Source organism: Mytilus trossulus, chromosome 3 (assembly GCF_036588685.1).
Source record: "Mytilus trossulus isolate FHL-02 chromosome 3, PNRI_Mtr1.1.1.hap1, whole genome shotgun sequence".
Taxonomy (NCBI): domain Eukaryota; kingdom Metazoa; phylum Mollusca; class Bivalvia; order Mytilida; family Mytilidae; genus Mytilus; species Mytilus trossulus.
This window is the reverse complement of record NC_086375.1, coordinates 19,466,016-19,581,876: the sequence shown is the minus strand read 5'-3', so window position 1 is coordinate 19,581,876 and position 115,861 is coordinate 19,466,016. Positions and strand designations below refer to the sequence as shown.

The 115,861-nt window shown below is 33.3% G+C and overlaps 2 protein-coding genes and 1 long non-coding RNA gene across 5 annotated transcripts; 2 read left to right on the top strand and 1 right to left on the bottom strand.

Annotated features, from left to right (window-relative positions):
- The first annotated feature begins 18,202 nt into the window (after nt 1-18,202).
- LOC134710330 (acetyl-coenzyme A synthetase 2-like, mitochondrial) lies at nt 18,203-97,773 on the top strand. 2 transcript variants are annotated; one of them, XM_063570655.1, is made up of 14 exons: nt 18,203-18,588; nt 46,192-46,288; nt 47,685-47,884; nt 51,004-51,179; nt 52,698-52,850; nt 57,972-58,119; nt 60,140-60,277; nt 61,576-61,668; nt 62,581-62,693; nt 68,625-68,751; nt 71,664-71,791; nt 91,591-91,654; nt 95,281-95,402; nt 96,682-97,773. In XM_063570655.1, exons 1-14 carry the CDS (start codon nt 18,252-18,254, stop codon nt 96,865-96,867), a joined length of 2,082 nt encoding a protein of 693 aa, XP_063426725.1. In that variant the 5' UTR covers nt 18,203-18,251; the 3' UTR covers nt 96,868-97,773. The 2 variants fall into 2 exon arrangements, with proteins under 2 accessions (XP_063426725.1, XP_063426726.1); XM_063570656.1 differs by lacking the exon at nt 18,203-18,588 and adding an exon at nt 22,346-22,365.
- On the bottom strand, nt 31,893-35,658 carry LOC134710331 (uncharacterized). Of its 2 annotated transcripts, none has more exons than XR_010106114.1 (3): nt 35,498-35,658; nt 33,046-33,187; nt 31,893-32,079 (listed from the first exon to the last, which is right to left on the bottom strand). It is a non-coding gene; the product is annotated as an uncharacterized LOC134710331 (long non-coding RNA). The 2 variants fall into 2 exon arrangements; XR_010106115.1 differs by having other exon boundaries at nt 33,054-33,187.
- Nucleotides 97,774-102,653: 4,880 nt separating the features above from the next.
- Nucleotides 102,654-108,916, top strand: LOC134710329 (acetyl-coenzyme A synthetase-like). The gene is made up of 3 exons (XM_063570654.1): nt 102,654-102,795; nt 106,423-106,544; nt 107,824-108,916. Exons 2-3 carry the CDS (start codon nt 106,446-106,448, stop codon nt 108,007-108,009), a joined length of 285 nt encoding a protein of 94 aa, XP_063426724.1. The 5' UTR covers nt 102,654-102,795; nt 106,423-106,445; the 3' UTR covers nt 108,010-108,916.
- Nucleotides 108,917-115,861: the final 6,945 nt, after the last annotated feature.

Here is a 115,861-nt window from a genome sequence, read left to right as displayed (position 1 = left end):
GCACAAAATATCGTGCAACTGTCGTGCGATTGTCGTACGACGATCACAGATGATTCGCGATTTGGCCAAATTTCATGTCGTGGAGCTGCAAAGATATGTCGTGGGTTCGTTGTGACCATGGCTTTACAGATCATGTGCAGATGTGTGTTATCTGTCAAATTTTTGATTTCACGAAAATTACATTTGCATACATGTAAAAATGAACTAAGCTCAAAGAAACGTACTTTACTAATACACTTACAAAAAAAGCTCAATACAGTAATATAGCAAGAGACTTAATTGGTGCACGCACCAAATGTTTGGGCCGGAAATATGGAGTTTTTTGTGTATAAAAATGCAAATATTATATAAAAAATCTGTATATTGAGTTGACTTTAATCCTCAATTACCAGAACTGGTCCAATCACACCCCTTATGATAATGCTGTAGAATATAACTTCATTGTGCAATTGATGAAATCGAATATCTTTGAAGTGCAGCTAATGAAATGGACTATCATCTAATTCATTTTCAAGACTTGATTTTGAAACACTTGACTATCAAAATTGCATCTACTAACAGAATTCCTGTATTCCTCATCTCAGATATACGTAGTTGTTCAACTCATTTACTCTCATCAATGCATTTATGTCAAGATGATACATTTTTAGGATCCTTGATTCTGACTATTACAGACTATTACTGCCAATATATTTTTTTCTGCACGAGTTGTCTCTCAGATATGGACTCTAACGCAAACTTTAAGCAATCAATCATATGTGAAATATAGGTCAAGATACCCTTATTTTTATCAGGAACCCTTGGTTATTCAAGACGCATCTATGAACAAAATCTCATGAACTAAATACTTCAACAGATTAATGGAGAGCCGTGGTGAAGTGGTTAGTGCATTGGACTACTTACTCAAAGGTTCCTGGTCCGATCACCGTTCCGGGGAGAACATTTCAGGGACTGAATGTTTGGCTCTCCCTTGACACCATTGTATCTTCCTCAGAGAAAACGAATCACTGTAAAATAATTTGAGGAATTGGGGTTATTGGGGATATTCATATGATGAAGACATACTCTTTATATCAGTTTAATTGAGGTCTGCAGCTGGCATGTCAGTATCTGCTAGTAGTATGTTGTCATGTATTTATATAAAAAAAAGAAGATGTGGTATGATTGTCAATGAGACAACTGTCCACAAGAGACCAAAATGACACAGACATTAACAGCTTTAGGTCACCATACGGCCATCAACAATGAGCAAAGCCCATACCACATAGTAATCTTTAAAAGGCCCGATATGACAATGTAAAACAATTCAAACGAGAAAACTAACGGCCTAATTTATATAAAAAATGAACGAAAAACAAATATATAACACATAAACAAACGACAATCACTGAATTACAGGCTCCTGACTTGGGACAGGCACATAAATAATTAATGTGGCGGGGTTAAACATGTTAAACAACGGGATCCCAACCCTCCCCCTAACCTGGGACAGTATAACATAAGAACGAACTATAAAAATCAGTTGAAAAAGGCTGAACTCATCAGATGGACAAAAATACAAGTGGACGTGGCAGGGTACTTGTACATACCGACAACAAAAAGACACTAGGAACAGATCTGAGAGTACTCTCAGTTATCTGACAGCTAGTTCAAAACCACTAACAACTAATTAAAAAAATCATGCATCTAACACTAAACTATCAATCCGTACACATCCAACATCTAATGGATTTAGTGTAAAGATGTCATAAACAGTCAGAGAAAAACATGACCTTGTGCAATGCCAAGTTACAGGTATCGACAGATTGTAGACCCATGTATGTGTATATGTATATAACGTACTAGTAATATTTAGTTTGCTTTTAATTTACTGATAACAAAATAAATATTTATACCAATAAAAACAATATTCAATGATCTTATTATGTATTATTGTCATTTTGTTTATTTTCGTTTGTTACCTTTTCTGACATCGGACTCGGACTTCTCTTAAACCGAGTTTTACTGTGCGAACTGTTATGCGTTTTATTCTACATTGGCTAGAGGTGTAGGGGGAGGTGATATCAGAAAAACATGTTTTACCCCGCTGCATATTTTGCGCCTGTCCCAAGTCAGGAGCATCTGGCTATCGTTTCACACAGAATCGTACGTTCATGTCTATAAAAAGAATCGTTCTTTCAAAACCAGGAAGAGAATTCATACCATCGTATTTTGAAATATCAGGGTTTATTTGGGGTTTAGTATGGGAATTAGGTTTAGTGAGGTAAGCATGGTACATGTCATGTGGTAAGTGTTCAAAATAGTTTTAAGATTTGTTTTTGCTTTAATTTTTTTAGAAGACTGAATTGACTGGCGGTTGGTTTCTTTTTTCATGCGTGGTCTGTTTTTACTATTGTTGAAGAATAATGAAGTCAAATTCATTGGGACTTTTTTTACTAGAAATTATTAGTAATTTTGAATGTTATGTATGAACATGTATAAAATATGTTCAGCATTAAAAATGAATAAAAGCATATATGTCTGCGGTTTTTTTATTTGTTTTTGTATCCGGGGTTTTTAATTTTCCCAAATTTCTTATTCATTTGAATCATGGCTTATTTTGTGTTTGTGTACAGTGGAGTCCTCGGTGTCCGCGCGGCCCGTGATATCGCATTAGCTGATTTTGTCATATCAACACAGTAACATAAACAAAATCGTTCTTGTAATAATTGATTTATTTAAGTCATACTTTATATCAGATTGAAATAATGTTTGCTCTGCATCCTTGGCAGTGTATTTGGTTCAAACTCAGCTGTATTTCGTAGTAAAAAAACCTTTCCAGTTCCTTTATTTAAAATAAGCTATTTTTGGAAGGCATGCGTGAATTCACCGGACATAAGAGGAACTCTCAGGTTTCCCTTATTTTAAAGACCTTTAAACACATCACAAAAAATATAGCGGATGAAACCATACAAACAGAAGATTTTATAAAATAAAAGTATGTTATGAATGTGTTCACACAATATTATTCAATTATTGTTATCAGTTGAATGAAGTAAAGTTACAGGTCTTAGGTGCGCGGATACACCGGACTGTGACGTATATATAACTGCGAAACTTTAATCCCGCTGATGCACACCCCTTTGTCCCAATTTCTTTACGATTGCGCTATGATCGTGAATTCAGTGTTACTAGTACTCTAAAAAGAAATATCAAGCACATAAGAGGGTTGTGGTGTGGTTTTTCTTGTAATCTGTATTTTTTTAATTTGTTATATAATTTTTCTATAATCTTTATCAATTTTGTTCATTATTCTCTATTCTACACATTATTCTCTATTCTTATTTTCTGTTCGAATTTTTTTTTATCTATTTTCTGTAATGTTAGCCCCTTATAATATCTATTCTATAAACGATCATAAACTTCATGCAGACCTTCATATAGCTTTTTTTTCAATTACGGGATCAGTCAGCAATTTGTTTCTAATCATTAATGTTGAAATAATAAATCGATGCATTTACAAGAATCGGTTAATGCATAGTACACCAAAAACGGGAGTGAAATCAGGTGCTTCGGAAGGGTAAGCATTTCCTGCACCGTATACGGTTCCCGTCGTGTTATTTCTTTGTTCAGTTAGGTAATGATGGAAGAATGTCAGATATGAATTCTGACACACTTTTGACATAATGGACAATCAGCTCATGATGGCGACCGTAAAAATTCTAGAGTGATGACCTTAAATTGATTGATTCATAGCCCTGTCTAAGAAACGTTTGAGAAAACAGTATTCCTCGATCAACAAAATCAACATACTTTGAGCTAGCTCTAGAGTAACGTACCAATTAAGACACATACACTCCATTATGCTGGTGCCGCTTTGATGTTGCTACACACTTGAAAATGGAAAGTTGACTATAAGACTGAGGAAAATAATTTATTTTGCCTTTGGTACAATGCAGAGTGCACGAAGCGAAGTCTCTAATAATAAAAAAACACGGGCGCACATATCGACCAGTTAGGATTAAAAATACTCTTAATTCTGAATACCATAGAGTCTAACGGTTTATTCTATTAAACATAACATGTCCTATCTTTCCCCTCCCCCCCTTGTTTAGTTCATCTGACATAGCCATGTGGCGTCCGTTGTCGTCCGTCGTCTGTCGTCGTAAACTATTTCAAGAATCTTCTCCTCTGAAACTACTAGGCCAAATACTTCCAAACTTTAACTGAATGTTCCTTAGGGTAAGTATCTAGTTCATAAATTATATCCGAAGTTTTGATCTATCAACAAACATGGTCGCCATTGCTAAAAATAGAGCCAAAATGTTTTTGGCTTATATCTAAAAAACGAAAGCATTTAGAGCAAATCTGACGGGGTAAGAATGTTCATTAGGTCAAGATTTATCAGCCCTGAAATTTTCAGATGAATCAAACAACCCATTGTTTGGTTGCTACCACTTAATTAGTAATTTTAAGGAAATTTTGCATTTTTTGGTCATTATCTTGAATATTATTATAGATATTATAAACTGTAAACAGCAAAAATGATCAGCAAAGTAAGATCTACAAATAAGGTAAATGACCAAAATTATCAATTGACCCCTTAAGGGGTTATTGTCCTTTAATGACAATTTTTCACAATTTGTTCATCATATTTGCTAACTTTAAAAAATCTTCTCCTCTAAAACTACTCAACCAAATTAAACCAAACTTCAACTGAATGATCAGTAGGGTGTATACAATAAAGTTTGTGTTTTATTTTCTATTTCGTAAAAAAAAAACATGGCCGTCATGGCTAAAAATAGAACACAGATTAAAATGCAGTTTTTGGCTTATATCTCAAAAACACCAGCATTTAGAGCAAATAAGACAAGAAGTTAAAGTATTTATTAGGTCAAGGTCTACCTGTCCTGAAATTTTCAGCCGAATCGGGTAACTGGTTTTGCAGGTATAATGCCCCTGAATTGATGATTTTAAAGAAATTTTGCAGTTTTGATTATTATCTTGAATATTATTATAGATACAGATAAACTGTAAACAGCAAAAATGATCAGCAAAGTAAGATCTACAAATAAGTTAATATGACCAAAATTGTCAATTGACCCCTTAAGGGGTTATTGTCCTTTAATGACAATTTTTCACAATTTGTTCATCATATTTGCTAACTTTAAAAAATCTTCTCCTCTAAAACTACTCAACCAAATTCAACCAAACTTCAACTGAATGATGCCCCTGAATTGATGATTTTAAAGAAATTTTGCAGTTTTTGATTGTTATCTTGGATATTATTATAGATACAGATAAACTGTTTATAGCAAAAATGTTAAGCAAAGTAAGATCTACAAATAAGTCAATTTGACCAAAATTGTCAATTGACCCCTTAAGGAGTTATTGCCCTTTAAAGACTTTTTTCACAATTTGTTCATCATGTTGACTTACTTTAAAAAATCTTCTCCTTTGAAACTGCTGTATCAATTTCAGCCAAACTTAGGCTGAATGAGTTTCAGAGTATCTAGTATAAATTACATATTTTATTTCCTTGTATGTCAAGAAACATAGCTCCTATGGCTAAAATAAAACATAGGAGAAAATGATTTATTTTTTTTTGCTTTTGAAGAAAATAGGACGATTCAAAGAACATTTAAATAAATTGAAAAGCCAAAATAATCATTGATGAGAGATTTAACAAAAAAAAATTAAGGTGAGCGATTCAGGCTCTTGAGAGCCTCTTGTTTGTATTGACTGGTGTAGCTAAAAATTGTACTGCCTGATACTCTCCCGTCACGAAGAAAAGCCATCGCTGAAGTGGTCGTCAGTTTCGAATGTATAATTACGCATCATATTAGGATTTTTGCACATCATATATTAAGTACATTTACATATCATATAAGTGCATTTGCGCATTATATAAGTACATTAGCACATCATATAAGGATATTTGCACATCAAATAAGGATCTTTTGCACATCATATAAGGATCTTAGCACATCATATAAGTATATTTGCACATCATATAAGTACATTTACACATCATATAAGGATACTTTCACATCATATGAGAATGATTGCACATCATATAAGTTTGTTTGCACATCGTACAAGTATATTTGCACATCATATAAGTATGTTTGCACATCATATAAGAATATTTGCACATCATATAAGGATGTTTGGACACCATATAAAGATACTTGCACATCGTATAAGGATATTTGCACGTCATATAAAGGTGTTTGCACATCATATAATGACAAGTGCACATCATAATAAAAATAGTTATAACAAAACAGTTCTGGTGTTCCATAGTTTTCAGTGTATAAATTTTACTGTTATATTTGTCAGCATTTCGGTCTTATTCTTGCAAAAGTAAGTGCTTTTTGCAATTGCTCGAATCCGAAAGGCTTACTTTGATTAATAAATCTATAAATTGTCAAACCACCTTGTATACTAAGTGTAAAATGATTACGTTATATATGAATGTATATATTTCTATTATAAAACCAAATATATAGAACTCAAGGTCGTTTCGTCTATAAACACGCATACAATATACTTGTAACAAAACGTATCTGATAATAAATAAGCTCATCATAAATACCAGGATTAAAATTTTATATATACGCCAGACGCGCGTTTCATCTACAAAATACTCATCAGTGACGCTCATACAAAAAATGTTAAAAAGGCCAAATAAAATACGAAGTTGAAGAGCATTGAGGACCGAAAATTCCTAAAAGTTATGCCAAATACAGCTAAGGTAATCTATTCCTGAGGTAGAAAAGCCTTAGTATTTAAAAAATTCAAAGTTTTATTAACAGTAAATTTATAATTATGAACATATCAATGATAACTCAATTCAACACAGTCAGAAGTTCTGACTACTGGGCTGGTGATACCCTCGGGGAAACAAATCTCCACCTGAGCGTTCTACATGTAGAGAACAGTGTAGAGTATATGGGCGTTTTTCAATAAAAGCGTAACTTTCAGACCTAAAAAAATGGTAAATCAACTTGTCTAAAATTTAATTTCAAGAGTTATTTTGAATACCTCTATTATAGACCTGTTTGTAAACAAAAAGTGCAATCTTAAATATTCTTTAAAATGATATTATTTGTGTACTGTTTCGTAGGGGACTTTTCAGTCGGAAACCAGGTTGAAATAGAACAAAAGAATCGAAGCTCTTTGTTAGAGAAGGCGATAAATGTTTACTGCATTGTTAACTATAGTGACAAAATTTTTAAAAGTCAATAGAAACAAACAAAATTGCAATTTTCTTCTCAATAACGAGTTTTCAATTTATCTAGTACATAGTTAAGCAGAATATTAGATATCAAGTCGACGACATGGGTATCTTTTAAGTTGGATGAAGAAAATGCATATCCTTCGATTTCTTTGAAAAAATTACCACGGACGGAAAACATATCAATCTGTTAGTTCAGTAATTTTCGAGTCTGTCCTTCCATTATGTGACTGAAGAAAAAATTCCAAAAAAAATAGTAACAATTGTATCGAAAAGAGAAAATCGAGGGCACCTCAGGGCGTGTTTGAGTTCAGTATTTTGTCTTGATATCGTACAAAGTAAGAATATTTCATACATCGTCTTGCTTCAGATGCTATCATTTTTATATATTAAAGCCACAGGTTGACTTTATAACACGAAAAATCACAGTACTAAAAGATGAAATATATGGGTCAAGTGAAACACCTATCTAATGAACACAAAAACAGTGAAGGTGTGTTCGAAAAGCTATTTTTTTACTGAAAGTACTTGACGACAGTCTTTCAAGTTGGATGATTAAAATGCATATCTTCGAAAAATTCTTATTTTGTGTGTGTGATAACTAGGGTTTATAGTCTTCATACACTAAAAAAAATATAGTCTGCCCTTTCACGAAGTTTTAAATTGATTTTTTTTTAAATGTTTATGAACTTTCGAAAATTCCAGCTGACAACCAATCGGACAAATTCCAGCTGACAACCAATTGGACAATAGTTTTAAGTTGAATCAATGCAGACAAGATTATTAACTGATGCTCATTAGCTAGTTGATACATTTGTCTTTTAAAATACAACTGACATATAAGGATCGTAATGGTGCAATGTGGATAAATTTATCAGTTTCCAAGAGCAAAATTGGTAGCGTGTCATCCCTACAATGGCTTCCATTTCTACGATTGTGAAAATGAACTGGCGTAATAGGGAGATAATTTTGACGAAGTAGATTCCTGACTGTTTTGTTCCCTAAGAAACTTCTTCTAAACACACATATTTCTGGCAAATTTAAATGTTTCCTATAGACATTCCAGTTTGTTTACTTTAAATACTAGAAAAATCTCATTTTTTTCTGAATTGGAAAACCATTTTTATCGATAAAGATTAGACAATACTTCACAGATGAAGGTACAACTCATGTTACGTAGTCACAATGGACATTTTGATGCGTTTCGTAGCGGACAAAAATTTCGTAGTTGACATCAACCCTATTATATGTTAATAAAAACATAATAAAAATTACATGAAACTAACCCTTGTTATTTGTTTTGAACGAATATTAATGAAAAATGAGTAAAAAAAGACTGCATGGAGGGGTAGTGTCCACTACGAAACGTTTTTCTCCCATACTTGTTTCGTAGGGGACTGTTTCGTAGGGGACGTATTCGCATGTTTTATTTTTTTCCCCACAATTTCTATATTGCAATAGTAACTGGTGATACCCTCGGGGAAACAAATCTCCATCTGAGCGTTCTACATGTAGAGAACAGTGTGGAGTGTATATCATCGAGAATATCAAATGAATTAAGAGATTGTACTTTGACTTTCTGAAAACAGTACATACATTTATCTTAAATATATTCTTTAATTTCAATAAAATCAAGACAATCTCTTTCTTCTTTTCAAATGTTTACGTTTCTTCATCTATCAATATACATGTCATAACAAGAATGTGTCCACAGTACACGGATGCCCCACTCGCACTATCATTTTCTATGTTTACTGGACCGTGAAATTGGAATAAATTCTCTTATTTGGCATTAAAATTAGAATGATATTATCAAAGGGAACATGTATACTAAGTTTCAAGTTGATTGGACTTCAACTTCATCAAAAACTACCTTGACCAAAAACTTTAACCTGAAGTGTAACAGACGGACGAACGAACAGACGGACGGACGGACGGACGGACGGACGGACGGACGGACGGACGGACGGACGAACGGACGGACGAACGGACGCATTGACAAGAAAACATAATGCCCCTCTACTATCGTATGTGGGGCATAAATAAACGAAAATCACTTTTAACAAGGTATTACTGTAAATTCAGAAATTATTGCGAGGTTTTTATTATTGCGAAAAATGCGACAGAGTCGTAAACGCAATAATTTAAACTCGCATTTTTGAATATTCTACATGAACACAGCAGGTCTTTACTCAAAATCGTAAAAATTAAAATCGCATTTCAGTCTAAAATGAAAAAATCGCAATAATAAATGAACGCAATAATTTCTGAATTTACAGTAAATAAAACTGGAAATCAGCATCAAGTTTACTTCTTACCGCTTAGTTTCATGATGAATTAGTCTAGACTAATTGCATGAACCCCCTGAGAGTTTTGGATGTGTCTATGGGCCACTCGATATCTCTCGGCCGGAAGTCAGAATTAAATTTTCGGAACGTTTCGAAAGTTTTCGGTCATTTATACAGGTCTTAACAGGTTGTTATCTACGTCTTTGATATGGCCCCTTGATGGCCCTTGACGACGTAATTATATTTGTTTTAAAACGAACACTGTGCACTGTGTGTATCTGGAGCAATTATAACGTGGTATTGTCTGTTGTCTCGATAACATGTAAACTAATAATGTTTGAATATTTAACCACGGGATACTGTTAGCCTGGGATCCGGCCCAATCTAGCTGCGCGTCGTAATACTGACAAGATTAGCCAGGACCCCAGGCTAGGGATACTGTGTATTTCATCATAGTAACAATATACGGGACAAATATTAATATTAGATCGGAAAACTGAAAGATAATATCCTGATCAAAAATATTTAATTCAATCGGAATCAAAGAAATATATACAAAATATAACTGTATTTGTGTTTCTGAAGAAACTAACAATGATTGAAATCAGAATATTTTCAGAGTTAAGAAATAAGTTTTTTTTTTTATGACATGATACTCTGTTTTGGTATTTTTAAATATTCATTTGAAAAGGAAGCATAACAATTAAATCTAAATAAATTCTTGTATCGATAATCCTACATAAAAAAATATTTATAAACAATAATCATTATATTTTAACGTTAATTATTTCATACCATTTTAGTGTTTCGGTTTTATGAGTAATTATTATTTTATTTTTTTTGTATTTGAATATATATCCAAAACGGAGAGTAAGATACATTTATTAGATATTTAAATTTTGAACGGTCGTGAATAAAAATACTTGTGTGTTTTCGATTCTTAAAGCATGATTTTAAATCCTTGCAGCTCATAACAACCGTAAAAATATTTTACAATAATCACAACAAAATTTAATTACAACCATAATGTTGATTATTCTATACTTTTTAGTATGGATTTAGAGGTCTTTGCTTATATTTTGTATAGTAATATATTCACATAGTGGAATGTTTGAATTTAAAATAGATTCATTCGACAAATAAACTGTCCATCCGTAAATACTAACAGGAACGTTACTTTATTATTAAATTTTAATTCAATTTTTGTTTGTTTGTTTTAATAGTTTGACCTCATAGCATCTACATAGTTTTACTACGGTACGGTTTTGAAAATTGTATTCATTGTGTTGACCAACTACTAGTATCCTTCACGTCTTCATTCATTCACATTATAGATCACATTTCAAAAGCACACTATCGGTTTGCGTTCTCAAAAATTCCGGATAAAATGTCAATGAATCCGGAGTCAAAACATTTAATGTAGGCCGTTTGACATTCGAATTCAAATATTCGATTAAGATATGTGATGACGCAAATGCGTATTCTTTTCCTGAGTATCAGTGAGATGCTTTCTATTTACTATTTTGTGCGCTAAAATACTACTTGCATGCAATACCATTAAATTAACTCGTGACAGCTTATTTTCGTTTTTGTTATCTGAATTCAGGACACGGCAGAAAGAGCTTTACATGTGACTTTCGAGCACGGTCATCATTACTAACGGTATTCTGACACCGAGTTGTTTCTCTTTTGTTACTTTTTTTAGTCACTGTCCTATTATAAACTTTGACCTTTTCGAAAAGCTAAGGATTGTCTACACAAGAAATAGATTCCTTAACTTTGTAATCATGTATTTCGATTCCCGTTCGGGATGAAAATTTCAGGAACTCAATTTTCGGCTCTCCCTTGACACCATTTGCGAGTATGGTCTTGAGGAAACGATGATAGTCCGTCGGAAGGGGACGATAAATGACTGACCCGTGTTAAGAGAGAGCCATATCTCTTGCACGTTAAAGACACCATTGTAGATTTCGAAAAAGAGTAGGCTAATGCCGCTACAAGGCAGCACTCGCACCCGCAAAGTGGAAAGGGATTAATATAAGTTGTAAAACTTGTTTGAGAATTTAAAGGCATTCATGTAGGAAACAAAATATAAAGATAATTTATGACAGATAAAAAAAATACATCCAGAATTCCAGATTATAAAGCAAACTGAGTGCATAAATTTTTATTGCGATAGGTTTGTGAAATTTGCATAAGTCATCCCGTTAGTAGAACTTATGATTTGCCAAAGGGTTATAATCGGAAAAATATGTACATTTCCAAGTAATAAATAAAATAGTCGAGCTTTAAAATAACTTTTCAAACAAAAGCTGTAAATATCTATTTGAAGACTTTCAACTAGCTTCTTCTATTCACAGTCAATTATTTCAATTCCGAAGCAAACACAAATTCAGCAACAATGTTTTGGTGACCCGGCAGTCAGCGGTCTTATGTTCATGTATTGCTTTTCTTTTTTAAAAGAAAGCAACTTGTTTTTAATTGGATGCAACTATCATGTATTTCTTCTTTGTTATTTTTTTCATATTCAACCAAGTTATTAATTATGATTTACAGACTTACTGTGTACTATAACTGTAATAAGAAATGAATTGCAAACTCTTGATAGTATGCCTGACTAAACATTTTCATATTTTTGTAAACATGAAAATTTGAGAACTTGGCTAAGCTTATTATTGCATGCATGCATGGACGAATCAACTCACGTTAACTTATGCCATGCTTGCATGGACTAACACTACAAACTTGGTGTATGAATGCATGAGCTAAACTAACTTTACATAGACATTTGAGATTATTAAATTTTTCAAGCGTCCATGCATGCATGGAATAAGCTAGTGACCAAATTTCATGTCGGTTACATAATATGAAAAACCTTTAAGATTTAGTCATACAATCAAGTGTTTGCAATGTATTGCTTAATGTAAGTTGCAGTGCACAAATCTTTCAATCATAATAAATAGATTGAAAATTAAAAAATTAACTAAGAAGAAAACAAACTATAGAGGCTCACCTTGGTCTATGTGCATAGTAAACAAAGGATACCGATGGACTCGTGACAAAATTGTGTTTTGATGATGGTAATGTGTTTGTAGATCTTACTTTATTGAACAATCTTGCTGCTAACAATTATCCCTATATATAATGAAATTGGCCCAGAAGTGACAGTGGGAAATATTAAGTAAAAATTTACAAAAATTTACAAAATTTATGAAAATTGTTAAAAATTGACTATGAGAGACAATAACTCCTTAAGGGGTGAATTGACCACTTTGGTCAAGTTGACTTATTTGTAGTTCTTACTTTGCTGTACATTATTGTTATTTACAGTTTATCTCTATCTATAATAATATTCAAGATAATAACCAAAAGCTGCAAAATTTTCTTAAAATTACCAATTCAGGAGCAGCAGCCCAACATCAAGTTGCCCGATTGGTCTGAAAATTTTAGGGCAGATAGATCTCGACCTGATGAACAATTTTATCCCCATTTTCTCTAAATGCTTTGGTTTCAGAGATATGAGCCAAAAACTGCATTTTACCCTATGTACTATTTTAAGCCATGTCGGCCATCTTGGTTCACGAGCGGAGTCATCGGACACATTTTTAAAACTAAATACCCACATGATGATGATGGACAAGTTTGGTTAAATTTGTCTTAGTAGCTTTAGAGGAGAAGATTTTTGTAAAAGATTACAAAAATTTACCAAAAATTGTTAAAAATTTACTATAAAGGGCGATTACTCCTAGAGGGGTCAACTGACCATTTTGGCATGTTGACTATTTTGTAGATCTTACTTTGCTGAACATTATTGCTGTTTATAGTTTATCTCTATCTATAATAATATTCAAGATGATAACCAAAAACGTAAAAATTTCCCAAAAATTACCAAATTAGGGGCAGCAACCAAACAACGGGTTCTCCGATTCATCTGAAAATTTTAGGGCAGTTAGATCTTGACCTAATAAACAATTTTACAAAATATCAGATTTGCTCTAAATACTTTGGTTTCAGAGATAAACCAAAATCTACATGTTACCCCTATGCATTTACAATAAATGGTAATGACCTCATTTGGATAAACAATTTACATGGTTGTAAAATACAAACAATTATATATATGTGAATAAAAAAAATTAAAAGTATAATGAGAATATATTGCAATAGATCAATTCTTGCATTTAAACAATTTGTTACGAAAGAGGAAGATAGTTTTAGTGCCGTATAAGATGTATTATTAAGTATAAGATTTATTCTATTGTGGTTATTTTTTTTCCTGTGATTTTGATCATTTTTAATACAAAAGTCTCTCTAATACTGCGGCAACCTCTACAGTTTAGCAGCATGTGTTGTTCATTTTCAATTTCGCCACTTTTACAGATTTCACAAATTCTTTAATCTCTTGCCTTGGCACTTTTAAATGTCTTCCTCTTTCAATGCGACAAGGTTATGAGCCCTTACTCTTAATTTACACAATGATGATCGATCTGATTTATTTCTTAAAGCATCAACATTACCTGCCTGTTCACTCATTTTGTAAACGCTCTGGGAAAATGTTAATTTTGGAGATGCTGAAATATTTGCATGTTGTTCCTGAAAAACCTGGTCAATTAGTCTTTGTTTTATAAAACCAAAAAGGGGTTTAATAGTTATGTTAACATTAATTTGGACAAATATGATAAACCTAAATTTTGAAAAATAACATTTAACCAGAGACATATATGTCTCTGATTTAACGTTTTAACCCATGAGTTGCTTTTTTTTTGTAGCATTATATATTTGGAGAACTAAACTTCCTTCTGAAGTGATTAAATGGTCCTCAAATTTAATACTAGATAACATTATCCTATTTTCAATGGCAGTCTTGCAAGTTCAGAACGACATGCATCATTCGAGGCCTAACAGTGTCTTTAAATGTCGAAATAATTCCCCAGATTTCACTACAATAAAGGAGAATAGGGGCTAGCCTACTAAGGAATCAAAAAGTTTTTCCAGACGTTTACAAGGGTTATCTAACCCTATTGTTTTCTTTCTTATTTTAAAATATGCTTTCCTAGCTTTTTCCATAAGCGAAGTCATGGCGACATCAAAACTGCCATTATATCTAATATTAAGGTGGTACCTAACACTACAGGGAGATCACTCTGTAATATCAGCTAAACGTTTTAATTACGTTGCGTTGTGAAGGCAATATAAAGCTTCTCAATGACCAAAATTAGTATTTGTCAAACTGCTATATAACCAGTGTAATTTTTCTGATAAAACGCTTGGTTCAAATTTTTTGATTTTTTGATATTTTTGTTAAAGGGTCAAAGAGGAGTTCCGAGTGCCGGAGAAGACGTTTTTGAAAATTCACTCATCAAATTTTCGATTTTCCTACCAAACTTACACCTTATTTACTATTTTGATAACATAGTACTAAGCTCATTTGGTAACAAAGTGTAAACACAAGATATTCCTGGCTTTAATCACCACAGTAGTTACATAGAAACTTGCCAAAGAAATTTGTTGTTCAAGAAATCAACAACAAAAATGGCGGCCTAATTTATAGTCACATTTGAATGTCTGAAAATGCTTAGATTATTGACATTACTGTTCTTAACCACCTACATAAGGATACTGAGACCACCAAAGATCATCCTTAATGAACCACAGTGTATAACAAACTTTGAATTTACTTACAACCCCTATCCTGAACCAGTTGCTGAACATCTCCTATTTAAGCTTGTAAATTCAACAAACTGCATTCAAGCTAAATATGAACAACAGAGTAAAGGTCTTCTGCAATATCTTGCGCTGTTAATAAATGCAAATGACATCGAAATAAATCCAGGTCCCCCTATGAATACCACCACAAATAAAGATAGACAATAATTATGTGGAACCTGTGATTAATCAGTTAATTGGTCTCAAAAGGGCATCATTTGTGAAACATGCGACCAATGGTATCACGCAAACTGCCAAGGCGTACATACTGCCTCTTATCATGACCTTAATGGAACGAACCTAAGTTGGCACTGCCTAATTTGTAATGCACCTAACTATAGTGACACAGTCCATGATCTCCACAGTAACATTGTAACAAACAGTGATTCAATACATAGTCTAAGTGACTTATCTAACTGCTCAGAAGCAGATACAACTTCTAGGAGAAAACCACTCCACACTTCTACACCAATTAGAAAACAAGCACAAAGGAAAACAAACAGTCCTTTACGTATTCTAAATATAAACTGTCAGTCTATTAAACTCAAACTATGCAGATTAGAAAATGTAATTGAGAGCATAAAACCAGACATCATAATCTGCACAGAAACATTGCTAGACATTAATATTAAAAGCTCAGAGATTTGCCCAGAAAACTACACCATTTATCGGAAAGACCGCACAAAAGGTGTTGGAGGAGGTGTCATGATAATTGTAAAATCATCTTTAAAATGCGACCATGCATCCGTACTTGACACAGACTGTGAATTAATCTGGGTTAAATTAGAAACTGCAAATAAGAAAAACTTTTATATATGCGCATATTACAGAAGGCATGTATCTGACGAAGAAAGCCTGAAATACTTTTCAAGAGTCATCAATCTCAAAAGTAAGTAACATTCCAAATTCAAACATCATTATTGGCGGGGATATGAATTTCCCAGGATGGGATTGGAAAAATAACACTCTAAAAGAGGGAACCCAATATGCACCCCTCCACCAATCCTTTAAAGATCTAATTGACAACCATCATCTTATACAACTAGTTGAAGAAAATACAAGGAAAGAAAACACACTAGATCTCATTCTCACTAATTCACCAAGTCTAGTTCAGAGGGCAGATGTCCTCCCGGGTATATCAGACCACGACATGGTCTTCACAGAGTTTGACATGAATACCATCAAATTTAAGGAACAAGAAAGACTCATACCACAATATAAGAAAGCAAATTGGGAAGGATTCAAAGAAGACCTTACAGCACTACATAGACAACTGAGTCAAATGTATAGATCTAAAATCATAAATGCGAATGATCAAAAAGTTTTTCCAGACGTTTACAAGGGTTATCTAACCCTATTGTTTTCTTTCTTATTTTAAAATATGCTTTCCTAGCTTTTTCCATAAGCGAAGTCATGGCGACATAAAAACTGCCATTATATCTAATATTAAGGTGGTACCTAACACTACAGGGAGATCACTCTGTAATATCAGCTAACTACATACTAATGGAATAAAAGGCAACACAAACAGGTGGATAAAAAACTGGTTGAGTGGAAGAACACAAACTGTTGTACTAGAAGGGTGCAATTCAACATCAGTCCCTGTTGACTCAGGAGTACCACAGGGCTCAGTCCTTGGGCCAAGCCTGTTTCTATACTACATCAACGATCTGCAAGAAGATTTAAATGCTACAGTTCGCCTGTTTGCAGATGATACCATCGCCTACCTGACAATAACATCAAAAGACAGTGGAAAATTTTTACAAGAAGACCTTGATAAATTAGCTGAATGGGAACAACTATGGTGCATGAAATTCCACCCCGACAAATGTAACATTTTGAGGGTAACAAACAAGAAAACACTAATTCAAACATCATACAACCTCCATGGTCACAAGTTGGAAGAAGTGCAGGCAGCCAAATATTTAGGTCTCACCATTCAAAACAACCTAAAATGGGATCAACACATACAACAGATAACTGACAAAGCAAATAAAACACTTGGATTCCTGAGGAGAAACATCAGAATATCATCAACAAAAGTAAAGAGCCAGGCTTATATTGGACTAGTAAGACCACAATTAGAATATGCCGCATCTGTTTGGGACCCAGCAACAAAAGAATCAATCTACAAAATAGAACAGATACAAAGAAGAGCTGCGAGATATGTGACAAATAAGTACAAACCAACTGCAAGTGTCACAGAAATGATAGACCACCTAAAATGGAAACCGCTGCAACAACGAAGAAAGAAAACCAGACTAGCAATGTTCTATAAAATAGAGAATAATATGGTAGCAATAGAGAAAGAAGGACGACTCACACCATCAGTAAGAAAAGGGAGAAATATACATTCTAAGGCATACCAAGTACCACACTCGCGTATTGATGCACATAAGACTTCATACCTACCACAGGCTATACGGGACTGGAACGCCTTACCACCAGACATCCCACAGGCAGAGACACAAGGTGCCCTACTGTTTTTAGCCAGTTTTTAAAAGTTTAATTTAAATTCACTGTATATAGTTAGTTCCACAGTCTTATTTCAACAATTTATTTACTTGGATGTCCCCTCCTGCAAACGGAACTCGTCAGAAACATATATAGCAGAATCTTCAGTTTGTCAGTGAAGGAGGCTATTATCCGACAGAAACAGAAAAAGTAAATACTTTGTCAAAATTTTATGGAAATTAAACGAGCCAAATTAATTTTAGTGAAAGTGTTGGGTACCACCTTAATACCCGATTATTAAGTAACAACAGAGACATATAATACATGTATTATATGTCTCTGGTAACAATAAGTACCAACTGTCTCTAAGACTTTCCATTTGAATTGAAAACCATTACTTTTGATATATAATACATGGATATATGTTTCTGAAATAAGTTAGGGTGGTTTGGTTTATTAAAGTTTTAGAGACCCATAATCTGATGTGTTCCTATAGAAGGAAATATATTATTATTACAAGAAATCTGAAATGACCAGATCAGTTGCTTTCCCCTAGACGGTAGATATCCTGTCATGACCTAAATATGTTTTCCACACAACAGAGGACTTTTTCGTTGACGAATGCAAGATTATTTGTAGCAAAACTCCATAAGTTGTCAGAAAGATATGTTTCACTTAGTAGTTCCAATCTATTCTCTTCGAAAGGAGTGACAACTACTTTGTTCCCTGAATTCGAGAAAGACAATACTTTAGATATACACCAGAACCTGTACGACTACAGTATTAACAGTTCAGAAACATTCTGGGCAACACTTGCAAGGTCCAGACTGAAATGGTCGAAGCAATTTTCCCAGGTCAGTGATTGCAACATCAATGAAGGAAAGATAAGATGGTTTATGGATGGACAACTAAATGCTTCAGGTATGTTTAACCTTTTCTCTGCCATAGGGCCTATCCGGCCTATTCAAAAACACTACCGTTGAGTGCCACGCTGAGGCCCAAAGGCCAACGGAATTTTGACGTTACGTAATAATAAGCATAACGTCATAGTGCCAGGGTGCCTGAATTTTGGAAAATGGCCGGCGTCAACGCCGTGGATTCGGGTTTTGCCTGTCAGAAGAAGATGAAGAACCAGAGTTTAACGTTAACCAACGGGGAACAATTAGAAAGCCAGATAAAACTGGATTTTTACAAATGTTAATTATGTTCATCTTCAAAACTACTTTATCCCTACTAAAAGAAATAATCTAACGAAAAAAGAAGATTTTCCTTCTTTGAAGTCATAAAAAAAAATTCTAAAAAGAATTTCTCAGTGTATTCAACGTGAGCAAGCGAGAGCACCTGATAGCTTGGTATATACATGTTTGAAATTCTTTATATTCGGAAAATAAAATGATGTCGCATCAGTCAGAAACTTTTAATTGCCCTGTATCAACTATTCAAATTATCTTCTGTTGTGGTTGTCGGTGTTTCTGTTCCTATGTACTATATGTTTACTGAATGAATTTGAATTTATATAAAAAGTGTCATCAGCTAAACAAAACAAACATATAAAAAGGACAAACTAGCACACAAAATTTCGAAGCACACACTTGCACATGTTCTGATAACGTTTACAGGGTACATGTTTCTGGAGAAAAGTAAAAACATTAGATGACTCAATTATCTGCAAATATTCTTCAAACAATTCTATTTCTTTCTAATCAAAAGTAAAATCCAACATAATGTGCCTTCAAAATATATATTTTAAATGTGCTAAATATTTGAAACCAATAGCAAAAAATTAATACTGTACATCCATAAGACAGAAAAAACGATACAAAAATGGAAAAAAAAAGAGTTAAGGGGTCAACAAACACTGCCGCCCATAAATTGTATGGCTTGATCCCTTCTACACAAATATACGGTGGCAGAATGCGGCCATGAAAGAAAAAAGAAATATGTTGTTCCCTCAAGATACTATGTCGTTCCCTCAAGATTCTATGTCGTTCCCACGAGATAGTTATCTAGTTCCCTCAAGATGCTATGTCGTTCCCACAAGATAGTTATCTCGTTCCCAAAAGATGCTATGTCGTTCCCTCAAGATACTATGTCGTTCCCTCAAGATGTTATGTTGTTTCCTCAAGATAGTTATCTCGTTCCCTCAAGATGCTATGTCGTTCCTACAAGATAGTTATTGCGTTCCCTCAAGGTGATATGTCGTTCCCTCAAGATATCATGTCGTTCCCTCAAGATAGCAATAAAATTATATTAATACGAGGAACAACATGTATCTTGAAGTAACATGATATACTTTTTTCTTTCATGGCCGCATTCTGCCATCGTACAAATCAGCAACTGCTTGTGGATGACATGAGAACAAAAAGTGCGGAAGATATAAAGGGTAACACAAAACCGGTCCTCCAAAAAAGCGCCCGAGACCGCCCGGGAAGAGAAAAAGAGCCCGGAGAAAATAAATAGCGTCCGGGGAAGAAAATATAGGGCCCGGGAGAAGAAAATAAGATATTTTATAACAATAATTCTTTTCCTGAATAAAAAAATAAATAATTGCTTGTGTTGTCTTAAGTGTGAAGAAAGTGTTGTTGCACTTTTACATTTTAGATTTTAAAATTGTATATAAGTAAGTAAGATCATTGGCTGAAAACACATTCTGTATATATAATTCGTCTGAATATCAACCAAACAATGTAAGATCTGTTAATTTGCAGAATTCTATTTTCTGTTCAATAGGGGAATGGCATAGTAACGTCGTGATTGCATTGTGCATCACATTCTTAATTTAAAAGTTTCTCTATATATAACATGTACATTTGAAAGGATTCAAACAGTAAACACAAATTCGTGTACTCCTGTAAATATTATTTTAAACGGAAAATGTATTGACATAAAAGATAGTTTCAAAGAGCTGCATCTGATAAAAATCGACCGAATGCAAGTGCGTGTATATATATATGTGCATGTATATAAAACTCAATTTAAGACTTTGTTTGATTTTGGAACATTCAAATACGAAAAAGAAGATGAATTTTGGACTGTTAGTAGGGTTCTTATAACAAATCAGTTTTCAAACACTTACAGACTTTCTGAAGATTCACCACAGGCACTTGTCTCAAAAAAAAATATTCCTATATACCTTAATATAACACGGTATAGAGGAATTTTTTTATTTGAGACAAGTGCCTGTGAGATTAACAGATGTATTGATATACATTTGCATAAGATAGGTTTCTATCCGACGTAGCTCAATTTTGATACATTTGTATACTTCTTTCTGAAGAATATTAAATATGCTCTTTCCCACGAACTATAATATTTCTTGCATCCTTTTTATATATATATATTCTGCTCTAATAGGTATATCAACTTTGCATATTTCTTAAACATCCATTAGATTGACCATTGTCGTTTATTATCAAACAAAAATCTAACTGACAAACGTCGACCGTCGAAACAAAATTGCGTCCATACGGAAACAATTGCATGACGTTATGCATTGTTTCGCTTCCTTTGTGACGTTTTCCGTTGAAATTTGAAATCAAGGGCCTTTCTCTTGGCACTCAACGGTAGTTTACCCCCAAAAACCCGTGGCACTCTAAGGGTTAAGGATTATGCACCCTTGTGTTGATTCAATGCTAAACATATGGAAGTTTTATAGAAAATCCACAGCCTTTATCCTTGTACTCTCATATTTGGCAATTTGATAAATGATAGATATAGGATTATTGCAGAGGGTGGTAAAGGGTTATTTTCGTGCACCGTTTTCTGCCTTTTTATTTCACGTGTTTTCGTGTTTTGTTGTTTTATTTCTCATTTTCTCGTGTTTGGTTCGATTTACGTGCTTCGTGTTTCCCGATATTTATTTTCCGTGTTTCGTGTCGGTGCTCTTTATTTCTCGTGTTTGTCCCGCGTTTGATTAAAAAGTATATGGAATTAATACAAAGTCAGTCAGTCTGAAACTCGGTTGAAATAGAACAAAAGAATCGAAGCTCTTTATTAGAGAAGGCGATAAATGTGTACTGTAATGTATAGTGACAAAAAATTAAAAAGTTAATAGAAACAAACAAAATTACAATTTCCTTCCCAATAACAAAGTGTTTTATTTTAAAAACACCATTTTCATAAGTTTTCAATTTATCTAGTACATAGTTGAGCAGAACAATTAGATATCAGGTCGACGACATGGGTATTTTTCATGTTGGATTTAGAAAATGCGTATCTTCCGATTTCTTTTAAAAAATTACCACGGACGGAAAACATATCAATCTATTAGTTCAGTAATTTTCGTGTCTGCCCTTCTATTATGTGACACAAGAAAAAATTCCAAAAAATGGGTAACAAAAGTATCGAAAAGAGGACATCGAGTGCACCTGAATCCTGAATATTTACGATTTTATTTCTCGTGCTTCGTTTTTCACGATTTTTATTTTTCGTGCTACGTTTTTGCGATTTTTATTTCACGTGTTTCCGTATTCAGTACCCCCCTTTACCACCCTCATTGCATGCAGTGCTGGCATTGATTTCCTAAAAACAAGTTTATTAATGTAGTTATTGGTTAAAACAAATAAAAATATGGACCAAATCAAGTACACCTTTTTGGGTGTGCTCGACCTTAGTGACCTAGCACGAAGTATTTTGGAATTTACAGGTTGATTAGAACATTTTGTAGAAAATGAACACTAGCACATCATAGCAAAGCAAGTGAGTAATCTATGTTTCAAATTTTATAACGAAAATCTCTGTATTAAAGGCTGTGGATTTTCTATAAAAATGTTGGTTTATTTGCTACAGAGTACTCTTTTTCTAGTAAATGCAATGAAACAGTAAATAATTATGCTTTCCATCAATGTTCTTCTCCTTGGTATATGTAGTAAACATGGTAAATGGACTATCTCTATTATTCATTATGTCTGTCGTATTGATACAATTGAAGTTTGAAAAATTCGTACAAAAATGGACGTCCAACGGCTGTTTTGCCAGACACAGCCCCAGCTTGTCTGGCAAAACAGCTGTTGGATGTCAGAGTAATCTTGGACTAGTTTAATAGAAACCGCCGACGATAGGAAATTTAACTTTCTTGCTGCAGCCAGGAATTTGTATTGTCCAATGTCTTCACTGTCGTGTCCTTATATGTTTTTGTACATTGTGACATGTTTGTCAGTTTCTGTATATCTATTTGGAACAATAATAACACTACAATGTGACAAAATTATGTATAACAAATTCAAAGTCTATTTGAAAGTTCAAATTTGTAATCTTGAACTAATTAGGCAGCAACCATTTGATTTTCTGGGGGGGGGGGGGCTATGGTTTTTTTTTTCGCGACAAGTCGAAAACAATTTTTTTCTTTCAATTTTAGCAGAACATATAGTGGCAGCTGAGGGTGAAACAACCAATTTTTTTTTCTCAGAATCAAAAACAAATTATTTTTTTCTCCAAAAACTGGAAACAAACTTTTTTTTACCAAAAAAAACCATAGCCCCCCCAAGAAAATCAAATGGTTGATGCCTTAAATTAAATGTAACTGTTTAACCATTTTTATTTAATGTCAAAAATACTCATTACTAAAGTTGTTGAGAAAAATTCTGAAGGGTTTTATGAAGTATAGCTACAATGTATATCATCTGACTGTCAGACACCGGATCTGTCATGTTTTTTTTGTCATATTTATTACCAACAAGCAAGTTAAAATAAATAAATTATTATGGCTCTTATTTAAAATGGTTGTTCAAAATCTATTTATTCAATATTCTATTGACAATTCTTTGTATACATCCTTGATACTTAAAGATGAAAACAGTCTTAACTTTATACATTTAATTCCAAATTTTGAAAACTGCATTTTACAATGTACATGTTTTATTTTCAAAAAAATAATGTCATTTGTAGAAAATCCAGTGACAATCTGAAAAAAATCACAATGTTACAATATCAGCACATAAAATACCAACCTCAAACTATTTACTAGTTATTTTTAGTACAGAAATTTATCAAATAACTTTTTTTTATGATTCAAGCAATCTGACACCAGAGCCAGGACTTTAGAAAATACTATATATATATACAACTCGTTTAAACATCAACCCAACAATGTTAGATCTGTAAATTTGCTTTGCAAATTTTTTGTTCTTCCCTCGCCGGGATTCGAACCCATGCTACTGCGATATCGTCACACCAAATCGCCTGCACTGTAGCCATCCCCCTAGACCACACGACCACCTGAGCTTCATAAAAATGAAGCTTTCGCTGGCCATGTGTTACCTTTCCACGTCAGTTTTAATCTAGCGGCGTGCTACAGTACATGATATATAAGGCATGGAGATGTTATTTTTACAGATCAGCTACATTATCTATAGTAAAGGATCCTACAAATTAATGTAAGATACAATCACAGAAAATAATTATATTTATAAGTACATCTGAGCCAGTGACAACTCTACAACAGATTTATCTTTGGATCACCAGCAGTGATGGTGATACATGGCTGTGTACATTATGTATATATACAACTCGTCTAAACATCAACCCAACAATGTTAGACCTGTAAATTTGCTTTCGCAAATTTTTTGTTCTTCCCTCGCCGGGATTCGAACCCATGCTACTGCGATATTGTGACACCAAATCGCCTGCACTGTAGCCGTCCTGCTAGACCACATGACCACCTGGGCTTCATAAAAATGAAGCTTTCGCTGGCCATGTGTTACCTTTCCACGTCAGTTTTAATCTAGAGGTGTACTACAGTACATGATATATAAGGCATGGAGATGTTATTTTTACAGATCAGCTAAATTATCTATAGTAAAGGATCCTACAAATTAATGTATTAAAGATACAATCACAGAAAATAATTATATTTATAAGTGCATATGAGCCAGTGACAACTCTACAACAGATTTATCCATCGGATCACCAGCAGTGATGGTGATACATGGCTGTGTACATTATGTATATACAACTCGTCTAAACATCAACCCAACAATGTTAGACCTGTAAATATATATATACAATCATTAATTTACAGTAAATAGTCCAGTGTCGCCTGTCCTCTGTTCTAATGACCTCTTGATATAGGACCCCAATTTATTTACTTGTGATGGTGTTGATGGATTGAGTATAAAATAAACTTTTCTTCATCAGATCATGGAAGTATTATATTGACATCAATATACTTCCATGATCAGAAAAATCTTTAACAGAAAAAATAAACTCCAAATTGTCAAAAAAGTTGTTTCTTAGTTCCTTATTTAATTGACAATCTAGTTTTTATACGACCACAAAAAAAAAAATTGCGTCATATAATGCTATCATGTCGTCGTTCTCGTCTACGTTGTCATTCGAAGACCCATTTTGTGTCCGGACAATAACTTTAGTTTTAGGGAATGAATCTTTTAAATTTTACCCAGAAGGCTCAATACCACTAAAAGAAGGTTGGGGTTACGGTTCTAATAGTTTAGGAATTAGTGAGAAAAAGGGGGTCCATTTTTGTAGTTTTCAAACAATAACTTGTGTTTAAGTGTATGAATCTCTCTGAAATTATACCACAAGTTTCCATACCATGAAGGGATGGTTAGGAGGGTTATGGCTCAAAAAGTTTTGGAATTAGGGGCAAAAAAAGGGAAAAAACTAGGTTTTTCTGGTCAATGGACAACTAAAACAATTTAAAAGCAGTGTAAAGAGGGATGTAATTCAAAAACATTTAACATACAATGTTGGGTATGGTTGGATTAACCTTCCTTACACTACACGTACTTGTAAATTATGTATAAAGAAATGTTAGGTTTTGGACTAATTGCAAAAAGAAGGGAGGTCCAGGTAGTAGTTTTTTTAATTTTTTTGACAAATTTTTGAAAAGTTTGAAGAAGAAATCTTTAATTGCACAATATTCACAATAATTTTGCAAGATCTTGACATTTGTTTTGTGTTAGAAACTCCTATTATGTCAAAAATTTGATCACAATCCAAATTCAGAACCATATCGCAAGCTTGAATGTTGTGTCAATACTTGCCCCAACTATTCAGAGATCGACCTCTGCAGTTGTATAAGGCTTCACCCTGCGGAGCACCTGGTTAGAGCTTGTTTTTATATAAACTTTAAATGATTTATCCTTTTTTATGTCTGAACTAGTATTTTTAGAATTTTTGCTATATATCTAAACTAAGGTCACTTAAAATATTTTTTACATAGGTAAACCAGGAGTATACTCCTTCTGAGTCCAAGAATTTTGTGTTATTTAGTTAAAAGTAAGTGAACTCCTCTATTGGGAAAGTATATCCAAATATAATGAATTACCCCCCTCCCCCCCTTTTAAGTTAAAAAAATCAGATAAGTAAATGTTTAGTGTTTATTTGTTTATTCATTTATACAATGTAGACTAAAAGATAAAAATCGTTATTAGTAGGAAAACACACCACACGAGGATATTATAAGACCATCCTTGCTGCAGCTAAATAATGTGGTTACATTTTGTGTGCCAGGGAATATATAGTGTGACAGAATTGCTTCCCTTTATTAGTAGATACTTATACATGTAAGTCAGGTTTAAGAGGTTGATTTAAGGAAGGGGTGTATTCAGAGAGGTAGGTCTTTTCACTACCAAACACCCCAAAATTATTGCTTTTTTAGCTCACCTGGCCCAAAGGGCCAAGTGAGCTTTTCCCATCACTTGTCGTCCGGCGTCCGGTGTCCGGCTTTAACTTTTACAAAAATCTCCTCCTCTGGGCCAAATTTAACCAAACTTGGCCACAATCATCATTGGGGTATCTAGTTTAAAAAATGTGTCCAGTGACCAAGTCATCTAACCAAGATGTCCGCCACGGCTAAAAATAGAACAAAAAGGGTAAAATGCAGTTTTTAGCTTATTACTCTTAAACCAAAGCATTTAGAGCAAATCTGACGGGTAAAATTGTTAATCAGGTCAAGATCTATCTGTCCTGAAATTTTCAGATCAATGGGACAACATGTTGTTGGGTTGCTGCCCCTGAATTGGTAATTTTAAGGAAATTTTGCTGTTTTTGGTTATTATCTTGGATATTTTTATAAATAGAGATAAACTGTAAACATGGTCAGCAATAATTTTCAGCAAAGTAAGATTTACAAATAGGTCAAAATGACCGAAATGGTCTGTTGACCCCTTTAGGAGTTATTGCCCTTTATAGTCAATTTTTAACCATTTTTCGTAAATCTGAGTAATCTTTTACAAAAATCTTCCCCTCTGAAACTACTGGGCAAATTTAACCAAATTTAGCCACAAACATCATTGGGGTATCTAGTTTAAAAATTTAGTCTGGTGACCCGGTCAACCAACCAAGATGGCTGCCACAACTAAAAATAGAACAAAAAGGGTAAAATGCTGTTGTTGGCTTATAACTCAAAAACCAAAGCATTTAGAGCAATTCTGATCAGGAGTAATATTGTTCATCAGGTCAAGATCTATCTGCCCTGAAATTTTCAAATGAATCGGACAACCTGTTGTTGGGTTGCTGCCCCTGAATTGGTTATTTTAAGAACATTTTGCTGTTTTTGGTTATTATCTTGAATATTATTATAGATAAAGATAAACTGTGAACAACAATAATGTTCAGCAAAGTAAGATTTACAAATAAGTCAAAATGACCGAAATGGTCAGTTGACCTCTTTAGGAGTTATTGCCCTTTATAGTCAATTTTTAACCATTTTTCGTAAATCTTAGTAATCCTTTGCAAAAATCTTCTTCTCTGATACTACGGGGCAAAATTAAACCAAACTTGGCCACAATCATCATTTGGGTATCTAGTTTAACAAATGTGTGGCGTGACCCGGTCAACCAACCAAGATAGCTTCCACGGTTTAAAAATAGAACATAGGGGTAAAATTCAGTTTTTGGCTTTTAACTCAAAAACCAAAGCATTTGAAGCAAATCTGACTGGAAATAAAATTATTTATCAGGTCAAAATCTATCTGCCCCGAAATTTTCAGATGAATTGGACAACCCGTTGTTGGGAGCTGCCCCTGAACTGTTAGATTTAAGGAAATTTTGCTGTTTTTGGTTATTATCTTGAATATTATTATAGATAGAGATAAACTGTAAAAAACAATACATGTTGGCAAAGGAAGATCTACTAATAGGTCAACATGATCAAAATTGTCAGTTGACCCCTTTAGGAGTTATTGCCCTTTATAGTCATGTTTTAACCATTTTTTCGTAAATCTTAGTAATCTTTTTCAAAAATCTTCTCCTCTGAAACTACTGGGCCAAGTAAATTATAGATAGAGATAATTGTAAGCAGCTAGAATGTTCAGTAAATTAAGATGTACAAACACATCACCATCACCAAAACCCAATTTTGTCATGAATCCATCTGCGTCCTTTGTTTAATATTCACATAGACCAAGGTGAGCGACACAGGCTCTTTAGAGCCTCTAGTTTTCTTTTATTGTTATAAATGTGACGTAAATACAAAAATTAATTCTTAAGTTATTAATTCTTCAAATAAAAAAAATTACATGTAAGAGACCAAATTTCAAACAGAAAAGTCTATAACACCACAACTGCGCAAACCACCACGGGACACCTCAAATATTTTTTTTCTTCATTTTTAGCTCACCTTTCCTACAAGGAAATGTGAGCTTTTCTCATCACTTGGGGTCCGTCGTCGTCGTCTGTCGTCGTTAACAATTTTTCAAACATCTTCTTTTCTGAAACTACTGAATTGATTTGGATGAAACTTAGCATGATTGTTCCTTAGATTATCCTGCACAAAGTTTGTGCTTCGATTTTTGATCCGTCAAAAAACATGGCCGCCGTTACTTAAGATAGAACATAGGGGTCAAATGCAGGGTAAAAATGTTCATTAGGTCAAGATCTATCAGCCCTGAAATTTTCATATGAATCAAAGAACCCATTGTTGGGTTGCTGCCACTTAATTGGTAATTTTAAGGAAATTTTGCAGTTTTTGGTCATTATCTTGAATATTATTACAGATAAAGATAAACTGTAAACAGCAAAAATTATCAGCAAAGTAAGATCTACAAATAAGTAAATATGACCAAAATTGTCAATTGACCCCTTAAGGGGTTATTGTCCTTTAATGACAATTTTTCACAATTTGTTCATCATATTTGCTAACTTTAAAAAATCTTCTCCTCTAAAACTACTCAACCAAATTCAACCAAACTTCAACTGAATGATCAGTAGGGTGTATAAAATAAAATATGTGTTTTATTTTCTATTTCATCAAAAAACATGGCCGTCATGGCTAAAAATAGAACACAGGGTAAAATGCAGTTTTTGACTTATATCTCAAAAACTCTAGCATTTAGAGCAAATAAGACAAGAAGTTAAAGCATTTATTAGGTCAAGGTCTACCTGTCCTGAAATTTTCAGCCGAATTGGGTAACTGATTTTTCAGGTATAATGCCCCTGGATTGATGATTTTAAAGAAATTTTGCAGTTTTTGGTTATTATCTTGAATATTATTATACTGTATATAGCAAAAATATTAAGCAAAGTAAGATCTACAAATAAGTCAATTTGACCAAAATTGTCAATTGACCCCGTAAGGAGTTATTGCCCTTTAAAGACTTTTTCACAATTTGTTCATCATGTTGACTTACTTTAAAAAATCTTCTCCTTTGAAACTGTTGTATCAATTTCAGCCAAACTTAGGCTAAATGAGTTTCAGAGTATCTAGTATAAATTTTATATTTTATTTCCTTGTATGTCAAGAAACATAGCTCCTATGGCTAAAATAGAACATAGGAGATTATGATTTTTTTTTTTTTTGAAGAAAATAGGACTATTCAAAGATCATTTAAATAAATTGAAAAGCCAAAATAATCATTGATGAGAGATTTAACCCAAAAAATAAGGTGAGCGATTCAGGCTCTTGAGAGCCTCTTGTTTCTTCTTAAATATTTGTACCAATAATAAGAAAAGTGACAAATATCAAAATTTCACCAATGAACAGAGATCAATCAAGGATACTTGGACTGAGTACTAATTATATATACAAGTTCAACACACCCACGATACCGCGGGTCTGTGACTGAATTAAAGTATATAACTATGCGTAAGCCTTATTTTAGTATTCGTATTGTCATCAGATAAAGTCATGCCGATTATAAGATGCACAGTTTTATCTGCTTTCAAATCTTTCTGTTTGAACCTGTCGACCTGGAACTTATCAATCATTGGTAATATTAATTATTTGGAAAACAAAAGGTCCTGGAATGGAGTCTTTTTTAATCAACAGCATTGCCCTATATTTGTTATGAATAAAGTAGAATTCTTTGATTGGCTGTTTTACTTCATGCCCAATAACAAATTGAAAACTGTACCTATACGCCTTATTATACACCACGCAACGAGTTGCGGAGGGTATAATGTTTTTGACCCGTCCGTCCGTCTGTCAGTCAGTCCGTCCGTCCGTCCGTCCGTCAGTCAGTCCGTCCGTCCGTCCGTCAGTCCGTCCGTCCGTCCGTCCGTCAGTCCTGTTTCTTGTCATCGCAACTCCTCTTAAACCACAGAATTTCACGAAACCTTTTCAGATAATAAGGACATACTATGTAGTTGTGCATATCGACATGAAATTGCGTTTCAATTTTTTTTCTAGGAGTTACCCCCCTTTGAACTTATTTACTTTAATGTACTACCGCAATAGTTTGTCATCGCAACTCCTCTCAAACCACACAACATAATTTCACGAAACCTTTCCAGATAAATAGGACATACTATGTAGTTGTGCATATCGACGGGAAATTGCGATTCAATTTTTTTTCTAGGAGTTACGCCCCTTTGAACTTATTTACTTTAATGTACTACCGCAACAGTTTGTCATCGAAACTCCTCTCAAACCACACAACAGAATTTCACGAAACCTTTTCAGATAATAAGGACATACTATGTAGTTGTGCATATCGACGGGAAATTGCCATTCAATTTTTTTTCTAGGAGTTACGCCCCTTTGAACTTATTTACTTTAACGTACTACTGCAACAGTTTGTCATCGCAACTCCTCTCAAACCGCACTACAGAATTTCACGAAACCTTTTCAGATAATAAGGACATACTATGTAGTTGTGCATATCAATGGGAAATTTCGATTTAATTTTTTTTCTAGGAGTTACGCCCCTTTGAACTGATTTACTTTAATGTACTACCGCAACAGTTTGTCATTGCAACTTCTCTCAAACCACACATCAGAATTTCACGAAACCGTTTCAGATAATAAGGACATACTATGTAGTTGTGCATATCGACGGGAAATTGCGATTCAATTTTTTTTCTAGGAGTTAAGCCCCTTTGAACTTATTTGCTTCAATGTACTTCTGCAACAGTTTGTCATCTCAACTCCTCTGAAACCACACAACAGAATTTCATGAAATTTTGTAGATAATAAGGACATACTATTTAGATGTGCATATTGGTATCTGTATCGGATTCGACCCGGAACTTGTTTATTATTGGCAATATTAATTATGTGGAAAACAAAAGGGTCTGGAGTGATGTAATTTTTAATCAAGACCATTGTCCTATATAAGCTATATATAAAGTTGAATTCTTTGATTTGTCGTTTTACCCCATGACAGCTGACAAATTTGATCTCGTTATGTTAGTATTATAGATATTTGAATTATATTTGAAATATATATATATACACATGTAACTCAATTTATATTTCATGTTTTTTTGTCAAATGTATTTCTATTTTTATTTTTGTGCATTGTCTATTGCAATCGTGTGATAAAAAGTCAATGTACTGATTATGCCTGTAATGGGTCCACTATTGGAAATAAAATATATCTAACTTATAATACGCACATATATTTTATATATTTACACAAATTAGGCTGTTAGTTTTCTTGTTTGAATTGTTTTACATTGTCATTTCTGGGCATTTTATAGCTGACTGTGTGGTATGGACTTTGCTCATTGTGGAAGGCAGTACAGTGACCTTAAGTTGCTAATTTCTGTGTTATTTTTGTCTCTTGTGAAGAGTTGTCTCAGTGGCAATCATATATATGGGGTCAATAAATTACATATGGGTGGAGAGTGAAGCTTGAATCCCTGTATTTAACTGACCCATATATATTGTGTTAGGTCACTAGCACACCTTGAAACGAATTTATCAAACCGTCTATCTTCACGTGGTATTATGACTAGTAGCCTATCAAAACGATTACAATATTTAGAACTAAGATCCCTATTAACTTCAATTTGTCTATACAGAAAGCAAATGCCCACATGGTGTTAATAATAAGGAATTATGTTTAATAATATAAATTGTAAAATTACATTTATACCAAAAGAACAGTTTGAAAGATATCAGGAAGTATGTAGTCCTTTAAACCATGTTTGTCATTCTTTTTCTCTTGTTTATCTTCAAATCTGTGTCTTAAGACTCGCGCCAATTTGTCCTTCAAGATTTCTATGTATCCTACAAAGAAAAGTGACTTATTAGTAGATCTTATGGTATTGATCATTTTTACTATTTAAAGTTTCCCTCTCTGTACAAAATGCTGTACAATAGTTTTCATTAGGAATAACAACAAAAAAGATGTGTTTTGATTGCTGTTTTAACCCCAATTTATTGGCTCCGACACACAAAATATAAATCGATGTTCAACAAAAAAAATAAATGGGGATCACAGATGATGCCCCCACTTGCATATATATCATATAAAGTTATAAAAGGACATGACTGAAGAACAGCAAAAGTTACTCTACCAAAAACACTTGATTTGATTTAGTGGTAATAGGTATTTTGTATAAGTTCCATAAAACTTGGTTTATGCAAACTTAATTTAGAGAACGGAAGAAAAAAAATCAGCAATTTTTCCATTTTCAAAGGGGCATAACATGTATCAATTTCTTTGTCTTTGAAACCTTCCAGATTTCTTGTTTTGAAAGTGAAGTAACTCCTTAGTGCCAACGATAACAACTTGTTAGCTTTTAGAACTATGTTTATTTTAATTTATTTCATCCTTTCATCATCCATGTCATCAATTTCTTCATCTGTTAAATCCTCTCAGTGTTTTATAAAGGGTTGTACCATCTTTTTTGTTTTGAAAGGGAAGTAGCTCCTTACTAACCCCATATGGTAAGTAACCATGTATGGTATAACTATTGAACCCTATATTTTTTCAAATATAAACAGTCACCACGTGTAGCAAGAAAATGTAATGGTAAATAAGTGTAATGCATTACAATTATTTATGTAATTTAATGTAATGGGTAATTATTATCATGAACATTTTTTTAATTACATGTAATGGTAATTTAATTAATTACAATGAAAAAAGCATGTAATGCTTAATTACTTTTGAATTGCATTCCAATTACATGTACTTTTATGGTGTTAATAATAAGGAATTATGTTTAATAATATAAATTGTAAAATTACATTTATACCAAAAGAACAGTTTGAAAGATATCAGGAAGTATGTAGTCCTTTAAACCATGTTTGTCATTCTTTTTCTCTTGTTTATCTTCAAATCTGTGTCTTAAGACTCGCGCCAATTTGTCCTTCAAGATTTCTATGTATCCTACAAAGAAAAGTGACTTATTAGTAGATCTTATGGTGTTGATCATTTTTACTATTCAAAGTTTCCCTCTCTGTACAAAATGCTGTACAATAGTTTTCAATAGGGCTAACAAAAAAAAATGTGTTTTGATTGCTGTTTTAACCCCAATTTATTGGCTCCGACACACAAAATATAAATCAATGTTCAACAAAAAATTAAATGGGGATCACAGATGATGCCCCCACTTGCATATATATCATATAAAGTTATAAAAGGACATAACTGAAGAACAGCAAAAGTTACTCTACCAAAAACACTTGATTTAGTAGTAATAGGTATTTTTTATAAGTTCCATAAAACTTGGTTTATGCAAACTTAATTTAATAGAGAACGGAAGAAAAAAAATCAGCAATTTTTCCATTTTCAAAGGGGCATAACATGTATCAATTTCTTTGTCTTTGAAACCTTCCAGATTTCTTGTTTTGAAAGTGAAGTAACTCCTTAGTGCCAACGATAACAACTTATTAGCTTTTAGAACTATGTTTATTTCAACTTATTTCATCCTTTGATCATCCTTGTCATCAATTTCTTCGTCTGTTAAATCCTCTCAGATTTTTCCTCAACACAGTGTTTTATAAAGGGTTGTACCATCTTTTTTGTTTTGAAAGGGAAGTAGCTCCTTACTAACCCCATATGGTAAGTAACCATGTATGGTATAACTATTGAACCCTATATTTTTTCAAATATAAACAGTCACCACTTGTAGCATGAAAATGTAATGGTAAGTAAGACAGTGTAATGCATTACAATTATTTACAAAATGTATGTAATTTAATGTAATGTGTAATTGAGCATTTTTTTAATTACATGTAATGGTAATTTAATTAATTACAATGAAAAAAGCATGTAATGCTTAATTACTTTTGAATTACATTTCAATTACATGTACTTTTATGGTGTTAATGATAAGGAATTATGTTAAATAATATAAATTGTAAAATTATATTGATTTTTCAAATATTGATATCACATACTTTTTTAATACATGCAGTCTGTAATTTATTCTGAAGTTTTTTGAAAGTTTGCTATAGCTTGCTATAGCAATAAAATTTCTTAAGGCATCGGCCTAACCGGAAAAGAGACAGCCTAACTTACTTTAGGAAGTGTATCCTACTTCTAGATAATGTAGTACTGGTGTTTGAAAACTAATAATAGAAAGATGCTTTTGAAATTTTGAGCTCTTCTATTTTAATAGCATACAGCTTGAATAAAAAATATACTGAATTTTCATCGATAAATCAAATAACTCAACCTCATTTGAAAGACGAACAAACACTACTTCGCGGATCTGCGCTACGCGGAAAGTAAAATCAATACACACACGAGACAGCAGTTTCTACGTTATGATTTTATCGGTATTCTTTAGACATGCGTCAGATCCATATATGTGTGCCTCCAAACGGGAGTACTACAATCCCGGTTTCAAAGGTTTCCTATCTTCCTCCGGTTGAAGAGAAGATTAATAGCGTGTTTAAAATATTTCATGAATGATCATTTTTCGTCGCTTTAGACTACGATTTTTACAAATTTCTATTCAATATGTAAAAACCCGAGAGTATCGGAAGTATCATGGTTCATCTGATCTCGGCCCACAACAAACTCGGACTATAATAAACTCGGCTTTTACATATTCGGCATTAGAAATCGGACTATAACAAAAATCGTAATTAAACTAATAGCTATTAAGACTCCTAAACAATTTTTTTGCTCAGTTCTTAATATTTTTCTCCTTGGGGTCTATTTAGTTGTATTTTGAGGGGCCAACAGAAGGGAGGAATTTACTATAGAACCCTAATTGATTTTTAAGCAGTTAAGCTGCTTTATGCGAGCACCCTAGATTTATGTTCTACCCAATAAATGCTGAAATATGTGCCACTTTTATTATCTGGCTGGCTATCATGTTATTTATAACTAATTGGACACTTTTTTCATACTTTTTATTCTGGAATATAAAAAATATTACCATAAAAACGTTAACTGGTCGTCGATTTTCCCAAAAGTTTTGAAGTTGCACATAGGAAGTAGTGCTCGATAGAAATCCTTCTATAGTTTATTATCACCTGTGCTGTTGGCTAAGATGACAAAGATCAATTGTATGAAATATTTGATCGCCGAAAATCTATAAAGATTAGTCGTTTACATTTCATATAAGGCAAAAGTCGTAGGAATATTGTTGGTCATCGATACGTATTACATACGTCAGTAGTCTATTAATCAGCTGATATAAGTCGGCGGCAATTTCAAATAACATAGAAGACGGAATTTACGTACCTTTTAAATTGGGAGAATTCTGATGATACATGCATGTGAACATCCCAACGGGAGTACAAAACTCTTGTTTTCAGGGGTCCCCTCCCGTCCTGCCGTCGAAGAGGAAAAACTCCCGTGCAGAAAAAAATTTCATGAATGAAAATTTTCAGTCTGACAGTCGCCATTTTAATTGAGATCGTAAAAACCCGAGATTTTTAGTCGTAAAACCCCCGAGGTCTATCGAACGAATCCGGTATAACCCGATTACGCAACATGTGGAGATTTTAATCCTTGCATAAGGCTTATTTACAAGTGATAATAGTTTGATTGAACAATCAAAAGGTGTTTGATTATCAATTACTCTATGTGGCTTCTGTTTATGGCACACGCCAAGGATGATTAAATACCGATAAATACCGGCATTGATAGAAAATGGAATGTTGTTGTCTAAACATTTATCGGAAGTGTTTTGATGCCGAGAAAAACATTTATTGTAAATGAAAATACTGGAAAAAGGAATGGTTTCAGCTCAATGTGAGCTGTTTGCTACACAAGTTGACTGAAAATTTATATAAACAAAATGATTATTTTGTACACCAGTATGTGTTCAAAATGCCAAAACGACAGTAATCTCCGTCTTCAAAGACACTGGAGGTTCAAAACATCAGAAATATTTGACAAAGTTCAACAAAGCCCTGAAAGCTGACTTTAAATGGTGCCAACCCAGTTCCAAGGACCAAGACCAGGCATACTGCACCACTTGCAAAAAAGACTGCATACCCATTGTTATTGTTTGTTAATTTATTATTTATTTATTATGTAATAAATGTAAAGCACACATTGTATCTCTCTTATATCTCAAGCCAATGCCAATGAAAAATAAATAAAAAAAGATCATCAACAATGTAAAACAAAAGACAAAAAAGATTCTCATCAGCAATCAACAATGTGAAACAAAAGAATAAAAGATTATCATCAGGAACACTGTGGGGATTATGAAATTAGTTTAGTGTTATAGGAAAATACTCACTGAATCCATTCATATAAGGTAGGGATTTTTGAAAGTGGAAGGATTGCATAACATAAACATGACTGTACAAACATTATTTGGTACTTTAGAAATAGCTGTGAACAATGCTCGAGATAAATATTTTGACTAATTCTTTACACTATTCATCTGAACGTGACCAAGTTTGCCTTTGGGTTTTTGATTAACTGCCTATAGCACCCTTTGGTGCTTTGATTTTTTTAAATTTTCAATAACAATAATAAATTATAAACTTGAAGAAAACAGTAAGTGATATACACACATGGTTTTCAGTAATGATAACAGGACCATAAAACAAATCAAATGAATTAAATTTAGGTTGAGTCCATGGTGTCACCCCACCTAACCCCTCATGTTTGAATACTTAAAACAGTCAGATCCCCACTCCTAAACATTATATGTTCTTTATACGTTACAATAAAACAAATCAAATGAAATAAAAGGCGAGTCCCCTGGGGTCACTCTCACCCCCTGGTTTTTTGAGAACTTATTAACAGTTGAGATCTCCACCCATATACCATATATATTATTGTATGGGACAATGAAATAAATCAAATGAAATAAAGAGGAACTCCAGAGGGGTCAGTCACCCCACCCCTTTCTTTTCGAAAACTTGTAAACGGTTGAGATCCCCACCCATAAACCATATACATTTTTGTATGTGGCAAAAAAACAAATCAAATGAAATAAAGTGGGTGTCCCTTTGGGTCAGCCCCAACCCCTCATGTCTGGGAACTTAGAAACTGTCGAGATCCCCACCCATAAACCATATATATTTTTGTATAGGGCAACAAAACAAATTCAATGAAATAAAGTGGGAGTCCCTTTGGGTCAGCCCCACCCCCTCATGTCTGAGAACTTGTAAACGGTCAAGATCTCCCACCCTAAACCATAAACCATATATATTTTTGTATAGGGCAACAAAACAAATCAAATGAAATAAAGTGGGTGTCCCTTTGGGTCAGCCCCACCCCCTCATGTCTGAGAACTTGTAAACGGTCGAGATCCCCACCCCTAAACCATATCTATTTTTGTATAGGGCAACAAAACAAATCAAATGAAATAAAGTGGGTGTCCCTTTGGGTCAGCCCCAACCCCTCATGTCTGGGAACTTAGAAACTGTCGAGATCCCCACCCCTAAACCATATCTATTTTTGTATAGGGCAACAAAACAAATTCAATGAAATAAAGTGGGAGTCGCTTTGGGTCAGCCCCACCCCCTGTTGTTTGACAACTTTGAAATGGTCAAGATCTCCACCCTTAACCATATATATTCTTGTACTGGACAATAAAACAAATCAAATTCAAAAGAAGGCGAGTCCCTAGGGGTCACTCCCATCCCCTTGTTGTTTGAGAACTTGTAAACGGCTGAGATCCCCACCCACAAACCATATATATTTTTGTATGAGAAGATAAAATAAATCAAAATGAAATATAGAAGAAGTCCACAGGGGTGACCCAACCAACTTCTTTTTGAAAACTTATAGGGTCGAGATGATCACCCCTAAACCATATATATTCTATTTTATGGGGAAACAAAACCAATGAAATATAGTGGGAGTACCTCTGAGTCATCCCCAACCCCTCATGTTTGAGAACTTGTAAACGGTTGAGATCCCCAACCCTTGATCATAAATATTCTTGTATTGGACAATAAAACGAATAAAGTGAAATAAAATTAAGTCCCTCGGTTTAACCCCGCCCCATCCTGTTTTGAGAACTTGTAAACAGTCAAGATTCACCCCCTTTTCGAAAACGTGAAAACTGTTGAAATCCCCACACTGAAACAACATATATTCTTGTACGGAATAATAAAACAAATCAGATGAAATAAAAGGCTAGTCCCCTAGGGCCACTCTTACCCTACCTCCTGCCTGTTTGAGAACTTGTAAACTGTCTAGATTCCCACCCCAAATCATGAATATCACTTTACTAGACCAGACCAATTTGTATTGGACTTTGCTTAATGTCAGGCGACCTGTGGGAATGACTAATTTCGAGAGCTTTGTTTGGGAGACTTCGTAGCAGCATCCTGTTACAATTATTTCTTGATAAAGTTTTTTCTTTTTTAATTAGGAAAAAAAAGTTAACCATGCAATCTACACACTATCTATTTGAAATATTACAATCTACCGTTGCAAACTTTCCACAGGTGCTATCCAGCACTTTGATTATATTATTTATTTGACCTACAGAATTTTTGTCTTAATAGTCTTATAATTGAGAAAAAATGTGAGAATCACATATTAAGTGTTGTTCAGTTTTTAAGACAGATTTTTAACTAAATAGATTGATAAGTAATTAATCACTTTGTTAAACAAAAACAAAAATGTGTGAAAAATCTTTCTTAGACAGTATATGACAAGACAAGACAAGACAATATTTTATTTGAGTCTCACCTCTTATAAAACATTTACATTATATCAATTTCCAATATAAAACAAGAGCCACTCTAAAAAGAGTTATTTTACCTAAATACATCCTGTTGGAAAGATGCCTGGTTCCGTCTTCAGGTGAATCCTCCTTCCTCGGCTGTTTCGGCGCTGTCCACTACAACCTCCAGAGGTGCGCCGACTGGGGTGATCAAGTCCAAGCCCGAAACCACTTGGCTATCCATCCCTGCCTCTACATTTTACTGCTTCCACTGTTCTGACCTTTTCCTCCATAACCACATCGATGCTGTCTCTGCCTCTTTACACAAGTTCCCTATCAGTTTACTTCTTTCCCCTCCAACAATACCAAGTGCTCTCAATGCTCGCCACATAGACTGTCCAACAAACCCTCTGCTTCCCACTTCCAATGGAAATAACCAAACCCGCCATCCATTGTATCTACATTCTGCAAGTAGATCTTGGTACTTCAGTCTCTTTCTTTCGTAGGCATCTTCTATTCTTTCTTCCCATGGTACAGTTAGTTCCAGCAGGATTGCCTGTTTTGTTGAGACGGACCAAATGACGATGTCAGGTCTCTGGTTTGTAACGGCAATCTGTGGCGGGAATTGTAACTTCTGTTTAAGATCTACCAACATTTGCCAATCAGTTGCTGTTACCAATAAACCACTTCCTTCCACCTTCTTCTTCTGACCTTTCTTTCCTTCCTTAACAAAATTGACAAAAGTAAGTCCTTCCTTGTTTTTCCTTGGCTTCCTAATGTTTCGCTCTAGGGTGTCTGCTAGTGTCCCTAATACCTTGTCGTGTCGCCATGTATACCTCCCGTCTTTCAAAGCACTTGAGCATGATGATAATATGTGCTCCAAGTTTGCTGGCTTACCACAAAGAACACACTTTGTGTCGTCTATCAATCCCCCTGTTGCTAATTTGTTGTGCTTGGCAATACATCATATACTGACTTCAGCTTAAATTGTAACCTATGTGGCTCCATCTTCCAGATCTCATTACATCCTAACTTCTGCTGTCTTGCTCCCTCCCAGTTTAACCAGCTTCCCTGCTTCTTCATACTCACTGCCTTTACCATTCTACTTTCTTCTTCCATTGATCGTACCTCTTTCTGTACCAGATGTCTTTTTTCTTCCACTGTTGCTGTTCTCCATTTTGCTGTAGGTGTAACATCCAGCCCCTGTCTTCCAACTGCAACTCTGCCCACTATCTCACTGTGACTCAGCATCTTCTATCGTCTTCTTTGTTGACCACTTCCTTCCAGTTTTTATTTCTACTTTTGCTGATCGTACTTTCTCATCCCTGCTGTTTTTTAACGTCAGATGTTGTCTAACCTTGGTCACCTTGAATTCCTCAGTGATTGACTTGAGTGGTAGCTGTAACTTTGTTCCTAAACTGTATAGGCTCACACTGCTGAAACTGCGTGGTACTCCAAGCCATCTACGTAAGTAACTGTTTGATATTCTTTCCATTCCCTCTACCGTTGTCATTGGTACATCATACACAAGAAGTGGCCACAGTAGCCGAGGCAATATCCCATGCTGGTAAATCCATGCCTTGTACTTTCCTGGTAGTCCACTCTTATCTACTGCCTTTAACCAGTCGTCCAACTGCTTATATGTATCTTCCACATTCAACTTATCTGACAAGGTGTTGTTGAACCATTTTCCGAGACACTTAACTGGCTTCTCTGAGACTGTTGGTATATTATTTCGTCTCCTATTTTAAACCTTTCCTCCTTGACTTTACCATTCTTCACTACCAAACTTCTGGATTTGCTATGCTTCACTTTCATTCTTGCCCAGGTGATCATCTTATCAAGCTCTTGTAGTGTCCACCTGGCTTCGATAACTGTCTTTGTGCTTATTGTCATATCATCCATGAATGCTCTTCCTGGTGGTTGCCGTACTCCTGACTTCATCCATGGACCTCTTCTTCTCTACTGACTTCACAATCATATTCATTGCTGCGGAGAAAAGGATGACAGATATCGTGCATCCTGTCACTATTCCCACTTCTAAACGTTGCCATGATGTTGTAAAATCCCCAACGGTAAATCTCAGCTGCAGATGGTTGAAGTACTCTCTTATCAGCTCTCTTACACCGTCAGGTACATGGTATCTCTCCAGCATCAACTCAACTAACTTGTGTGGTACTGTCCCATATGCATTCGCTAAATCCAGCCAGACAACTGCGAGGTCTCCCTTTGAATCTTTCGCTTCTCGGATTATCTGTGATAATACGCTTGTGTGTTCAATGCAGCCTGATACACCTGGTACCCCTCCTTTCTGTACTGCAATGTCAATGTACTCGTTGCTCAGCATGTAGTTTGTCGTCCTTTTAGCCAGAATAGCAAGAAATATCTTTCCTTCTACATTTAACAGTGAGATGGTTCTAAACTGTTTTAATATCTCTGACTTCTCTTCCTTTGGTATAAAGCACCCTTCTGCCTTGTGCCAACTCTGCTAGTCGACCTCTTCTCCAGATGACTCTTATTAACTTCCATAGACGTCTTGTAATTCTCTGACAGTTCTTGTATACCTTATATGGTACTCCATTTGGACCTGGTGCTGATGTTGCCCTTCCTTTCTTGATAACATCTACTACCTCTTTCAACTTTGGTGGTGATTCATCAAAAACCTGTTCTGGATCCTCCGTGCGTATAAGTTGTTCTATATCTGGGAGTTCGTCTTCCCTTTTTGGATCACTGTGCATTTCTCTTAAATATTCTTCTACTTCCTCTTTACTAGCTTTTAGTTGTCCTGATCCTTTCTTCCCCAACAATCTTGATGTAAATTGGAAAGGATCTGATGTTAATTGAGCTCTTGCTTTCTCTCTCTTTTTCCTCCTTTTCCTAGTTCTCTCTGCTCTCCTTGTGATCTTGAGTTTCTTCCTGATGGTGTCCCTCAGCTCAGATAATGCTGGTTTTTTCATCCTCTGATGCCTGATTATATCTTTTCTTAAGTTGCCTTAGGTCTTTCCTCATCTTTGCTATTTTGGATTCTCTTCTGTTCTTTTGACCCTCTCGCCTCACCACCTCTTTCTCATCTGCACCAAATCTGTCCATACCTATGTTGTAAATAAATGATGTCATTGATTCTATCTTCCTGTCTATGTTACCTGCCAAAGTTGTGTTCAAAATTGCATCCACATCCTCATCAAACTGTTTCTATTCACTTTTACTTTTATTGTTGGGCCATTTTACTTTCTTTCTTCTTATGTTCTCACTTGTGTCTGGTGTTCTTTTTGGCTCTTGTGGCTGTCTGTTGTTGTCTAAGCCCTCCTTTTCCTGTTGATTCCCCCTCTACCATGCTGGCCTCCTCATTGTACAACACATGGAGGCTGTGGTCGCTGTGGTTTGTATCCTGAACCACCTCCTCCTCCGTCTCACCAGGTTGCACTGTGCGTTGTGTTATGCTCTGATTTGGCTTGCATTTCATCTTTCCCATATGTATCTTCAGACCTCGTTGGTTCTTGCAAACTTTCCCACAGATGCATACATTTCCGTTGTTCAAATTCGTAGTCGTTGTTAGTTCCTGTGTCGTTTCCGGTGTTACCAATCCTGTAGGTTGCTCACCCTCCCCCGCTCTCGCACAACCTTGGGGGTGTCTTATTATATATCGTTCCATAGCTAGATGTAAGTGGGTTCTTCCTCACAGAAGATGTGCCTCGGCCTGCCAAGCCTCTGCACCCCTTGATCCCAGTCTCTCCTGAAAGTCTCCTGTCTCTCCAGGTTGTCACTGTTCTGTTCTCAGTTGTCATCCAGATTTTCCTGGCTGTCACTGGTTTCCCAGGTTAAATTACCTTAATACATCCTGTTGGAAAGATGCGTGGTTCCGTCTTCAGGTGAATCCTCCTTCCTCGGCTGTTTCGGCGCTGTCCACTACAACCTCCAGAGGTACGCCGACTGGGGTGATCAAGTCCCAGCCCGAAACCAATTGGCTATCCATCCCTGCCTCTACATTTTACTGCTTCCACTGTTCTGACCTTTTCCTCCATAACCACATCGATGCTGTCTCTGCCTCTTTACACAAGTTATGAGAGACTATAAAAAAAAAGGTATATACATTTACTCATTTACATAAATATATATATACACATAAAATATAAAACATAAAACAAATTAAAAGTATACAAATTTTAAGAATATAATAAACATTTTCTTTTCAGTAAAATATATCATAGCAGATTTTGGCAATATAAAAGTAAACATTTTCATCTCTAAATAAAAATATGAATTTATTGTCATCTGACATACTATGTTCATTTAGAGCAATAGTTACTCACCCCTTCTCGTCCAATGAAAAGTCAGTCATGGCAATTAATCAGACTAAATGTATAATAAAACAGTCTAGGGACAATGCCACTCTTACATATGTTATCTAATTAGCAAAATATTGCATATATTTAGACATTATACATTGTTTTTACTATTAAAATCATTTTCAAGCTACTGACAAGCATACTTTAAAAAATGGACAAATTTTTAATTTATTAATGATTTATTTATTTATATTATGTTTAATCAAATGGCTTCATATCTTAGTTGTCTAAATACCCCTTAATATTTTGGCAAGTTTATAGGAACATATTCCCTCTTCTATCAACACAGATCTTATGATCAAGCAATACCTACCACATCAGCTCCTGTGGAAACAAAGTGTTCAAACCAGAGAGATGCAGACTAAATAACAAAACATTAAAAGTACTAACGATGATCAAATGCAATGTTAAAACTATGCTGTAAGCTTACATGAATGAATATTTTACACATGCTATATATACATGATGGACATGTTATATATATTGTTTAAAAAAAAGTTATGATGAAATGACTAATGTGTAATTTAATTATTTACTTTAGTAAAGTAATTGTAATTTAATTAATTACATTTAAAAAACTGTGTAATGTGTAATTAGTGTAATTGATCATTTTTGCAATGTTATATGTAATTAAATTAATTACATTCCAATGTAATTGACCCTAAGTCTGACGTGTAGTTCTTTAACCAATCATATCTCTATAAACCTATAGGAGGGAAGATAACTTATAATATCTTCTAACCTTCAAAGTGACAAAGAATGGAGCAAGGATGTTCTGTGGATTCATTTATTTTCATGGGTACCAATTTTCATGGATTGAGAAAAACTTGCATATTCTTGGATATTTAAATTCATGGTTTTGGGAAAGTTTGCATACATTCCTTTAGAAAATTTGTATTTTGTTGAAAATTTCAATTCGTGGTTCTCCCATTTCTATGAAATCAACGAAAATTGATATCCAACAAATATCAATGAATCCACAATATTATCTCTGACTTATTTCTCAATTCCACCCAACAGAAGGTAATATTATAATGATATTTTTCTGACGGAAATCTGAGGAAGATGCTCCTGGTGAACCCTATGGCTTAGTCGACATATTTGTACAAAAGTCATCACTAGAAACTCTCAATAAATGTTGTTGTGGATTTTTCATGAAGTGAATAAAGTGAAACATCAATTGCATTAATTAGTATGAATGATCAGATCACGACTGACTTGGGGTTTACTTTTTTGCCTTTTTACCCTTATTTCAGTACCCACTGTACATAGAAAATGATAGCCTGTGTGGGGCATTCATGTACTATGGACACATTTTTGTCGTCATTTATTTTGAAAACTGTAATAGATAAATATAAACTTTAAAAATCAAACATGATCAGCAAGATAACATCTGTGAATATTTACGCATAGCAATGCATTGTCAATTGTCTACATATAGCTTTTATTGCTCTTTAACAACTTTTTGCTGCAAATATGAGCAGAAACTAGAGAAGAAAAAGATATACTGGAAACATACAAAATGATCAGCAATACAAGTTCAACAAAAACGTGATTTAAGGTAGATCATAAGTATATACTTTTTGAGATAGATTTTTCTTATAATTTGCTTAAATGAAAATTTCATTATGCTCTTTTCAAAAATTTAATAAAAAGTATGGGTCACCGTGCTATTTTTCAATCTATGAGTCGTGGAAAATTGCCAAAATTTGGTTAGTTTGTTCATGAAAAAACACATAAGTGTGCATAAAAAAAATTCTATGAGATAGAATTTTGAAATAAATTGTGAGAAGATAGGTTTCATAATATGTTTTAAGAAAATAAAAAGAAAACATGGTGTCACCGAACTTGTTTTCTTGCTAAAAATAAAAATAAAAAATTTCCCTAATAGTCCAGTATAAATTTTGTACTTAAAGAGTTATCTCCCCCTTAAATGACTCATTTGAAGAAAAAAATATTCTTAAACCACAAAAAATGATATTTGTTAAAATACTTTGTATAATACAATTAATTAACAAGTTTTCTTTGTATAGAAAAAACAGTCTAACTATTGAATTGCAAATTTGTCTCCAAATTTGCAGATTTAGTCAAATAACTAGACTGATTTTGTACTGCGATTGTACAATACAAGATGGCGATATACCATAGTCATTACAGCTGAACGGATGTGCTGGGCCGCTATCTTCGATGAGGGTTTACAGTTAGATGTTCAACGACTTACAACTTAAGATGACAGAAACCAATCCATGCCGTACAGAGAGACGTAGTAGTTGGCGTACCCGCGTTAACATGCCTCCAAAACCATTGTCTATTATGGGGAGTGTCATGCCGATTAACGTCCGAGGGCTGTATCCTAGGCTGTTGGGTGATACGACCTACATTTCACTGCCTCACGGCTTTGGTCCTGATAACGCTTCCTGTCATCTTTAGAACTACGTCCACGATTCATCTACCAGTACTCCATCATCGAGGCTAGCGGGCTGCCAAGCTGACCAAACTGGCCCTGAAAGCAGCCGTTGTGAAGTAAAGAAAACAACAAAAATAGTCAAAAAGTAAAATCAACTCACCAAAACCAAGATGGCGGCCTCCATTCGGCGTCCTTTGCTACCCGTTCCTGACCCACGGCACAAAATATTGAAATGCTCACCAATCGTCTTCGGGCACCGAGCCGACCGTGCGAGGGCTGAAAAGCCAGTCAAGGTCGTTAAACACTTCCATATATATCTACCTGAAGTTATGAACTATATTCTACTTATACTTACTTATATCTATACTCAATGATGTTAGAGAGTGATTATTGTTGAGAATGAACATAGATCTAGGTAGAGACATGGGCTCTATAGATCCTTTATTTTCAATTATGTCATGTGAATGATTTTGTTGAAAAACCAAAATGATCACACATTATTTATTATTTCAATATACTAACATTCTTCTATATATTGTAGTTAATTGTGTTGACAGACATTTAGAAAAGAATGGTGATAATGTAGCTTTGATATGGGAAAAAGATGAACCTGGCACAGAAGAATTTATTACATACAGGTACCATAAGTTTTGATTATATTTGATGGAAGACCTGCTGTTAATGCAATTTTCAGCAATAGTGCTTGATTTATGTTCTTTTTCCCCACCATACCTTCATATGAAATTATTCAAGCTACTCTTCCAATCTTTCCATGAGTGATTTCCATCACTTTGATTGGCTTATATCTCAAAAACTAAATTTTTAGAGCAAACCTGACATGGGTTAGAATTGTTCATTTGGACAAAATCTATCAGCCCTGAAATATTCAGACGAATAGAACAACCAATTGTTGGGTTGCTGCCACTAAATTGGTAGTTTTAATGAAATTTTGCAGTTTTTTGTTATTATCTTGAATATTATTATAGATAGATATAAACAGTAAACAGCAATAATGTTCAGCAATTAGCAAAGTTAGATCTACAAAAATGTTAATAAGACCATAATTTTCAATTGACTTCTTAAGGAGTATTTGCCCTTTAAAGACAATTTTACACAATTTCTTCATCGAGTTTGCTTACATTTAAAAATCTTCTCCTCTGAAATACAAGTGAGCGATTCAGGCTTTCAACTTGTTGAAATTGTCCCTTCTGTGAAACAAAAACCCAGGGGAAATTGGCCTTACCTCTTATGATTCCATTTTTTGTTGTTATACAATTTATTTTGTTAGTTATTTTATTTCTCCAGTGACAATGATGAGTATGGGGTATGTGAGCAGGCTCTGACACTAAGATTCTTTTATTTTTAAATGTAGTAAAGTAAAAACAACTGGGAGAAAGTTTTAATTTGGAATTCCAATTTTTTTCACAAAATTATTATATGAACATAGTTTTCCCATTTGAATGGGTTTACACTAGTCACTTTTGGGCCCTTTTTTGCTGTTTCGCTTGAGCCAAGGCTCCTTGTTGAAGACCATACTTTCATTACTTTGACCTATAATGGTTTATTTTTACAAATTATAACTTGGAAGGAGAGTTGTCTCATTGGCACTCAAACCAGATCTTCATATATCTAAAGTTAGCATTTAATGTAGCATATATTGTTTAAAGACCTAACAAAAAGTAGATTGAAAAAAGGGTCTTATTCAAATTATTGCACATTAAGCGTTAATTTGGAAAAAATCTGAATTATCCACATTTTTCCTTGTTTTGAAAAAAAAGATCTAAACCTAAGTGAAAAACAAAAGTAATCACTGGATGTCTTTATTTTAAGCCTCAACCTGGAAGGTAAGCCTATATTTGACTTGATTTTGTAGATAAGAATGAAATGTATCAGACTGCACAGTACTGTGTTACAACAGTATGTACATTTTAATCAGAGAGTACACATAAAGAAATGCATGCATTAATATATACATTGCACAACAAAGGCTAACAAAATCAGGGTAATATTCATATTTTAACTTTTTTTATTCAGACAATTATCAGAAATGGTAAATAAAATGAGCAATGTACTGAAAAGGCATGGAGTAGGAAAAGGTGATCCTGTTGCAATTTATTTGCCCACTACTCCCATGGCAGTAGCAGCCATGTTAGCATGTGCTAGGATTGGTGCTATTCACAATGTGGTGTTTGCTGGTTTTAGTGCTGGATCATTATCTGACAGAATAAAAAATGGTACGGTTTTCTAAAATATAACAAAGGATTATATATAGGTAATCAATACTCATATATATATATATATAGTAGTGAAATGTGTATTTTTTATTCACAGGGAATTTTCATTTGCCACTTTTCTTAGGATATCCTTCTTTTTATACACCTTTTTACGGGATGTATTATGGTATACAGTTGTTTATCTGTCCGTTTTCAACATGTCAGACTGTAGCTAAAAAACGCTTTAATCAATTTGCATGAAACTCTGGAAAATTGACAGGAGCTCATTTCCGTTTTATATATATATTTTACGTGTTCGAGGTATTGGGTTTTATTCATTAAGAAGGATGGATTTTACAGTTTTTATACGACCGCAAAATGTGTTTTGGGATCATATAATGGTATGATGTTGTCTGCATCGTACTCTGAAGACACATTTGGTTTCCTGACAAAAACTTGATTTAAAGTGAATAGTAAAATTGAGAATGGAAATGGGGAATGTGTCAAAGAGACAACAACCCGACCAAATAAAAAAACAACAGCAGAAGGTCACCAACAGGTCTTCAATGTAGCGAGAAATTCCCGCACCCGGAGGCGTCCTTCAGCTGGCCCCTAAACAAATATATACTAGTTCAGTGATAATGAACTCCATACTTATTTCCAAATTGTACACAAGAAACTAAAATAAAAATAATACAAGACTAACAAAGGCCAGAGGCTCCTGACTTGGGACAGGCGCAAAAATGCGGCGGGGTTAAACATGTTTGTGAGATCTCAACCCTCCCCTATACCTCTAACCGATGTAGAAAAGTAAACGCATAACAATACGCACATTAAAATTCAGTTCAAGAGAAGTCCGAGTCTGATGTCAGAAGATGTAACCAAAGAAAATAAACAAAATGCCAATAATACATAAATAACAACAGACTACTAGCAGTTAACTGACATGCCAGCTCCAGACTTCAATTAAACTGACTGAAAGATTATGATTTCATCATATGAACATCAGGCACAATCCTTCCCGTTAGGGGTTTAGTATCATACCATCATAACAAATATGAGAAGAACATAACCCGTGTCATGCCAACAACTGTTTTTAGAATAAATGTGTTTAGTTCTGACGCAAAGACCTTATCAGTGACTCAATATTAACGCCAAAATATGCAATCTTTAATGACTTGACAACAGTATCGTAATTATACCCCTTCTTAATAAGTCTATTCAAAGGTTTTGTAAGTTTCTGAGGTGAATACTGACAGATCTCTATGTGATTTTTAAGAAGGTTCAATACCACACAAGTAAGATAAGGATAGATTTTGGGGATGATGGTCCCAATTGTTTAGGAATTAGGGGGCAAAAAGGGGCCCAAAATAAGCATTTTTAGGCAGTAAAGCTGCCTTATGTGAGCACCCTAGATTTTTGGTTCTATTCAATAAATGCTGAAATACGTGCCATTGTTATTATCTAGCTGGTTATTATGTTATTTATAACTAATTATACACTTCTTAATAAGTCTATTCAAAGGTTTTGTAAGTTTCTGAGGTGAATACTGACAGATCTCTATGTGATTTTTAAGAAGGTTCAATACCACACAAGTAAGATAAGGATAGATTTTGGGGATGATGGTCCCAATTGTTTAGGAATTAGGGGGCAAAAAGGGGCCCAAAATAAGCATTTTTAGGCAGTAAAGCTGCCTTATGTGAGCACCCTAGATTTTTGGTTCTATTCAATAAATGCTGAAATACTTGCCATTGTTATTATCTAGCTGGTTATTATGTTATTTATAACTAATTATACGCTTTTTTCATACTTTAAATTCTGGATTACAAAAAATATGACCAGAAAAACCTTAAATGATCGGCAAACCACCCAAAAGTTTGAGTGGGTACCAATTTTCGTGGATGGCTTTATCCATGAATTAAAGTGTCCAACGAAATAAAACAACCGTTGTCCAAATCAAGACATGGAAAGATTCCCATGTGGTCTGAGTACACAGTTATTTCGTAGTGCATTTTTTTAGACAATAAATGGAGGTAAAAAAAATCCCACCTGCGCTTTCTCAATAATACTTTTACAGTGTGTTGTACTACTTTTGTGACAAATTATATCAAAATTCAGAAAACTTCATCGGCTCTAACTCAAAATATTGACAATTTAATGTAAAGGGGGTCTTGAAATCTTTTGACAGCTTCCGAAATGCTATTTTTTTTTACCTTTTTCAACTGGACCAAATTACTACTTTACATAATAATTCATGAATTAATTTTTTTTACAGTGTAATTTTATCCTCTTTCTTGCTACTTGAGGCATAAAACATAAATAAATAAATTTGGAAGGGGTATAAAAAAAAATTGACAAGTAACACACTGTCCACACTAGGGACTATATTCGTGGACAACGAAAATCAAGGGACGATAAATGTGTACTTGGACCATGTAGGTTTGACTACTGATATGATCTAGAGAATATATTGAATATCGCCAAATCTAGGAATACTACAATAGTAGTCACAGGGCAAACGCACTATGAACTACAACTGCAGGCAGGATTATACCCATTAAATCTTTAAAGACCTAAACTGTCCAGCTTTTGATCTTTTAATTCTCATAAAAAATATGTTAGATCGACGAAAGTCAGATTTCCAGTACTAATATGCTATATGATAAAGTGTTCATTTTATATCTTAATAATTCTCATACATATTGGAAATTATTATTTCATGCTGGACTTGCTTTTGAAGAATTATTTAACAATTCAAGATATGTTTATTGCATTTGATTATGTAACTGTTTTCTATAGGTGACAAGATTATGACCTAATTAACACCTTTGATAATCCTTAATCTGTCGTTCACTCAACCCCTTAGTTAATAAGCATGATTACTACCCAAGGGTAAATGTTTTCTTTGCAATTTCCTTCTATGCAAACAATTGTAACCTTCGTTTCTAATGGCTTCAATTTTTCAATTTATTTTTTTTAAGAAAACTAAAATCCACGAATTCAAAAACCCACCAACATGTAAATGTTGCTCAAACCACGAAAATTGATACCCATGAATTAAAGTACTTTCACAGTATATAAAAAAAATAGAATATTAATCATAATATATATATTATATAAAAAAAATCTTGATGTTTCAGCTAAAGCAGAAACAGTTATAACAGCAGATGAGGCAATCAGAGGGGGTAAGAAGATTCCATTAAAAGCAGTAGTTGATGATGCTGTTAAACTTAGTGGATGTGTAAAAAGAGTATTTGTGTATCGTAGAACAAAGAGAGATGTACCCATGACAGATGTGGATTTTGACCTAGAAAAGGTATAATTTGATTTTGGTCATATAGAACTAGAGATCTAAAGATATAATTAAATCACATATAATGATAAAAACATCTTTATCAATTCTAAGGTCAATATGTCAAGTTCATTGTTACAAAAACTAAAAATAAGGACAGAAATTGTGCTTACTGATGATATACAATGATTTGACATGGGATTGGATTGATTTATAGTTTGCTTTGTGTCTAGTTGCATATATTTCATTCATGTGACTAGAATGATAGAAGGGAAAATTTGGAATTCCACATGCAAATGAGGTTATATTGGATGCTCCAATAGGTAGACAAGTTTTGCCTTGAAACTGGCCGATATAGACCCTATAAGAATTGTTGCAAGGGTTCTTGTATATGCATGGAGAGTCTCTTTACAAGATATATGGCAGTAACATATCTTCTTATCTATACTATAAAACGAGAAGACCTCATTTTGTGTGTCGCTTCTCCTCTCACAAAAAATTAATTATCATGCCTCTGTGTTCTATAGGTACCATCGATGCATAGTCGCATTTTCATCCATTCTTATGACTATTCAGTTTGGGTTATTTTGGCAACAAAAACGAAAATAAAGGCATCCTGATATTGTTTCCGTCATCAGACCAATTTTTAAGTCAGACGTGACTACTGGTTTTAACATTGAGAACCAATCGTATAATAGATAACAAAAATGAAAACTAAATAAACCAATCAGAGCGTTGTCCATATCGTGGTTCTTAGATCGTAAGAACCACTACTACACCTCAGTTTTAACTTACACATAATTTTCATAAGTACACGGACGGGAACAGGACAATTATTTTCACGTTTATCTGCATGTATACCATGATTAATTTACTACTATAATATATAGAGACTCTCTTATATAATCCAGTGGCGGGTCCATTGTTTGGACGATCAATGCATTTGAATGGAGACATATAGTTGGACTTCAATACAGAAATGCGAAAATAATAGAATTTAACAGAAAAAAATAACGGACTTTGGAAAAAAGGGAGAGGGCTTAAACTGTTTCCAAGTACCTATGAATTTTGATACCTTTTCTGAAATTCTCAAGACATAAAATCTTTTACTGAAATTCTCCAGACTCAAAATCTTTTACAAAAATTCTCCCTTCAACAGTTTACATACTTTCAACCAAGCTCTAAATGCCCGCGATTTCGTGGGTGTGTTCTAGTATAATTGAAATCTCCAATTGCACAGTATTGCTTACAAATTTGTAAGATCTTGCCATTTGTTTTGTGTCAGAAACCTATATTATGTAAAAAATTTGATCAAAATCCAAATTCAGACAGTTTCAAGCTTGAATATTGTGTCCAAATTTGTCCCAACTGTTCAGGGTTCAACCTCTAGGGTTGTATCAGGCTGCGCTCAGGTAAACATTTTATTCCTGATTTTTTGGGAAAGAGTGGAATTAAAAAATAATACCTATAACAGTGTAAATAGAGAACTTCTTACTGTTTAGAATTTTTAAATATTCATTAGAATTGTGTCTATTTTAATAGGAAATGGAATCAGAATCAAGTGAATGTAAACCAGAAGAAATGAACAGTGAAGATTATTTGTTTATGTTGTATACCTCTGGCTCTACTGGTAAACCGAAGGGATTAGCTCACTCAACAGCTGGTTATCTACTTTATGCTGGCATGACACAAAAGGTAAAGCATCCTTAAATTTAAAAGTGTTGTATTGTTGTATTCCAAAGCCAAGAGTTACAATATATTTAAGTGTATTCAGAAGGCTTGTTCCTGTCTGATACATATTGTTTTTTAATCATGTAAATTTTTTAATTGAGGATAGTCAATTATTGGATAGTTGATAAATATGATGTTGCATACATTTCTTATAAATATAATAAGTCTCAAACCAAGTTAGATCCATTATGCTATATATGTATGCATTGTATGGTTGTCACTTCCCTAGATTTTTTGTGTATATTAAAGTCTGAAAATTGAACCCAACCAGAGGCGGATTTAGGGGATGGCCCAGCCCCCCCCCCCCCCCCAATTTTCTGGGAAAAATTTGGTTGATATATAGGCTATTGTTGAAGCATGACCCGTGCCGGCCACGCAGGCCCCCTATTAGGCAGTCAGTAGGCCCCTACTTTTGAAAATTTCTGGTTTCGCACTGCCGACAGTAAAAGTAAGATTTTTATGCTGAAAAGGATCCCAAATCACACCTTTAATGCACTACAGCACCAATCCCTGAGTGTCATGTCCAGCGCTCTAGACCAATCTAACACATTCGCTCTACCAAAATATCCAATTTCAATACCTTGTAACATAAGGCGCATCGACAGATGGACAGATACACAGATGAAAGCACATATTTTATTTATAATTGCTAGGAATATCAGCTAAAAACAATGTTAATTTCCTCAAATTTTTGTTATTCCCTCGACGGGAATTGAACTCACGCTATTGGGATATTGTGACAACATCCCATGCAAAGAGTCAAGCACTCCGGACCACTCGGTCACCTTGACTGAACTAAAAAACCTTGCTTTCTGTGACCTAGTGTTATAGTTCCACACCAGAAGAATCTATAGTTGTAACACAGTACAACTGTAGATAACCTTGAATAGAATAAAAGATAGAATTGATACTAGATTGGCTATATTATCAGTTGTAAAGGACAGTTACATGCAGCCATATAACTTAATAATTTGGTCTAAACAAGTGACAACCCTACAACATATCCATCCATTGGATTACTAGTGAATGTCATACACGGTTGAAAACACATATTATATTTACAATTTCTCTGAATATCAGCTTAACAATTTTTCAAAAGCAATTTTGGGGAAAGACGGCTTCAAGCCGTCAATCCCCTATGGGGTTGACCAGAGTGACACTCCCTCACATCATTCATTTTGTTTTTATACATGTTATAGTGTGGAAAACCCCCCAACAAATCTTACTTAGATTGAAGAGAAGGAGACCCAGAAATGAATAGTTTGACTTTAAACACTTTTTTACACATTTCCCTTCTGTTTCTCACGAAATTATCATATCTTGAACTCTCCTTTACACTATTTACGTTTATTTTACAATCCGGAAAAATTAGTATGACGAGATATTCTAAATATATCCAACCTACATTGTATTTTATAGTGACGTCATTCTTGGAAGAAGCAGGGATATCCTTCATCAGTTCACTGGTTATTTAAATCATTCTTAGAGATCGTGCACTAATTACAAATTTGTATTTGTTAAATCTTAACATAATATTGTTTACTGTAGATGATTTAAACATCAACATACAATACTTTAATTTGTAGGTCAACAACTTTAAAAAAAAAATAAAGATCGTGGGGTTACATGAGACAGGGGAAAGAAACGATTTTATTACTTTTTTCGGGTCTCACTAATCAGAGACAAGAAGCGTCAAAAAGCGACAAGAAGCGTCAAGAAGACTATTTAGCGACAAGAAAAAATTATTCTTCTTGTCGCTTCTTGTCGCTAAAATTCTTCTTGTCGCTATTTAGTGAGACCACTTTTTTTCTGTAAAAATTCTGGGAATCTTCCTCCAATTCAGGAGCACCTCAATTGATGAGTAATTATCCACTAAAATAAAAGTTAATGTATTTAAACACTTCAAATGTGACATTTCATTGGATTAGTAGTCTTCTATTAAAACTAAATTTTTGTGTACCTACATATTCATTGTAATGGTAAAAAAATATTAAAAAAAAAATTCATTTTGTAGTTTAAACATATTTATTATTTACAAATATTTCAAAATTAAGATTCACACAGTTTACATCACTCATATTGTTTTTTTTTATTAGTACCTGTTTTCCTGTGATGAGAGTTGTAACTCTGAACTTTAACAATGGAAATTTAAAACTGAATAGATTTTTCAGTCCACACTTTCTAAAGAAAAAACTTAAAAATCCAAGAGTACTGTCACAAAAAGTGGAACATGGCCCTAGCCTGCAGTTCAGTGGTACACAATCAAGATTTCAAAAAATATTGTAGTTGTTGTGAAATGACAGAATTCAGTTGAGTTTTAGATAATTAGCTATCAACTTTAATCAAATGTTTAGATTTAGAAGATGCAGATCTCTTCCATTGGTCCAAATTGAATCCTAAACTAAGGAAATGAAATTACATAAACAACAATTGATTTCAATATTGTCAACCTTTCTACATGTTCTAGCTGTTCTCTTTTTCATTCTTCATATGAAAACTATCAAAAGATACCCCCCCCCCCCCCCCCTTTTCCAAAAAACATAATTAAATAGAAACAAGGGCCGTCTTTACCCTCAGAGCTTTTCAGCTCTTTGATTTTTATCTTCCCTCGCCAAGATTTGAAATTCAGGCTAATGGGATATTGTGAGAAAACCGCCTGAATACAGTATAGCGCTCCATCTACTCAGTCACCTAGACCATTCTAGAGTTGTGATTTGTTTAAAAGCGTTTAACATTGTTGTGTTGATATTAAGAGTAATTTGTTTTTAGTAGTGTATCACTTTCACTGATGATCCAATGGATGGGTCTATAGAGTTGTCAAAAGTTTATAGTACTTCAAATAATTGGGGCCTCTGCCGCCCTGTAGTGATTAGTTTGTCCGTCTGTCCGTTGTTAACAAATTGGGTCTGCTCTATTTAAAAAAAAAAACGTTATGATTTCATTCTTTAAACCTGACATGTTTATTAACCAATACCAGAGGATGTTTCATAATGTGTGTACAACTTCTTAGGTCAAAGGCTAAATTTATAAACTTTGGTTTCAGTTGACATCCTCACGTCCTATATGGTAAAGATACAATTTTAACACACGTTATTTACGGCAGGACCCATAGCAATGTCATCCATCTCAATGGTGTCTTGTTATTTCTATGACTGCATCTTACGATTCTAAGCGACAGATAATATAGATAATCTGCAATCAATTCCATCATTATTTCTAATATATCATTTGCTGTCAATCATACTCTGGATTTCTTCTGACAAGAAAAGGTAACTTTAGTCCACCGAAATACGATTTTTTTAATTCAGCCTAGGTAGCTGAGTGGTTTAGAGCTGTAGACATAGTATAGGCAGTGTTATCACCCTATCACAATAGCATGAGTTCAAATCCCTGTGTCTGTAGGTGGCCTGTTACAAGTCAAACTTTAGGTCCCTATCGAATTTACCCTCAATTTCAAGTTGCATTCCAAATTTCTTCTACCTTCATCCCAAATGGCCTCTATTGCAAAACCCTTCCTTTTGTATTTATTGTTAACTTGTTCTCGTCATAGTCTCAGTAGGCTATAAAAGGTTCCGACATGAAAATTATGAAACAATTCCATTGAGAAAACCAACAGCCTACCGGTAATTTACAGAAAATCAATTTAAGAAAAACATATATGACAGACATGAACCAATCACTGAACTATAGGCTTCAGGCTTTGTACAGACACATACAAAATGTGGTGGGGTTTAACATGTCTGTAAGCGCTCAACCCTCCCCTACACAGGTACAGTTGTGGGACAGTACTACATAAGAACAAACTATCAAAATTAGTGGAAAACACTCGGCAGATGGATACACATAGAAATACACTTTACAAAAACACATAGTGGAAGCAGACATGTACTTATACTTCCCCACAACAAAAAGACACTATGTACAGACTGAATTTATATATAAGCATGCTTCATCTAGTAAAAACTTCCTTACAGAATCCACTGATTGACTATAAACATTATGTCTGAAACTTTATTTTATTTAGTTTTGTGTGGCTCATACCATTGGCCAAGGTACGTTCATCACAGCTAGAAATTTATTTAACCGGGTTTCACCTGTTCCTACATGAATCATTCCAAACAATGTATAAAAATCAAAGACCAAAACAATAAATGGACAAACAAGATTTTATTCAATAAAACATGGATATCCACAAATATTTCTTTGCAATGCCAGAAAATGACAAACCTGTTCTAGATTATCTTCTGATAATACTGTAAGGTCAACAGTGAACGGGAGAGTTTGTTTTCGCTTTCCTTTTCCTGTGACATAACATGAAAAACCCAAAGCCTTATTTATCTGGTTACATGAACAAATTCAAAGTGTGGTATACAATATGTAAGACAAACAGGACAAGAGTTTTTTAAAAGAACACAGGAACATCTATACTGCTTCTGAAAACCTAAGAAATTCAAAAGTATAATTTACCAACATTTAGGCACAACAACAATATTAAATCTATTTGATTTAAACCGCTCAAAACAATCCAGAAACAACAAGGGCAATGGCATAAACAATTTGAAGATTCCAGTAAAATTATCTAACTGTCTTGGATTAAAGGAATTCACACAGCTTATCCCCTGGGTCTTAAATGACAATATACTTGTATAAGGGAACATATTTACTACTTCTTCTATTAATATCATGAATATTATTGATAACAGACAAGGGAATAATAGGTATGGCAAACGTATCAACAAATTAAGTTAAACATGTATAAATTATACGCTTAGTAATCTCCTATCTATATTTAAAATCAATGGTAGGCATTAACTGTCCTGATTTTGCTCCACCAGTCTGAATCAGTCTGAAATTTACTAGACATTACTCGGCTGTAGTCTGGGACAATATTTAATAGTCTGAACTTGAATTCGCCTAGCACTAAAACTATTTTATAAGGGTCTGAATTATTCTCGACCAATTGACATGAGTTCCCTTTCGATTTTTATAAATTTAAAAATCTTTAACATTTGTGAGTTGCTGTTTTTTTCTTTTTTAAATTGAAAGTTATATCAAGATAGTTCAATTTTGTTGATTAAATTTCAGCACGTTTTTGACTATAAACCAGGAGAAAGATTTGGATGTGTGGCTGATATTGGATGGATTACAGGTCACAGTTATGTTGTGTACGGACCTTTATTCAACGGTGGAACGACTGTTTTGTTTGAAAGTACACCTGTTTACCCAGATCCGGGTAGGTGAAAATGGAATTTAGTAATACTTTCGGATATTATGTATCATAAAATTATTGAAATAGGAATTTGCTAGCTGAAGAGATTGTTTTTAAAGTCAAGATTTTTTTCCCAGAAGCACAGTGGAACAGTAAGGGATTAAAGAAAATAATAAGATAATATGATATAAAGGCTATCCTTATAAACCAATTACACCAAACTGTTAGCGCTATTGAACATTATATTGAATAGAATTTAATATCCAATAACGAGGCCTGGAAAAAGTCTTCAATGTAAACAAAGAGGAAGATGTAGCAGACTCCATACATATTAGATGAATGGAAAAGTTACAAATAACACAGAAGCTTCCCTTTTAAGTACTTTTTAAAGTGGAACTAGCTATGAGATGGAAAGATTGGAACATGTTCTAAATCTTTCTAAAGGCACTGGCCTCCCTAACAACATGACAGGTTAGCTACTAAATGTATTCACTGCACTGAAAAATAGTTCCCTATAGTTTTCATATATGTGCACATAATACACATATAAACTTGTTGATCAATTTGAACAGAAATGGCACACTAACGTGCAAGAATCGCCAAAAGCTATAAACTACTGTATGTATAAAGACAACTGTGAATTTGAATAATATTTAAAAAATTTAGATGATAGAAATATTATTACATTATGTAGATTGAGAACAGGAAAAGATTTCCTATTGAGACTGGTAGATGGCAAAATGTTGCAAGAGAAAATAGAAAATGCTTACTTTGTAATTCTGGCGACATCGGAGATGAATTTCATTATATTTTTATGTGTTCTGTATTCAATGATGATCGTAAACAGTTTTTGAGAGAAAAATATAGAAATCAACCAAATGCATTGAAATTTAATGAACTAATGAATAGTAAAAATCTTTTTGAAAATTTATAAGACTTGTAAATATTCATTTGGGCTCTCCTGGGTAATTCATGTACTTGATATCATTTAGTTTAATATGTAATTGTAATATATGATATGTACCTCCCTCTTGCTATCGTATAATTTTTGTATGTCTGTACATATACATATGTCTGTCTATTGACTTTGAATGGTTTGCTTACTTTACATGTATTACTTTGTGATTAGGTCAGTTTATGGAGATCCACTTGTGGTACATCAATGATAATTGGTATGCAGATGTATTAGCATTGTCACATCTCATTGCCATGGAGATTATTTGGCTCCGCCCCCTCAGTCATGGTCTATTGACTTTGATTGGTTTGCTTACATTACATGTATTAGTTTGTGATTAAAATTACAAAAAGGCGAGACATATCTCTGTGATAACAGTTTATTTTAAATTGTTTACATTGAAAAAGTATATTTTCAATGCTCTGTGCTGAAAAATACTAAATTATAAATTGATCAAAAGGCATTCTAGAACTTTTAATCTTCAATGTCTTATAACCTATGTTTCACTTACAAAATGCCCCAAAACAACATTTTTAGATTATTTTTGTTGGCACTTCAAAGTTCTTAGCTTTAAGTGTACCTGTTGGTCTTATGTCTTTCAAGGATTGTTGGTGAAATTTACTACAAGAATTATAGATTTGCAATTTTTTGAGACCCATGTTATTTAATTTGAGCTCATTTTATCTTCATACTGGAAAAGCACTGGAAAAGCACTTTTCCTTCTTAAGACTGCTGTTTATGTAATTTTCAGCATTAGTGCTTTATTAATGTTCTTTATTTTGTCCCCACCATACAGTGATATGAAATTATTCAAACTACTCTTCCAATCTTTTCATGAGTGATATCCATCACTTTGATTTGTTCAACCATTAATGAAGGTGAAATAGCAAAATCAACAGGCTTGAAGTAATTTGTGGTAACGAAATCCCTGGCTTAATAATTTACCAGTAATACATAGATTAAAATCAAAATCAAAATCGTCACAACAGACACAGGCATAGCAAACAAGTTGTGAAATATAAACAAAGTAAGATGGTGCCATCCTTATATCTTGGGAATACAATTTGAAAGTATTATTTTTATTTACAGGAAGATATTGGGAAATGGTAGAACGCCTTAAACTTCAACATATATATTTAGCACCTACTGCACTGCGTATGTTGCTGAAGGAAGGAAAATCTTGGGTCACAAAATATGACAGATCAACATTAAGAAAGTTGGGATGTGGTAAGACAAAAAAGTATATCTTTAGAATTACTTAACATACTGCTGCTTTGCTACTGGTGCAGTCAAAACACATTTGCAGCATAAACTTTGGTTTTATACTGTCACTGACTTAGCATTTTATAAATGAATACAAACTATTGAAAAAAGTATTGCATAGTTACTTGCAAAATGATATGTGAATATCAAAAAGTAAAATAATAAAAATACTCCAAAAGAAATTAAATACGGAAAATTCTTAATGAAATGGCAAGATTGAAAGCTTTAACACATTTAAGGGAATGGAAACAACTGACATACTTCTGTCTTGGCATTTCCTGATGTAGTTAATCGTAAAATAAGCATGCTAAACCTCTCATTTTTATGACAGTGGCATTGAATTCCATTATATTGACAATAATGTGTGAGCCAAACATATAGATATAGGTAAATACGTAAAACATTTCACAGACACTGCATGAAAAGGTTGATTTGCATTTTTATGTTATGGATCGAAAAGTGTTTGGAAGGCCATTTAATTGACCTCACCAATTTTACTTGTATACTTGAAAAACATGTGACAAAGGGTTTGCCTAGAATGACAAAAAAACCGAAATCTGACATTCTGACATAAAGGCGACTTGAAATCTGCTTTCAAGATCCTTGCAGACCCGAAAGACCGATGCCAACCCGAAATTTCTTTAAACTCACAATAATATCTAGAATTTGCCTCACATAGCTGCAGTTATCCTCCAACCATCCCAATTCTCCTTAACTATCACTCGTAACCAACCTTGGTTTACACCAGGGCTTCCAAAAAATATTTGAGCCAGCCGGACATCTATATCTGATGCCAATTTTAATCCCTAAGTCACAAAAGGCTCTTTCCACGTTATTTCTTCAACAAAATACTTCAAATGAACTTATATATTTTATCACTATTTTGTGAAATTTTCTTTAGATCTCACTGACTGATTATTTCCTTTCTCAACACAGTAGAGTGGTATGAACAATTATTGCTAAAAACTAAGGACGCACATGCCTGGTGCCAATGAAATAAACAACGTCTTCATAGATAAAAAGATTATTATTGGTCGTCTTAACTCGATTGTTTCTCACTTTTGCCATACCAGCTGAAGAGAAAAAAACAATCTCGTTAAGTTAACCAAAGATAATCTATAAATAAAATGTCAAACATGTTACAGCAATCAAACCTTAAGTCATTATCAGGAATACTTAATATTGTGAAATAAGCAGATGTGTTGTGAACACAGTCTGAGAATCAGGTGTTAGTATGTTTAATGTATCATTTATATTTTCAGTTGGTGAACCATTAAATCGGGAAGCCTTTGATTGGTACAATGTTGTTGTTGGTGACAGGAAAGCTGATGTTGTTGACACATGGTGGCAGACAGGTATATGAATTTATAAGTGCCCAAGTTTAAATACAATGGGGAATTTGGTTAAAAAATATGATTGAGAAATGTGCTGATAAATTTTTTCTTTTTATGTGTTAATTCTGACATTTCAGGTCAAAAACCTACCACATTATTGCAAAAGTGCTTAACAATCAAGCAGGTTTTGATAAACAAATGAGACGTAAAGAAACTGCGATAAAATTGGAGACTCATATATTTTATTTTAGAGCAAGTCTTTGTTTTATTCTTCTTTCTTAAACATTTAAAGAGTCAAATAAAAACTAATGGTAATATATAGGACATTAATTCTACAGACTTGAAATCATACAATGAAATATATACCAACAAGTAACAGATGAATGTTACTGCATTTTGGAATACTTTTATTTGAAAAATTCCATACCACAAACACTTGCCAAATACAAATGAAATAGGACAAAAATAAATAATGTTCAACACACTATAAAAGTCACAAAATCAAAATTTCTGAAAACTTTCAAATTTTTAAATCCATTTAAAAATCAGGAAAATTTAAGTTTGACAATTAAATATTGCCAATCAATCACTAACAGAACTGAGACCTTTTGGTGTCAAACAAAATGGGATTTGTTTTGTATAGAGAGCACCTAAATTGGGTGAATTCTAGCAATCGAGGAATTCCAACCCTAACATTCTTTAAATTTCACCTGCTTGGGTAAATTGTATTTTCATTCATGAATATCTCATAGTGAAATCAAGGATACTTTTAAATGACAACTGAAGAAATTATATCTATTGAAATCAAAACCAAGAAGATAATTCCAACTCTTTTATCTCACTCCAGTATATGAAGAAATGCAAATGTACATGTTTTCTTAAATATGTCTCTGCATGTTGTATATATATTTCTTTGTTTTTTTTACGAACTAGAAACTGGTGGAATTACTATATCACCTAGACCATCAGAGGAAGGAGCTGAAATATTACCTGCCATGCCAATGAGACCATTCTTTGGTATCAAACCTGCCCTTGTTGATAAAAATGTAAGTTTGTTCTCCTGTAATTTATTTATTTTTCACAAAGTGTAATTCTTGCTTCAACATGGTGTGACGGGACATATTAAATGAAAATGATTTGGAGTGTTTTAGATGACCGTGAATAAAGATTTAAAATACTCTATTGAAATATCTTCGCATTCAATGTCATCCTATAGGGACTTTTTAGCTCACCGAAAGAAACTGATCTTTTGTAATCACTGCGGCCGTTGTCGTCTGTCCTTCTCTGTCCGGTGCAAACAATTTCAAACATCTTCTCCTCAAAAACAACTGAACTAATTCCAACAAAATTTGAGCTGAATGATCCCAAGGGTATCTAGAAAGTTTGTTTTTTCTCTCTGTTTCTTCAAACAAAAACATGGCCGCCATTGGCTAAATATAGAACAGGAGTAAACTTAACAATTTTTTTAAGAAGAGGGGCGAGATGGTAAACCAGTTTGGGCAAATTTTTTCTAAAGCGATTTGCCAGTTGGGTGATTTGTCCTGCTTATCCCTTAATTCACAGGATTATCACTGTCTAGTTCGGGATCATCTCCTTGACTTTCCATTTATGGCCTTCTACTTCATCTTCACTTGCACCATGTTCATCGTCTGACTTATTGTTGACATGCGAGTCTTTCCCTGTATCACTATCATAACAAAGGACTTCATGCTCAGCCTACTCTTGTCAAAGTTTGGAGTTTTGAGACTTTCATTCAATGTCCCCCTCTTTTCCTTTGGTTTGTTTTTCTAAGCTTTTTGTTCATCAAAATCTCTTGAAATCCTACATTTATGCACTTTTACATAAGTTCTTCCATATCTTATAAACACAACAACATTGTCCTGTCCAATTACTGAACCTGGTATTTTCTATTGGTTTTCCTGAAGAAAGTATACTTTAATGCCATTTTTGAATTTCTAAACTTAGGAGCTAACCTGCTTTCAAAGAGCATGTCTAATTTTCTCTGAGGATTCCGATGCTACAAAAGCTTTTCTTGCCTAGCGAAGTGTTTTCCCATTGTTTTACTCCTTCAAGAGCTGGAGGTTTATTGACTAGTGTTGATAGCAGGTTTTCTTCTAAACAAAATCTGATAAGAACTATATCCATTGATATACAAGACTATTGTTGGCGTGTACAGCCCAGCTAATTGTAGTTTCCCCAAGATATATTTGAACTTTAATACTCTGATTTTGTTAACTGTTTCAGAGTTGCATTGTGTGACTCCTTAATTTCAGTTGACAAGGTACTGTATCCTGCTTTCATCTTTAATTGACATGTTTAGATAGCAGCCATATCAGAAACATTTGAGAATTGAATAACCCACCATTGTCAGTGTATACTCAAACTCCAGTAGCACTAATCCATATCTGCATGAATTTGTCAACAACTAACTCTGAGTCTTTTCTCCTGATAATGCATGCTGCAATCAAACAGTTAAACAAGTCAATTATGTGCGAATAGTAGAAATTATGATCAATTTCATGGAAATCCATAGCAACAATTTGGTTTATATCACTTACATTGAAAAATGCCACTGTTTGCTTTAGCTTTGCATGTTGAAACTTGAAACAGACAAGGCTCTATTCAGATGAGGCATGACTAAAATGTTTTCAGCTTTTATATAATATCCTTCTTTTTTTCTAGAATCTTCTGGATTTCCTCCTCCTCACTCACTAAAGTTTTGTCCAGTTTTTCTGTCTTTAATGTTTGTGCATTTATGACCATTTGAGGTGAATTGAACATCGACTGGTTTTCCAAACATTGTTACTTTATTATTATGGAGATCAAGAACTGTTTGCACACTTAGCGCCATAATGGAGGTATTTCACAGTCACTTATTTCTAATTCTATGTAACAGTTTAAAGACCCAATTGTGGTAGGTAACTTTACAGACTGATAAGAATACACTGTTTGACCAATACCAAATTTAAAAAGGTGTATGACTTTCATTGCATTTCATTTCTTCATTAGCAGAGTCAAAAGTGTCTAAAAACTGATATTACCATTTAGACCTGCAAACTGTTTTGGTACATGATGTATCTAAAACTGCAGCATTAAATTCCTCGGCTACAAAATATTCTTGAGGTGTAATGTTTTGTTGAGAAGTTGTAAATAATGTTATGTTTACTATTTCAGATGTGTCTGTTTGTTCCTCTGTCATTTTAACATCATATGTTAGGACAATTCCTAAACCAGTAATCTTTTGAATCACAACGATATATGCTGCCATTAATAGTTTGATTAAGTCTGGATTGTGCATTACGTTGATAAAATGATCTTTTTAGGCGATTGGGTGCACCAAATCTCCTTGAAGATCCTTGAACTAAGACCTCTATCAAAACAATGTTGATTCTTCTTTAGTATTAACTATAGTATTATAACTCTGTAATTTTGATGCAAATATTCTATTAAGAGCTGTCTTCATTATATCAAAGGAGTAGGTCAAGTAAGACCCCTTTTTGGCCCCAAAATATAGCAGTTTTACAAAACTGTTAAAATGTAAACTTTTTATTTATTGGAAAGTAGAATGCTTCTGCTACATGAATATGGGCTGTTTTTGACAATACAATGCACATATATCAGGTACTACCATCATTAAGTCATGCCAAATTACTGAAGTCTTCACAATGTTAGTTTTTTTTGAATTTTTGACGGTTTCCATCTTGCATGAAAGTGGCAACATTTGTGTTCATTCTTAATATTGAAATGTAAGCTGTATTTGATGATAATACATAACATATATAAAGGTTTAGGATGACATGGATGCAGCTACTTTCATTTTTGACAAAAAAAAATTGAAAAGTGACATTTTTTGGCATATTTGATATCTAAGCTTGAAGCGGAGTTTTTAATGACTAAATCAGATAAAATCTTTCACATTAACTAATTGAATTAAGGTAAATAGACACTTAAGTTTTAAAAAGTGTCCAAAATCTTTCATCAGATGAACCTGAAATTTGAGGCAAAAATCGGCCCTTACCTACTCCTTTTAACTAAAGAAAATACAAGTATAGCTAAATGTCTGTTACATTATCCAAGAGTTTAATGCTAATATTGAATCGGAAAGTGCCATTTCATATTTTTATGTCCGACCTTACGATAGTAGAGGGGCATTATGTTTTCTGGTCTGTGGCTTCGTTCGTTCATTCGTTAGTTCATCTGTCTGTTCGTTAATTTCGTCCGCAGGTTAAAGTTTTTGGTCAAGGTAGTTTTTGATGAAGCTGAAGTCCAATCAATTAGAAACTTAGTAAACTTGTTGCTTATGATATTATCTTTCTAATTTTAAATTCAAATTAGACTTTTGACCCCAATTTCACGGTCAGCTGAACATAGAAAATGAAAATGGGAGTTTCCGGTTAAAGTTTTTGGTCAAGGTAGATTTTAATGAAGCTGAAGTCCAATCAACATGAACTTAGTACACTTGCTGCTTATAATATGATCTTTCTAATTTTAAAGCCAAATTATACTTTTGACCCAATTTCACGGTCCATGGAACATGGAAAATGATAGTGCCAGTGGGGCATCTGTTTACTTTGGACACATTCTTATTTGCACTTGTTATACTTCTGTTCACACTCAATAATTTAGTCACACCATATAGACTCCCTGTAATACTTACCAAAAGCTGTACATTATGCATAAGCTTGATCTATCTTGTCCTTTTCAAACAATTTATCTATTTTTGTAATTAATTGTCAACTCCATCATCAATATTCAAATCCTCTGGTGTTATTTCTAATGCTACTTCTCTTAGTTGTCCTTGTTACTAAGTGCTAAGTGCTAATGCCTCTCTTCTTGTCCAATTCTGTAACCAGTTGCGATATCTGCACTTTGTTCTTTCATCGCTGATATGGTTTTTCTGTTGTCAAGCTTGATGGATTCTGATAACTCAGAGCAGTTGCCACCTCACTGGATGTTGTGACCTCTGCTACCACTGTTAATTTACTCTAAATGACTTACTGTGCATTCATTTATTTTCGTGGATACCAATTTTCGTTGTTTGGGAAGAACTTACATTTTCGTGGATATTTGATTTTGCGGTTTTGCCAAGGTCTGCATACATTCTAATAGAAAATTTGTAGTTCGTTTTACATTGGAATTCGTGGTTTCTGGGTAACCACGAAATCCACGAAAATTGGTATCCAACGAATAATAATGAATCCACAGTAATTGTTATCAGTACTACTTTATCAAAACCCGCCAAGTTTTAAACTGTAAATACAAATATAGATAAAAAAATAAATGTAATAACTGCACTACTAAACTAAATAGTTAACATACAGTGATATTTGGCAGGTTCATCTAAACTAAATAGTTAAAAAAAAAAGTGAGGGACGAAAGATACCAAAGGGACAGTCAAACTCATAAATCGAAATTAAACTGACAACGCCATGGCTAAAAATGAAAAAGACAAACTGACAAACAATAGTACACATGACACAACATAGAAAACTAAAGAATAAGCAACACGAACCCCACCAAAATACATGTATGGGAGTGTTCATCTGCCAGTAACCTTAATTTATGTCTCGCTTGATGGAGTCAAAAAGCGAGACATAGGTATGCTGTTTCCAATGTCAGCGGCAGCGACAACAATGTATTAGTTTGTGATTAGATCTACTTTATGGTGAACCACTAGTGGTAAGTCAAAGATATTTGGTATGCAGATGTATTAATATTGGCACATCTCATTACCATAGAGATTAGATGGCACCACCCCCTCAGCTATGGTCTATTGACTTTTAAACTTTGCTTAGTTTTAATGTATCAGTTTGTGATTAGGTCAGTTTATGGGGAACCACTATTAGTAAGTTAATGATAATTGGTATGCAGTTGTATAAGTATTGACAGATCTCATTTCCATAGATATTATTTGGCCCCTCCCCCTCAGTCATGGTTTATTGACTTTTAAATTTTTCTTAGTTTTCATGTATTAGTTTGTGATTAGTTCAGTTTATGGGGAACCACTAGTTGTAAGTTAATGATAATGGGTATGCAGTTGTATAAGCACTGGTACATCTCATTTCTATGGAGATTATTTGGGCCAGCCCGCTCAGTCATGGTCTATTTACATTGAGACTTTTGCTTAGTTTTCATGTAAAATCTTGTGATAACGTTGGTTTATGTGAATCACTAGTTAAAGGTCAATGATATTTGGTATGCAGTTGTAATAGCATTGACACATCTCATTACCATGGAGATAATTTAAAATTGCCCCCCCCCCCCCCCCCCCCCCCCAGTTAGGGTTTATTGACTTTGATATTTTGCTTAGTTTACATGTAGAAGTTTGTGTTTAGGTTTGTTTAACATGTTCAAAGGGAACTACTTATGATAGGTCAATGGGATTTGGTATGCAGTTGTATTAGCATTGGAACATCATCTCATTTCTATGGAGATTGTATAGCCTTGTACCTTAATTCATGGTTTACTGACTTTGTCGTAGGTAGGTACTCAGTACTTTGATTCAGTCATGAACTAATAACATGTCAAGGATGTGGTGTTCTATTCTAGTAGAAGTATTAGGAATTTTATTTGATACTTCAAATGTATAAAGAATATGTATACTACTGATTTATAATGTAGCATTACTAATATGTAAGGTTTTTGTGTGCAAACTGTCAGGATTTAGCAATCCTTTTTATGTTTTGGTTCTCAAAAGTCATAGACCTCGTAATTGATATGTCAACTATAAGGTATACAGACACAGGATAGTTGCAAGTCAAGCATTCACTGAATTTATGCGCCACTTGACTGGGAGGGCATACTTTTTTCTAGTTTTTTGGTATACCTGATTAAAATTGAATTTGTCCTTTTCACTACTTTTGCAGGCAATTTCTTCGAGACATTTCTTCCTGCAAAACTTAGTCTGTACTTGAACAATGTAACAGATGTATCTATTTTATTACTGAATATAATCATGATTTGAATTATTATTTTAGGGAGTTGAACTGCAGGGAAATAATGTAATGGGAGCTTTATGTATCAATTCTTGTTGGCCAGGGATGGCGAGGACTATATACGGGGACCATCAGCGCTTTATAGAAACATATTTCAAGCCCTTCAGAGGTAAAGCATAAGTCAGTATATAGACTATATATTATTAAAGTGTATGTAGATATAGGAAGATGTGGTATGCTCCATTCAAGTCACAATTTATAAAAGTAAACCATGATAGGTCAAGGCACGGTCTTCAATCACACCGAACAGCAAGCTATCAATTACTAGTGTAAAATCATTCAAATGGGAAATCCAACAGTCTAATCTATATAAAATAAAATTTGAAGTTAAAGCTATATTTCAGATGTTTATAGATTACTCAAGTATTTACATATTGTTTGCATAAAATGAATTGTTATATCTATTTGAAAACGAGACCATAAATTAAAAATCTAAAAAACAAATTCAGAAAAGAACCCCAAGAATTCATGATTAGATTTAGCTTATCAAAGAACCCCATACATTCAAGTTTTAATGATTGAATATGGCAACCACTGAAATACATGCTCTTGAACTACTAATATTGTTTTAAGGGCATATCCAACAGTTTCAGGGGAGGTAATAACATCTATTTTTTCCAGTATTTTAAAGTTGTTTCAACGACGTCATAATGGAATCACCATTGGAATTGCTATGGCCGTCTGGAAAGGGCAGGTTCTTTCATCAAAAGAAAGGGCACAGAGAAAATCGGCAAAAAATTCATACAGAATATTAACAGAAATAGAACTCAAACTTCAAAGATATTTTTGTCGTCTTAGTCTATTATAAAAAAAAACGCAATTATCTTGATCATTATAGACCATATTTACTTAAGTTTCCGTTTTATTTAAATTATCTTCAATACAGTAGAGAACAACTTTGTGACGAGAACAAATGCGTTATGATTTATAATTGCATTAGAATGCAAATTGTAATTAATTCTTTATCAAACTTTTCCTAGGTTTTGTCATTCAGGATTGAAAACTCAGAGGGCTAATAGCTTAACTCAAGATTTTGATCTTATGCAACTTTATTCTAGTACGGCATACGGTTTACCGCTATCAAACTCTTCATCTTAATAATGTATCAATGATTTACTTTAGATCCATTTTCGCCTTGTCCTAAATATGCATGATATATTTGCCACTGGAGCACGGGAGCAATCAATTTATCAGTTTCATATAGTGATGCATAAACATCAGTGTAATTGCATCTAATGGGGGGTGAGGGGGTGGGGTGTCAAAAAGTTTGGAGATTCAAATTTGTTGTATTTTTTTTTTCCAAATTTAAAATTTTTGAAAAGTTTCAAGAAGAAATCTTTAATTGCACAGTATTGTCCAAAAGATTTGTGAGACCTTGACATTTGTTTTGTGTCAGAAACCTATATTATGTAAAAAATTTGATTACAATCCAAATTCAGACTGTATCAAACTTGAATATTGTGGCCAAATTTGCCCCAACTCTTCATGGTTCAACTGATGCGGTCATATCAGACTGCACTCAGTGAAGCATTTTATTGGTTATTCTCTTGAATGTTATTGAAGATAAAGATAAACTGTTAACAGCAAAAATGTTCAGCAAATTAAGATCTACAAAAAAGTAAATATGACCAAATTGTCAATTGACCCCTTTAAGAATTATTGCCCTTTAAGGACAATTTTACACAAGTTGTTTGAATTTTTAACTTTAAATATCTTCTCAAATGAATCTAGAATAAATTTTGTATTTATTTCCTTGTACGTCAAGAAACATAATAGACACTTTGGCTAAAATGGAACATTTTTAAGCCTCTCAATTGAAAAGCAATAATAATCAGTGATGAAAGATTCAAGCAAAAAATTACAGGTGAGCCAGTCAGGCTCTTGAATGTGTCTTGTTATAGAAAACCTCACAGACATATGTCATATATAGTTTTTAGCTTACCTGGCCCGAAGGTCCCTATGGGAAATGCATACAAATGACTTCTTCTAGAGAACCACTGAATGGAATGAAACCAAACATGGCATGCATGTTCCTTATGGGGTGCTGACCAAGTGTTGTTACTTTGTAGGCTATCCATCATTCAAGATGGCCGCCAGCAGTGGACTTAGTTTAACATAGGACCCAATCGGAAATGCATACAAATGACTTCTTCTAGAGAACCACTGAATGGAATGAAACCAAACATGGCATGAATGTTCCTTATGGGGTGCTGACTAAGTGTTGTTACTTTGTAGCCGATCCATTATCCAAGATTTGCTGCCAGTGGGGGACTTATTTTAACATTGGACCCTATGGGAAATACATACAAATGACTTCTTCTAGAGAACCACTGAAAGGAATGAAACCAAACATAGCATGAATGTTCCTTATGAGGTGATGACCAAGTGTTGATTCTTTGTAGGTGCTGACTAAGTGTTGTTTCTTTGTAGGTGCTGACTAAGTGTTGTTTCTTTGTAGCCGATCCTTCATCTAAGATGTCCGCCAGCGGGGGACTTAGTTTTACATTGGGCCCCAAGGGAAATACATACAACTGTCTTCTTATAGAGAACCACTGAATGGAATGAAGTCAGACATAGCATGGATGTTACTTATGAGGTGCTGACTAAGTGTTGTTACTTTGTTGCCGATCCAACAGTTGTCGCCAATCCAACATTCAAGATGGTTGCCAATGGGGGGACATAGGACCCTATGGGAAATACATATAAATTTCTTCTTTTAGGGAACCACTGAATTGAATGAAACCAAACATAGCATAAATGTTCCTTTCCTAATGAGGTTCTGGCCAAGTGTTGTTACTTTGTAGCCATATTTTGTCTTTATTTATATGAATTCAAAAACCCAGGTAGATTCAGGTGAGCGATACAGGCTCTTGAGAGCCTCTAGTTTCTGGTTGGCATGAGTGTACTCAAATAAGATGTGTTGGTTTTGGACTTCATTTGGAAAAAAACATCTATTAAGCCTTGAATATACATGTATGTAGTTTTGCAATTTCACCATACAACAACTTTTTTTCTGAGCAGGCTATTACTTTAGTGGTGATGGAGCAGTCAGAGATAAGCAAGGTTATTACCGAATAACAGGAAGAATGGATGATGTGCTGAATGTTAGTGGTCATAGATTGGGAACAGCTGAAATTGAAGACGTAATTGTATGTCAAGTTTTTATTCAGTTTTTATATTATTGATAATTTTAGTTAGAAATAATATCGATTATTTTTTCTTTTCGACGAAAAACTGTATTTTTTTTTAATATTTTACAAAAACAATCTCTTTTTGCTCTAAATTAAAAAAGAGGGATTAATCACAGGTGATATCCCCAACAAGTTTTTGGTTACTTTGATTATTTATCATAATGGGAGCTATGGGGGAAAAACACCTGTATCAAGTCAGGAATATGACAGTTATTCATTTGTTTGATGTGTTAGAAATTTTGATTTTGCTATTTTGAATTTCCGTTTTGAATTTTCCTTATTTTAATCTTTTGTATACGACCACCGTCATCGGAATCAGCATCGCCTGATTGGTTATCAGGCAATATCTTTAGTTGACATAAATGGATCTGTATGAAATTTTGACTCTATGACCTTTGTGTAAATGTTTCGTCGTTATCAGCAAAATGGACAGTTGCTGAGTTAGCATTACAAAATTTCACTTACAGGTAGCATTTGAATACAGTAACATCTTTACTTTCTAGCTTGTTATTTATCCTACATTTCTTTATTAGGGCCCCACCTTTAGGCGGGTCGCCCTATAGTGATCAGTCTGTTTATCCGTCCGTGCATCCGTAACACTTTAACTTTGTGTCCGCTCCATATCTAGAGAACCATTATGATTTCATACTTTATACTTTACATGTTTATTAACTACCACCAGAGGGCGTGTCATGATGTATGTACAACTTCCTAGGTCAAAGGTCAAGGTAAAAAAACTTTGGTTTCAGTTGACAACCCTGTGTCCTGTGGTGAAGATCGTGTCTGCTCTATATCTTGAGAACTGTTATGATTTCAAAGTTTATACTTGACATTCATTTTAACCAACACCAGAGGGTGTGTCATGATGTATGTACAACTTCCTAGGTCAAAGGTCAAGGTCAAAATCTTTGGTTTCAGTTGACAACCCTGTGTCCTGTGGTGAAGATCGTGTCCGCTCCATATCTAGATAACTGTTATGATTTTATACTTAATACTTAACATGTTTATTAACCAACACCAGAGGGTGTGTCATGATGTATGTACAACTTCCTAGGTCAAAGGTCTGTCTGTCTGTTGGTCTGTCTATCGCTAACAAATTTGATCCACACTATATTTTGAGAGGACAGCTGTTATTATTTCATACTTTATACCTGACAAACATTTTCAACTTAACATATATATTAACCAACACCAGAGAATGTGTCATAATGTATGCATCCTAGGTCAAAGGTCAGTCCGTTGGTCTGTCCATCCATTCGTTGTTCTTAACAAATTGTGTCCGCTCTAACTCTCAAGAACCGTTAATATTTCATAATTTATACTTGGTGGGTCATAATATATTGAAGGCATAATTCTAAAAATATGTGACAAATATCAATTGGGCAGCAACTTTAAACATATTGTTCAAACATCAATCCATATATCCAGAAGTCACCTTAGAGTAGTCAACAATGAGTTCACATCATGCAGTCATATCACTATTATACTATGAAAGTAAGTTGAGAATATTTATCAGTTTTAACTTAAAATCTTAGAATAAAATCACACATGAGACTATGTAATAACTTCAAATAATGCTTCATATCAGATTATCCATACAACTTATTTACCCCACGTTATTGACAGCGGGGCCCACAGAGATGGCTCCCATCTCAATGGTATCTAGTTCACTTTATTTACATGATTTATATTCATAATCCGTCTGTCTGTCCCGCTTCAGGTTAAAGTTTTTAATCAAGGTAGTTTTTGGTGAAGTTGAAGTCCAATCAACTTGACTCTTAGTACACATGTTCCCTATGATATGATCTTTCTAATTTAAATGCCAATTTAGATTTTCTACCCTAATTTCACAGTCCACTGAACAAAGAAAATGATAGTCTATGGACACATTCTTGTTTCTTAAAAAATTTTGAAATTATATATTTTTCAAGAAGAAACCTTAAATGCACAGTATTGTGCATCAGCACAGTATTGCCCAATAGGAAGAAATCTTCAATTGCACAGTATCAAATCATTTCTAGACAATGACTTGTGTTTAAGTGTATGGATCTCTCTAAAATTGTACTGCAAGGTTCCATACCATAAATGGAAGGCTGGGATTGAGTTTGGGTGTTGTTACTCCAAGGGGGAGGGGGCTCAATAAGTTTTGGGGAATTTTTTTCCAAATTTCTTTTTGGGTTCATATTGTTTATCTTCGAAATTTTACAAATTTATAATTTTTGGAAAAGTTTCCAAGAAGAAATCTTGAACTGCTCCGTATTGTGCAGTATAGCTCAACAAATCTGACAAAAATGAGATAAATGATGAATCAGACAATCCGTTGTTGGGTTGCTGCCCCCTGAATTTGTAATTTTAAGGAAATTTTGCTGTTTTTGGTTATTATCTTGAATATTATTATAGATAGAGATAAACTGTAAACAGCAAAAATGTTCAGCAAAGTAAGATCTACAAATTGGTCAACAGGTCCAAAATGGTCTGTTGACCCCTTAAGGAGTTATTGCCCTTTATAGTCAATTTCTAACCATTTTTCGTAAATCTTGGTTATCTTTTACAAAAATCTTCTCCTCTGAAACTGCTGGGTCAAATTCAACCAAACATGGCCAAAATCATCATTAGGGTATCTAGTTTCAAAATTGTGTCTGGTGACACGGCCAACCTACCAAGATGGCCGCCATGGCTAAAAATAGAACATAGGGGTAAAATTCAGTTTTTGGCTTATAACTCAAAAACCAAAGCATTAAGAGCAAATCTGACTGGATTAAGGTAGTACGGGGGTTTAAATTTTCGTGCCGTCTGCGCATAAAGTTGCGCATTGATATGGTAAGTGATGTACATTGTCGTAATTTTCCATAACAGTAAAATATGATCATTTAAATAATCTTTTTTATTCAAATGCATTGAGAAAGAGTTGAATAACTTTTGAATGCAATTTTAAAACTTAATAAAATTTATTGTTACAATTGTCATTGTTGAAATAGGACTTCCGTTCTAAAAATAAATACCATGTTTTTGACGAAGGAGAAGAATGAAAAGAGAATAACTCACATTTATCGAACACGCGAACTGCTTTTCATGAATACTGTAATGCAGATCGAAATTATAGATAACGATCTTCATTTTGGTAGCTTACGAAGCAGTTTCACTCTTGTCTTACACTAGAAAAGGTCCGACAAACATGCGAAAGATGATGTAAACAAATCATGAAAAAGGGGAAATAAGTACTAATGAATTGAATATACATGTTCAAAGAGCAATTCACGACCACTGAAAAATAACATGCAAGCGTAAATAATTTCAGAACAATATCCGTGTCGAACAACAAAACAATGACCCCCCCTTTTCAGGCTGAAATTTAATTATTAATGCAATCATAGGCATAGCTCATGGTATTTTATCATGTAATATATTTGAAATTTGTGGACCTGAGAAATATGTCGTCTGCATAGGGTTCAGAAAGTAAAAGTTTATATACATGTAAGACATTAGTCCAAATAATTATGACGTCTGGCAAGGCTATTTTATTTTTTTCTGGGAGGAAGGCGTCCCAGAAAAAAAAAAATAGCCTTGCAAAACGTTATAATTATTTGGATTAGTAAAGACATGTACATGTAATACACCTTATCGCTATTTGTCCATCATTACTGGATATCACACAGGTTCCCGTACATTTTGACGTCATAAAACAAAATATCTGACGCCACAATGGAAAAGTGATTGTTGAATGCGTCAAAAGGTCAAGCGACCAGGTCGGCCGGCCAAGTAGGCTAATAGCGATAAGGTGTATTACATGCAAACAGATTTTCTTGTTGTAAACCTGGATTATTCAAAATGGAGTTGATTTTTGAGTTATAACATTTTTGGTTAAGCATGCACACTTAAAATTTAGACATGTTAGAACAAAACCCATCTATATAAAAAAAGATGTGGAATGATTGCTTGGATGAGACAACTTCAATGTATCCAAAAAGAGACCAAAATGGCACCTACATAAACAGCTATAGGTCACCGTACAGCCTTCAACAATAAGCAAAGCCCATACCACATACATGTATATATAATAGTCAGCAATGAAAGGCCCAGATTTGACAATGTACATTGTACATGATGTACATGTACAACAATTCAAACAAGAAAATAACGGCCTTATTTGTATATAAAAAAATGAATGAAAAACAAATATGTAACACATAAACAAATGACAACCACTGATTTACAGGCTCCTGACTTGGGACAGACACATACATGAATAATGTGTCGAGTTTAAACAAGTTAGTAGGATCTAGACCGTATAAATTATTTTTTAAAATGAATCATTTCACAAAACTACCTTTCTTACCAATGGTCTGGATTGAGGGTCCTTCATTTCATTCTTAACTAATTCTTTATACCATTTATCTCTATTTATTTTCTGTACTTCTTATAATTTAACAACCTAGTTTTTCTTCATTGTTACATGTATGTCTATTTTCTTTTATTTACAAATGTATTGTGATTCATAAAGTGGCGAAAAGTATATTGTTTTGGCGAAAGAGGTGGCGAAAAAAATAATTGACCCAGGGGAAACCCTGATTGTGAACATTACAATCATTATTCTCTATTCTTTAAAACTTTTCCTTACCCCCCTATGATATATTTGATCCTACAGAATCTTCATGAGAGAAAAACAAAACGTTTACTATCTAAACAGGAAAAGTGGTCTTGTCATAAAGTGGTATTTTTTTTAATTTAAAAGCTTGTTAGGGGACACACAGTTATTTCGAAGTGCATTTCTTTAATATGTTAAAGACAATAAATGCAAACTTTAAAAAATTACACCTGCGCTAAGTGGGTGTCATGTTCTCTTGATGGTTTCAGACATTTTTTAAGGTTTTATAGGTGGTCCATTCATGACCAAAAGTTACAGTATAATTTCAAGTCTTTTAAAAATACTTCCTCTTTAAGGCATATTTATTAAAGGTGTATGAAAAAAATATTTCAAGATATGTAATCAAATTTACAAAAATGATTATATAATTGATTTTCATGTGGAACGCATGGTAATGTCCACACAAGAGTCTTTATTTTGTAAATAAAGATAAAATCAAAGGATGTTTCTAAAGTGTAATAGGATAGTAGGAACTAACTGATCTTAACCAACTTTGTGTAACAAGAGATTACTAAATTAAAAGCCTACGGACCAAGTTTCATGGCAATTATAAGATATATATTATAGACAAAATGTTTTTACAGACTAATTTGATGTACATGTATCTGATATATGTAGAATGTTTGATAATTATTCTAAAGTCAAAATTATACAAATGTATAAGTATGTGCCTTTTAGCATGTTTAGTAGGTTTTTGAATGAAGAAAGGGGGGGGGGCTTGTATGAAGAGGTGATATTTTCCTGCAATTTAAAACCTCATGAATGTTTTTGTTGTATAAAAAATCCCAGTGGCGGAGCCAGAATTTTTCATAAGTGTGGGCTCACTGACTGCCCAAAAGGGGACCCTGACCCGCTCAGGTCATGCTCCAGTGATTCCCTATATAATTAACCAAATTTTTCCCAGGGCTGCCTCTGAATCCTCCCATATGTTTTAAATGTATTTAAATAAAAAGGAAATTACTAATTGCAAAGTATATTACAATGTACATGTAATAATTTAATAGTACTTTAAGTATTAAAACGTCTTAAGCCAAAACACTTGAAATAATTCAGGGTCAATTTAGGCCCCTAGCACATACATTACATTTAAAAATGCATATTACAGCTGAAGTTATTAAAAGGAGTAAGTTTGGTAAGGGCCATATTTGGCCCCAATTATAAAATTCATAGTTTATACAAGACAATAAATGTTTTAAGTTGCCATAAAGACATGTGAGAAAGTTAAACAGAACTGTTTTTGTCGAAGTTTAATTCTAACATGTGGATTTTTATGTCTTAAAAAGGTCAAGATAAGGGATTTTGGTGAAATTTTACAAAATCAGCTGGATTTCAACCAAATTAAGGACCAGGAAACATAGAGCGCAGGCGACGACAAATTTAATATTCAAATAAGACATGTGAAAAGTCTTCAGAAACATTATTTTAAAATATCTTTGTTGTCGACGTATGCGCTCTATGTTTCCTTTCTAATAATCTATGGAAATTTACCCATTTTCATTGAATTTTTTCGTGAAAATCAATATGAGTACAATTTGTGACGTCATAATGAAACGCAGAAATGTAAATTTTTCAACAAAATGGCGTATTTCCTATCTAGTCACTCTTTTAGCTATAATTTATTGTGATATTGGTTAATAAATCAGAATTTGAAAGTTAAGCTAAAAAAGGGGGCCATTTTAGGACCTTACCGAACAGATACTCCTTTGCTTTTTTTTTTGGGGGGGGGGGGGGGGGGCTGATTTCTATTGCATGTAATTTAAGTCTCAAGAGGCATACATGTTTATTTGAACCACTTACTATCCTACAGTAGAAAAGAAAAATAACATGTGAAATACAGCAGTTACAAAAAATATTGTAAAATGCGAATATACTGAAACCTTTAATTTTATGACAGACTTTATGTACAAACAAACCTCATCACATTTTTTTTGCTCCATAAAGTTTGTAAAACAAGTGTCCCAACTATTCATACAACTCATTCTGCAAATTTATCTGTGATAATCTACTTTTCGCTAAATTTAGAGTTCAAAAATGAATAATACAAATTGATAAAATCCCTATGTTGTACCAAATTACACCACTGTCCCAGGTTAAGGGGAAGGGTTGTCACCTTCAAACATTAACCTCACAACATTATGTATGTGACAGAAGTGGCTCATTATGTATGTGCCTGTCCCAAGTCATGAACCTGTAATTCAAACAGTGGTTGTCTTTTGTTGTGTCACATTTTTTTTTTTAGTTCATCATTTTGTACATTTATATGCCTTCAGTTTTCTCATTTGAATTGTTTTTCATTAGTCATTGAAGGGCCTTTTACATCTCACTGTAGCTGTTAACTTCTGTGTCATTTTGTCTATTGCGGAGAGTTGCCTCATTAACAATCAATTATTATACCACATCTTCCTTTTGTATTGAAACACAAATATTGACACATAAAAACCTTTTAGATAGAAAGTCAGAATGAGACTTATGGATAAAAACTAAGCAGACTGTCAGCTCACAGTTTTCATATGTTGTCACAAATATGGTTTAAGCACAATAATTACCAGATGCTCCGCAGGACTCAATCTTATACAACCGTAGAGGTCAACCCCTCTTTGAACAATGAACAACTTCTGTCATTTATTTTGCTAAAAAAATTCTCTTGGATGGCCGATGACCCGCAAATTTTATTTCAAATTTATAAAATAGAGACATCAAGCTATACAGTATGAAAAAATGAGCCACTTCTGTCATTTATTTTGCTCTGAAAATTCAATCAAAGAGATTTTATGTCTGTTTTTCCTATATTTAGCCTATTTGCACTTATTTTCAGAGGTCAAAAAATCTCTTGGATTGCCGGTGACCCCCAAATTTTATTTCAAATTTATAAAATAGAGACATCAAGCTATACAGTATGAAAAAATTAGCCACTTCTGTCATTTATTTTGCTCTGAAAATTCAATCAAAGAGATTTTATGTCTGTTTTTCCTATATTTAGCCTATTTGCACTTATTGTCAGAGGTCAAAAAATCTCTTGGATGGCTGGTGACCCCCAAATTTTATTTCAATTTTATAAAATAGAGACATCAAGCTACACAGTATGAAAAAATGAGCCACTTCTGTCATTTATTTTGCTCTAAAATTTCAATCAAAGAGATTTTATGTCTGTTTTTCCTATATTTAGCCTATTTACACTCATTTTAAGAGGTCAAAAAATCTCTTGGATCGCCAGTGACACCCAATTTTATTTCAATTTTATAAAATACAGACATCAAGCTACACAGTATGTTAATAGTTATCAAAGGTACCAGGATTATAATTTAGTACGCCAGACGCGCGTTTCGTCTACATAAGACTCATCAGTGACGCTCAAATCAAAAATATTTATAAACCCAAACACGTACAAAGTTGAAGAGCGTTGAGGATCCAAAATTCCAAAAAGTTGTGCCAAATACAGCTAAGGTAATCTATGCCTGGAATAAGAAAATCCTTAGTTTTTCAAAAAGTTCAAAATTTGTATACAGGAAATTTATAAAAATGACCACATTATTGATATTCATGTCAACACCGAAGTGTTGACTACTGGGCTGGTGATACCCTCTGGGACGAAACGTCCACCAGCAGTGGCATTGACCCAGTGGTGTAAATAGTTATCAAAGGTAACAGGATTATAATTTAGTACACCAGACGCGCCACTTCTGTCATTTATTTTACTCTGAAAATTCAATAAAAGAGATTTTATGTCTGTTTTTCCTATATTTAGCCTATTTACACTCATTTTAAGAGGTCAAAAAATCTCTTGGATCGCCAGTGACACCCAATTTTATTTCAATTTTATAAAATACAGACATCAAGCTACACAGTATGTTAAAATGAGCCACTTCTGTCATTTATTTTGCTCTGAAAATTCAATCAAAGAGATTTTATGTCTGTTTTTCCTATATTTAGCCTATTTGCACTCATTTTCAGAGGTCAACAAATCTCTTGGATGGCCGGTGACCCCCAAATTTTATTTCAATTTTATAAAATACAGACATCAAGCTATACAGTATGAAAAAATTAGCCACTTCTGTCATTTATTTTGCTCTGAAATTTCAATCAAAGTGTATTTGTGTCCATTTTCCCTATAATTTCCTATAACCTATTTGCACTCATTTTCAGAAGTCAAAATATCTCTTAGATGGCCGGTGACCCCCAATTTTTTTTGCATTTTTTCATTTATAATACTTCAAAGTTAAATTTCACAAAGTATAAGAAAATTCTGTCATTTTTTTTCTATACCCGTGAACTACCTTTAATTGTTTATCATGTCAAGATTTATCTGCCCTGAAATATTCAGATGAATCGGTCAACCGATTGTTGGGTTGCTGCCCCTGAATTGGTAATTTTAAGGAAATTTTGCTGTTTTTGGTTATTATCTTGAATATTATAGATAGAGATAAACTGTAAACAGCAATAATGTTCAGCAAAGTAAGATTTACAAATAAATCAACTAGACAGAACTGGTCAGACGACCCCTTTAGGAGTTATTGCCCTTTATAGTCAATTTTTAACCATTTTTCGTAAATCTTATTTATCTTTTACAAAAATCTTCTCTGAAACTACTGAGCCAAACTTAACCAAACTTGGCCAGAATCATCTTTGGGGTATCTAGTTAAAAATATGTGTCTGATGACCCGGCCATCAAATCAAGATGGCTGCCACGGCTAAAAATAGAACATAGGGGTCAAATGCAGTTTTTGACTTATTACTCAAAAACCAAAGCATTTAGAGCAAATCTGACAGAGGGTAAAATTGTATAGTAGGTCAAAATTTATCTGCCCTAAAATTTTCAGATGAATCGGATATTCCGTTGTTGGGTTGCTGCCCCTGAATTGGTAATTTTAAGGAAGTTTTACTGTTTCTGTTTATTATCTTGAATATTATAGATAGAGATAAACTGTAAACAGCAATAATGTTCAGCGAGGTAAGATTGACAAATAAGTCGATATGACCGAAATGGTCAATTGACCCCCTAAGGAGTTATTGTCCTTTATAGTCAATTTTTAACAATTTTCATAAAATTTGTAAATTTTTATTAACATTTTCCACTGAAACTACTGGGCCAAGTTCATTTAATTTAGATAGAGATAATTGTAAGCAGCAAGACTGTTTAGTAACGTAAGATGTACAAACACATCACCATCACCAAAACACAATTTTGTCATGAATCCATCTGCTTCCTTTGTTTAATATACACATAGACCAAGGTGAGCGACACAGGCTCTTTAGAGCCCCTAGTTTAGTAATCTTATAAAAAAATCTTCTCCTCTGAAACTTCTGGGCCAACTTGAACTAAACTTGGCCATAATCATCATAAGGGTATCTTGTTTTAAAAATGTGTCTGACGGCCCAGCCAACCAAGATGGCCACCATGGCTAAAAATAGTATATGGGGTTTAAAATGTAGATTTTGGCTTATTTCTGAAACTAAAGCATTAGAGCAAATCTGACATGGGATAAATTTGTTTATCAGGTCAAGATCTATCTTTCCTGAAATTTATAGATAAATCAGACAACCTGTTGTTTGGTTGCTGCTCCTGAATTAGTAGTTTTAAGGAAATTTTGCAGTTTTTGGTTATTTGAATATTATTATAGATAGAGATAAACTGTAAACAGCAATAATGTTCAGCAAAGTAAGATCTACAAATAAGTCAACACAATCAAAATTGTCAATTGACCCCTTAAGGAGTTAATTATACGACGGAAAATTTGAAAAAAATTTCGGCGTATATTGCTATCACGTTGGCATCGTCATCTGCGCTGTTGTCGTTGTCGTCGTCGTCCTATACTTTTAGTTTTCGCACTCTAACTTTAGTAAAAGTGAATAGAAATCTATGAAATTTTAACACGTGGGTTTATGACCACAAAAGGAAGGTTGGTATTGATTTTGGGAGTTTTTATCCCAATATATTAGGAATAAGGGGCCAAAAAGGGCCCAAAAAAGCATTTTCTTGTTTTTCGCACAGTAACTTTAGTTTAAGAAAGTAGAAATCTATGAAATTTTGACACAAGGTTTATGACCAAAAAAGGAAGGTTGGGATTGATTTTGGGAGTTTTGGTTCCAACAGTTTAGGAATTAGGGGCCAACAAGGGGTCCAAATAAGCATTTTTCTTGGTTTTCGCACCATAACTTTTGTATAAGTAAATAGAAATCTATGAAATTTAAACACAAGGTTTATGACCATAACAGGAAGGTTGGTATTTATTTTGGGAGTTTTGGTCCTAACAGTTTAGGAATAAGGGGCCCAAAGGGTCCAAAATTAAACTTTGTTTGATTTCATCAAAAATTGAATAATTGGGGTTCTTTGATATGCAGAATCTAACTGTGTATGTAAATTTTTTATTTTTGGTCCTGTTTTCAAATTGGTTTACATTAAAGTCCAAAGGGTCCAAAATTAAACTTAGTTTGATTTTAACAAAAAATGAATTCTTGGGGATCTTTGATATACTGAATCCAACATGTACTTAGATTTGTGATTATGGGCCCAGTTTTCAAGTTGGTCCGAATCTGGATCTAAAATTATTATATTAAGTATTGTGCAATAGCAAGAAATTTTAATTGCACAGTACTCAGCAATAACAAGAAATTTTCAATTGCACAGTATTGTGCAATTGCAAGAAGTTTTCAATTGATAGTATTGCGCAATAGAAAGAAATCTTAAATTGCACAGTATTGTGCAATAGCAAGTATTTTCAATTGCACAGTATTGTGCAATATCAAGAAATATCTAATTGCACAATATTGTGCAATAGCAAGATTTTCAATTGGAGTTATCTTTCTTTGTCCAGAATAGGTAGTTGAATCAACTTAAATCATTGTTTTATACAATATACAATGTATATTCACTTTTACTACCAACTGATAAATTAAAACAATCTACCATTCAGTGATAACAAGCACTTTTTTACATTTTAATATTTTATGATGTATTTAATTGAGTAATTATTGTTGCAAACTCCATTAGAATATTTTAATTGAGATTAGTTTTGGAATAATGGAAAGGGGGATGTGATTAAAAAAATTGGGTTCAATTTTTCTCATTTGAAATTTCTTAAATAAAAAGAAAATTTCTTCAAACATTTTTTTGAGAGGATTACTATTCAACAGCATAGTGAATTGCTCTAAGAGAAAACAAAAAAATTAAGTTCATTAGAACACATTCATTCTGTGTCAGAAACCTATGCTGTGTCAACTATTTAATCATAATCCAAATTTAGAGCTGAATCCAGCTTGAATGTTGTGTCCATACTTGCCCCAACCGTTTAGGGTTCAACCTCTGCGGTCGTATTAAGCTACGCCCTGCGGAGCATCTGGTTTCCTTTATTGTAATTTTTTACAAAAATCTTCTCTGAAATTACCAAGACAAAATGTAACCAAACTTGTCCACAATCATCATTAGAGTATCTAGTTTAAAAATGTGTGTGATGATCCTGGCCGCGAACCAAGATGGAAGACATGGCTAAAAATAGTACATAAAATTCAGTTTTTGGTTTAAATCTCTAAAACTGTAGCATTTAGAGCAAATCAGACTGGTGGCAAAAATGTTCATCAGATTTAGATATATCAGCCCTGAAATTTTCAGACAAATCTGACAACCAGTTGTTGGGGTTGCTGTCCCTGAGTTAGTAATTTTTATCGAAATTTTGCAGTTTTTTGCTATTATCTTGGATATTAATATAGTATCTAATGATATCTTATACTATAAATTATGATTTTAACCTTATTTTAGATGATTTCCAAAGCATCAGTAAATACAGGTGATTGCACAGGCTCTTTAGAGCCTCTAGTTGGTTATTATTTTCAATAATATTATAGATAGAGATAAACTGTAAACAGCAATAATGGTTCACAACCCTTTACTACAATTCAAAAAGCTGCATTCAAAATAATGGCTATCTATCTGATTTTTTTGTAATAGAGAGGGGGGTACGACAAGGGGATCCATTGTCTCCCTATCTTTTTATTTTATGTTTGGAACTGCTTAGTGCATCAATAAAATATGACAACAACATTAATGGTATAAAGATGAATTCTGAATTTTTACTCAGTCAGTATGCTGATGATTCGACTTTGATCCTGGATGATAGTGAAGAATCTCTCAACAGTGCTCTAAATAAGATAGACTTGTTTTACTCATGCTCTGGTTTGAAGGCTAATTTTGAAAAAAAACAAGTTATATGGATTGTGGCAAAAAGGGGCTGTGGTGAGGAGCTAAACACAAATAAAACAATAATATGGAACCATTCAGGAAATTTCAAACTCCTAGGCATTCAATATTGTTTGTCAAAAGTTGATATATGTGTTGATAATTATTAAGAAAAAATTCAAAAAGTTAAAAATCTTTTAAGTGACTGGTCATTTAGAAATATTACTATATATGGGAAAATTGTAGTTGTGAAAACTCTCGCCCTATCAATTCTAATTCAATGTTTTACTGTTTTACCAGATCCATCCCCAGATATATTAAAGCAGATACAATCTATGCTATACAGATTTTTGTGGGATGGTAAAGGGGACAAAATTAAAAGAAATATACTTATCTCAAATTACGAGGATGGTGGTGTAAAAATGCCACATATTGAATCATTTATAAAATCACTTAAGTTATCCTGGGTTAAAAAAGTTTTAGACCCCACAAATTATTCCTCATGGAATGTTCTATTGGCAGATCACCTTGAAATAAATGGTGGTGAAAATATGTGGCATTTATCAAAATCAGCACTCAATGAAATTAAAAAAGAATTTAACCCTTTTTGGCAAAATGTAATTTCATCATGGACCTCATTGTGTGAGCCTCTGACCACAGCCCCAAGTGATATCTTGTCTCAACCATTGTTTTTAAATGAAAATATTATGATTGATGGAAAAACAGCTTTTTATAAAAAAATGGATACAGAATAATGTATTTTTCATAAATGATCTCATTAAGGAAAATGGAGAATTTTACAATTATGATGAATTTATTAGAAATTATAATATAAAAACAACTTTCTTAGATTTCTATGGACTAATATTGGCACTGCCAAAGGAATGGAAGAATGTTATTCATTCTCAAGTATTTATCAAACTAAATATTGTCAGTCACAAAATTGTTACCGCCATAAAAACAGTTGATAAAGTATCAAAACATTTTTATAAATTTTTTCTAGATAAAATAAAGGAAACCCCATCACGCATACAAGAGAAATGGAAAATGAAATTGGGAATAGATATTGTGGCCGAAGAATGGAATTATTTTTTTAGTCTTCCTTTACTTATAACTAAAGATCCCACATTAAGGGCATTTCAATACAGATTACTCCATAGAATTCTAGGAACAAATACTTTACTTATGAAGTGTAAATATAGTGAAACAGAACTGTGCACTTTTTGTACCGAAACTAAAGAAACATACATACACCTCTTTTTTGAATGTAGTTATGTTCGAACATTCTGGCTAATTTTTTTTCAAAAGTTAGAAGATGTATGTAATGTAAGCTTTCTCCCAACCTTATCAAGTATAATCTTGGGTGTTAAACATCATCTATTTAAAGATATTCTTAATACATGTATTCTGATATTGAAAAGATATGTTTATTTATGTAGAGTTAGATTTACAGTCCCATCTGTTGCTGAAGCCATTGAATGGCTTAAATATTATTATAGGGTTGACATGGTCTCTATGAATGTGTGCTCTACCAGTAAAGCAATAAGATTAAAAGAAAAATGGTCAAGCATTGATAATATTATTAAGAAATAGAGCTCAATGCAGATGTACTCTGTATTCTGTTACTGACTTAGTATTTTATAATTTGTAACAAGTATGGTTAACTATATGTTTAGGATTTATAGCAGAATAATTTGTTTGTGCATCTTTATTTGCAGATGAGATTTGAAAATGATATGAAAATAATAAAATATATATTACAAAAAAATAATGTTCAGCAAAGTAAGATCTACAAATAAGTCAACATGACCAAAATTTTCAGTTGACCCCTTAAGGAGTTATTGCCCTTTATAGTCAATTTTTAACCATTTTTCTAAAATTTTTAGTTTTCTTTTAAAAAAATCTTCTCCTCTGAAACTACTTAGACAGAATTAACCAAACTTGGCCACAATCATCATTGCGGTATCTAGTTTTAAAAAATGTGTCCGATGACCCTACCAACAATCCAAGATGGCCAACATGGCTAAAAATAGAACATAGGGGTAAAATGCAGTTTTTGGTAGTAAAATTGTTCATTAAGTCAAGATCTAACTGCCCTGAAATTTTTAGACAAATCAGGCAACCTGTTGTTGGGTTGCTGCCCCAGAATTTTAGGAAAATTTTGCAGTTTTTGGTTATACCTTCAATATTATCTTAGATAGAGATAAACTGTAAACAGCAATTATGAAAAGCAAAGTTAGATCTACAAATAAGTCAACTTTACCATAATGACCAATTGACCCCCTGTCTGTCTGTCCGTCTGTCCGGCATAAACATGTCGCACCGTAACTTGAGAACGACTTATCCAAATTTCATGAAACTTAATATAGTTGTTCCTTATGATGGTCAAATGATCTGTATACTTTTTGGTGAAAATTAGATTTAAACTTTTTGATTTACAGCACTTTGTAACTAAAACAGGGGTGTGTTTTTTTTCACATATCGCACTGTATCTCAAAAACGATTCTTGATTATGGCTTAAAATTTTTAAACACTTCTTAGTTATATTAATCTTAATATCTGTATACTTTTTGGTGATGATTCAAAATTTCATTTTTGAGTGATTGAGAATTTGTAAAAAAGGGGGAGGGTTTTTTTACATGTCGCGCCATATCTCAAAATAGATTTATGATTATTGCTACAAACTTTACACATGTCTTTGTTATATTAATCTTAAGATCTGTATACTTTTTTGATGATGATTCAAAATTTCATTTTTGATTGATTGAGTATTTTGTAAAAAAGGGGGAGGTTTTTTTTACATGTTGTGCCATATCTCTATAACAATTTATGATTATTGCTTACAACTTTACACACCCTTTGTTATATTGATCTAAAGATCTGTATACTTTTTGGTGATGATTCAAAATTTTATTTTTGAGTTATTGAGTATTTTGTTAAACAGGGGAGGTTTTTATACATGTCGCGCCATATATCAAAAATAATTTATGATTATTGCTTAAAACTTTACACACTTCTTTGTTTTATTAATCTAAAGATCTGTATACTTTTTGGTTTTGATTCAAAATTTTATTTTAGTGATATTTAGTTTTTTGTCTCAAAAACTATATATGATTATTGCATATAACTTCCTCATAAGACGTTGGGCGTATCATGCGCTCATGGCACAGCTGTTTATTCATCCATGTTATATGGATTTTTTACAGCATGAATTGTCCCAAATTATTTTTAGACTAACATGTCCTAGAGGACAATTTTATACTCATGTGATATGCTATTTATAACTTTTCGTTTCATGTACATTACATTAGATCTATATGAAAGAATTATTCATAGCAAAATTACTTCACAAATTGTAATTTGGGGGGACAAAAATACACTTTTATACAAGCTCCCCTTCATTTGAAAATCTATTTGACTTTTGAATAATTGTCATAAATCTCAATGCTCTTCAACCTGGAACTTTATTTGTCTTTATTTATTCTTGTGTAGACAAAACGCGCATCTAGAGTATTAACAATACAAGTGTATTTATCTGATACATTAAATGAGTATTCAGCTGCTCTACATAAATGCTACATTATATATATAAAGGCATTTAAAAAAGATTTGTTTTGCAATTTTTAATAATCTTTATAGTTAAAATTGTTCGATTTAAGCGTAAAAAAATAAACGCCCGAAGTGTAAATATGATAATGACCATACAGTCCATCTCCAATGAATATTCTATTGTCATGAAATTAGCTGTAATAATTCCCTAATCTTAGTTTATGTCAAACTAAAATTGGTCAAGTCTTTCTATCCTATTACCGTAGGTTAGGAGACACAGTTATTGTCCTTTGATTTTCTTTATCTAAAAATAGAGTCCATAGTGTGGACAGTGTTTAACTTGCATTTTTTTTTCATACAGCTTCCAAATTTATTTATTTATATTTTATCCATAATAAATTAGGGGGCTGAAATTACATTTAAAAAAATTGATACATAAATTTTTAGGTAAAGTAGTGATTTGGTCCATTATGAATATCATGAAAAGGTAACAAAAAATTGTATGTCTGAAGCTGTCAAAATGAATTTCAGACCTTATTAACATTAAATTATCCATATTTTGAGTAAGAGCAGATATACTTTTCTATATATATATAGGGTTAAAGTTTTTGGTCGAGGTAGCTTTTGATGAGTTGAAGTCCAATCAACCTGAAAATTAGAATATATGTCCAAATTAGAGTTCTGACACCAATTTCACGGTCCACTGAACATAGAAAATGATAGTGGGAGTGGGGCATCCATGTACTGGGGACACATTCTTGTTTTTATTTGCATTTTTTTTCTAAATGAAATGCACTTTAAAATAACTGTGTTCTTGGCAACAAACGCAGTAGTCTAATCACATGAAAAGCATACGGTTCTACACTGCGTGTGTGTTCAGAGTCAATCACTTTATGGTCACTTGCTATTCATCAAGACCCAGTTAGAAAAGTCATAATATTGAAAAAAGATTTAAGACCTCTGAAAAGAAAATGATTTCGAGATCAGGAATTGTTTAATTTGTAATAATTATTAAAGGGAACTATTCACTCAAATTGCTCTTATTTGTGATCATGACTAAAAGTTGTATTAATAGATAAAAGTTGAAATTACAGATTTTTATACGACCACAAAATTTGAATTTTTTTTCGTCGTTTTTTGCTATCACATTGGCGTTGTCGTCCGAATACTTTTAGTTTTCGCACTCTAACTTTAGTAAAAGTGAATAAAAATCTATGAAATTTTAACACAAGGTTTATGACCACAAAAGGAAGGTTGGGATTGATTTTGGGAGTTTTGGTCCCAACATTTAAGAATTAGGGGCCAAAGTAGGGCCCAAATAAGCATTTTCTTGGTTTTTGCACTATAACTTTAGTTTAAGTTAATTGAAATCTTTGAAATTTTGACACAAGGTTCATGACCACAAAAGGAAGGTTGGTATTGATTTTGGTAGTTAAGGTCCCAACATTTAATAATTAGGGGCCAAAAAGGGCCCAAATAAACATTTTCTTGGTTTTTGCACTATAACTTTAGTATAAGTAAATAGAAATCTATGAAATTAAAACACAAGGTTTATGACCATAAAAGGAAGTTTGGTATTGATTTTGGGAGTTTTGGTCCCAACAGTTTAGGAATAAGGGGCCCAAAGGGTCCAAATTAAACTTTGTTTGATTTCATCAAAAATTGAATAATTGGGGTTCTTTGATATGCCAAATCTAACTGTGTATGTAGATTCTTAATTTTTGGTCCCGTTTTCAAATTGGTCTACATTAAGGTCAAAAGGGTCCAAAATTAAACTGAGTTTGATTTTCACAAAAATTAAATTGGTTGGGTTCTTTGATATGCTGAATTTAAAAATGTACTTAGATTTTCGATTATTGGCCCAGTTTTCAAGTTGGTCCAAATCGGGGTCCAAAATAAAACTTTGTTTGATTTCATCAAAAATTGAATAAATGGGGTTCTTTGATATGCCAAATCTAACTGTGCATGTAGATTCTTCATTTTTGGTGCTGTTTTCAAATTGGTCTACATTAAAGTCCAAAGGGTCCAAAATTAAACTTAGTTTGATTTTAACAAAAATTGAATTCTTGGGGTTCTTTGATATGCTGAATCCAAACATGTACTTAGATTTTCGATTATGGGCCCAGTTTTCAAGTTGGTCCAAATCAAGATCTAAAATTATTATATTAAGTATTGTGCAATAGCAAGAAATTTTCAATTGCACAGTACTCAGCAATAACAAGAAATCTTCAATTGCACAGTATTGTGCAATAGCAAGAAATTTTCAATTGCACTGTATTGCGCAATAGCAAGAAATCTTCAATTGCACAGTATTGTGCAATAGCAAGAAATATCTAATTGCACAATATTGTGCAATAGCAAGAAATTTCAATTGGAGTTATCTTTCTTTGTCCAGAATAGTAGTTGAATCAACTTAAATCAATGTTTTATACAATGTATATTCACTTTTACTACCAACTGATAAATTAAAACAATCTTTACCATTCAGTGATAACAAGCACTTTTTTTACATTTTGATATTTTATGATGTATTTAAATGAGTGATTATTGTTGCAAACTCCATTAGAAATTTGAATTGAGATCGGTTTTGGAATAAAGGATAGGGGGATGTGAAAAAAAAATTGGGGAGGGGGGGTTCAATTTTTTTCATTTGAAATTTCATAAATAAAAAGAAAATTTTTCAAACATTTTTTTGAGAGGATTAATATTCAACAGCATAGTGAATTGCTCAAAGGCAAAACTAAATTTTTAAGTTCATTAGACCACATTCGTTCTGTGTCAGAAACCTATGCTGTGTCAACTATTTAATCACAATCCAAATTTAGAGCTGAATCCAGCTTGAATGTTGTGTCCATACTTGCCACAACCGTTCAGGTGTCAACCTCTGCGGTCGTATAAAGCTGCGCCCTGCGGAGCATCTGGTTATAAATTGTCACGAACAATAACATTCCCTTATTTACACATTTTTAGAATCATGATTAAATATATCATTAATCTTAACTACGGATTTAAGCCGGCATAACAAATTATATACAACTCATGGTAATGATTCTTCTCCTTGATGGGATTTTAATTTTTTTTTTATCCCAATTAGTATATCGAGTTCAAATCCTATATTTGAGGAATGTTTTCAATCAATTTAGATAATGTCTTCTAAAATTTGTGATCAGAATTTTTCATCTTTAAAAGTCTGATAACTTATTTTGGAACATCAGTGAGAACAAAATCTACATGTTCTCTATTCTGCACTGATGAATCATATACTGCGTAGTAACAGTGTTATTCATAGTGTTTTTATAAATTGTTGATCATGAATTTCAAAAATATATGCATCATAATCGTATGTTTTCAAATAAATCCAAATATTTAAGAATTCTTTAATTTAAATTGTAGGATGATCATCCAGAAATTGCAGAGTCAGCAGTTGTAGGATTTCCTCATGAAATAAAGGGCGAAGGTAATTTGATTTTAGTTTTGTCATTTTAATCTTAATCATAGATGTTATGACTCAAAATAAAAGAATAGTGGACTAAAAAAAAACCACACAACTATCATCATCTATGCTCAATTTTTTGTATACTAGTATTACTGAAGTGGAAAAATGAAAAAAGTTTTCAGAGGATTTGTAATTAAATATACCTGCTAACAGTTTCTGTATTTATGGATAGAAATATAATAATTAATAGTTGAACTTCGACTCATTAAAGTAGAAGGAACGTATATATGTGTCGTTGTATAAAGCATATACTATTTGTTTAAAGCTTTATTTTTGAGAAGGATGCAGACCTTGATCTATAGCTTGTATGCAAATAACTTTTTAGCTCACCTGGCCCGAAGGGCCAAGTAAGCTTTTCTCATCACTTGGCATCCGGCGTCCGTCATCCGTTGTTAGCTTTTACAAAAATCTTCTCCTCTGAAACTACTGGGCCAATTTAAACCAAACTTGGCCGCAATTATCATTGGGGTATCTAGTTTAAAAAATGTGTCCGGTGACCCGGCCAACCAACCAAGATGGACACCTTGGCTAAAAATAGAACATGGGGTAAAATGCAGTTTTTGACTTATAACTCAAAAACCAAAGCATTTAGAGCATTTTAAGGAAATTTTTCTGTTTTTTGTTATTATCTTGAATATTATTATAGATAGAGATAAACTGTAAACAGCAATAATGTACAGCAAAGTAAGACCTAAAAATAACTCAACATGACCAAAATGTTCAATTGACCCCCTAAGGAGTAATTGCCCTTCATAGTCAATTTTTAACAATTTTCATAAAATTTGTAAATTTTCACTAACATTTTCCACTGAAACTACTGGGCCAAGTTCATTATAGATAAGAAGCAAGAATGTTTAGTAAAGTAAGATCTACAAACACATCACCATCACCAAAACACAATTTTGTCATGAATCCATCGATCTGTGTCCTTTGTTTAATATTCACATAGACCAAGGTGAGCGACACAGGCTCTTTAGAGCCTCTAGTTTGTCCCATGTTTCCTTTAATTGTCCTTGTCCTCATTTTCATTGATTCATAAAATGCCTAAAAATGCAGTTGTTTTCTCATATGGGTTGTTACACTCGGGGATTTTAGTTTCTGAAAATTCGAAGATTTTGTAGCACTTCATTGTTAACATAAATATCAATTATTTGGTTATTTTTATAAATTTCCTGTTAGTTACAAAACTTTGAATTTTGCAAAAAAACTAAGAATTTTCTTATTCCAGGAATAGATTACCTAAGTTGTATTTGGCACAACTTTTTAAATTTTGGGTCCTCAATGCTCTTCAAAAGAGGGACGAAAGATACCAAAGGGACAGTCAAACTCATAAATCTAAAACAAACTGACAACGCCATGGCTAAAATTTAAATAGACAAACAGAAAAGCAGAAAAACAATAGTACACATGAAACAACATAGAAAAATAAAGAATAAACAACACGAACCCCACCAAAAACTAGGGATGATCTCAGGTGCCCTGGAAGGGCATGCAGATCCTGCTCCACATGTGGCACCTGTCGTGTTGCTTATGTGATTACAAATCCGGTAAATAGTCTAATTCGGTAGGTCACATTCATGAAAGGGAAGGGGATTGTAGTTACGACGTAAGGAACATATCCGATATCATTTGTGAAACGGTTATTCCAAAATGTTCAACCAACTCATGATGGCGTCCTTAAAATTTACGAAGGGATGATTTCAACTTCAACATTTGGAACTCTTGGTTTAATAACTTTCTTGTGAGCAGTAGCCCTCTATCAAGAAAATCATGATAGGAAATGCAAGCACGGGAATATCGTATCAATTGGGAGATATATACCCCGTATGCAGGTGCTGCTGGAATGTTGCTACTTAGAAATGGAAAGTTCACAATTGGAAAGCTGAAATCATCTCTTTTGTCGTAAAGTTTTGTTTTCAACTGACCCTCATTGTCAATTTCTAGATGTAAGTCAAGATTTGAAGCCGACTCAACTGTATCTGTAGTATCCTTTATCTCCAATTTGATGGGATATTTTTTTTTTACTTATTTGGCTTTATAACTATTTTAATCTGAGCATCACGTATGAGTCTTATGTAGACGAAACACACCTCTTGCGTATTTGAATATAATCCTGGTACCTTTGATAACTATTGTTCTTTGTGTATATGGTTTATAGTACGTGGACACTTTAATTTGTGCATAAAGCTATCCACAAAAGACACGAAAATGGGTACCCCATAAATAAAAGTACTTCTTTACGGATCAACTCATCATAGATACCAGGATCAAAATTTTATATTTACGCCAGACGCATGTTTCGCCTAAAAAAGACTCATCAGTGACGCTGGAATCAAAATATGTTTAAAAGGCCAAATAGAGTACAAAGTTGAAGAGCATTTAGGACCAAAAATTCCTAAAAGTTATGCCAAATACAGCTAAGGTAATCTATTCCTGAGATAGAAAAGCCTTAGTTTTTCAAAAATTCAAAGTTTTGTTAACAGTTAATTTATAATTATGAACATATCAATGATAACTCAAGTCAACACGTGTTGACTACTGAGCTGGTGATATTTTGCCATTCATAATTTCTGATTTATATATAACAGTAACAAGTACTGATATGGCAGGAGATACACACCAAACAGGGTGTGTAAATTATTATATATAACAGATAAACTAAGTATTGTGCAACTGCACAGTGTTGTGCAATATTACATTATTGCGCAATAGCTAGAAAACTTCAATTGAAAATAGACAAAACGTTTTACCAATTTCAATGGGATTAATTTAAAAAAAAAGTCTTTCATTGTTGGGTGTTCTAAACTTGTATTACTATTTTGGATAAATTATAAAATACAAAAGCCGATAGACCAGTTTTACTGAGTCACCAAAACCTTGGCTCAATTGTTTATTTTGTGTTAGCACAAACTTATGACTAAGAGGCAAACTCATATCTGTTCTTTGCTTTTAGAAATAAACAGTTGTCTAAAGACTTTTTTGTAATGTCAACATAAATTGTGCTGATATTTGGTACAATGTTATAATGATTACTTACAAAGCAAATTCATTTTGATTGATCTCTTTCATAGAATAAAGTTTTTAAAAGTTTAACAATATTTTGTGTACAATGCATGCAGATGTGCAGCTGACTTTTTTAAGTAACTGTAAAAGAGAAGCGAAAACACCAATGGAACATTCAAATTATAAATAATTCGAAAATAAACTGACAATGCCATGGCAAAACAAGAAAAAGACAAAAAGACAATCAGTACACTTAAACAAAACATAGAAAACTAGAGACTAGAACCCCACTCAAAATAGGGAATGATCTGAGGTGTGTTAGAATGGTACCAGATCCTGGTCCACATATGGTACTCGTCAATTTCTTATGTCAATACAAACCTGGTAAGTGTGTAAAATGGAGTAACAGATCATGTTTGTTCAAATCTGATTTACTGACTTTTTATAATTAGAATGTAGCCTTGACATATGTGTTGTACATACACTTTAGTTGTGTATCAGTTATTCACATACTTTAGTTGTGTATCCGTTATTCACTTAAGCATTGTACTATTGGATTTTTACTTTATACATTATATTCTAAGGAATATATGCCTACGTAGTGTTAATGGAAGACGGTAAACATAATGAAGAGGAACTTGAAGAAGAACTCAGGAAAATGGTTAAAACAAAGATTACCGGCTTTGCTCAACCAGATAAAATATTGGTATGTTTATCTCTGAACAGAAAGTTGAAGGACGATTCTTTAAAAATATGATTAAAAAACATTTAAACACAACATCTTTTAATCATTAATGAATATGGTTGATCATACACCGATGATACCAAAAAAGCATTGATTGATTGATGAACGATTTCACTTATCTTGTCTAGTAAAAAACACCTTTAATACAGACTGAGAGGTAATTTCTTTAAGATTTATTAGAAGACTAGAACACACCCACTATATCGCGGGTCGGTGACTGAATTAAAGTATCTTATTATGTGGAAGACTTATTTTAACCTGGATTTTTAGTATTGGTATTGTCATCTGACAAAGTCATGCTGATTATAAGATGCATGCAGTTTTCTCCTCATTCAAAACCTTTCTGTTAGAACCCCTCGACCTGAAACTTATCAATTATTGGTAATATTAATTATTTGGAAAACAAAAGGGCCGGGAATGGAGTAATTGTTAATCAACAGCATTGTACTATATAAGTTATGAATATAATTGGACTCTTTGATTCAACATGTTTACGTCATGTCGGCTAACAAAGGAATAGGGGCATTAAGGCCTGGTTTTGGCCCAATAAAATAAAATGTTTGATACCAATTTCAAATTGACACATAAAGCTTAGAAATGCATAGGGTCAAGAAATATAAATAAAAAACATAAAGGTTTTTATCTGATGATGTCACAATTACATCATAATATGTACTGTTTTCACAAAAACGATGAAAAATACAGAATTTATGCAGTTTTCTATCTTTATTTCCGTTGTAGAAACATCATGCCCAGCCAATAAAGAACATAATAATTTAACAGAAGCTTTATTATAACTATTGACACAGTCTCACCAAATATAAAGTTTTTCTTGGGTGCTCACATACTTTTTCAATCTAAGCTGTACTTAAAATTAAAAAAACAAGGAAAATCATGAAATTTTTCAAAATATGCAAATTATGTTATGATTTGTTACCATGGTAACTTGTTCAATGTCAAATTTGATTTGTTATTCTGAATATCTTGTACCTTAGTCAAGTTTTCAGTTATTTTAGAATAAGTATGATAACTTTTAAATTTGCAGTAATTTTTGGGCCACATAAGGGCCTTATTGCCCCTACTCCTTTAAAAATGTACCTACGCCTTATTTTAGGTTGGTGGGAAATAGATATGCATGATTTTTTTTTAAGCAATACAATTTAACCTTTTTACCTTAATTCAATACAACGTATGACTTCTCTTTTCATTCCATTCTTCATTTAAATTTTACATATTTCAGTTCTCACCTGGACTACCAAAGACCAGATCAGGAAAGATTATGAGAAGAATTTTACGCAAAATTGCTGCCAACAAACCTAATGAACTTGGTGATGTTTCAACATTATTTGATCCATCAATAGTAGAAGCAATTGTCAAAAAACATGGCGAAAAGTTCATAGAAGCTGAATATGAACTGCCTTTCTAACAAGTTGAAGTATTTTATACATGTTTTACAGTATATGTAATTTTAATTTGTACAGATTTTTATTTGGTATTGAGGAATTTATTTTGAAGGTTTTGAATTATTGATATCTATAAGATAAGTTCTAAAATCTAAAATATATATATTATAACTATTAATTATCCCAGAGACTAGAATGTTGTTGAAATTTGAAAAAAAAATGTCACAAAAACTTAAGTTTTGTTAAAAAATTCAAAATTCAAAAACATCACGGCAAAGAAAATTGATATTTAGTTATGATATGCATTTCAGATCTGATTGCAGGTGTCAAACTTGCAGTTGAATTAAGTTTATTTTAAACAATCAGAAATTTTGTGAAAAGGTTTCTGTGCTCAAATTTCAATGAATTTTTTTATAGGCAAATCCATTGTCTCATTTTCTAGATCGATGTTTAAATATATACTAAACAAATTAAAAGTGCTAATAGATATAGGAAAGTGTGGTATGAGTGCCAATGAAACAACTCTCCATCCAAATAACAATTGATAAAAGTAAACCATTATAGGTCAAGGTACGGCCTTCAACACAGAGCCTAGGCTCACAAGATTTCAAAAGTGAATTAACTTTTACGTAGAACGTAACCTGAATTGTTTTCAAAATATGATTAAAAACTTAATCTTATATACTAATATATTGTTAATGTGTTGTAATCTCTAGTCATCGCTATTCGTATAAAGTGTACATAGTCTTTTAAATTTGGTGCTTGATGACTGGTGATTTCAACCTTAAATCTAGTTTAATTCATCAAAAGAAATGTGTACACTTTTGATATAAGAGAAATTATTTAGCATATAAATTATTATTGATGATCTTCAAATTAAATAATTACTTGTATTAAAATGAAGCATAAGGATATAATTATGCAGTTTATTTGTTGTTGTTTTTTAGATATTCTTATAATTGTTGTTTTGATTGAATGTCTCTCGTTTTTATTATACCTGATCCCACAAAAAACCCACTTGGAAACCAAGATGGCCAACATGACTTAAAATAGAACATAGGTGTAAAATGCAAGTTTTGTCTATTATTTTGACCTCAACCAATTGTCCATATACTAGTACATCACAACCATCAGACAACTACTGATAGGATTTATTGGCTTTACATTAGAAATTTTACCATTTTTCTCATGTTTTGTCTGATATCTTGAAAACTATAACAGATAAAGAGACACCTTCAATTGCAAAATTTATCAGCAAAACAAGTGCTACAAATAAGTTAATGATCAGAATCGTCAGTCGACTCCTTACTAAAAATTTTACTCTTAGATGACGATGTTTACAATTTTTTTTTGGGGTCTTGAATCTAAAAATAGAAATAGATAAATAGAAAAAAATTGAGAATGAAATTGGAAAATTAAATGGACAACAATGACTAGATAAATAGGATCTGCTGCAATTAAGTCAGATTTGAAAGAAATCTTCTGACAATGTCTTACTGGAGTTATTGTCCTTTACAGATGATTTTCCCCATATTTCTTTTTGTGTTTTTGTTTAGCCAGATATGATAAATAATTATAAAAGATAAATAGAAACTTTTAATCTCAAAAATGATGAGCAGGTCGAGACTAACAAGTCTTATTGGTTATCAAAGGTGCCAGGATTATAATTTAATACCCCATAAATTGCGGCGATATAGTTAGTAGACGGTTATATAGGAGTGATTGCCTTTAAATGAGGATTTTTTCTTACTCTCTTTTGGGTTTTTGAGCAAAACTATAGAAGATAGAGAGAAAGTTAACAGACTATATGGTAAGCTTAACAAAATCTGATTTTTGTCATGAATTTTATTGTCACATACAAAGTTAGAGAGTGTCCTTTGTTGAGTAAGCACATAGACCAAGGTGAGCGACAAAGGCTTTTAGAGCCTCTAGTTTAACTTTAGTCCTGGTATCTATGATGAGTTTATATTACACTTCTTCTCCTATTTCGGAGTATTCAGTTCTTTGAGATTCCAGTAGGTGCCTTGCTTGGTATATGTTTTTTCTACTGATTTGATCAGAATTTTCGTGTCAACATAATAAAAAAATTGTTAACAATCAGATGTCTTTCCTGGTAAGACATGAAATAGTTGCTTGGATTTACTTCATAAGATTATTCAATGTAAGTTAGTATTTGTGATAAAACGATATTAATAACCCTACTTGTTTTGTGTTTTAAAGTTTAATATAGCTTGTTGAAAACAAAACTTTACGACAAAAGAGATGATTTCAACTTCCAAATAGTTAACTTTTCATTTGTATGTAGCAACATGCCAGCAGCACCAGCATACTGAGTATATATCTCCCAATTGATACAATATTCCCGGGCTAAATGTGTTTCCCATCATGATTTCATTGATAGAGGAATGCTGCTCTCAAGAAAGCTATTAAACCAGGAGGATTTCTCTTGCTACAAGGAACAGCTCGTAAGAATGAGTCCCCCCTTGGTTTCGCAAATAAGCCACCACCGTGGTTCTGATGCTAGAACCAGATATTTGTTCTGCAGTAGGGAGTGAAAATGAGACAGTACAAGAAGAACTGCTTTCATTTCTAGTATGTTGATATGTTCCTCCAAAAGACAAGCTCCCCGACCGAGGTTGGAGGCATCTGTGAACAGAATCTGATTTGGAACTGAAGAGGACAGAAGAAGGCCTCTCTGAACGGTTGCTTGAGAAGTCCACCAAACCAAATGAGGATACAGTTCCTGATGAATGATTAGAACTGGAAATTCCCAATCATGTGTAGCTGGGAGCCAATTTCGATGTAGATAAGATTGAAGAGGTCGAATATGAAGGTGACCAAGTGGAACAACATCCGCTAGTGAATTAGACCTAGAAGTTGTGAAAACTGGCAGTAAATGATTTTGAGATTGAAACAGATGAATTTTGGATCAAAGATTCTGAAACTTTTCATGAGGAGGTCAAACTTATGCACTTATGAGTAAGGTAATGTTCGCCTAGGAAAATAAAGTCCTGAGACGGAATGAGGTCACATGCTGACTTTTTCCAAGAGATGAGAAACCCCAGAGAGAGAGAAGCAATATGATGACTATATCGGTATTGAGATAGAGTTTCTCAGAAGAAAGTTCCTTGATCAATGAGTCGTCCAGGTAAGAATGAATCTGAATAAAAATGTTATCCTGGTATCTATGATGAGTTAAATGGCTACCTGCATGAGTTTGGTAAAGGCTAGTATTGCAGTTGACAGACCAAAAGGGAGAGCTCCAAATTGGTAAACTCTTTTGTGCCAAACAAACCGAAGGAATTTGTGGTATGAATAGCAAACTGGAACATGACAATAAGCGTCCGTCAGATCCAGGGATGTCGTCCACATACCTGGAAGAATAGATGCACTGATTTAACGATTGGTCTCCATTTTGAAATGGGGAATAATTATGTAAGAATTGAGGATATACAAATCGATGACTGGTCTCATTGCTCCTGTCTTCTTCGAAACAAGGATGAGACGATAATAGAAACCTGGATCTATTGAATACTGGGCCTTCCTCCACTGCCCTCTTTGTCAAAAGAGTCTCTACTTCTGTTGACAGATTGATGAAGAAACTTCTGTAGATCTTGAGTATTGGACAGTGGGATAGGAACAGGAGAAAGAGGTGGATGTTCTTTGATTTGAAGAGTCAACCCCCTCGAATTACGGACAGAACCCAATAATCTGAGTTAATGCTTGTCCAATTTTTTTATACGACCGCAGGAATTAGGGGCCAAAAAGGGCCTAAATAAGCATTTTCTTGGTTTTCGCACTATAACTTTAGTTTAAGTAAATAGAAATATTTGAAATTTAAACACAAGGTTTATGACCACAAAAGGAAGGTTGGGATTGATTTTGGGAGTTGAGGTCCCAACAGTTAAAGAATAAGGGGCCAAAAAGGGCCCAAATAAGCATTATTCTTGGTTTTCGCACAATAACTTCAGTATTAGTAAATAGAAATCAATGAAACTTAAACACAAGGTTTATGACCATAAAAGGAAGGTTGGTATTGATTTTGGGAGTTTTGGTCCCAACAGTTTAGGAATAAGGGGCCCAAAGGGTCCAAATTAAACTTTGTTTGATTTCATCAAAAATTGAATAATTGGGGTTCTTTGATATGCCAAATCTAACTGTGTATGTAGATTCTTAATTTTTGGTCCCGTTTTCAAATTGGTCTACATTAAGGTCAAAAGGGTCCAAAATTAAACTGAGTTTGATTTTCACAAAAATTAAATTGGTTGGGTTCTTTGATATGCTGAATTTAAAAATGTACTTAGATTTTCGATTATTGGCCCAGTTTTCAAGTTGGTCCAAATCGGGGTCCAAAATAAAACTTTGTTTGATTTCATCAAAAATTGAATAAATGGGGTTCTTTGATATGCCAAATCTAACTGTGCATGTAGATTCTTCATTTTTGGTGCTGTTTTCAAATTGGTCTACATTAAAGTCCAAAGGGTCCAAAATTAAACTTAGTTTGATTTTAACAAAAATTGAATTCTTGGGGTTCTTTGATATGCTGAATCCAAACATGTACTTAGATTTTCGATTATGGGCCCAGTTTTCAAGTTGGTCCAAATCAAGATCTAAAATTATTATATTAAGTATTGTGCAATAGCAAGAAATTTTCAATTGCACAGTACTCAGCAATAACAAGAAATCTTCAATTGCACAGTATTGTGCAATAGCAAGAAATTTTCAATTGCACTGTATTGCGCAATAGCAAGAAATCTTCAATTGCACAGTATTGTGCAATAGCAAGAAATTTTCAATTGCACAGTCTTGCGTAATAGCAAGAAATATCTAATTGCACAATATTGTGCAATAGCAAGAAATTTCAATTGAAGTTATCTTTTTTTGTCCAGAATAGTAGTTGAATCAACTTAAATCAATGTTTTATACAATGTATATTCACTTTTACTACCAACTGATAAATTAAAACAATCTTTACCATTCAGTGATAACAAGCACTTTTTTTACATTTTGATATTTTATGATGTATTTAAATGAGTGATTATTGTTGCAAACTCCATTAGAAATTTGAATTGAGATCGGTTTTGGAATAAAGGATAGGGGGATGTGAAAAAAAAATTGGGGAGGGGGGGGTTAAATTTTTTTCATTTGAAATTTCATAAATAAAAAGAAAATTTTTCAAACATTTTTTTGAGAGGATTAATATTCAACAGCATAGTGAATTGCTCAAAGGCAAAACAAAATTTTTAAGTTCATTAGACCACATTCGTTCTGTGTCAGAAACCTATGCTGTGTCAACTATTTAATCACAATCCAAATTTAGAGCTGAATCCAGCTTGAATGTTGTGTCCATACTTGCCACAACCGTTCAGGTGTCAACCTCTGCGGTCGTATAAAGCTGCGCCCTGCGGAGCATCTGGTTATAAATTGTCACGAACAATAACATTCCCTTATTTACACATTTTTAGAATCATGATTAAATATATCATTAATCTTAACTACGGATTTAAGCCGGCATAACAAATTATATACAACTCATGGTAATGATTCTTCTCCTTGATGGGATTTTAATTTTTTTTTTATCCCAATTTGTCAATTAGTATATCGAGTTCAAATCCTATATTTGAGGAATGTTTTCAATCAATTTAGATAATGTCTTCTAAAATTTGTGATCAGAATTTTTCATCTTTAAAACTTATTTTGGAACATCAGTGAGAACAAAATCTACATGTTCTCTATTCTGCACTGATGAATCATATACTGCGTAGTAACAGTGTTATTCATAGTGTTTTTATAAATTGTTGATCATGAATTTCAAAAATATATGCATCATAATCGTATGTTTTCAAATAAATCCAAATATTTAAGAATTCTTTAATTTAAATTGTAGGATGATCATCCAGAAATTGCAGAGTCAGCAGTTGTAGGATTTCCTCATGAAATAAAGGGCGAAGGTAATTTGATTTTAGTTTTGTCATTTTAATCTTAATCATAGATGTTATGACTCAAAATAAAAGAATAGTGGACTAAAAAAAAACCACACAACTATCATCATCTATGCTCAATTTTTTGTATACTAGTATTACTGAAGTGGAAAAATGAAAAAAGTTTTCAGAGGATTTGTAATTAAATATACCTGCTAACAGTTTCTGTATTTATGGATAGAAATATAATAATTATAGTTGAACTTCGACTCATTAAAGTAGAAGGAACGTATATATGTGTCGTTGTATAAAGCATATACTATTTGTTTAAAGCTTTATTTTTGAGAAGGATGCAGACCTTGATCTATAGCTTGTATGCAAATAACTTTTTAGCTCACCTGGCCCGAAGGGCCAAGTAAGCTTTTCTCATCACTTGGCATCCGGCGTCCGTCATCCGTTGTTAGCTTTTACAAAAATCTTCTCCTCTGAAACTACTGGGCCAATTTAAACCAAACTTGGCCGCAATTATCATTGGGGTATCTAGTTTAAAAAATGTGTCCGGTGACCCGGCCAACCAACCAAGATGGACACCTTGGCTAAAAATAGAACATGGGGTAAAATGCAGTTTTTGACTTATAACTCAAAAACCAAAGCATTTAGAGCATTTTAAGGAAATTTTTCCGTTTTTTGTTATTATCTTGAATATTATTATAGATAGAGATAAACTGTAAACAGCAATAATGTACAGCAAAGTAAGACCTAAAAATAACTCAACATGACCAAAATGTTCAATTGACCCCCTAAGGAGTAATTGCCCTTCATAGTCAATTTTTAACAATTTTCATAAAATTTGTAAATTTTCACTAACATTTTCCACTGAAACTACTGGGCCAAGTTCATTATAGATAAGAAGCAAGAATGTTTAGTAAAGTAAGATCTACAAACACATCACCATCACCAAAACACAATTTTGTCATGAATCCATCGATCTGTGTCCTTTGTTTAATATTCACATAGACCAAGGTGAGCGACACAGGCTCTTTAGAGCCTCTAGTTTGTCCCATGTTTCCTTTAATTGTCCTTGTCCTCATTTTCATTGATTCATAAAATGCCTAAAAATGCAGTTGTTTTCTCATATGGGTTGTTACACTCGGGGATTTTAGTTTCTGAAAATTCGAAGATTTTGTAGCACTTCATTGTTAACAAAAATATCAATTATTTGGTTATTTTTATAAATTTCCTGTTAGTTACAAAACTTTGAATTTTGCAAAAAAACTAAGAATTTTCTTATTCCAGGAATAGATTACCTAAGTTGTATTTGGCACAACTTTTTAAATTTTGGGTCCTCAATGCTCTTCAAAAGAGGGACGAAAGATACCAAAGGGACAGTCAAACTCATAAATCTAAAACAAACTGACAACGCCATGGCTAAAATTTAAATAGACAAACAGAAAAGCAGAAAAACAATAGTACACATGAAACAACATAGAAAAATAAAGAATAAACAACACGAACCCCACCAAAAACTAGGGATGATCTCAGGTGCCCTGGAAGGGCATGCAGATCCTGCTCCACATGTGGCACCTGTCGTGTTGCTTATGTGATTACAAATCCGGTAAATAGTCTAATTCGGTAGGTCACATTCATGAAAGGGAAGGGGATTGTAGTTACGACGTAAGGAACATATCCGATATCATTTGTGAAACGGTTATTCCAAAATGTTCAACCAACTCATGATGGCGTCCTTAAAATTTACGAAGGGATGATTTCAACTTCAACATTTGGAACTCTTGGTTTAATAACTTTCTTGTGAGCAGTAGCCCTCTATCAAGAAAATCATGATAGGAAATGCAAGCACGGGAATATCGTATCAATTGGGAGATATATACCCCGTATGCAGGTGCTGCTGGAATGTTGCTACTTAGAAATGGAAAGTTCACAATTGGAAAGCTGAAATCATCTCTTTTGTCGTAAAGTTTTGTTTTCAACTGACCCTCATTGTCAATTTCTAGATGTAAGTCAAGATTTGAAGCCGACTCAACTGTATCTGTAGTATCCTTTATCTCCAATTTGATGGGATATTTTTTTTTTTTACTTATTTGGCTTTATAACTATTTTAATCTGAGCATCACGTATGAGTCTTATGTAGACGAAACACACCTCTTGCGTATTTTAATATAATCCTGGTACCTTTGATAACTATTGTTCTTTGTGTATATGGTTTATAGTACGTGGACACTTTAATTTGTGCATAAAGCTATCCACAAAAGACACGAAAATGGGTACCCCATAAATAAAAGTACTTCTTTACGGATCAACTCATCATAGATACCAGGATCAAAATTTTATATTTACGCCAGACGCATGTTTCGCCTAAAAAAGACTCATCAGTGACGCTGGAATCAAAATATGTTTAAAAGGCCAAATAGAGTACAAAGTTGAAGAGCATTTAGGACCAAAAATTCCTAAAAGTTATGCCAAATACAGCTAAGGTAATCTATTCCTGAGATAGAAAAGCCTTAGTTTTTCAAAAATTCAAAGTTTTGTTAACAGTTAATTTATAATTATGAACATATCAATGATAACTCAAGTCAACACGTGTTGACTACTGAGCTGGTGATATTTTGCCATTCATAATTTCTGATTTATATATAACAGTAACAAGTACTGATATGGCAGGAGATACACACCAAACAGGGTGTGTAAATTATTATATATAACAGATAAACTAAGTATTGTGCAACTGCACAGTATTGTGCAATATTACATTATTGCGCAATAGCTAGAAAACTTCAATTGAAAATAGACAAAACGTTTTACCAATTTCAATGGGATTAATTTAAAAAAAAAGTCTTTCATTGTTGGGTGTTCTAAACTTGTATTACTATTTTGGATAAATTATAAAATACAAAAGCCGATAGACCAGTTTTACTGAGTCACCAAAACCTTGGCTCAATTGTTTATTTTGTGTTAGCACAAACTTATGACTAAGAGGCAAACTCATATCTGTTCTTTGCTTTTAGAAATAAACAGTTGTCTAAAGACTTTTTTGTAATGTCAACATAAATTGTGCTGATATTTGGTACAATGTTATAATGATTACTTACAAAGCAAATTCATTTTGATTGATCTCTTTCATAGAATAAAGTTTTTAAAAGTTTAACAATATTTTGTGTACAATGCATGCAGATGTGCAGCTGACTTTTTTAAGTAACTGTAAAAGAGAAGCGAAAACACCAATGGAACATTCAAATTATAAATAATTCGAAAATAAACTGACAATGCCATGGCAAAACAAGAAAAAGACAAAAAGACAATCAGTACACTTAAACAAAACATAGAAAACTAGAGACTAGAACCCCACTCAAAATAGGGAATGATCTGAGGTGTGTTAGAATGGTACCAGATCCTGGTCCACATATGGTACTCGTCAATTTCTTATGTCAATACAAACCTGGTAAGTGTGTAAAATGGAGTAACAGATCATGTTTGTTCAAATCTGATTTACTGACTTTTTATAATTAGAATGTAGCCTTGACATATGTGTTGTACATACACTTTAGTTGTGTATCAGTTATTCACATACTTTAGTTGTGTATCCGTTATTCACTTAAGCATTGTACTATTGGATTTTTACTTTATACATTATATTCTAAGGAATATATGCCTACGTAGTGTTAATGGAAGACGGTAAACATAATGAAGAGGAACTTGAAGAAGAACTCAGGAAAATGGTTAAAACAAAGATTACCGGCTTTGCTCAACCAGATAAAATATTGGTATGTTTATCTCTGAACAGAAAGTTGAAGGACGATTCTTTAAAAATATGATTAAAAAACATTTAAACACAACATCTTTTAATCATTAATGAATATGGTTGATCATACACCGATGATACCAAAAAAGCATTGATTGATTGATGAACGATTTCACTTATCTTGTCTAGTAAAAAACACCTTTAATACAGACTGAGAGGTAATTTCTTTAAGATTTATTAGAAGACTAGAACACACCCACTATATCGCGGGTCGGTGACTGAATTAAAGTATCTTATTATGTGGAAGCCTTATTTTAACCTGGATTTTTAGTATTGGTATTGTCATCTGACAAAGTCATGCTGATTATAAGATGCATGCAGTTTTCCCCTCATTCAAAACCTTTCTGTTAGAACCCCTCGACCTGAAACTTATCAATTATTGGTAATATTAATTATTTGGAAAACAAAAGGGTCGGGAATGGAGTAATTGTTAATCAACAGCATTGTACTATATAAGTTATGAATATAATTGGACTCTTTGATTCAACATTTTTACGTCATGTCGGCTAACAAAGGAGTAGGGGCATTAAGGCCTGGTTTTGGCCCAATAAAATAAAATGTTTGATACCAATTTCAAATTGACACATAAAGCTTAGAAATGCATAGGGTCAAGAAATATAAATAAAAAACATAAAGGTTTTTATCTGATGATGTCACAATTACATCATAATATGTACTGTTTTCACAAAAACGATGAAAAATACAGAATTTATGCAGTTTTCTATCTTTATTTCCGTTGTAGAAACATCATGCCCAGCCAATAAAGAACATCATAATTTAACAGAAGCTTTATTATAACTATTGACACAATCTCACCAAATATAAAGTTTTTCTTGGGTGCTCACATACTTTTTCAATCTAAGATGTACTTAAAATTAAAAAAACAAGGAAAATCATGAAATTTTTCAAAATATGCAAATTATGTCATGATTTGTTACCATGGTAACTTGTTCAATGTCAAATTTGATTTGTTATTCTGAATATCTTGTACCTTAGTCAAGTTTTCAGTTATTTTAGAATAAGTATGATAACTTTTAAATTTGCAGTAATTTTTGGGCCACATAAGGGCCTTATTGCCCCTACTCCTTTAAAAATGTACCTACGCCTTATTTTAGGTTGGTGGGAAATAGATATGCATGATTTTTTTTTAAGCAATACAATTTAACCTTTTTACCTTAATTCAATACAACGTATGACTTCTCTTTTCATTCCATTCTTCATTTAAATTTTACATATTTCAGTTCTCACCTGGACTACCAAAGACCAGATCAGGAAAGATTATGAGAAGAATTTTACGCAAAATTGCTGCCAACAAACCTAATGAACATGGTGATGTTTCAACATTATTTGATCCATCAATAGTAGAAGCAATTGTCAAAAAACATGGCGAAAAGTTCATAGAAGCTGAATATGAACTGCCTTTCTAACAAGTTGAAGTATTTTATACATGTTTTACAGTATATGTAATTTTAATTTGTACAGATTTTTATTTGGTATTGAGGAATTTATTTTGAAGGTTTTGAATTATTGATATCTATAAGATAAGTTCTAAAATCTAAAATATATATATTATAACTATTAATTATCCCAGAGACTAGAATGTTGTTGAAATTTGAAAAAAAAATGTCACAAAAACTTAAGTTTTGTTAAAAAAATTCAAAATTCAAAAACATCACGGCAAAGAAAATTGATATTTAGTTATGATATGCATTTCAGATCTGATTGCAGGTGTCAAACTTGCAGTTGAATTAAGTTTATTTTAAACAATCAGAAATTTTGTGAAAAGGTTTCTGTGCTCAAATTTCAATGAATTTTTTTATAGGCAAATCCATTGTCTCATTTTCTAGATCGATGTTTAAATATATACTAAACAAATTAAAAGTGATAATAGATATAGGAAAGTGTGGTATGAGTGCCAATGAAACAACTCTCCATCCAAATAACAATTGATAAAAGTAAACCATTATAGGTCAAGGTACGGCCTTCAACACAGAGCCTAGGCTCACAAGATTTCAAAAGTGAATTAACTTTTACGTAGAACGTAACCTGAATTGTTTTCAAAATATGATTAAAAACTTAATCTTATATACTAATATATTGTTAATGTGTTGTAATCTGTAGTCATCGCTATTCGTATAAAGTGTACATAGTCTTTTAAATTTGGTGCTTGATGACTGGTGATTTCAACCTTAAATCTAGTTTAATTCATCAAAAGAAATGTGTACACTTTTGATATAAGAGAAATTATTTAGCATATAAATTATTATTGATGATCTTCAAATTAAATAATTACTTGTATTAAAATGAAGCATAAGGATATAATTATGCAGTTTATTTGTTGTTGTTTTTTAGATATTCTTATAATTGTTGTTTTGATTGAATGTCTCTCGTTTTTATTATACCTGATCCCACAAAAAACCCACTTGGAAACCAAGATGGCCAACATGACTTAAAATAGAACATAGGTGTAAAATGCAAGTTTTGTCTATTATTTTGACCTCAACCAATTGTCCATATACTAGTACATCACAACCATCAGACAACTACTGATAGGATTTATTGGCTTTACATTAGAAATTTTACCATTTTTCTCATGTTTTGTCTGATATCTTGAAAACTATAACAGATAAAGAGACACCTTCAATTGCAAAATTTATCAGCAAAACAAGTGCTACAAATAAGTTAATGATCAGAATCGTCAGTCGACTCCTTACTAAAAATTTTACTCTTTGATGACGATGTTTACAATTTTTTTTTGGGGTCTTGAATCTAAAAATAGAAATAGATAAATAGAAAAAAATTGAGAATGAAATTGGAAAATTAAATGGACAACAATGACTAGATAAATAGGATCTGCTGCAATTAAGTCAGATTTGAAAGAAATCTTCTGACAATGTCTTACTGGAGTTATTGTCCTTTACAGATGATTTTCCCCATATTTCTTTTTGTGTTTTTGTTTAGCCAGATATGATAAATAATTATAAAAGATAAATAGAAACTTTTAATCTCAAAAATGATGAGCAGGTCGAGACTAACAAGTCTTATTGGTTATCAAAGGTACCAGGATTATAATTTAATACCCCATAAATTGCGGCGATATAGTTAGTAGACGGTCACTCTATATAGGAGTGATTGCCTTTAAATGAGGATTTTTTCTTACTCTCTTTTGGGTTTTTGAGCAAAACTATAGAAGATAGAGAGAAAGTTAACAGACTATATGGTAAGCTTAACAAAATCTGATTTTTGTCATGAATTTTATTGTCACATACAAAGTTAGAGAGTGTCCTTTGTTGAGTAAGCACATAGACCAAGGTGAGCGACAAAGGCTTTTAGAGCCTCTAGTTTAACTTTAGTCCTGGTATCTATGATGAGTTTATATTACACTTCTTCTCCTATTTCGGAGTATTCAGTTCTTTGAGATTCCAGTAGGTGCCTTGCTTGGTATATGTTTTTTTCTACTGATTTGATCAGAATTTTCGTGTCAACATAATAAAAAAATTGTTAACAATCAGATGTCTTTCCTGGTAAGACATGAAATAGTTGCTTGGATTTACTTCATAAGATTATTCAATGTAAGTTAGTATTTGTGATAAAACGATATTAATAACCCTACTTGTTTTGTGTTTTAAAGTTTAATATAGCTTGTTGAAAACAAAACTTTACGACAAAAGAGATGATTTCAACTTCCAAATAGTTAACTTTTCATTTGTATGTAGCAACATGCCAGCAGCACCAGCATACTGAGTATATATCTCCCAATTGATACAATATTCCCGGGCTAAATGTGTTTCCCATCATGATTTCATTGATAGAGGAATGCTGCTCTCAAGAAAGCTATTAAACCAGGAGGATTTCTCTTGCTACAAGGAACAGCTCGTAAGAATGAGTCCCCCCTTGGTTTCGCAAATAAGCCACCACCGTGGTTCTGATGCTAGAACCAGATATTTGTTCTGCAGTAGGGAGTGAAAATGAGACAGTAGAAGAACTGCTTTCATTTCTAGTATGTTGATATGTTCCTCCAAAAGACAAGCTCCCCGACCGAGGTTGGAGGCATCTGTGAACAGAATCTGATTTGGAACTGAAGAGGACAGAAGAAGGCCTCTCTGAACGGTTGCTTGAGAAGTCCACCAAACCAAATGAGGATACAGTTCCTGATGAATGATTAGAACTGGAAATTCCCAATCATGTGTAGCTGGGAGCCAATTTCGATGTAGATAAGATTGAAGAGGTCGAATATGAAGGTGACCAAGTGGAACAACATCCGCTAGTGAATTAGACCTAGAAGTTGTGAAAACTGGCAGTAAATGATTTTGAGATTGAAACAGATGAATTTTGGATCAAAGATTCTGAAACTTTTCATGAGGAGGTCAAACTTATGCACTTATGAGTAAGGTAATGTTCGCCTAGGAAAATAAAGTCCTGAGACGGAATGAGGTCACATGCTGACTTTTTCCAAGAGATGAGAAACCCCAGAGAGAGAGAAGCAATATGATGACTATATCGGTATTGAGATAGAGTTTCTCAGAAGAAAGTTCCTTGATCAATGAGTCGTCCAGGTAAGAATGAATCTGAATAAAAATGTTATCCTGGTATCTATGATGAGTTAAATGGCTACCTGCATGAGTTTGGTAAAGGCTAGTATTGCAGTTGACAGACCAAAAGGGAGAGCTCCAAATTGGTAAACTCTTTTGTGCCAAACAAACCGAAGGAATTTGTGGTATGAATAGCAAACTGGAACATGACAATAAGCGTCCGTCAGATCCAGGGATGTCGTCCACATACCTGGAAGAATAGATGCACTGATTTAACGATTGGTCTCCATTTTGAAATGGGGAATAATTATGTAAGAATTGAGGATATACAAATCGATGACTGGTCTCATTGCTCCTGTCTTCTTCGAAACAAGGATGAGACGATAATAGAAACCTGGATCTATTGAATACTGGGCCTTCCTCCACTGCCCTCTTTGTCAAAAGAGTCTCTACTTCTGTTGACAGATTGATGAAGAAACTTCTGTAGATCTTGAGTATTGGACAGTGGGATAGGAACAGGAGAAAGAGGTGGATGTTCTTTGATTTGAAGAGTCAACCCCCTCGAATTACGGACAGAACCCAATAATCTGAGTTAATGCTTGTCCAATTTTTTTATACGACCGCAGGAATTAGGGGCCAAAAAGGGCCTAAATAAGCATTTTCTTGGTTTTCGCACTATAACTTTAGTTTAAGTAAATAGAAATATTTGAAATTTAAACACAAGGTTTATGACCACAAAAAGAAGGTTGGGATTGATTTTGGGAGTTAAGGTCCCAACAGTTAAAGAATAAGGGGCAAAAAAGGGCCCAAATAAGCATTATTCTTGGTTTTCGCACAATAACTTCAGTATTAGTAAATAGAAATCAATGAAACTTAAACACAAGGTTTATGACCACAAAAGGAAGGTTGGGATTGATTTTGGGAGTTTAGGTCCCAACAGTTAAGGAAAAAGGGGCCCAAATAAGCATTTTTCTTGGTTTCCGCACCATAACTTTAGTAGAAGTAAATAGAAATCTATGAAATTTAAACAAGGTTTTTGACCATAAAAGGAATTTTGGGATTGATTTTGGAAGTTTTGGTCCCAACAGTTTAGGAAAAAGGGGCCCAAAGGGTCCAAAATTAAACTTTGTTTGATTTCATCAAAAATTTAATAATTGGGGTTTTTTGATGTGCCGAATCTAACTGTGTATGTAGATTCTTAATTTTTGGTCCCGTTTTCAAATTGGTCTACGTTAAGGTCCAAAGGGTCCTAAATTAAACTTAGTTTGATTTTAACAAAAATTGAATTCTTGGGGATCTTTGATATGCTGAATCTAAAAATGTACTAAGATTTTTTATTTTTGGCCCAGTTTTCAAGTTGGTCCAAATCGGGTACCAAAACTAAACTGTGTTTGATTTCATCAAAAATTGAATAATTGGGGTTCGTTAATATGCCGAATCTTACTGTGTATGTAGATTCTTAGTTTTGGATCCCGTTTTCAAATTGGTCTACATTTAGGTCCAAAGGGTCCAAAATTAAACTTGAGTTTGATTTTAACAAAAAATGAATTCTTGGGCTTCTTTGATATGCTGAATCTAAACATGTACTTAGATTTTTGATTATAGGCCCAGTTAAATCAGGATCCAAAATTATTGTATTTTGCAATAGCAAAAAATTTCCAATTGCACAGTATTCAGTAATAGCAAGAAATCTTCAATTGCACAGTATTGTGCAATTGCAAGAAATTTTCAATTGCACAGTGTTGCGCAATAGCAAGAAATCTTCAATTGCACAGTATTGTGCAATAGCAAGTATTTTCAATTGCACAGTATTGCGCAATAGCAAGAAATATCTAATTGCACAATATTGCGCAATAGCAAGAAATTTTCAATTGGAGTTATCTTTCTTTGTCCAGAATAGTAGTTGAATCAACTTAAATCATTGTTTTATACAATGTATATTCACTTTTACTACAAACTGATAAATTGAAACAATCTTTACCATTCAGTGATAACAAGCACTCCTTTTACATTTTAATATGTTATGATGTATTTAAATGAGTAGTTATTGTTGCAAACTCCATTAGAAATTTGAATTCAGATCGGTTTTGGAATAAGGGAAAGGGGGATGTGAAAAAAAAATTGGGGCAGGGGGGTTAAATTTTTCTCATTTCAGATTTCATAAATAAAAAGAAAATTTCTTCAAACATTTTTTGAGAGGATTAATATTCAACAGCATAGTGAATTGCTCAAAGGCAAAAAAAATATTTTAAGTTCATTAGACCACATTCATTCTGTGTCAGAAATCTATGATGTGTCAATTATTTAATCACAATCCAAATTTAGAGCTGAATCCAGCTTGAATGTTGTGTCCATACTTGCCCCAACCGTTCAGGGTTCAACCTCTGCGGTCGTTTAAAGCTGCGCCCTGCGGAGCACCTTGTTAGAAAATGAGTTAACCTCCCCCTACTGGCAATTGAGAAAGAGGATTTTTGTAGTACATCTCGGGATTTGGTTCTGATAGTAACGTAAGAGGGGCAACTTCCTAGGAAGAGGGATTGGCATTATTGCTATTCCTCTCTTAAAATTGTTAGGTTTAGACCTAGAGATTGAAGACTATTTAAGGTTTATTACCTGCATCATTAGTGATTTTCCTTCTCTTTTCTTGAGAATTATAAGATGAGCCTTCAGCGTTTAGAATTATTTCCAGAAAGAGATACATTCACTATCACTGGAGCTGGGGTCTGATTGAGATGCTTCGATCTGTACCTCATTGAGTGGCAAACCGAAAATCTTATCAGATTTTAGATTACTATTAGTATCCGAAACCTTTGCTTTTTTCAAAATTTCATCTCTTTTGAATAGAGTGCAGTTGGCTATAGAACCCATAATCAACAACTGAGAGGCACTCAAAGCCTTGTTCACCTGTAATAGAAAAGGCTTGACCTCTGGTGGAAGAGAAGAGTCTTTGAGTACTGTAGCAACTGCAGTAGTAAAGTCTTCAGCAGTGCCTAAAACATGAGAGGCATTCCTCAGAAGGTTCTCTGTTTTGGACCAAACAGACCGCGAAAGACGCAGTTCATCGGCAGGTTTAGAAACAATAGAAGATGAAAAAACCTTGTCACATTTACATACCAATTTACCCAAGGTAGAATCAAAGAAATGATAATCTTTAGAACGGAACTGCTCAGTAAATGACGCAAGCCCAAAAACACTCACTTGAATTTGACACAAAATCGGAACTCAATAGTCACAATCCAATCATTGATGATCTGCAGAGAAGTAGACATATGGAAAACTAGTATGTGACTTAGCGTTATCTATAGACAGACCACATGAAGCCTCGAAAGTATAGGTAAGTCTCTTGGGTCTGGGAGGAGACTAAAATTGTACCTTGTTGACGTCTCTCATAATAGTATAAATCGAATCTCTTAGATCCTTCAAAGTAAAAGGAGTATCTTCCACATCAGGATCTTTACTGGAATTGGTAGAAGAACGACCAATTACAGAAGAAGAGATAGACACAGGAACAGAAGGTTGCGAAACATTCTGAGAGACCTGAACTGGATTATTACCTTCTTCCTGACTACCTGGGACCATCGAAAAACGTTCTTCCTCACCTCTGTCCTCCGGGTCACTTCCAATATTATGATCTGGAAGGAGTGCATGAAATCACTGGAGAATTTGACTTATTGGCAATGTTCTCTAGCGTACCCAGGCGGTTGGAGAAAGTCGTCCAGAATACTCTTGAACCCATCTAAAGAGGGGCCAGAGTCCTTATTCTGATTAAACTGATGCATAACAGAAGAGGTAGGCAGAGCAGCAGGTACAGATACCCTACAACGGTATCTGGATGATTCGTTCCACTCCGATTCGTCCCAACAAATTCGTCCCAAGTTGCTTGGACAATTAATTCCAACTTTTTCAAAAACTGGTCAGTTCGTTCCAACTTATTCAAGAACAGTATTAAACAATATTAACCATTTAAATGGTGTAGTGACATCAATATAAACAGTTACATTCGCTGATAATTGATACTGTGACAGTTTCTATGTATCTATCATTTCGATCACACACGGGTTCATTATTTGCACATAGTTTAATAAGGTTTTTATTAGGATTATTATCATTCTAACTGTATTTCGATCGTTTGAGTTGTATAATAAATATTAGTATTTACTTGGATTCTACTTTATATATATGTAGCATAAGATGCCACTATAGCCTTATTATTTTAATTTATAATGCTGTACTTATATGTATAATGTATATAAATACTTATCTTTAAAAAAATCTATGATTTATTGATTGGGAAGAAAGATATATTGGGCATGATATATTGATAATTATTAATTATCAAGGTAAGTATTTCATGACAATTTAATATTTTAAATATGAATAAAGTACTAACTAGTGATATTTTCAAAGAATTCGTTATCATTATAATCGATTATTGTATTTCAATGATGTGCGCATAATAGTTGTTTATGCATTCATCAAAAGAATAATATCGTACTTAGCTTGAGTCCTAAATGCTTGTTAATATTAATTGAAGCCATACCACATTCAATATGTTTTTCTTACATGCATCGTTACTACTCATTAGCACTGGTTGTGTATGTTTCACAATATAAAATTTTACTCAGTTTCCTGTACGAAACCGAAAAAAAGTAAATTCAAAGAAAGATAAAAAAAAAAAAAAAAAAAAAGAAACAAAAGTGTGGGCTTGGAGGTGTGGAAAATATGAAACATAGATGTTATGGAAGAT

Coding starts and splice junctions, on each gene's coding strand:
- LOC134710329 (XM_063570654.1), top strand. CDS start 106,446: ATGGAAGACGGTAAACATAATGAAGAGGAACTTGAAGAAGAACTCAGG. Junction 106,545..107,823: donor CTCAACCAGATAAAATATTG/GTATGTTTATCT, acceptor TACATATTTCAG/TTCTCACCTGGACTACCAAA.
- LOC134710330 (XM_063570655.1), top strand. CDS start 18,252: ATGTTTTCCACACAACAGAGGACTTTTTCGTTGACGAATGCAAGATTA. Junction 62,694..68,624: donor CTGCCCTTGTTGATAAAAAT/GTAAGTTTGTTC, acceptor TTATTATTTTAG/GGAGTTGAACTGCAGGGAAA. Junction 95,403..96,681: donor CTCAACCAGATAAAATATTG/GTATGTTTATCT, acceptor TACATATTTCAG/TTCTCACCTGGACTACCAAA.